The sequence below is a fragment of the Mobula hypostoma genome, chromosome 16 (assembly GCF_963921235.1).
Source record: "Mobula hypostoma chromosome 16, sMobHyp1.1, whole genome shotgun sequence".
NCBI classification, from domain to species: Eukaryota; Metazoa; Chordata; class Chondrichthyes; order Myliobatiformes; family Myliobatidae; genus Mobula; species Mobula hypostoma.
The window spans coordinates 41894284-42038462 of NC_086112.1; the positions used below are offsets into that span (position 1 = coordinate 41894284).

General features: G+C 41.2%; 1 protein-coding gene across 1 annotated transcript; it reads right to left on the reverse strand.

The window, feature by feature from the left end:
- Positions 1-26223: 26223 nt before the first annotated feature.
- On the reverse strand, positions 26224-104222 carry rasef (RAS and EF-hand domain containing). The gene is made up of 18 exons (XM_063069187.1): positions 103664-104222; positions 82756-82902; positions 72867-72957; positions 69941-70036; positions 68135-68212; positions 65418-65533; positions 65252-65320; positions 63575-63659; positions 59913-59992; positions 57764-57998; positions 56700-56840; positions 44475-44615; positions 43511-43658; positions 41470-41551; positions 40894-41008; positions 38206-38325; positions 37276-37352; positions 26224-28138 (listed from the first exon to the last, which is right to left on the reverse strand). The coding sequence occupies exons 1-18, from the start codon at positions 104110-104112 to the stop codon at positions 28033-28035; spliced, it is 2376 nt and encodes a 791-aa protein (XP_062925257.1). The 5' UTR covers positions 104113-104222; the 3' UTR covers positions 26224-28032.
- Positions 104223-144179: the final 39957 nt, after the last annotated feature.

Sequence of the window (144179 nt, forward strand, 5' to 3'; positions counted from 1 at the left end):
GCACTAAATGCTGCAGGAACTCAGTAGGCCAGGCTGCATCTATGGAAAAGAGTACAGTCGATGTTTCGGGCCAAGGTCCTTCAGTAGGACTGAAGAAAAAAAGATGATGAGTAACATTAAAAGGTGGGGGGAGGGGAGGGAGAAACACAAGGTAATAGTTGGAACTGGGAGGGGGAGGGGTGATGTAAGGAGCTTTGAAGTTGATTCATGAAAGAGAAACAGGGGTGGAGAAGGGGGAATCTAATAGGAAAGGACAGAAGGCCCTCGAAGAAAGAAAAGGGGGGAGGAGCACCAGAGATGGGCAGGCATGGAGATGAGGTGAGAGAGGGAAAAGGGGATGGGGAATGGTGAAAGGGGGGGGCGGGAAACAGCCATTACCGGAAGTTCAAGAAATCAGTGTTTATGCCATCAGGTTAGGAAATATCATAATCCAGTATCAGCAACTACAACCCAAATTGTCCATTGTTACATACCATTCCTCCCCTTGTACTGACCTTCAAATTATCCAATTGGGCACAATGCAAAAATGTTTTTTTACACTAAATGGTAACTTTTTATACTAAATTTATAAATTAAATTATGGCATGTTGCAAGCAAACCTAATGAATTCCTAGCAGGTCATTACTTGAAGCTCCTTGTGTTCACATTCAATTGTTCTGATTAGATTATTCCAGAGCAAGAATTGGTTCAGAACCCACAAAATGGGGAGAAAGGACCAAAGACAATTGGTTTGTTGCTTCCTTGTCATGGATTAATCAAACCCAATCATTGTAGAGTGTCATTTCTTGTTGCCAACACTATGGTTCTTGTTGTTACTTATAGGTAACGAAGAAAAGAAAAATTGGTAAAAGCTAGTATGAACAGAAGAAAAGGAGAAAGCTAACTATTGTTCCATGACTCATTGAAGTCATACATCCATCTTTTCCTCAAATTTGGTATTTTAAATTTAAAAATAACAATTAAACTATCATCATTTGTAACTTTGGGAAAAGAGCCATTAATTTATTGATAAGAGTTTCTTAATTTCATTCCTGAAAACCTTATCACTACTTCTTAGCAATGCTCTGAAATCCTAGACTTCCAAATTGAGAAATAGTTTCCTTTTATCATTTCCCCTTAATATATTAGGATTTTGATCAAATCGCACCTTACTCATCTAAATTCTAAAGAAAGCCTTTGTAGTAAGTGCAGTCATATTTTGTGTCTTTAGATTCAGGTATTATTCTTGTATATCAATGCTGTTCTCTCTCCAAGGCCAATATCTCCTTCTATTGGTGTCATGTCCAGAATTGCCTATCGCTCTGTATGTAGAAGGTCACCTTTCTGCAGCTTATTTCTACCACATTGCACTTCAGTATTCTAAATACAAAGGTAATCAATTTGCATGATACTTTGAGTGTTTTTTCTTTCTCCCCAAGATATTTTAATGTTCTGTGGAAAGATATTTCTTTCGTTTCTTTATACAACCCTCTACATTTTATTTCTTGTGTGTGATTGCTTATTTGATAGATGGAATTCTTGCCCCTTAGGGTATAAACTGGTTCAGTATCATATTAAAACCTTTTTGAACACCTCCCACTTACCTCCTGTCACTTTACCTATAAAGCATTTAAGTAGTTTATCATGAACAGTCACCTATCAAATTCAGTCTTGCCTAAAACCAGTTTCTTTGTAAATGTTTCAGATTTTAGCTTTCAAAATGTTGCAGTAAAATAGACCAGATTATGATTACTATTAGATAATGCATCATATTCATGCACCATTAGTCTGTTAACTAAATCAGACTTACTACTTTTTATTAATTTATTGTGATCTACTCCCTTGTTGATTCTAGGACATAATGCTACACAAAATTGCCATGAATAAATTCTAGTAATTCACTTCCTTGAGCAAGTCTTCTTATCACAATTTAAACATTTTTAATTAAAACCACACAGGCTTGGACATACACTGCATGTATATATTCCACCACTTTACAGCTTCTTTGGAGAACCATACACAGCAATCCTTTCCCTTTTCATAATTCTTTCCATAAGCTCTCTACAGCTGACTTGCTTCTTGTTATATCCGCGCTCATGTTGATGTGATTTTACCCTTAATCACTGCCTACTTCTATTTTCTAAAAAAACTTTATGTAAACATAAAAGCCTAGAAGGTAGATCATTCACAGCTGGTTTCTTCAGACTTGTGTGATTAAAAATCCAGATTCCCAAGATTATCAGAAGTGAATTCCAATTGTGACCATTTCCAGGTTGAATGGCAAAAATCTCAAAATAGCAAGAGAATGACTTGTCACAAAATTATGAGGATAACAACCTTACAATACAGAAGCCTTAATAGGGTCAAGTGCAGCTTCTATCCCAGTCATCAGACTCTGAAACAGACCTCAATCAACCTCGTTATGATCTTGCATTTTATTGTTTATATGCACTGCTCTTTCTCTGTAGTTTTTATACTCTATTCTGTATTGTTATTGTTCAAGTTCTAGTTAATTATCATGCAACTATAAATGAATACCCATGAATGCAGGCAAATGAAACAGCATTACTCCAGGGCCAAGGTGGAAAACACAGTAGCAACAGTCACACACAGCACAAGACACATATACCACATATAAGATTGCAAGCACATATAAGCTATCAGTAAAACACAATCACACAAAAAATATAGTCCAAGACCCTGAGTCCATGAATTTTGCAGCAGTCTGCAGTTGAACACATTACAGGTTGTCTTCTGCTGAGCAAACACTAGGGGGCAGCACCGACTCCAGCAGTGGGACACAACAGCTCTGACGCCTCTCCCCCACCAACAGGCAACATCACGTCTCAAGGCCGAGTTCTTGCTACAGCCAAGGCCGCTCAGCTCCCCTGCTATCCGCCAATAAATAAACAGATTGAACTTGCATCTTTCCACATTAACAATGTCCAAATGGGTCTTCTGATCGCAAGAAAAGTGACTAAAAAATCACGTTGTGAGACTGCACACCACCTTTGCACACTGACTCCTCTGATGCCCCTCAGATGCATCTGTTATATTTAACTCAATGCAGTGTAATGATTTGATCTATATGAACAGTATGCAATATCTTTTTACAGTATCTTGACCATGATAAACCAATATCAATCCATTGAGATTCCAATAAGACTTGAGTTAAACAGCCTTGGTTTCCTGAGTAAGGCCATCGTCACATTATGCTTAATTATCTTTGCTAGTTGTGCATCTCTCACTGTGCACTGCTACTCGCACGTCCTTTCCTTGCATCCGTGACAGTCCTCTGCATACTTTTTCACTCTTTCCTCTTGCCGTCTCTCTCCCTTCCCCCGAATTCGGGCGTCTCGTAACTGTTGGTGCCGATGATGATACTCGCTGACAACCAGGTTCATATTCGTCGTCAAATAGTTATGTCTGTACAACTACACGTCAAATAAATAAAGGCACACACTCGGAGGTAGTTAATAACTTGTATATTTACTTTGCAGAGAGAGCAACAAATCAATGTACATGCATAAGTTATCAGGCATTAATTAGTGCTAAAAGAAATATCCATGCATTACAGTCTTGTTAAATGTAAAGTTATAAGTAACCATCGATGAAAGTCCATATAATTTTACGATTCTTTATAATCTGCATAGTCAATACTTACTGGTTTATGCAAACCAAAGATATTGTAAGAAGATTATTCAATGACAAAAACTGATAAAGGTATTCCATTCTCACTTTCAAGGTAAAAGAGGAAATTCAAAATAAATTACTATTTCAATGAGTTACTGGCATCAATTAATGAGATGGTAAAGTACAGCTACATGTGTGATATTAGAAACAGATGGCAAGATGTACAATGTGACAAGTATTGATGTTCCTATTGAACTATTTGTTCTCACACAATTAAGTTTCATTGTTTGAAAACAGAATTTTCTGAAGTAAGCTGATATGAAAATAAGGTCGATGAAATGCGTGAAGAGCACTTAGCTTGTATGTACAATAATTTTCAAATACCATTTTGAAAATTAGTAAGTTAACACTTACATGGTGAAATTTGGCCCAGTGTAGCTATCATACCTCTGTAGATTGTGTGGGAAAGTGGAGTAGGAAATCTATGACTGATCGGTTGAGAGTCCTGAATATTCATCTTGAGCATGAAGCTGAATATCTTGAAGGCTTTTGATCAGTGAGATAGAAACATAGAAAATAGGTGCAGGAGTAGGCCATTCGGCCCTTCGAGCCTGCACCGCCATTTATTATGATCGTGGCTGACCATCCAACTCAGAACCCCGCCCCAGCCTTCCCTCCATACCCCCTGACCCCCGTAGCCACAAGGGCCATATCTAACTCCCTCTTAAATATAGCCAATGAACTGGCCTCAACAGTTTCCTGTGGCAGAGAATTCCACAGATTCACCACTCTCCGTGTGAAGAGGTTTTTCCTAATCTCGGTCCTAAAAGGCTTCCCCTCTATCCTCAAACTGTGACCCCTCGTTCTGGACTTCCCCAACATCGGGAACAATCTTCCTGCATCTAGCCTGTCCAATCCCTTTAGGATCTTATACGTTTCAATCAGATCCCCCCCTCAACCTTCTAAATTCCAACGAGTACAGACCCAGTTCATCTAGTCTTTCTTCATATGAAGGTCCTGCCATCCCAGGAATCAATCTGGTGAACCTTCTTTGTACTCCCTCTATGGCAAAGATGTCTTTCTTCAGATTAGGGGACCAAAACTGCACACAATACTCCAGGTGTGGTCTCACCAAGGCCTTGTACAACTGCAGTAGTCCCTCCCTGCTCCTGTACTCGGATCCTCTCGCTATAAATGCCAGCATACCATTCGCCTTTTTCACCGCCTGCTGTACCTGCATGCCCACTTTCAATGACTGGTGTATAATGACACCCAGGTCTTGTTGCACCTCCCCTTTTCCTAATCGGCCACCATTCAGATAATAATCTGTTTTCCTATTTTTGCCACCAAAGTAGATAACTTCACATTTATCCACATTAAATTGCATCTGCCATGAATTTGACCACTCACCCAACCTATCCAAGTCACCCTGCATCCTCTTAGCATCCTCCTCACTGCTAACACTGCCACCCAGCTTCGTGACATCCGCAAACTTGGAGATGCTGCATTTAATTCCCTCATCCAAGTCATTAATATATATTGTAAACAACTGGGGTCCCAGCACTGAGCCTTGCGGTACCCCACTAGTCACCGCCTGCCATTCTGAAAAGGTCCCGTTTATTCCCACTCTTTGCTTCCTGTCTGCTAACCAATTCTCCACCCACACCAATACCTTACCCCCAATACCGTGTGCTTTAAGTTTGCACACTAATCTCCTGTGTGGGACCTTGTCAAAAGCCTTTTGAAAATCCAAATATACCACATCCACTGGTTCTCCCCTATCCACTCTACTAGTTACATCCTCAAAAAATTCTATGAGATTCGTCAGACATGATTTTCCTTTCACAAATCCATGCTGACTTTGTCCGATCATTTCACCGCTTTCCAAATGTACTGTTATCACATCCTTGATAACTGACTCCAGTAGTTTTCCCACCACCGACGTTAGGGTAACTGGTCTCTAATTCCCTGGTTTCTCTCTCCCTCCTTTTTTAAAAAGTGGGGTTACATTAGCCACCCTCCAATCCTCAGGAACTAGTCCAGAATTTAACGAGTTTTGAAAAATTATCACTAATGCATCCACTATTTCTTGGGCTACTTCCTTAAGCACTCTAGGATGCAGACCATCTGGCCCTGGGGATTTATCTGCCTTCAATCCCTTCAATTTACCTAACACCACTTCCCTACTAACATGTATTTTGCTCAGTTCCTCCATCTCACTGGACCCTCTGTCCCTTACTATTTCTGGAAGATTATTTATGTCCTCCTTAGTGAAGACAGAACCAAAGTAATTATTCAATTGGTCTGCCATGTCCTTGCTCCCCATAATCAATTCACCTGTTTCTGTCTGCAGGGGACCTACATTTGTCTTTATCAGTCTTTTCCTTTTTACATATCTATAAAAGCTTTTACAGTCCGTTTTTATGTTCCCTGCCAGTTTTCTCTCATAATCTTTTTTCCCCTTCCTAATTAAGCCCTTTGTCCTCCTCTGCTGAACTATGAATTTCTCCCAGTCCTCAGGTGAGCCACTTTCTCTGGCTAATTTGTATGCTTCTTCTTTGGAATTGATACTATCCCTAATTTCTCTTGTCAGCCACGGGTGCACTACCTTCCTTGATTTATTCTTTTGCCAAACTGGGATGAACAATTGTTGTAGTTCATCCATGCAACCTTTAAATACTTGCCATTGCATATCCACCGTCAATCCTTTAAGTGTCATTTGCCAGTCTCTCTTAGCTAATTCACATCTCATACCTTCAAAGTTACCCCTCTTTAAGTTCAGAACCTTTGTTTCTGAATTAACTTTGTCACTCTCCATCTTAATGAAGAATTCCACCATATTATGGTCACTCTTACCCAAGGGGCCTCTCACGACAAGATCGCTAATCAACTCTTCCTCATTGCTCAAAACCCAGTCCAGAATAGCCTGCTCTCTAGTTGGTTCCTCAACATGTTGGTTCAAAGAACCATCCCGCATACATTCCAAGAAATCCTCTTCCTCAGCACCTTTACCAATTTGGTTCACCCAGTCTACATGTAGATTGAAGTCACCCATTATAACTGCTGTTCCTTTATTGCACACATTTCTAATTTCCTGTTTAATACCATCTCCCACCTCACTACTACTGTTAGGTGGCCTGTACACAACTCCCACCAGCGTCTTCTGCCCCTTAGTGTTACGCAGCTCTACCCATATCGATTCCACATCTTCCCGGCTTATGTCCTTCCTTTCTATTGCGTTAATCTCTTCTTTAACCAGCAACGCCACCCCACCTCCCCTTCCTTCATGTCTATCCCTCCTGAATATTGAATATCCCTGAACGTTGAGCTCCCATCCCTGGTCACCCTGGAGCCATGTCTCTGTGATCCCAACTATATCATAATCATTAATAACAATCTGCACTTTCAATTCATCCACCTTATTACGAATGCTCCTTGCATTGACACATAAAGCCTTCAGGCGCTCTTTTACAACTCTCTTAGCCCTTATACAATTATGTTGAAAAGTTGCCCTTTTTAATGCTTGCCCTGGATTTGTCGGCCTGCCACTTTTACTTTTCTCCTTTGTACTTTTTGCTTCTACCCAGATGGGAGGGAATACAATCCTGATCTCACCTTTGTCTTCTTAGTTAGTGAAGGCATCTCACTAACCTACCTGAACACAAAGATATTTAAGATGACCTATAGACCAGACGATAAATATGGTGTTGAAATCCAGATCTGTCACCCTCAGGAACCATAAAAGTGGCCTTGCTAATTGCTACAGCAAAAATGGGTAACCCCTGATTAATGCTGGAGTTTTGAGTGTGAAGTCCTTGTGCGATTATACCAGTACTGGGACCATACCTAACACCAACCATGTCTGGACTATTTAAGCACACTTTTAGGCAGGAAGAGCCTCCTAAGGAAACTGAGAGAGAGAGAGGCCACTAAACTGCAGGTGTGCAAATACTGTCACTGACAAATTCATCGACAACTCAAGGGGACCCTTGGTCAACAAGATCAAGATTGTTTAATGCCATTTCCAGTACACAAGTGTAAAGGAGAACAAAACTATTGTTATTCCGAATCTGATGCAGCACAAAATAAAAACACAATAAAAATGCAATATAATGTACATTGATGGTATGTACATAAAGGCACAGGAGGTACATGAGTATCTGTACATAAGGTACCTTTAACAGGAAATGTGAAGTCATGGGGATAGGGGCTCATTTGTTGGGTTAGTGGGTGGAGGTTTTCATCAGCCTTACTGCTTGGGGAAATGAAGTTTTTGAGTCTGGTAGTTCTGACATGGATGCTGTGTTGCCTCTCCTTGGCTGGGAGCGCGCCAAGAAGTCCATGAGCAGGGTGGGTAGGAACCTTCATGACATCGTTGGCCTTTTTACAGGACCTTTCTGTATATATGACCTTGATGGTGGGTAGGCGAATGCCAGTGATGCGTAGGGTTGTTTTGACTACCTGTTGTGGACTCTTCCTATCTGCGGCAGTGCAGTTTCTGTATCATGTGTGTCTTAAGTTTTGCTTGCATTTAGTCCGTGTCCCTTACATAACATTGATCTCAGTCTCAAAAATTTCAATTAATCTTGTTGCAATTTTGCAAAATCACTTGAGCCCAAAACCGCTAGTAATAGCTGAGAAATTTAGATTTCACAAAAGGAACCAATGGATAAAAGCATGTCTAAATACATTAAAGAACTGCTCAAACTTTCCCAATAATGTGCTTTAGAGATGGACTTTCTGATGCATTAAGGGACAGGTCTCTATGTGGAATGCATAGTCAAAAAACTCAAAGGAGGCTACTGTCAGAAAGAGACCTAACTTTGGCATTAACCATTGCAGTATCATTAAAAACAGCAGCAAAGAATGCAGAAGAACTACAGAAAAGGAGGTTAAAATGTGAAACACACAAAATATCCCTGAATAGTGCAAAAAGCCAAAAATATTATTGATGTGACAAATCACCCTTTGATGCAAATGACTGTTGGTTCGGAAAAAAAGTTTGCAGTAAGTGGCCACATAGAGAAGAGTGCAAGTCAGACAAAAAGCACAACAAAAGAAAAAAAAACACACAAAGTGAAAAGTTTCAAACACAGAACTAAACAAGTGAATAAAGTGACTGAATGTGAAACTGGATCAGACAACACACAGTCTGACAAAGGTGAGCTGTTATACCTAGAACTGTATAGCATTACTGAAGCAGATCGCAAAATCATATGGATCACAACAGATGTGCCTGGTGTAAAACTGAAAATGGAGTTGGATACAGGGTTAGCTTTGTCCACAATTTCGGAGGTTAACTAGAAAACACTGTTTTCTAAGCTACCATTAGTAAAGACCTTGGTGATGATAACAGGTGATAAAGTGTCTCCCAAAGGCAAACAAAGTGAATGTGACGTATAGAGGCCAAACACCACAGTTATACCTTTATGTGTTGAAAAGTGGAGGGCCAGCATTTTTCGGATGTGAATAGTTGTAAATGGCACACAATCAAAGCTCTTAATGTATCATCAACAGGCAACTACAGCCCAAATAGTAGCAGTAACCAGAATGTCACAGCTGCTTAATGCTAATGAGAAGGTGTTTGAGAAGGGTATTTGTCAACTCAAAGGCATGAAGGCCAGAATTCAACTGGATGAAGCAGCAACACCAAGATTCCATGAAGTGCATCCAGTACCTTACACTGTATGTCCTAAAGTGGATTCTGAACTTCAGATCTTGGAGGCATCTGGTATTCTCTCCAAAGCTGAGTGGAGCGATTGGGCCACGCCCATTGTCTTGGTAATCAAGAAAGGGAAGACCGGAGCTGTTCGCGTATGGGGGGACTTCAAAGTGAGCATCAACCCTGTGCTGTGAACTGTGAAGAATCCCTTGCAATGAATAGAAGGTATTTTTGCAGCTTTGGCAGGCGAAGGGAGATTTTCAAAGGTCGACTTGTCACAAGCTTATCTGCAAATAGAGATTGAGGAGTTTCTCAGAATCGACACTCAAAAGGGACTGTTCCAGTATAATCATCTCATCTTTGGAGTCGCACTAGCTGCAGCAATTTGGCAAAGGGCAATGGACCAAGTGTTCCAAGGCATCTCAGGAACACAATGTTATCTTGATGAGATCATCGTGACTGGCAAGAATGATGAAGAGCACTTCCCTAACCTTGGTGAAGTGCTTACCAGACTGAGTGAGTATGATCTGCCTGCAAAGAGAGAGAAATCTGAGTTTTCAAGAATGAAATCTCATATTGTGGAAATGTTACTGACAAGCATGTCCTACATAAGTCACAAGAGAAGATTGAAGCAGTGTTACAGGCAGTCAAACTGAAAAATTTGTCACAACTCAGTTCATATTTGGGCCTTGTAAACTACTACCCCAGGTTTCTCCTGAATCGTGCCTCAGTGCTGCAGCCATGGAATGCCTTGTAGCAGACAGAAACAAAATGGGAGTTGTAAGATGTGAAAGTCCATTCAAGGAAACAAAGAAACATACAGTAACATCTTGGTCCTTGATCCTCCAAAATATTCCGCATGGAATTTAAACCGGAGGTGGCGGAGGGTGAGCTTAAGAAGGAGATTTTTTGAAGAAGAAAAGCTGCCTTAAATTTAATTGGGTTTGGTTGTGTGACTGTGTTAGGATTAAGATTATTCCATGCTTTAATTGTTGGGGGGGAAAATGAATTGCTGTATACATCTGACTTGGTAGTTAGTATTTCAAATTGAGTTGAAGGCCCTCGTCTGCTCCTAATAGGTTTGGGTTTGATGTGGGATTGGTAGTCTATGTCGAGTTGACCATTTAACATTTTGTAAAAACAGGTCAGGCGGTGTGCTTTACGTCCATCTTGGAGAGAGTTCCACTTTAATGAATTTAAAAGTTCAGTAACACTCGCTTCTCTCTCATAGGTATTTGTGACAAATCGGGCTGCCTGTCTTTGGACTTGCTCGATGGAGGTAGTGTTTTTGTTTGTGTTTGGGTCCCATGCAGCAACTGCATATTCCAAATGTGGCCTAACAATGGTGAGGCACAACTTCTCCTTAAATGAAGCTGAACAATAATGAAAATTGCATCTCAAAAAATTTAGGACTCCTATTGCATTCACTGTTGTATGATGCGTCTGACTATTCCAGTGTAGATCATTCTGGATTTTGATACCAAGATACTTGATCTGTTTGTTTTCTTCAAGGGTGACACCCAGGATTTTATATGATGCTTTACCTGGTTTTCTCTTCCTGGTGACACGCATGGTTTCACATTTAGAAAGATTGAACTCCATGCCCCATTGTTGTGACCACTCAACCATATTATCAAGATCTTTTTGGAGAGCATATTCATCATCAGCTGACTTAATTGGCCGGTATATCAAACAATCATCAGCAAAAGGTCTGGTGGTACTTGTGACTTTTTCGTTGATGTCGGCCTTATTTATTTAAGGTGCTTGAAATGTTTAATTTTAGCCTGAAATTTATATCCTGGATTAAACTGTTATATCACTCCCCTGTAGCCTCGGTTCGTACTAACTCTTTAAACTCACCTTTTTTTCCTCTCTTTCGTGGTACTCGACAAGGCTGTCCTCTTAGTCCCCTATTATTTGATATTGCATTAGAACCTCTTGCAATTGCTATTCGAGAATCTTCAAATATTACTGGGATAACTCGGGGATTAAAGTCCCATAAATTATCACTCTATGCTGATGATTTACTTTTATATATTTCTAATCCTGAGAGATCTATTCCTGCTGTCTTAGAGTTATTAGCACAATTTGGTCTTTTCTCAGGTTATAAATTAAATCTTAGTAAGAGTGAACTTTTTCCGATTAATAAACATCTTCCCTTATATTATAAATTTCCATTTAAATTGATTAATAATTACCTTTCATATCTTGGGATTAAAATTACTTGTAAACATAAAGATTTATTTAAGACTAACTTTTTACCATTAATAGACCATATTACTCAACTTTCATCTAAATGGTTTCCTTTATATTTAACTTTGATTGGTCGTATTAATGCAGTTAAGATGTTTTTTTTGCCAAAATTTTTATATGTGTTTCAGGCATTACCAATTTTCGTTCCTAAATCTTTTTTTGATAAAGTCGACTCTAAAATTTCTTCATTTATTTGGCAGAATAAGAATCCGAGACTGGGTAAAATACATTTACAGAAAGCTAAAGAGAGATGGAGGTTTAGCATTACCTAACTTTAGATTTTATTATTGGGCTATTAATATTCGACATATGAAATTTTGGTTACTTGACCGGGATATACTATCTATTCCTAAATGGGTAGCATTGGAATTACAATCTGTTCAGGGTTATACACTTGGTTCTATTTTAGGTTCATCTCTTCCTTTTGATTCGAAACGCCTTAAGCAGGTCTCTAACCCGATCGTTAAATATGCTTTGCGTATTTGGTTTCAATTCAGAAAATTTTTTGATCTTAATCAATTCGGGTTAGCGATTCCTATTTTAGGTAACATATTTTTTCCTCCCTCTTTTACGGATCGCGCTTTTCAAACTTGGAAGACTAAGGGTATTTTACGGTTTTTGGATTTATTTTTAGATGGTTCCCTTATGTCTTTTGAACAATTATCTAATAAATATAACCTATCAAGAATACATTTTTTTAGATATTTACAAGTTAGAAATTTTCTAAGTACTATACTTCCTTCCTTTCCAATGCTTCCTCCTATATATATTTTAGATTCGATAATTAACCTTAATCCATGTCAGAAAGGTGCATCGGCTATGATTTATAATATTATTATGAAACTCAGGAAAGCTCCATTTGATAAGATTAGGGTAGATTGGGAACAGGAATTGGGGCTTACCATTTCTGTGGATGATTGGGGGCAGATTTTACAATTAGTTAATACTTCCTCTATTTGTGCTAAACATTCCCTAATTCAATTTAAAGTGGTGCATAGAGCACATATGTCCAAAGATAAGTTAGCGCGTTTTTACTCGCATATTAATCCTTTCTGTGATAGATGTTCGGGGCAGATAGCCTCTTTAACTCATATGTTTTGGTCTTGCCCTACTTTGGAAACTTTTTGGAGAGATATTTTCAATATTATTTCTAAGGTATTAAATATAGATATCTCTCCTCACCCTATTACTGCTATCTTTGGACTACCTAAAATTTCTAGTAATCTTTCCCCTTCAGCCCGTAGAATGATTGCATTTCTTACTTTAATGGCGAAAAGATGTATTTTACAACATTGGAAAGAGCTTAATGCTCCAACTACCTTTTTTTGGTTTTCTCAGGCGATTTTATGTTTGAATCTGGAGAAAATTAGAAGTAACCTTTATGATTCTTCATTTAAATTTGAACAGATTTGGGGACCTTTTATTCGATATTTTCATTTAATGTAATATTTACCCTTCTTGTTTTTTTTTTCACTGTTTTAATGGAGGTCGGGATTGAGGACGTGATTTTAAGTTTAACTCTGTTTGGTTTCAAGTTAGCCCATTGCTTTGCTTTGCTTTTAGTTAGTTGCACGGTGGGTTTTTTTTTGGGGTTTTTTTTTTCTTTTTTTCCATTGATATATATAAAATCTAGTATACTATTATGTTATCTTGGTTTCTTATGCTTAAATTACATTGTTTGTAGTATTTTCTTTTTGGTATTGTTATCTTTTGGAATTTTATTATACTTTAACATTGTATTAATGTTTATATGGCTTACCTTTTTTGTATACTTACTCAATAAAAAGATTTAAAAAGAAAAAAGAAAAAAAGACTTTTTCGTTGATGTCATTAATGTAAAGTAAAAACAAATGTGGGCCCAGCACTGTGCCCTGGGGTGTACCACTTAACACTGGGTGCCATTTAGAACTTTTTTCACTTACACACACACACGTTGAAGACGTTTTGACAAGAAAATGGAAATCCATCTTTTAGTATTGGAGCGAACACCATAGAAGTCAATCTTCCTAAGTAATCTTTGGTGGGGAATATCATCAAATGCTTTGGAGGAATCAAGCACTACTAAATCATTGATGACATTGTTATCAAAATTCTTGGCCAGGTCATTTATTGTCAGGATAAGCTGAGACTCGCATGATCCATGCTTCCTAAAAGCATGCTGGCTGTCAGCAAGAATATTGTGTGTGCTAAGGTACCTCATCAGATTGCTGTCAATTATATGCTCCAAGAATTTACAGCAAGTGCTTGTTAAAGAAATAGGGCGATAATGTGCTGGGTTGGTGGTTGGACCCTTCTTAAAGAGAGGAGTGATGTTTGCCTTTCTCCAATCCAACGGAAGTTCACCTGAGTCGAGCGACTGCTGGAAGATAAAATGCAGAACAGGAGCTAGTTCTTCAGCTGCGATCTTAAGGGCTCGATTCTGAATCTGGTCTGACCCAATAGCTTTTGACGTATTGATGTTGAGCGTTAACTTTTTGACACTTTCAACCTCAATTTCCATAGGAGGCATATCAGTATTTGGGCTGGGCAGTACATCAGGAAAAGATGAAGGTTCCGTATCTTCCCGGGTAAAAACATTTTGAAATTGGTTTGCAAGAGCTTCTGCTTTCTCCTGGTCTTCAGTAATCAGACAGTTGTTCACTCTTAACATCTAGACACCAGTGTTGTCTGTCCATCTGGATTTCACACATCTCCAAAAATCCTTAGGATGCTCTCCCTCAAGAATTGAAGAAACATGTTGTTTTTGAGCACTCCTACTGGTATGGTTGATTTACTTTCGCACTCTAGTGAATTTGTCCCAATCCAGTCTTGTACCACTTTTTTTGGGCACGGATGTAAAAATTTCTCTTTCTTAGTACCGAGATGTTTTAATTTCTCTGAAAACCAAGGAGAACACATACGGCCCTTAATAAATTTATGAGGAACATGATTCATAACAATATCATTTAGTGAATCTCAGCTTCACCCAGTTGTCTTCAACAGATCTTTTGTCTGGTTGTAAGTTAAAGAAGTCTCTCCCAAATTGTTTTGCTAAGTCCTTGAATTCCTCACTGTTCACCTTTCTCCAAAGGGGAATTTTACGATGAATCTGATGAACTGTTCACCCATTGTGACCCAGCTGTGCCCATCAGACTGGCATACAATGCATCCCCTTATGGATTGGAGCCATTTTGTCACACACTATGAAAGATGGACCTGAACGTCCATTTGCATTTACTTCAAGATCACTGACGAATGCAGAATGCAACTACACACAGATCAACCAAGAAGCCCCTGGTCTAGTCTGGGGAATAAAGTTCCACCACTACCTTTACAGACAAAAGTTTTCTCTAGTGACAGGCTGCCTGCCCCTTGTGTCCGTTTTCAATTCCAGGAGGGGAATCCCAGTGATGTCTGCTATCTTGTTGCAATGTTGAGCACTGTTCCTGAGAGCCCTCTCTTATAACATAGAGTTCAAGGGTATCAAGCAATGCAGCAATGCTGATGGCTTGTCATATCTTCCACTGAAAAGTCTTCATTCTGTGACCCAGCAGAGGTCTTCCACACAACATTGGTGGACCAACTGCCAGTAACAAATTCTGAAATTCAAAGACAAACAAGGAAGGACCTGACATTGTCAAGAGTCTATGACATCACCATGAAAGGATGGCCAGCTCATGGTAATCCCATGTTTCCAGGAGTACTCAGTGAGACGAGACCAACTGTCTATATGTCAAAGAACACTGATGTGTGGATCTCATGTTGTGGTTCCCTCTAAAATGTGCACCAGATATTAAAAAATCTGCATGAAGGATACCTGGTTACAGTCAAGCTGAATACCCTCAACCTGAGCTACATATGGTGGCCAGGAATAGACAGACTGAAGAATTGACCAAAATCTGTTCAGGATGCCACTAAGTCCAATATACACCCCAACAGGCACCGATACACGTGGGAGTGGCCGTCTTCACCATGGCAAAGATGCCATGATTGAATTTTCTGGGCCATTCATGAACTCCATGTTTTTGATTGCTGTGGATGAAGCCACACCAATGAAGTCAACCACATCAGAAAATACCGTTTCTGCTCTGAGGACTAGCTTCTACAGAAATGGCTTACCAGAACAAATTGTGAGTGACAACGGACCACAATACACGTCGGAAGAGTTCAGACTATTCATGAATAAAAATGGCATCAAACATTTCAAGTCAGCTCCTCACCACCCAGCAATGAATAGGTTAGCTGAAAGCTTTGTTCAAATCCTCAGGAAGCCCATTAAAGCTATGGGACAATGAGGAAATTTCTCTTCAGCACAAGGTAGACAATTTCCTTTTTGTGTATTGGAACTCTGTTCATACAATGACAAATCAAACACCTGCAATGCTGTTCATGAGCAGGAATCTGAGATCTTGCTTAGACTTCCTGAAACAAGATCTACAGAGGAAGGGGAGTTCAGAATAAACAGTTCAGCCAGTTGCCAAGTAAATAAGCAAGGAGCTTCAACGTTGGACAGGAAGTCCTAGCACGTGATTATTGAGAAGACAGCTGGACACCCGGTAGAGTAGCTACAAGAACTGTACCACTGATATATACAGTAGATATTGGAGATCAGACTTGGGGATGTGGATAAAAGGTAGATGGAAGTGGGAATATTAAACTATAGGGTGTGCAGTCTGATGATACAATGCCTAGCATACTTTACAAACTGCTTGGAGTTTCCCATGCAATTCTCGTATTCATCTCAATTAAATGTATGGGAGTTCAGGACACAGTAGGTTACAGAGATAATGGACTGACTCTACTTAAGTAAGCAAGTTACTGACAGAAGTGAGAGTGAAAGTCCAAACTTTAATAACTTGTGCAGCATCTGTGCAGAGACAAACAGAAATAGCATTTCAAGTTGATGACCTGTCGTGTGATGGTAAGCATCATAAAACTTCTTAATTTCCAATATTACAACATCTTGATCTTCCCTAGATGCAAGGAAGGTGCTGGGAAAGGCAATCTTATAGCTCCCTTTCCAAAAGGGATGTGAGGATATGCATTCAGGCCAAACTTAGGGACCTGGAAATGTCTTGTAAATTGTGGTTATTTCTAGAGAACCAGCTTCTGGTCCTTTGCTCATCTTATTACTTCACAGTCGCCAAGGTCTAGAAACTTATGGAGATTATGGAAAGCAATATGACTGGAGCTTAAGAATACTTACCCGGCCATGCAAGCTTCATCAACTTTGTTAATTTAATTCCATTTTTTTCACTCAACATGCCAGAGGCTGTTTACCTTGGAGACCTGTGGATCTGAGACCAACCCAGCACAAGACTCACATTGTCTCCCTCACATTTTCAAGAGAACATTGGACAAAAATCACACCACGTCAACATCTCCTGTGGCCTTCACAATACCTTTTATTAATTAAGCAGTCAGATCCCCTGGTCCACACCAGCTCTAACTCAGCTGGTAGGCGTCAGCCGCAGTGATTTTCCGATCTTAGTGCTTCAGCTATCTTCTCTCTATATATTCTTCCCGTAGTTGTAGTTCTGTTCCCTTCCACACTCTATGCTACTCAGTTTAATAGAATTATCTCTGCACAGCCTCTATACCATCTTAATTCCACCTCATGCTTATCTTTGGTGTGCACCAACCTTTACCTTCTCTTTGAACCATGCAGCTCATGCATTTTCACTAGTCAAAAACAAAAGCCAAGGATTCTGTCATTTATCCTGCTTTACACTCAGTGTATGCTAATCGAAAATAAATCTAACAATCTGTACAAAGCAAAAACTAATTTCCATATTGTTGATATAAAATCACAGCATTTGGTGCAGCACAAGGAATAAAATCTGATTAATTTAAGCATACAGTGATCAAATGGACAAAACAATAACTTTGCTTTAACCAGGGGAGTGGGGGGTGGGGGGTGGAACGTTCCCTCACTCCCCTCGCATTAACAGCACTCTGAAAAAATTATAAGCCACAACTTAGCTGGATATAATGATTCTGAAATCCGATCAGATAACTGATTAGCCATGATCTTCACATGAATGAGGGAATTCATGATAAGTGACTGAACACATTTTATGCTAGTAACACAACAATTAGATTCTCAGTTGGAAATATATTTCATTTTAATGAACTTTTCTGTTTCTTGGGAAGATAATTTAGAACTGTCTCTCAGAAATTGTGTTATCACATCTATAAAAGACATAACTTGTTTTTACTAATTTGGTCCCTCGCAATATATCTTTAATGAGTTCAAGATGGCTTGCTCATACACTTAAGCTAGGTAACATTAGTAATATATGTCCTTTTGTTAAAGTTTGCATATTTGTTCATCCTTCATCCATGCACTTCTAAAAATCAATTGCCACTTATAAATTCTATTCTGGATTGATGCTAACAAGAACTGTTTTACTCAAAGCAAATTTCTGAGGCTCTCCCCAGATATTGATACTGAATCTCAAAAATTTCACAGACTGAAGTTGGCATTACACATTGCAGTTGTTTTCCATTGTCTCAGCTAATTTTTGAACATACTCATTTATAAATAGAAGGTTTTAGTGCTTTCCCGGCATATATGATGAACAAACTCATCTCAGGCTAACAGCCAGGTACAGGTATCAATTATAACCGATGTTTCAGTGACAAATTCTGCCATCTTCTTCAGGGATGATGCCATGAAGAAAGTGGCAGAGTTTGTCATTGAAATATCAGTGATAATCAATATCAGTACTCGGCTGGAAGCTTGAGGTGTTTATTTGCTCATTTATAGTTAGTAAAATGCCATGTTCAGTGTTACTCTTCCTCCAATTGCCAAAACAGCACTGCTTTCACTGTGAGTCGTGATTGCCATCTGGAGGTTTATTTTGCAAATGTAGCTAAAATGCAAAATGCCCTGGAACTCCAGGCACAGAAGAAACTCCCCTCTGTCAATAACACTGGACAACAAAGATTTTACTTCCTGAATTCTTTTAGATGTACCTAATGGATTTTGGGCTGCTGATCATAAAAGTCACCATGAAGTTTCCCCAACATGCACCATTTCTTTTGGAATCGCCTGTATTTATTATTTCAATTCATAATTCAAATCAATTAAAGTGATGCCCACAATGTAAGCTGAAAGCTTGGTTGATTGCCGAGCTTGGCAAAATGTTTACAGACATTTCAGGTCCAGTCGAGAAGCCATTGTCCATGTGCAGTTGAGGGAGTTGTTTCCTCAGAATGCTGGCTTGTATACTCGTCCAGGGTCCGAATGAATATTGATTAGCCATTGTAGTCTGTTTGCCTGGTTCAAAACACTGTGAGCAGTTTAGCAGTAGAAGATTCTGATTCTGATTCGAAGGAGGTCCATTGGAAGTGCTTGCTTTACTGTCCAGACCCCACGGATAACTGGTCATTCGTTGATTGTTGACGTTGTTGTTTCTTTTCTCCGCAAGGATTCATATATCGGATCTATGTCAATGTGATTGTTGATAGATCCTTCTGTAGGGAACCACGCTTCGAGAAATTCTCATTCTTTTCTTGTTCTTGCTTGAGTCAAGACTCTGGCTGTCATCCAGTTGGCATGGTGTCCTCCTTTGTCTTCATGAGCTGATACCAGCGAGAGTGGATCATGCCTTCTGCTCACTCGCTGATGCTCGATAATTGTCTTCTCGTTAGACCAATGCAGTATGACAGCAAGACTGCTTCGGAAACACATCACAAATGCTCACAAACCAACTGCAACTTTAAGAAGGAACCTATGAAAACTCAAAGCACAACAAAATAAGAAATAGGAACAGGAGTAGGCCATCTGTCTCATTGAACCTGCTCCACCATTTAATAAGATCATGGCCATGGACTCAAGTCCAACTACCTGCCTTTTCCCCATAACCCTTAATTCCCCTAACTGATAGAACAAATGTTATCTTCAAAATCCAGTGTAGTGATTGCAACAACCATGTTGGTCAAACAGCTGTTGGCCATGGTTTAAGCTAATATAGCAGGGGGATGGGAACCAGTGTGATAGGGCTGAGGATGAGCCAGCAGGTTCACAAGTAAATGATGGGTAACATGAATGTAAGGAAGGACAAGCCAATCATTGGGTACAACTGCAGACCGAGCAGAGAGTTAAATTGTACCACAGAGGGAAAATTCAAAGGGGCAAAGAATACAGGACTGAATGTGTTGTATTTAAATGTGCGTAGCATTCAGAATAAGGTGGACAAACCGACCAATCTCTAATTACGCATGAGTATGACGTTGTGGGCATCACTGAGTCGTGGCTGAAAAAAGGTTATAGTTGGGAGCTTAACATCAAAGGATTTACTTTGTATTGAAAGGACAGGCAGGAAGGCATAGATGGTGGTCTCTCTGTTGGTAGGAGATGGAATTGCATCTTTAGAAAGAGGTGACATAGGGTCAGAGAATGTTGAATCTTTGTGAGTGGAGGTAAGAAACTGCAAGGGTTAATAAAACCATTATGAGAATCATATATAAGCCTCTAAATAGTAGACGAGGTGTGAGGCTGAGATTGCAAAGGGTGCTGGAAAAGCCATTTAAAAAGGCAAAAACAATTGTAATGGGGGTCTCCAATATGTAAGGGGATTGGGAAAATTAGGTTGGTATTGGATTGCAAGAGAGTGAATTTGTTGAATGACTATGAGATGACATTTTAGAGTAGCCTGTGCTTGAGCCTACTAAAGGAAAGGCTATCTTAGATTAGCTATTGTGTAATAACCCAGGTCTTATTAGAGAGCTTAACACAAAGGAACCCTTAGGAGGCAGTGATCATAATATGATTGAGTTCATACTGCAATTTGAGAGGGAGAGGCAGAAGTCACATGTATCAGTATTGCAATGGAATAAAGGGAATTACAGAGGCATGAGAGAGGAGCTTGCCCAGGTGAATTGGAGTATGATACTAGTGGGGGTGACAGCAGAGCAGAGATGGCTGATGTTCCTGGAAATAGTTTTTAAGGCACAGGATAGATTGATGGGTAATATGACCCAATTCTGCTCTTATGTCTTGTGGTGTCTCCCTGGTCCACAGGCTACGGAAGAAAAAAATAGGAAGACAATACAAATAAACAGATGGCCACAGAACTGGTGTGAGGAAAGCCTCACAACTTCATGTTTTCGCTGCCCTGACTTGTCCACATTATTTCTCCCTTTCCTGCATTTGAAACAGCCCCTGCCTCCTAGTATATCTATTCCCAGCATGGTGCCCTCATTATTTGGACAGACCCAGAGACATACAGGGAGGTACATTCCACCTGTTTCCAGTTCTGTGATTGATATCTCTCTGCCTTCACCATTTGATCCCTACACCTGTATTATAAACAGCCTCCCCAGCTGAGGGAATGGATGTCAGTTATTGACTCTGATGCCCCCGTGTCACAAACATATCAGGTCACCAGCCCCCCTAGCAACACTGGTGTGTACACCCATGTTTCACTAGTGCTGGCCAGAGAGGGCACTACTGGGTGCACTTCTGTTGCAGTCTCTTGCCTTTTTCCTTTGTTAGGACACTGCCTCCTATTATGACTTAGGAGGCTACAGATATGATACATCATCCCTTGCTCTTTTAGGTCCAGTGACACAGCCCCTTGCTAGGTGCCCGAGTTACTGGGATGCAAAGTGAAATCCCCATGCCTTCACAGCCACCTTGTGACCATTCTTCCCCCCCCTCTGGTCTGCCTCCCTAATCCATTATACTATCATGGCATAGGTTGACCCTCTGAAGTCTAGAACCTTCTGGTAGGCTGAGCCCAGGCCCTTCTTCAGCATTTTCAGGAAGACTGGATCATCCCGACCAGGACTGTCTGTCCCTAAGTATTCCTCATGCACTCGATATTTACACTCAGCGTAATATTTCCCCTCAGCAAAGCAGAAGATCTGGTCATTAACTTGAGGGAGACTGCACACACACTTCTGTCTACCTCAGTGGTGTTGAGATTGAGAGCTTCACATGTAGACACCAGCACCAAGAAAGTTAACGCCCCTACCTCCTCAGGAGGCAAAAGACATTTGGCATATCCCTATTAACCCTTACCAATTTTTATTGTTGCACCATAGAAAGCATCCTATCTGGATGCATTTCAGCCTGGTATGACAACTTCTCTGTACGTAAGCACAAGAAATGGCATAGAGTTGCGGACATGGTTCAACACATAGCAGAAAGCAGCCTCCCTTCTAAAGGCTCTTTCTATACATCTTGCTGCCTCAGGTAAAGCAGTCAACATAATCAAAAGCCCCTCCCACCCTGGACCTTCACTCTTCTCCCCTCTTCCATTTAATAAGACTATTAAATGGTTTCTTAGTCCAATAAGGTGGACTGTTGACTTACCATCTATTTCATTGTGATCTTACATCTTGTAGCTCGACACTGTACTTTCTCTGTAGTTGTTACACTTTGTTTTGTATTGTCACTGATTTTACTTTATTCCACTTCAAAGTTCAAAATTTATAATCAAAATACATATATATCACAATATACAACCCTGAGATTCATTTTCTTGTAAAAATGCCCAATAAATCTATAGAATAATAACAGTAACAATGTAAGATCGCCCAACTAGGATGTCCAACCAGACTGCAGAAGCCACCAAACTGCATGTACAAAAAGAAACAAGAATAATTAATAAATAAACAAATAAGCAATAAACATCCCACAACCCTTGAGCCATAATGTCCCACACATTCCTCGGGTACTGAGTTTTAACCAGTACATTTATAACTTTGGGGTGCATTTGGTGAATTTCATTCATTTCTTAGAACTTGTATCACAGTTCCGCATTCCCACAAGCAACTTTAAGAGAAGGCAGCTCTGATAAAATGCCCTGTTTCTTCTTGGGGATTAAGGGTTTATGGATTTTTAGGAATCAAGGTCAGGATTCTGAGCTTGCTGTTGTCTGATCCCAACAGGCTAGGCTGGATATAACCTCTCAGTCACAGAACACCACAGTACAGAAACAGACAAATCCACCCATTTATTCTCAGCTAAACTATTATTCTGCCTAATCCCATTGATTTACACCAGGACCATGGCCCTCCATATTCATCCTGACTTGTCTCTGTAATTCAAACACAAGAGATTCTACAGATGCTGGAAATATTGAGCAACACACACACAAAATACTGGAAGACTTCATCAAGCCGGGCGCATATTCTACTCCATGTATGCTGCCTGATTGCAGAGTTCCTCCAGTATTTTGTGCGTTGCTCTTCTCCATAACGGTTCCTCTCTCTAGTCCCTTTACTTGCACACTATGCTAACACTCCATAGTCTCCCAAATGGGTATGCACGCAGTTACCTCTCTGACATCCTGAAAGATCAGTAGCCACTTTTCACAACTGGTAGCTGTCTTGCCAAACTACTTAATGATATCTGATAGTTGATCCCTTACAGAAACAAAAACACACACACACACCACTTTTGTGCTACCAGTTCAGCTCTCCACCATGTTCTTTGATACTTCGTGATCCCATGGCTGTTCATTCCAAACAGACTGAAGGATGGGTGCTGCTCTTAGTAATACTCACTCCCTTAGACTGCTGAGGTTGCTTGCCACATAGTGGGGTGCAGATGTATCGCAGACAAGCCCCATATGTTGTGGCAGAACAAACTGAGCCGCCTCAAAGCTCTATAAGCAGAAAATGTAAAAATCTTTATTCATAAACCAGACCTTCATGAGAGAAAGTCTAAGAAAATATCACTCACCTGACCCGATGTTTTATACTTTTTAAATGTAAAGATAACAATAAATAATTAATTGCAGCTTCAATGGCTATAATTACCTACTCATCTTTAACATTTTGAATATAATCAGATAAATTCGCAGAATTACGTTGATAGTGAAACCAGTTTCACACATACTGTAATTTATTTATTTTCTTCTATTGAACTGCTGCTGCTAAGTTAACAAAATTTCACGTCACATGCTGGTGATAACAAACCTGATTCTGATTCATTATCCTTAAGCTCTCAAAGTTAAATTGTGACCAGGTTTTATTTCCTGAAGACTGGTTCACATTTTAATTCATCCACAATTATGCTATTCTTAACTCCAGGAAAATCCCCAATGCCTGTGATAATAATAAATCAATTTAACCAATTTACCAGTTTAAGTAGGTAAGTGTACAGGGCTTTAGAAAAATAGCAGTTCAATTGTTGTGTGCAGTTCTGGTCTTCTCATGAGGAAAGTTCAATAGCAAACTACTAGGATGAAGGCAAAAGACATACAATGCACCCAAAGGAGAAAAATATTTATTCAGCAAGCACGTGGATTACTTACATTTCAGAGTAAGTTGACTGAGCAGACCACATATTTGCCAATGTTACATTACTGAATAAGAGGCACACCACATGATTTTCCTGTCTGATGGGATCTCAATAGAAAAACATAAATGAATATAAAGGGAAGATCACACATTTGTTTGAAGAATCACAACACATGGAAAAACAATTGAGTTAATTGGCCTTGTACTGTGTGGATTTAAGAAGGTTATCTTATTTAAACACAAGAGTGGAGGTTACCTGATGGGAAGGTCTGGAACTAGAGGTTAGTCCTACAGTAAGGTGATGCCTGTTCAAGGCTGGGAGAAGCGGGGAGAGTTCTTTCCTTAAAGGCCATGAATGTGGAATCTTTGAAAATGATTGAAACAGATCTTGAAAAGACAGAAGGATCAAAAGGGATGAGAAGGGAAAGTGGAGCCAAGGAAAAAGAGCAGTTCAGGTATGATCATACTGAGAAGTAGAACAAGTTTGTGGGACTGTATCTCTTAAGTCCCCCTTCAATTTCTAGTAGTTTTATGTTTATTTGGGGCTCCTGCAACCCAAACTCATTAATCCATAATTATGGACAGTGTCTTGGAGATCATGTACAAAGCAAATGTGAATACCACAACTGATTCAATAATTTCCTCACACTCGCATGTAGTACCTAACATGTTGGATATTTTTTGAATACACCATAATATATGCTCACCCATTTCTTCTGCTATTTCACACAATCTTGCAATGCAAAGGCAACAGAGATTAGAAGCAAGCCCCTTCATGTTGACATTTGTTACAAAATTTAAATCTTCCTCCATGTTTTCAACTTTATACCCAAGGGGCTAGGATTACATCTTAACAGGTTTTTGTAATATTTGAAAAAATGTTGACATTAAGGAACTATCAGTTTTACAAAACGTACCCATTTGCTATTGACTTATTGCACTATTGACATTACTGTTAATTAGCAAAGTAATTATCAAGACTAATTGGATTACAAGCAACCAAAGAGAACAGTTATCACTGGCTATTTCACAAATCTCTGAAATAAGCATCTTATGTAAGTTGTCAAAATATGCAGATACAAAAAGCTATGAAATAACACAAGCATCAAAATATTGTAGATACCTCTTACAAAGCCATGTAAATAAATGATTGAGTGCAAATCTCAGTAACATGAATTGAGGCGCATTTCTTAAATGCTCCTTGGATGATCCATCTTTTGGTATAATAAAGTTAACTGAAATAACTTCAGCAGGGGTAGGATTACAACACAATTACAACAAAGTGTGCATAATTAGTATCACACCATACGATTCCCAAATGTCTTAGTAGACTTTCCACAACCCACCCCCTCCAATCAATAGACTACTGCATTATGGAAGCAGCCAGATCCAAAAGGTTACAATACTACAACATTACTTAGACATTTCAGAGTCAGGCTGTGTCTCTTTAACCATTTAGGACAACATTTTAACTAATCAGGATATAGAAAACAACCAATATAACAGTATGGTCCAAATATTTGAAATACGGCCTTGGCATTGAAAAGCCAAGGGCGTGGACCAATAACAGTTGCTTTCACACTGAACAGTAAATTATATGGTGATGTAGTCAGGACAACTCCAAGTTAGTTACATTAAGCACATCTTTCCCTCCCCTCCCCCCCGCATTCCGCAGGGATCGCTCCCTATGCAACTCTCTTGTCCATTCATCCCCCCCATCCCTCCCCACTGATCTCCCTCCTGGCACTTATCCGTGTAAGCGGAACAAGTGCTACACATGCCCTTACACTTCCTCCCTTACCACCATTCAGGGCCCCAAACAGTCCTTCCAGGTGAGGCAACACTTCACCTGTGAGTCCACTGGGGTGATATACTGCGTCTGGTGCTCCCGATGTGGCCTTTTGTATATTGGCGAGACCGACGCAGACTGGGAGACCGCTTTGCTGAACATCTACGCTCTGTCCGCCAGAGAAAGCAGGATCTCCCAGTGGCCACACATTTTAATTCCACATCCCATTCCCATATGTTTATCCACGGCCTCCTCTACTGTAAAGATGAAGCCACACTCAGGTTGGAGGAACAACACCTTATATTCCATCTGGGTAGCCTCCAACCTGATGGCATGAACATCGACTTCTCTAACTTCCGCTAATGCCCCACCTCCCCCTCGTACCCCATCTGTTACTTATTTTTATACACACATTCTTTCTCTCACTCTTTTTCTCCCTCTGTCCCTCTGAATATACCCCTTGCCCATCCTCTGGGTCCCCCTCACCCTTGTCTTTCTTCCCGGACCTCCTGTCCCATGATCCTCTCGTATCCCTTTCGCCTATCACGTGTCCAGCTCTTGGCTCCATCCCTCCCCCTCCTGTCTTCTCCTATCATTTTGGATCTCCCCCTCCCCCTCCCCCTCCAACTTTCAAATCTCTTACTAGCTCTTCTTTCAGTTAGTCCTGACGAAGGGTCTCGGCCCAAAATGTCGACTGCACCTCTTCCTAGAGATGCTGCCTGGCCTGCTGCGTTCACCAGATGCTGGATTTCCAGCATCTGCAGAATTCCTGTTGTTTGTCCAAGTTAGTTACGCAGCTTTTAAGAGTTGATCATTTTGATTATGAGGAGATCTTGTCATTTTTCAGATAGATACGTCCAGTGTCTGTATTAATATACCCACCCAACCATCAATCATCCCAAACTCCCATGCTATCCAAGTCAAGGATATTGCCTCTCCTTGCTCAGCTATTCAAAAGAGCAGCAACAACTTCCTTGATTTCAAGCAATAAAAAGCTGATCTTTTACCTTCCCAGTCTGAAACACAATATGCTATCCTCACCATCACAAATAAATGTCTATTTTCATTACCAGAACGTTTTTGAGCAGAGAAAGACCATTTGTGCCTCAAACATTTTGCAACTTAATCCCTCAATCAAATCTTTAAACACAGACACCTGGCTGCTTCATCGGTCCTCTGCCTTTCACACAGTCTACTCGAGCACACTGCCAATACCCTGCACGTAATTCCCAATAGGTCCCCATCCCTTAGTGTCTCGGATTTAGAGTGCCCTTCCTCCTGTTTAGATTCTGAACTCCCTTGCTCCAATTAATGCCTTCAAATAAAAAAAATCTTTCCTACTTCCCTTCTCTCACATGATTTCCCTTAAACTCTGTGACTAAGATTTTAGTTACCCTTTAGCGTTTCCCTCTTTGTCTTTTCACCCATTCTTTCACTGAGTTTGGCCTCCCAATGTATTTTTACATTAAAGGGACAATATAAATGTATATTCCTGGTGGAGGTGGAATTTAGAGGACATTTATTACATTTGCATCTTTCACACTGTGGTTAATCAGAGCAATGAGTACATCACAACATTGAAAAGAGCGAGGGAATTCTACAGCTAAGCAGAGAATTTAAAATGGAGGACGGGAGTTGAAAAGATACAATGAGACGATGCAGAGAGTGAAGTGTTGTGGATGAGGGTGAGAGAGAAATGTGAGGGTTTATGGGAGAATGTAAGGGTCAGGAGCCATCATGTATTTTCATTGTAACAGTACCACTCCCAAAAGTAGATAGTTGTCATCTTTTCAACATCACATCATCCAAGGATAGTCACCAGGAGGGTGAGAGAAAGTACACATGGCATATCAACCTCAAAACACCAGGAAAAGGAAGTCATCAAGTTGCTGCAGAGAAAACTGATCAGTCCCTTTTTAAACAAATACTAAAATATTAAATATTCACGACCACTACTTTAATGTAATGCATCATTTAATACTTATAACATTCTATGTCACAAAAATAACTTTTATTTACAATAAGTGCTGTAAAATGGTCTGTAAAGCTTGAGTATGCATTAATTTTCCAACAGAATAAATAGATCTAGGGAGGTAACAGGAGCCAAAATAGCCTTAAAAAGCAGCCATATTATTCAAAATATCTTTAAACATGAAATGAAAGTAAGACCAGTATATAAAAACAATCACGGAGATCATTAGTTTAGAAAAAGCCATATTATTAGCTCATACATTGGCCACGGAGGCAGATTAGTCCCATTACTTGCTGAATAAACATAGTTAACAGCATTTTATTTCCAATTTGCATTTAATCTTGTTTTCAGCTGGCATCTTCACTTGTTCAAATCTTCATATTTCAACTTCATTTTTATGACATTCATATTTCAAACTTCCAAAAAGTGCTAAATAATGTATCTCGATTATAAAATAAATACAAACATGCCAAGTATTGTGCACCTCAGTTATTGACTTCATAGTTTTTAAGTAGTGCAGCAGTTTCTTATAGATGGTTTCTTGCTCAACTGCGTGCTGGACAAATTAGTTACAGAATCCACTTTCATTCTGTCACCTTTCTTCCTCACTTCCCTGTGGAATGAATTAGTGAGAGATGTGAAAACAGGGCACATCCATTAATCTGTTGGTTGTTACAATTACAACTGATAATTAGTTTACCCGTAATAATTTAGATTGAAAACTGGATGAATCCTGATCCCTCTCACTGAGCGCCATCCTCAATATCAAACAACTGATTGGGAAAGCAAGAGATTAGGACTTCATCCATTTCTTCCGAGGTTCAAATCCAACTATACCTTCTTGATGCTTGTAGAAACTATAAACATTTCTGCAAAGGTTACGTGGGCTGGCTCCTTCTTATAATACTTGACAAGGGAAATTAGTTTTTCATGCTGAGCAGAAAGAGTCCTACAACACAGAGCTGTTGTAGATTTAACTTTGACTGGTTAATTTGGAAGATTGGGAGCATAGCACTACACTGTAAAACAGGGCAGGGCAATTCTTACTCTAACTCTGCAACCTTGGCGTAGAAAGTGATATTACTTACTCTGTGTGCCAAAAGTGGAACATCATTTCATCACATTAACATTTTGAACCTCTGTAGGCATAATTAAATCTCAAAGATAGAAATAACCAATTGATAAATAATTAAGCTATGAGGCAAATCCAAGAAAAAAAACACAAATTAAACAGATCACCTGCAGAAATGCTTTCAGTGTACCAAGTAAGATTTGTACAAGAAATTAGGAAGGTGTTAATAGGTGTTCAATACTAAAGCACCCTCAAAGTCCTCCTATAAACTATTGGGATAGTCAGTTTAATAATCTGAAGGTCATTCAAAAATTAACGGGCAAAATCATTACTCAGGTGTCACAGATAATGAATCAATATTAACATTGGAATACATCCTAATCTCAATTGCGACTGTGTTGGAAAGGATAGTGTAGGATTCAGGTACTTTCTTGAAAGGCCCCATGGAAAAATATGAGAAGGGCCCTTTCAGAACAGATTTGTGAGGAATCTTTAGCATAAACTCAAATATATGCATGTGTATAAATACACACAAACACACACAAAGCAGCTAATTATTTGAGAAACAGGTCAAAATGGTAAAAAGATCAAAGCAAATTTATTATCAAAGTAGGCATTTGTCCACCATATAAAACATTGAGATTCATTTTCTTGTGGGCATACTCAAAAATCCAATAACCAAAATGAAAGGCCACACAAACACGGCGGACAACCAGTGTGCATGCAAAAGAGAACAAACTGAGCAAATACAAAAAGAAAGAAAGAAGAAAGAAATAATAATAATAAAGTAAGCAATACATATCAAGAACATGAGAAGAAGAGTCCTTCAAAGTGAGTTCATAGGCTGTAGGAACAGTTCAGTGAAGCTGAGTGAAGTTCTCTCCTCTGGTTCAAGAGCCTGATGGTGGAGGGATAATAATAACTGTTCCTGAACCTGGTGGTGAGAGTCCTGTGGTAGCCGTACCTTCTTCCTGATGGCAACAGGGAGATGAGAGCATGTCCTGGGTGGCAGGGGTCCCCAGTGATTGATGCTGCTTTCCTGGGACAAAACTCCATGTATACTTCCTCAATGGCTTTACCCATGATGGCTGAGTCATATCCACTATTTTTTGTAGGATTTTCTGTTCAAGGGCACTGGCGTATCCATACCAGGCTGTGATGCATTCAGTCAATATACTCTCCACCACACACGTATAGAAGTTTGTCAGAGTTTTACATGTCGTGCTGAAGCTTCGCAAACTCCTAAGGAAGTAGAGGTGCTGTCGTGCTTTCTTCCTAACTTCACTTAGGTGCTGGGCCCAGAACAGGTTCTCTGAAATGATTATCGATGAATTTAAAGTTGCTGCCCCTCCATTTCTCATCCCCCGATGAAGACTGGTTCATGGGCCTCCGGTTTCATCCTCCTGAAGTCAATAATCAGCTCCTCCGTCTTGCTTACGTTGTTGTTGTGGCACCCTTCAGTCAGATTTTTTGTCTCTCTCCCATACCCTGGCTCATCACCACCTTTGATTCAGCGTATACCCGTGACATCATCAGCAAACTTAGATACTAAAGTTCAAAGTAAAAGTTATCATCAGAGTACATACATGCCACCACATACAACCCTGAGATTCTTTTCCTGCGGGCATTCTTTTACCGTTCTATAGCAAATCTATAGAAGAGCAACTGTAAACACCAGGGACTGTTAACTGTAAGTAAACTGTGCAAGTGCAGATATACTGTGGCATGCAAAAGTTTGGGCACCCTTGGTTAAAATTTCTGTTACTGTGAATAGTTAAGTGAGTAGAAGATGAACTGATCTCCAAAAGTCATAAAGTTAAAGATGAAACATTCTTTTCAACATTTTAAGCAAGATTAGTGTACTATTTTTGCTTTGTACAATGTTAGAGTGGAAAAAAGGAAAGGAGCACCATGCAAAAGTTTGGGCACCCCAAGAGATTTGAGCTCTCAGATCACTTTTACCAAGGTCTTAGACCTTAAATAGCTTGTTAGGGCTATAGCTTGTTCACAGTCATTGTTAGGAAAGGCCAGGCGATGCAAATTTCAAAACTTTATAAATACCCTGACTCCTCAAACCTTGTCCCAACAATCAGCAGCCCTGGGCTCCTCTAAGTTGCTGCCTAGCACTCTGAAAATTGAAATAAATGATACCCACAAAGCAGGAGAAGGCTATAAGAAGATAGCAAAGCGTTTTCAGGTAGCCGTTTCCTCCATTCGTAATGTAATTAAGAAATGGCAGTTAACAGGAACAGTGGAAGTCAAGTTGAGGTCTGGAAGACCAAGAAAATTTTCCGTGAGAACTGCTCGTAGGATTGCTAGAAAGGCAAATCAAAATCCCCGTTTGTCTGCAAAAGACCTTCAGGAAGATTTAGCAGACTCTGGAGTGGTGGTGCACTGTTCTACTGTGCAGCGACACCTGCACAAATATGACCTTCATGGAAGAGTCATCAGAAGAAAACCTCTCCTGTGCCCTCACCACAAAATTCAGCTTCAGAAGTTTGCAAAGGAAAACCTAAACAAGCCTGATGTGTTTTGAAAACAAGTCCCATGGACTGATGAAGTTAAAATAGAACCTTTTGGCAGCAATAAGCAAAGGTATGTTTGGAGAAAAAAAGGGGCAGAATTTTATGAAAAGAACACCTCTCCGAATGTTAAGCACAGGGGTGGATCGATCATGCTTTGGGCTTGTGTTACAGCCGGTGGCACAGAGAAAATTTCACTGGTAGAGGGAAGAATGAATTCAATTAATTACCAGCAAATTCTGGAAGCAAACATCACACCATCTGTAAAAAAGCTGAAGATGAAAAGAGGATGGCTTCTGCAACAGGATAATGATCCTAAACACACCTCAAAATCCACAATGGACTACCTCAAGAGGCGCAAGCTGAAGGTTTTGCCATGGCCCTCACAGTCCCCCGACCTAAACATCATCGAAAATCTATGGATAGACCTCAAAAGAGCAGTGCATGCAAGACGGCCCAAGAATCTCACAGAACTAGAAGCCTTTTGCAAGGAAGAATGGGCGAAAATCCCCCAAACAAGAATTGAAAGACTCTTAGCTGGCTACAGAAAGCATTTACTTGCTTAGCTATTCATAGTAACAGAAATTTTGACCGGGGTGCCCAAACTTTTGCATGCCACTGTATATAAATAGCAATAAATAACAAGCATGAAATAATGTAACAGAGTCCTTCAATGAGTGCAGCTATCCCCCTTTTGTTCAAGAGCCTGATGGTTTAGGGTAGTAACTGTTCTTGAATCTGGTGGTGTGAGTCCTGAGGCTCCTGTACTTTCTACCTGATGGTAGCAGTAAGAAAACAGCATGGCCTAGGTGGCAAGGATCATTGATAATGGATGCTGCCTTCCTATGGCAACATTTCATGTAGATGTGCTCAATGGTTGGGAAGGGTTTTACCGTGATATACCGGGCCAAATCCATTACCTTTTGTAGGATTTTTCCACTCAAAGGAATTGTGTTCCCATACCAGGTCGTAATGCGGCACTCTTTCCACCACACGTCTATACAAATTTCCCGAAGTTTTCGATGACAATCTCCAAAGACTCCTGAGGAAGTAGAGGCGCTGTCATGTTTTCTTCACAATAATATTTATATGATGGGACCAGGACAGGTCCGCTGAGTTAGTGACACCTAGACGTTTAAAGTTACTGACCCTCCGATGATTATTGGCTCACGGACCTCTGATTTCCCTCTCCTGAAGTCTACAATGGCAACAGAGCTGTGTTTAGTCACAGTCATAAGTGTAAAGTGAGCAGAGCAGAGGGCTGAGCACACAGTCTGATGAAGATCATGGAGGACACGTTGTTGCTAATCTGAACTGACTGGGGTCTGCAAGTGAGGAAATTGAGGACCCAATTGCACAAGAAGGTATTGAAACCAAGGTCTTGGAGTTTATTGATTAGTTTTGAGGGGATGATAGCACTCAATGCCAAGCTGTAGTCAATAAAGAGCATCCTGATGTATGCATCTTTGCTGTCCAGATGTTCCAGGGTTGAGTCAAGAGCCAATGAGATGGCATCTGTTGTGGATCTCTTTCTAAGGTAGGCATATTGGAATGGATCCAAGTCACCTCTCAGGCAGGAGTTGATATATTTCATTACCAGCCTCGCAAAGCACTTCACTACTGTGGATGGAAGCCACTTTCACTGATTCAAGATTAGTCCGGAATTGCCACTTCACCCATGAGATGGCTTTCCGGAGATCATACCCAGACTCCTTGCAACTTTTTTGGTCGCCAGACTTGAATGCCACCGATCTGGCTCTCAGCAGACTGTGGTTCTCATGGTTCATCCAGGGTTTCTATTTGGAAAGGACTCCCAATTATTTTGTGGGGATACTCTCATCTACAACTGTTTTAATAAAGTTATTGACAATCTTTGTGTATTCATTCCGATCCACAGACAAGTCTTTGAACAGGGTCCCGTCCACCAACTCGAAGCAATGCCATAGCTGCTCCCTCCCTCCCGCGACCATCACTTTCTTGTCATAATTTCTGAAGCCCTGGTCTTTAGCCTCTGCCTGTATGCAGGCAGAAGGACAAGTTCGGTGATCAGATTTACCGAAACGCAGTCTAGGCATGGAACGGTAGGCATTCCATATCTGAATACAGCAGTGGTCCAGCGTGTTGGGACCTCGGTGCTACAGGTTATATGCTGACTGTAATTATGCAGGTATTTCTTCAAATAAGCCTTATTGAAATCACCGACTACGACATGAAATACATCGGGGTGGTCACAGCATCACGAAGTATCTGAAGCGTTTATTATAGTCAGCCTCTAGTATGTAAACTGCAATCAGGATTAGAGCAGAGAATTCTTGGTAAATAGAATGGTAAATTTAAAAATATCATTTTTAAATAGTAGAAGCAACTGTATTGAAAAATATAGCTATTGGTGTGTCAGGTTACAAGATTCAATAAATTTATCACCAATAAAATGATGATATTGACAAGAAATACCACTGTGCAGATGGTAAATAATAATTTAGGTCTGATATTTTGTTCAATAGGAATTGCCAAGAAATGCTACAGCCTATAAATGTGGATACAATGATGTACACATCTTTAATGAATGTCAGAATCAGAATGAAGTTTAGTATCACCGGCATGTCCTGAAATTTATTGTACAAATGCTGTAGATAATAGAAAAACTGAATTACAGTACAAATATATACAAAATAGTTAAATTAAATTAGTGCAGAAATAGAAATAAAGAAGTAGTGAGATAGTGTTCATGGATTCAATGTCCATTCAGAAATCGGATGGCAGAGGGGAAGAAGCTGTTCCTGAAATGTGAAACTTGGTTTCACATTGAGCAAGTCTGCACAATTTTATGATTCCAACACAGAGTCTTATTCATTCATACAGATATTGGAAATTTAGACACGTTATAACTATTTTAAATTGGTGACAATGGTAATCTATCTCGTTTCAGTCCTCTCTCCAGGTAGAGAAAGTTCTCCACAAATGCCCTCCCAAAATGTATGGAAAGCCTCAAATGCCACTATTGTAACTGGAAATAAAATGAATCTCATATTTCAGAATCCCCAGGTAATGTTTCAAAAGCAACAAATCACTTTGGCATTTTTGAATAAGTTACACCCCATAATGTAAAGGAACAATAGTCAGCGAGAATTGGAAGAGCAAATCTGCAGAGAGATAGCAGGCAACTGCAGGAAACAAAGTTGTGGTGGTAGGGGATTTTAATTTTCCATATATTGATTGGGACTCCCATACTGTTAGGGGTCTAGATGGTTTAGAGTTTGTAAAATTTGTTCAGGAAAGTTTTCTAAATCAATATATAGAGGTACCAACTAGGGGGGATGCAATATTGGATCTCCTGTTAGGAAACATGTTAGGACAAGTGACAGAAGTCTGTGCAGGGGAGCACTTTGGTTCCAGTGATCATAACACCATTAGCTTCAACTTGATCATGGACAAGGATAGATCTGGTCCTAGGGTTGAGGTTCTGAACTGGAAGAAGGCCAAATTTGAAGAAATGAGAAAGGATCTAAAAAGCATGGATTGGGACAGGTTGTTCTCTGGCAAGAATGTGATCGGTAAGTGGGAAGCCTTCAAAGGAGAAATTTTGAGAGTGCAGAGCTTGTATGTTCCTGTCAGGATTAAAGGCAAAGTAAATAGGAATAAGGAGCCTTGGTTCTTAAGGGATGTTGCAACTCTGATAAAGAAGAAGAGGGAGTTGTATGACATGTATAGGAAACAGGGAGTAAATAAGGTGCTTGCGGAGTATAAAAAGTGCAAGAAAATAATTAAGAAAGAAATCAGGAGGGTTAAAAGACATGAGGTTTCCTTGGCAGTCAAAGTGAAGGATAATCCAAAGAGCTTTTACAGGTATATTAAGAGTAAAAGGATTGTAAGGGATAAAATTGGTCCTCTTGAAGATCAGAGTGGTTGGCTGTGTGCGGAACCAAAAGAAATGGGGGAGATCTTAAATGGGTTTTTTGCATCTGTATTTACTAAGGAAACTGGCATGAAGTCTATGGAATTAAGGGAAACAAGTAGTGAGATCATGGAAACTGTACAGATTGAAAAGGAGGAGGTGCTTGCTATCTTGAGGCAAATTAAAGTGGATAAACCCCAGGACCTGACAGGGTATTCCCTCGTACCTTGAGGAGACTAGTATTGAAATTGCAGGGTCCCTGGCAGATATATTTAAAATGTCGGTGTCTACGAGTGAGGTGTCAGAGGATTGGAGAGTGGCTCATGTTGTTCCGTTGTTTAAAAAAGGATCGAAAAGTAATCTGGGAAATTATAGGCCGTAAGTTTGACGTCGGTAGTGGGTAAGTTACGGGAGGGAGTACTAAGAGACAGAATCTACAAGCATTTGGATAGACAGGGACTTATTAGGGAGAGTCAACATGGCTTTGAGCGTGGTAGGTCATGTTTGACCAATCTATTAGAGTTTTTTGAAGAGGTTACCAGGAAAGTGGATGAAGGGAAGGCAGTGGATGTTGTCTACATGGACTTCAGTAAGGCCTTTGACAAGGTCCCGCATGGGAGGTTAGTTAGGAAAATTCAGTCGCTAGGTATACATGGAGAGGTGGTAAATTGGATTAAACATTGGCTCAATGGAAGAAGCCAAAGAGTGGTAGTAGAGAATTGCTTCTCAGAGTGGAGGCCTGCGACTAGTGGTGTGCCACAGGGATCAGTGCTGGGTACATTGTTATTTGTCATCTATATCAATGATCTGGGTGATAATGTGGTAAATTGGATCAGCAAATTTGCTGATGATACAAAGATTGGAGGTGTAGTGGACAGTGAGGAAGGTTTTTCAGAGCCTGCAGAGGGACTTGGACCAGCTGGAAATATGGGCTGAAAAATGGCAGGTGAAGTTTAATACAGACAAGTGTGAGGTATTGCACGTTGGAAGGACAAACCAAGGTAGAACATACAGGGTAAATGGTAAGGCACTGAGGAGTGCAGTAGAACAGAGGGATCTGGGAATACAGATACAAAATTCCCTAAAAGTGGCATCACAGGTAGATAGGGTCATAAAGAGAGCTTTTGGTACATTGGCCTTTATAAATCAAAGTATTGAGTGTAAGAGCTGGAATGTTATGATGAGGTTGTATAAGGTATTGGTGAGGCCGAATCTGGAGTATTGTGTTCAGTTTTGGTCACCATTATAGGAAGGATATTAATGAGGTTGAAAGAGTGCAGAGAAGGTTTACAAGGATGTTGCCGGGACTTGAGAAACTCAGTTACAGAGAAAGGTTGAATAGGTTAGGACTTTATTCCCTGGAGCGTAGAAGAATGAGGGGAGATTTGATACAGATATATAAAATTATGATGGGTATAGATAGAGTGAATGCAAGCAGGCTTTTTCCACTGAGGCAAGGGGAGAAAAAAACCAGAGGACATGGGTTAAGGGTGAGGGGGGAAAAGTTTAAAGGGAACATTAGGTGGGGCTTCTTCACACACAGAGTGCTGGGAGTATGGAATGAGCTGCCAGACAGAGTGGTAAATGCAGGTTCTTTTTTTAACATTTAAGAATAAATTGGACAGATACATGGATGGGAGGTGTATGGAGGGATATGGTCCATGTGCACGTCAGTGGGACTAGGCAGAAAATGGTTCGGCACAGCCAAGAAGAGCCAAAAGGCCTGTTTCTGTGCTGTAATTTTTCCTATGGTTTCTAACACAGAATTGCATTTTTAATGATGAATGTTATGAGTAAAATTTAGAAGTGCATTCAATCGATCACTACAGAATGAAAAATATTCTCAATATTCTACAGTGATGGAGGACAACATGAAGCTACAGTATTTATGAATATAGACCTTGTTTGATTGAATGAACAGAATAGTGAACTCACTGCTAACAATGATCAAAATAACCACCATACATTTATTTCAGGCCACCAAATTGTTAACTTGCAACATTAGAATATCATGTCTCTGCATTTGACATCTCACATTAAAAGAAGAAAAACAGCAATATGCTTTTGGCAGGCCAAAACTTTTCTCAACTCTAACTCGCTCCCTCTCTATTAAGTACATCCTGGTCAATTACAGGTCTGATCGCCTGACAGGAAAAATGCACTGTTTTCCCTTTCATTCCTTTTAGCTCAAAGGGTACCCTTTCCCAATAATAGTACTTGCTTTTGGACTTGTCATTATACGTAGTAAAATCAGTGATTACCTAGCAAGGTGAAGGACTGCTTCGATAATATTCGCACCTTCCCTGGCACTGGTTTCACAGAATAGCACGTTGTAGGTCTGTCAGTGAAAAAAAAAATTAGAGATAAATGAATATTGTTCATTTCCTTGAAACACCAAAGGATGATTCAGTACTAAATTACTGCACAACAGTACCCTGCATCAGTGTCAGTCTTAGATCTAGAACTACAAAAGGGGATGTAAATTGAAGATGTAGATGAAGATGTAATGTAGATTAAAAGAAGTTTGATGAAATGATATGTATTTCCTTTGTTTCTTGCTGAACAGTGTGCCATGGAATCGGAGTACTTCCACAAAATAATAGGCCTTTCTACCACCACATGCATTCACTAACATTAATCCCACTTTATTTGCCCCATATTTCCATCAATTCCCCTTCCCTCACCCCCACCAATTCTAGCACTCACTCATGAGCTAGGGAGATTCACTGGACATTTAACCAACTATCAGACATCCTTGAGAAATGGGAGAAAACTACAGCACCAATGGAAACCCATGGAGCCACAGGGAGAACATGTAAACTTCACAGACACTACAGGAGGTCAAGATCAAATCTGGGTCGTTGGGACTATGAAGCAGCAGTTCTGCTGCTTTGAGGAACTTCAAACGATTGTCGTCCACTAGAGGAGTCTGGACTATAGCTCAGCAAACACAATAAAACTAAAAAGTTTGCAAAAGCAAAACATTTTTTTAGATTTTCCTAGTTAAATTTTGGGAGAATTGCTGGGACTGAGCTAAAACATGCCACACTATATTAAAAAAAAAGTGTAATTCAAGTTAATAAATTCTAAATGTATTATATCAAAATTATAAAAACAAAAGTACAGTTTTCTGCTTCAACACTCTACCCCTATAGATTTAAAACAAGACTTTCAATAATGCAAATTCTCACCATAGCCAGTTTCTCCCCGTAACTGGTGGGGATGCATTTTTGCCCCTCTTGCGTTGCTTTTTTCCTCAAGTCTACCTTGTTCCCCACCAACATAATGGGTATGGTTTCACCGGCTGAACCCTTTAAGGAAAAAAATGGATAATATGACCGTCAAAACATTATTTTTTTGAACAATCCTCAGAATGTAAAGTGTCACAATGAGCACAAGTGAATAGCTAATGTAGCATGTTGGATTTCGGACAAAAGAACATATATGAAGAGGTCATACATCCCCTCAAACTCAAGGTCAGACAATTCCAACTCAATTCCCCAAATAGCCAAACATCTATTGATCTAAGGTTTGAATTTATTCAGTGATTCAGCCTCTATGGCCCGATGGTCCAAAGGTTTATTGAGTAAGACTTTTACACCCATGACTGTGTGCACAGCTCAATTGCCATCTATAAACTTGCTGATAACACAACTATTGTTGGCAGAATTTCCGATGGTGACGAGAGGGCGTACAGGAGCAAGATACAACAGCTAGCTAAGTGATATCGCAGCTACAATCTTGCACTCAACGTCAGTATGACCAAAGAACTGATTGCGGACTTCAGAAAGGGTAAGAAGAGGGAACACATATCAGTACTCATCGAGGGATCAGAAGTGGAAAGAGTGAACAATTTCAGCCTCCTGGGTGTCAACATCTCTGACGATCTATCCTGGACCAAACATATCGATCCAGCTACATAGGCGGCACAACAGCAGCTATATTTCAATAGGAGTTTGAGGAGATTTCGTATGTCACCAAAGACGTACTCGAATTTCTACAGATAAACCATGGACAGCATTCTAACTGGCTGCATCACCGTCTGATATGGGGGGTGGGGGGCATTGCACAGGATCAAAATAAGCTGCAGAGTGTTGGAAACTTAGGCAGCTCCATCATAGGCACTAGCCTCTGTCGTATCCAGGACTTCTTCAAGGAGCAATGTCTCAAAAAGGTGGCATCCATCATTAAGGACCCCCATCACCCAGGTCATGCCTTGTTCTCATTACTACCATCTGGAAGGAGGGACAGGAGCCTGAAGGCACACACTGATGGATTCCGGAGCAGCTTCCTCGCCTCTGCATCCGATTTCTGAATGGACATTGAATCCATGAACACTACCTCACTACATTTTTCTTTTTGCACTAATTTATGTGTACTGCCAATTTTTTATGTATGTATTGCATTGTACTGCTGCCACAAAGACAACAGACTTCACGACATATACCAGTGATAATAAACATGATTCATCTTGCCTCGGTACTGAGTGACCAACTCCTTGTTTTTAAGAAAGGACATGGCGGAGAGAGTCGCCTTCAGAGCTTGACGGGAGAAGCGGTGAGTCAGTCAGGGGGCAGACACTCACTGTGGAGGTCGTATTGTACAGCGAATAAAATTACTCAATTACTCCAAAAGACTGAGGTTTGGTAAAAATACTGAAAGGCTTTTATTCGCTGTACAATACGACCTCCACAGTGAGTGTCTGCTCCCGGACTGAGGGGGAGGGACAAGACGAACACCTTTATACAGGACTCTGTGGGAGGAGCCACAAGGGCAGTCAGCAGAGGCGTGTAGTCCTGACGAAGGGTCTCGGCCTGAAACGTCGACTGCACCCCTTCCTAGAGATGCTGCCTGGCCTGCTGCGTTCACCAGCAACTTTTATGTGTGTTCCTTGTTTTTAAGACTGAATCTTAGCTCTGGGCATCACAAACAGAGGAAATATCACCCGTGTCTCTACCCTGTCAAACTCTATAAGAGTTCAGTGCACTTCAATAAGATCAGAATATACTATTCTAAACTAGAAAGCACTGGCCCAGTTAGCTTAAACATTCCTCCCTCTACTACAGATCTTCCGTAGATCAAATTGGTGTACAAGATTACCGATGTGATCTTACCAGAGAATCACTCCAGTCTTGTAGCCAAACACTCCTGCCCACAGGGCCAACTCACAATTTGCCTTGCTAATCATTTTATGCACTACGTGTTAAATTTCAGTTCATTTCTATACATGGTATCTGGGGGGAGAAAAAAATCAATCTCTTGTCACTTAAAAAGAAAAGTAAAACTACCTCCTGTCATATGTACAGACTTTTCCACCCAGTCTTCCAATTGGAAGAACTTCTACATATATATATCCTCTCTATCTTTCCCCCGAGTCCCTGTGCACCTTTCTGACAGCATTGTATGATCACTCATACAATTTCACAATCCAACGCATCCTTGCACAAGGAGGATCCTTTATTATGTATGGTGATGCTCCAGTGAGCCTCCTAAAAATGTTATTACAGAAGCAGGTCAATAGCTTGGGTGCTTAACTTTTGCAGGTGTATTTTCACAGGTTATCAAGTTCAGAGAGAGTTCCAGAATGAAGTTAAATAAACAGAAGTCGCCTTGAAAAATAATCACTCCGTGCCAATTATAGGCAGCTGCCAGAAAAGCAAGGGTAAGATTTGATGGAATAATTTCAGCGAAATAAGAGGAATATGGCCTACCTACTTTTGCCAATGCTATCAAATCGCCTTCCAGATAATGTTTTAATTGGAAAAATGAGAACTATGCAGTCAAATTATTTAGACATATTGGAAAAGGAAATGTGATAGATCAAAGTCTGAATCTATGCCATCCATACAAAAGACACATTAATGTATTTTAATACTCACCTCAATCATGTCTACCCATTCACGTACATTGAGGAAACTTTTCTCACAGGTTACATCATACAGCAATAAAACACCATCTGCACGTCTAAAATAAGACTTGGCAATACTTCGAAATCTGAAACAGATTTTGTAGGCACATTATTTTTCTTTTTAGAAAAAAACATTAATTCTACTGAATTAAAACACTGTCAACCATAACCTACAATGTAACAATTAAACTCAAAATTTTCTTTTGTGAATTCATATTTGATAGGAAACTACATTAGTTTCAGGTACACACTATCAAAATACCATTCTTATAGAAGCTATGATCAGTTTGAAGTTAAAGGTAAAAATCCAATCTGTATGTTGCATCCAGCTAAAATACACAAAATACACAGAATAAGATGTTTCTTTTGAATTATTACATCAGAGGTTAAATCATTAAATTTACAGGTTACTGGCTTGAGATGATTAGAAGACAAGGACCCTTTTGCTCAGAAGCTGGTTAGGTGAAACGTGAAATGTTCATGTTGCGCGTATATTTGGTTTGGAATAGAGATACCATCATTTCATACTTGCATATTTCTGAATTACCTTTCTTGGCCTGCAGTGTCCCACAACTGCAGTACTGTTTGCTCTCCATCCACAACCAGAGTTTTCATCTGGAAGTCAACTCCTGCAAGAAAGCGCATGCAGGATTATGATGGAGCTCAATGCTACCTATCAATTCAGAATCAATTTGCACATCAACGATATGCAGCTGAAATGTAACCACATACTTTCCTGCACTTTCAAACATTACTGCGCAATTTAATAATCCTAGCTTTTCTGAAGTGTCCATTTTGGGATATTGCCTTTCCATTGCTTCTATAATCTCTTCATCTGCTCACTCACCACATAAGATCCCTGCAGTCCGTTAAAAGAAAAGTTTACTTTTAAAACACTTTTGTCTATGCTTTTAGTACCTTTTGATTTGGATACAATATCCTTCCAATTTCCACTATCTAATGAGCTCCAACACAACGAAAGAGCTACTGGTTCACAGCTTCAGTGACCTCTGCTCTATCCTGATCTCCACTGTCATCTATAGAGTTTGCATATTTGCCACCTCCTGTCTTGCATCCCCTTGTGTGTCCTTAAATATTCAAATCTTTACACATCTCCCCCTTTTGATACCATTACCATAACATCAGCTACCTCCATACTATATGAGAAAATCTGCAGATGCTGGAAATCCAAAGCAACACACACAAAATGCTGGAGGAACTCAGCAGGCCAGGCAGCATCTATGGAAAAGAGTAAACAGTCGACGTTTCGGGGTGAGATCCTTCATAAGGATTGGAAAAAAGCCATAAAGTCAGAGTAAGAAGGTGGGACGGGAGGAGGAGGGGGAGAAGTACAAGATGGTAGGTGATAGGTAAAACCGGGAGAGGGGGAGAGGTGAAGAGCTGGGAAGTTGGGTGGTGAAAGAGATAAAGGAAAATCATGGAAGAAAGAAAGGGGAGGAGCACCAGAGGGAGGTGATGGGCAGGTAAGGAGATAAGGCGAGAGAGGGAAACGAGAATGGGGAATAGAGGGACACCAGGTTGGAGGCTACCCAGACGGAATACAAGGTGTTGCTCCTCCAACCGGAGTGTGACCTTATCATGGAAGTAGATCTCCATACATTTTACAACCAACAATTATATTAAGGACATTAATAGATAAGCAATTTGTATTCCTAAATATATTCAACTGTAAACTTACAGTACAGCTACAGATCATCAGCCTTAAATCAATAATTAGTGCTATTCTTTGACCATTCTAAGGTTGAGCACACAGTAAAGCTGACATATTTTGCATTGCCGGTGGAGTACGAGAAACATTTGGAAATAACACCTTTCAGGTGTAAAATACTATTTCATATAGAAGTAAAATAAAATTAAGTATCTCTAGTTAAAGAACAAAAATCTTCTTCCAACATTTATACCTCAGACAACATCTCCTGAATATTTGGTCATCCATCTCATTCCAATTTCTGGAATCTTATCAACAACAAACTATTTCCTCACAGTGGCTAAACTTCAGAGGATATAGTGTTCAACAGAAAAGTTCAGTTTCTACCCAAGTCCTAAATAAAGCTTAATAACAAGATACAGTAACATTTTGAAATGTAAGCAAATAAATATGAGACCACCCAGAAAATGCTCAGATCTTGTGTCCCATCAATTTGGGAATGGCTTTGAAAGTCATATGACACAGAAATGGGTCCTTTGGCCCCACTGGTCCATGACAAACAAGATCTCCAATCCAGTCCTATGTGGTTGTGTTTGCTCCATACCCATCTATACTTTTCCTATCCATTTATCCATTTTGCTAATATACCTGCCTCTGGCAGATCATTTCACATACTAATCACCCTCTGGGTGTAAAGGTTGCGCCTCAGATTCCTATTAAATCTCTCCCCTCTAATCAATTGAAATCTAGATGACAACTTCTATTCAGCAATGCAACTACAGAGATAAAAAGAGGCGCTATTCAAAACTCCGCAGTTTTAACATTAGGCTCAACTAACATTCAAGTGTGTGTGAATATTGGGGTGGGTAGAAAACAAAAGGGGAAAAGAAGTTTGTAGAAGATTGGAGGAAAAACATACCCAAGGTGGCACTGGTGTTCCCACGGAACTCATTTTTGCAGAGTCGTAGAAGGAAGCTCGATTTGCCTACAGCTGCATCTCCAGCAAGTACAATCTTGAAGGCTTTGCTAGATGAGGGAGTCTTAAAATTCCCTGCTGTGTTATTAGGCTGAAGAACAAGATTAATATTCTGGTTATTGCAAAAGCCAATTAATTGAGAGCAAAGCAAAAATAGAAAAAAATCAAATGCTTGTTTTAATTGTTGCTATATCCATTTTGATGAAAGTAGACATAATGTTTGTACTTCTTCAGAACTGATGAATTTTACAAACTACTCTCCCTCCCAAAAGTTTGAATGTAACGTGAGACACAAGGACATACATCCATTTAGAAGCTGGCCAATAGACAATAAATTCAAAACCTTTTCCAATATGTTTGTACCATTCCTCCGAAGCCAATAATTCACACTGATGACCATTTCAATCTCCGACACCCTCATTCTCCCTACAATCTCACCACTGCATTTATGAAAAGCCTAGATTTTTAATTTAAGCTTGATCTGCAAGGCTCAGAACATTTCTGAAGTTTTTTTCCCTCCATTATTCTCTTGCATTTTGAGAGCTTTCCATAAGCTATTAATTGGAAGACTCCCAAGTTTCTGTCCCAGGTCTCAGCACTCGAGTTAACTTTGCAAAGACAGGGGGGGAGAAAGGAGGAGAACAAAGAATTAACTATTATACTAAATCCTATTTTGACTTCACCCTATGATTACTTACAGTAACTGAACATAGCTGATTTTTCTTTGCCCAACCCAGGAGAGTGTCACTACAGACATCAATGAAATCAACATCAGCCCAATTGTGAACAGAGCATACCCCCAGGACATGGGCGAGTTTATTTATTACAATTGTTATACTTGTCTACAGTTAAACAGAAATACAAGTCAGATGTGAAGTATCATTTAAGAATGCGCAACAGGCCTCACTTGCGATGAAAATGCAGAGATACAGCGCCGTACAGAAGATGCTCCAGAATTCCTGCAGTTCACTGCATAGGAGTCATCCATTTCCACATCTGTGTTTGTACCATCCTGACTGGAAACTTCCTCATTCCGGATTTCAAGCACCTACAAAACAAGTCAATTCTACTGTGACCTACAGAGGCATCACATCATCTCAGCGGCTAATTTAATGCTTTGCACTTGTATGCTTTGGCTATTAATAACTAAGTTTGGAAGATTTGTGTTTGATTACTAATTAGCCAATTATGGAAGTAAGAGGTTGCTTAATATAGAACACACAGAATTGATGGTAACATACTGAAATGGTTACAGCACACACACTTTGCAATAATATACTGATATGGACTGAGAATAGGATATTGGATAGAGAACGAAGAGTGGAGTGAACATATTCTCATATCAGCAGGCTGCAGCTACTAGGGTTCTAAAGGGCCCAGTGATTGGACCCCAATTACTCACGTCTGCAGTAACAAATAACTGGCTGGGATTTGGAGTATGGAGTAAGACTCAATCAGGCTCCAAGGAGATATAAACAAACCAAGTGGGTGAGCAAGAAAATGGCAAAAGGGTGTACAATCACAAAAACTAGGCCATCTTCCACTTTGGTGCACGAAACGGAAAAGCACAGAGACTAGTGTTGACATTCAAAGGGACTACAGCATTCTTGTGCTGTACACATGTCACTGAAGGCCAACAAGTGGAAACAGCAAGCAATCAAAATAAATGGTATTTTAGCCTCTATTATGACTAGGCTTTGAGTGTAGGAATAAGGAGGTCTTATTACTCAAAGAATAACTTACCATGAAGTGTGTGTACCAATGAGTCATCTAGAGTCATAGAAAAGTACAAAACAGAAACAGGCCCTTCAGCCCATCGTCCATGCTGAGCTATTTAAGTTGCCTACTACCATTAACCTGCACTGAGAATATAGCCCTCAATAATCCTCCCATCCATGTACCCATCCAAACTTTTCTTTAACATAGAAACATAGAAAAACTACAGCACAATACAGGCCCTTCGGCCCACAATGCTGTGCCGAACATGTACTTACTTCAGAAATTACCTAGGGTTACACATAGCCCTCTATTTTTCTAAGCTCCATGTACCCATCCAGGAGTCTCTTGAAAGACTCTACCATCGCCGGCAACCCATTCCACGCACTCACCATTCTCTCCGTAAAAAAACTTACCCCTGACATCTCCTCTGTACCTGCTTCCAAGTACCTTAAAACTGTGCCTTCTTGTGATAGCCATTTCAGCCCTGGGAAAAAGCCTCTGACTATCCACACGATCAATGCCTCTCATCATCTTGTACACATCTATCAGGTCACCTCTTATCCTCCATCGCTCCAAGAAGAAAAGGCCAAGTGCACTCAATCTATTCTCATAAGGCATGCTCCCCAATCCAGGCAACATCCTTGTAAATCTCCTCTGCACCCTTTCTATGGTTTCCACATCCTTCCTGTAGTGAGGTGACCAGAACTGAGCACAGTACTCCAAGTGGGGTCTAACCGGGGTCCTATATAGCTGTAACATTACCTCTCAGGTCTTAAACTCAATCCCACAGTTCATGAAGGCCAATGCTCCGTATGCGTTCTTAACCACAGAGTCAATCTGCGCAGCAGGTTTGAGTGTCCGATGGACTTGGACCCCAAGATCCCTCTGATCCTCCACACTGCCAAGAGTCTTACCGTTTATACTATATTCTGCCATCATATCTGACCTACCAAAATGAACCACCTCACACTTATCTGGGTTGAACTCCATCTGCCACTTCACAGCCCAGTTTTGCAACCTATCAATGTCCCGCTGTAAATTCTGATAGCCCTCCACACAGTCCACAACACGCCCAACCTTTGTGTAATCAGCAAATTTACTAACCCATCCCTTCCCTTGCTCATTCAGGTCATTGATAAAAATCACAAAGAGAAGGGATCACAGAACAGATCCCCGAGTCACACCACTGGTCACTAACCTCCGTGCAGAATATGACTTATCTACAACCAGTCTTTGATTTCTGTGGGCAAGCCAGTTATGGATCCACAAGGCAATGTCCCTTTGGATCCCATGCCTCCTAACTTTCTCAATAAGCCTTGCATAGGATACCTGATCAAATGCCTTGTTGAAATCCATATATACTACATCAACTGCTCTACCTTCATCAACGTGTTTAGTCACTTCCTCAAAAAATTCAATCAGGCTCGTAAGGCACGACCTACCTTTGACAAAGCTATACTGACTATTCCTAATCATATTATGCCTCTCCAAATATTCTTAAATCCTGCCTCTCAGGATCTGTTCCATCAACTTACCAACCACAGAAGTAAGACTCACTGGTCGATAATTTCCTGGGCTATATTTACTCCCGTTCTTGAATAAGGGAACAATATCTGCAACCTTCCAATCCTCCGGAACCTTCCCCCGTCCCCATTGATGATGCAAAGATCATTGCCAGAGGCTCAGTAATCACCTCCCTCACCTTCCACAGTAACCTGGGGCACATCTCGTCAGGTCCCGGAGACTTATCCTACTTGATGCGTTCCAAAAGCTCCAGGACATCCGCTTTCTTAGTGTCTATATGCTCAATCTTTTCAATCCGCTATAAGTTATCCCTACAATCGCCAAGATCCTTTTCCATAGTGAATACTGAAGCAAAGTATTCAATAAGTACCTCAGCTATCTCCTCCAGTTCCATACACACTTTTCCAATGTCGCACTTAATTGGTCCTATTTTCTCACATCTTATCTAATGGCTCTTCACATACTTGTAGAATGCCTTGGGGTTTTCCTTAATCCTGCTCGCCAAGGCCTTCTCATGGCCCCTCCTGACTCTCCTAATTTCGTTCTTAAACTCCTTCCTGCTAGCCTTATAATCTTCTAGGTATCTGCCATTACCTAGTTTTTTGAACCTTTTATAAGCTTTTCTTTTCTTCGACTAGATTTTTAACAGCCTTTGTACACCACGGTTCCTGTACCCTACCATCCTTTCCCTGTCTCATTGGAACGTACCTATGCAGAACGCCACACAAATAAGCCTTGAACATTTGTCACGTCTGCCGTACATTTCCCTGAGAATCTCTGTTCCCAATTTATGCTTCCAAGTTCCTGCCTGATAGCTTCATATTTCCCCTTACTCCAATTAAAAGCTTGCCTAACTCGTCTGTTCCTATCCCTCTCCAATTCTATAGTAAAGGAGAGAGAATTGAGATCACCATCTCCAAAATGCTCTATCACTGAGAGACCTGACACCTGGCCAGGTTCATTTCCCAATACCAGACCAAGTACAGCCTCTCCTCTTGTAGACTTATCTACATATTATGTCAGGAAACCTTCCTGAACACAACTAACAAACTCCCAATCGATATTTGGAAAATTAAAATCTCCCACCACGACAACCCAGTTAGTATTACACTTTTCCAGAATCTGTCTTCCTATCTGCCTCTCGATGTCCCTGTTACTATTCGGTGGTCTATAAAAACCACCCAGTAGAGTTATTGACCCCTTCCTGTTTCTAACTTCCACACACAGAGACTCAGTAGACAATCCCTCCATGACTTCCTCCTTTTCTGCATCTGTGACGCTATCTCTGATCAACAGTGCCACGTCCCCACCTCTTTTGCCTCACTCCCTGTCCTTTCTGAAACATCTAAAGCCTGGCACTCTAAGTAACCATTCCCACCCCAGAGCCATCCAAGTCTCTGTAACGGCCACAACATCATAGCTCCAAGTACTGATCCACGCTCTAAGCTCATCCACTTTGTTCATGATGCTTCTTGCATTAAAATAGGCACACCTCAAACCATCAGTCTGAGCGCGTCCCTTCTCTATCACCTGCCTATCCTCTCTTTCACACTGTCTCCAAGTTTTCTCTATTTGTGAGCCAACCGCCTCTTCCCTAGTCTCTTCAGTTCGGTTCCCACCCCCAACAATTCTAGTTTAAGCTCTCACTAATAGCCTTAGCAAACCTCCCTCCAGGATATTGGTCCCCCTGGGATTCAAGTGCAACCCGTCCTTTTTGTACAGGTCCTGCACGCCCCAAGAGGTCCCAATGATCCAGAAATCTGAATCCCTGCCCTCTGCTCCAATGTCTCAGCCACGCATTTATCCTCCACCTCATTCTATTCCTATTCTCACTGTCGTGTGGCACAGGCAGCAATCCCGAGATTACTGCCTTTGAGGTCCTGCTTCTCAACTTCCTTCCTTACTCCCTGTAGTCTGTTTTCAGGACCTACTTCTTTTTCCTACCTCTGTCATTGGTACCAATATGTACCACGACCTCTGGCTGTTCATCATCCCACTTCAGGATATCATGGATGTGATCAGAAACATCCCGGAACCTGGCACCTGGGAGGCAAACCACCGTCCGCGTTTCTTTTCTGTGTCCACAGAATCGCCTGTCTGACCCCCTAACTATAGAGTCCCCTATCACCACTGCCATCCTCTTCTATTCCCTACCCTTCTGAGCCACAGGGCCAGACTCTGTGCCAGAGGCTCAGCCGCTGTTGCTTCCCCCAGGTAGGTTGTCCCCCCAACAGTACTCAAATAGGAGTACTTATTGTTAAGGGGGGCAGCCACAGGGGTACTCTCTAGTGTCTGACTCCTGCCCTTCTCTCTCCTGACTGTTACCCACTTATCTGTCTCCTTCCCAAGGCCCCGGTGTGACTATCTGCCTATAGCTCCTCTCTATCACCTCCTCAATTTCCCTGACCAGATGAAGGTCACTGAGCTGTATCTCCAGTTCGCTAACCTGGTCCCTAAGGAGCTGCAACTCGACGCACCTGGTGCGGATGTGGCCATCCGGGAGGTGGGAGTCTCCCGGACTTCCCATATCTGACACCCAGCACAGAACACCGGTCTCACACACTTACTTCCTGTTTCTATTCCTCAGAGGTAACTTACCTCGCCTCGACCCGTTATCGCCGAAGCCCGAATGAGCCATAGTCCTACCACTCTGCCTCAGATCACTTACATCGATGACCGCTCCTTTGATGACTGCTCCATTAGGCAGTGTCTCCCTTTTATGCCTGAACCCTTCCTGCTATTTAACTCACAATTGGTGCTCCAGTTATAGCCGCTGACAGGCCACGTACAATGGATTAACGCCCTCGAAGCTCCCTTTTTAAATAACCGCTGCCGACCTGCGAGAAATCCCTCTCGGTAAAGCTCTCTTGACGCTGCTGATAGGCCAAGTGAAATTGAGCTCACATGCACCACTTGCGCTGGCAGCTCATTCCACACTCTCACCACCCTCTGAGCGAAGAAGTTTCCCCTCAAACCTTTCACCCTTAACCCATGACCTCCTTGAACTCCTACCCAACCTCAGTAGGAAAATGTCTGCTTGCATTTACCCTGTCTATACCCTTCATCATTTTGTACATCCCTATCAAATTTCCCCTTAATCTTCTACTTTCCAAGGAATAAGGTCCCGACCTATTCAATCTTTCCATACAACTCCAGACTCAGCAACATCCTTGTAATTTTTTCTGTACTCTTTCAACCTTATTTACATCTTTCCTGTAGGTAGCTGTCTAAAGCTGCACACAATACTCTAAATTTGGCCTCAATCAAGTCTTTTACAACTTCAACATAACATCCCATCTCCATAAATCAAAGTACTGAGTACAGGGGGCCAATGTGCCAACAGCTTTCTTTATGACCCTGTCAACTTGCAACACCATTTTCAATGAATTATGGACCTGTATTCCCAGATCCCTTTGTTCTACCATCCTCCTCAGTGCCCTACCATTCATTGTGTAAGACCTACTCTGGTTGGTGTGCAGCTCCTCACAAGTATCTGCATTAAATTCCAGCGTCTATTTTCCAGCTGGTCCAGATCCCACTGCAATCCATGATAGTCTTCCTCACTGTCCACGACACCCCCAGTCTTGGTGTCACCCACAAATCTGCTGATCCAGTTAACCATATTATCATCGAGATCACTGATATAGTTAACAAACAATAATGAACCCAACACTGATTCCTAGTCAGCCACTCCACTAGTCAGAGGCCTCCATTCAGAGAGGCAACCATCTACTAGCACTCTTATGGCTTCTTTCACAAAACCAATATCTAATCCAATGTACTACCTCACTCTGAATGCTAAGCGACTGAACCTTCTTTACCAACCTCCCAATGTGGGACCTTGTCAAATTCATGTAGACAACAACCCCTGCCTTGCCTTCATCAACTTTCCTGCTAACTTCCTCAAAAAACTTTCAGACTAGTTAGAAAAGGGGTTAGACAGACTGAAAACATGCTCTTTCGAGAACTTAAAAGATTTCACTGAAAATTGTGACTTTTTTCAAGGGGCTTGTCTGACAAGTTTCAAGGATGAGTTTTCCCTTGACTGAACCATTTAGGACTAGGGGCATAGCTGTTAAAGACTGGAGAAATCGTTCCTTATCTCACTAACAGGGTGGTGAAGTTTTGGAATTCTGTATTCTTGGTGGCTGTGATACATCAGTAATTGTATTCAATCAAAACAGATGGATAGATTTCTTGGCACATTGGCAATCAAAAGTAGTATGGATACTGTTGGAAGTAGCACTGAGATAGAACAACTGCAATGACAAGTCAAGTGGTGCAAAAGGGCCACATGATCTACTCTGTGGGGAGGTGGGGATTCAGCTCCTGGATCTAATATTCCCATAACCAAATAAAAAATGACAAACAGCTTCACATCTAGTAACATTTTATGGTGATATAGAAAATCCAGCAGCCAGTGGATAAATACAAAAATCAGTGGGATGGATATTAAATAATTTGCTCCAGTGAAATTGGAATAAGGAAACAAGGAATCGGTATCACTGAAAACACCTTTACTGAGGTAAATTGTGTTAAATTACCGCCACAAACAGTGAGGGAGTGAGTGATAGCAAGGCGAGTTCAAGGGATAAGCTGATGTGTTACAGAATCGCTGCAGATGGAATAAGCAATTTGGAGAGAAGTCAGGGTAGAGGAGTCTCGGTGCTTGTACAACTGGCCGGGGGCAAGGTTGGATCGCTCTGGGCACCGAGAGAAGAAGTCAGGGCAAAGGAGTTCTGATGCCCATACAAATGGCCCAGGTGCAAGGTTGGATTCCTCTGGTCACTGAGCTGATCTGAAGAGCTTAAGAGCAACTTTGGACTGCATAGCGAAATCTGAGTCTAGAATGAGCTACAGGACGGCATGGACTAGACCCGAGCCCTTAGCAGCAGCTAGGTCTTAGTGCGAGGTATGATCTGCTGTTTAAACAACTTAAACACTGGGACCATGCTGACTTTGTCCTATCTTATCCTGTGTCACCAAGTTACTCTATAACCTCATCCTTAACAGTTGACTCCAACATCTTCCCAGCCACTGAGATCAGGTTAACTGGTCTATAATTTCCTTTCTGCTGCCTTTCTCCTTTCTTAAACAGTGGAGTGAAATTTGCAATTTTCCAGTCCCCTGGTACCATGCCAGAGTCCAATGATTTTTGAAAGATCATTACTAATACCTCCATGATCTCTACCACTACCTCTTTCAGAACCCTAGGGTGCAGTTCATCTGGTCTGGGTGACTTATGTACCTTAAGTCTTTCAGCTTATTGAGCACCTTCTTCCTTGTAACAGTAACTGCACTCACTTCTCCTCCCTCGCACCCTTCAACATCTGGCACACCGCTAGTGTCTTCCACAGTGTTGCAAAATACTCATTTAGTTCATCTGCCAACTCCTTGTCCCCCATTATTATTTCTCCAGCTTCATTTCTAGCGGTCCTATATCCACTCTCATCTCTCATTTTTTTGTTTTTTTACATAGTCGAGAAAGCTTTTACTATCCACTTTGATATTGCTTGCTAGCTTGCTTTCATATTTCATCTTTTCCCTCCTAATGATTCTTTTAGCTGCTCTCTATAGGTTTTTAAAAGCTTCCCAATCCCGTGTCTTACTACTAATTTTTGCATTGTTGCATGCCCTCTCTTTTGCTTTTACATTAGCTTTGCCTTCCCTTTGTCAGCCACGGTTGTACTATTTTGCCATTTCAGTATTTCTTCATTTTTGGAATACATCTATCCTGCACCTTCCTCATTTTTCCCCAGAAACTCATGCCATTGCTGCATCAAGGGCTCCATTCTCTGACTAATAGCACGGGGGGAGGGGGGGGAGTGAGGAAGAGAAACCACCACTCGCCAAGCTCAGAAGTAAGCTTATGACACTGCACAGAGCAGAATGGCATAGAAGATGGAGAAGAGAGAGAGCCAGGAAACGAGTTGCCTTTATTGTGAACCCGTATGGATTCCCCAAGCAGATGCAAGGACAGAGAGATAGCAGGCACCTCACAAGCTCCAAACGAGAGATGGATCTACATGCTCAGAACTCCCTCCGTGACTCAGAGGGAGCAGGAGCCAGGACACAATAGCACCCTGCCAAATCTTCCTCCTCCTCCTCCTCCTGCTGTTTGAGTTCACAGGCAAGAAGCCTTGCTAGAAGGAGATCCAGGAAGTAGTCAGAGAGGCCACAGGTTCTGTCCCTAGTCCCAGCAGAGTACTCCACAAGGTGTAAAAGCACTGCTCTAAGCTCCCCCAGCTAATTCGGAAATCCCTTGCGTTGGGGAAAGGTCGCGCACTGATAGAGGTGGGCATAGGAAATCTGGAAATCCGAAAGAGAGCCCCAAGCACACTGAGCAGCTTAGATACATCCCACTGCTCAGAGTGGAAGGAAGATACGTTTCAATATCGCCTGAGTTTCTCCTCAAAAAATGGCTACATTGATACAACTGTATGGAAAGGAGAGATTCCCTGAGCGCCAGAGTGCCAGGAACACGCGGGTGTGGATTCACAGCTGATCAGGGAAGCGAGCAAAGGAAAGGGAAACCTAGCTGTACTATGATGTGACCTTGCCAACTCATACAGGTCATTACCACACAAGCTGGTGGAGATCGCGCTGAACCGACATCATGTTTAAAGGAAGATAAAGAACCTCATCCTGGACTACTATAGGAACTTCGGATTGAGACTCTCCTCAGGAACGACCACGCCAAGCTTGCATGGGTTCAAAAAGGATATTATAACCCGATGCACAATCTCAGTGATCCTCTTCTCCCGATCGGGAACATGCTGGTTAAGTGGAGTGCAACAGCTCCCAATCCAAGACCTTATTGATGACCTCCTGGTGACACCTACACCACTCCCAGGCAGTAGATGGATTCCCTCCCCCCCCAGGGGCTCGAGAAGATCACTGCATGGGCAAGGTTGAACTTTATAAGCTGGACAGATCCAGGTCTCTGGTGTTAAAGTAAGGCAGACTTATGGACAAGTTTCATTTCTCCTTGGGTGGTATTGATAGCTCATCCATCTGAGAAACCAGTCAACATCCAGGGGTAGATTTTTGACAGCAGCCTGAGATGTGGCTGCCACCCAGAAGAACACCAAGGAGTTAGAAGCCTGGCTCACCAGTGTGGACAAGTCAGGCCTACCTGGCAAATTCAAGGCCTGGATTTGCCAGCGTGGCATCCTTCCCAAATCCTCTGATCCACTCTAATATATATGGCACCCATTTCAACAATTGAGGCTCTTGAAAGAAAGATCAATGGCTACCTTTGAAGATGGCTGGGCCTCCCATGTAGCCTGAACAGCATTGCTCTGAATGGGAAGAGGAACAAACTGCACTTTCCCTCCAGTGGACTGAACAAGCAGTTTAGGGTTTCCCAAGAGAATTGCTGCTGTCCAGAGATTCCACTGACCCCAAAGTCTCAAGAGTAGGCACTGAAGTCCAGACACGCAGGAAGAGGAGGTGGTGATGGCCAAGTCACGTCTGAGGCACAGGGATCTGGCAGGGACACAGTCGGCTGGTCAGGTGGGGCTTGGCAGCTTCCATTCAACCTATTTTGGGCCCAGGGCAGGGACAGACGCAAACTGCTCCAGAAAGAAGTGCGAGCAGCTGTCGAGGAAGTACGTACCACCAGGATGGTGGAAATAGGGCCGCGGGGAGCTTGGACAAGGTGGGAGGGCATGCTGAAGAGGGAGATCTCCTGGTCCAACATCTGGCAGGCAGCACACCAATGCATCGTTTATGATTCAGGCTACGTACAATGTCCTGCCCAGTCTAGCAAAGTTTTTTTGCTTGGGACAAAAGTGAGGCACCACTGTGTCCTCCCAGCCCTGACAGACTCCGGAACACATCATCAGCACCCTGGCAGAAGGCCACTACCACTGGTGCCAAGAGCAGGTGCTGGAGCCAGTGGTTGAAAATATCTCCTCGGCCATGAACAACAGTAAGCACTTCCATCAACCCAGATAGCCCATAGCCTTAGTCAAAGCTAGAGACCAACCACAGCCTCAGCCCAGGTCACCAGCAGGCTTGCTCGCAACAGCGTCTGACTGGCAACTGAAAGTCGATCCTGGCAAGCAATTAAAAGTTCCCTGACTTCATCGTATTATCATCACTGAGGCCTGACATGGTCAGTCTGTCAGAAACCTCAAAGCAGGTGCTCATGGTAAAACTGACAGTGCCTTGGGAAGACTGTATTTGAGCACAAGGAGGGGCTGGTGGAGCAGTGAAAGGGGTGGACAGCACAGTGTAAGCCTCGAGAGAGGGGGTGTAGAGGTTTAGCTGGCTGCTCGCTCTGCAGAACCTACTCTCTGCTCAGCATTGCAAGGGCTACAGAGAGAAGAGCCATCAGGACCGTCACACAGGCTGCTGAGCGTGCTTCCAGATGGCTCTGGATTGAGAGGTGGACCAATGATAGGACACAGGCTGGGACCTGATCAACCCCGGCTGGGTCGCCTGGGTGAGTGTGTCTGAGGGTGAACGTCCAAAAACACCCGATGACCTCAGGATACATCACTGATGTCTTCCCAGAGCATCCTAGGATGTATCTCAGCTTCAAATCAATCCTTGAAATCAATCATTTTAACAGATCAGAATGCTACTTAAAATTTTTTTTTTAAAGTTAGTAACAATCATTTATCAATCACATTGTGACTATAAAGGTGAAGGTTATTGCATTCTTACAGGGGCATTTTTCCCAGTGAAATAGCTGAATACAGTACTTTATTTAATACTAGCAGTCGATACAAAAACTGTCCCTTGCACCATTGAAAGACCATGAGCTCTTCCTTGAACTGACAATCTATCCCACAGCTAATAAAACAGCTTCTATTTTTGCCTAATGTGTACTGTCATCCATTGAGTTGCAATGGGCTACACAGTTGATTTCTCTTAAGAGTTCCTCATCACTATGTTGCCATGGAATGTCACCCTGTGAAGGAAAGTAACAGAAAGAATAGGAACCAAGAAAAGAGTGCTCCATTTGTTGCTCTGAAGCTATCCTACCAGTCAACGGTTCTCCAATATTGTGGCAGATTTCTTGCTTATTCTCTGGAGTTCAAAAGGTTCTGTCACTGAGGGACAATGGTGAAAACAGACAGGAAGCTACAGTAGAGTTAATTAGGTAGCACTTGAAGCATGAGATATCAGTGCCTTCGAATAATACCAAAGGGTTAGTCAATGCCCTCTATAAGCGCACTTCCATTCTTAATGAAAACAACCAAAGAATCTGGCAGAGATAGAGTGCACATTGCCAAATTCCATAATATTTTACTCTCATCATCTCTGCACACTTCAATACTGGAAGGGAAGTATAGGAAAGGACTAGGAATTCAAACATGAGCATTCAAAGCTGTCCCATCATTAAAGCAGATCATGTTTTTCTTACCTCTCTTTCTCTCTCAAATGTCTTAATACCTTGACAAATTTTGGAAATTTTTGTTAAAGAAAGACTTGAAAATTTCAACTAACCAGTATTCACATACTTCTGGAAGAGAATTTTCCTGATTTCTACCACCTTTCCTCTAATTTTATAGTGTCTCTTCTTGATATATTCTCCTTCAGGAGAAACAGATTCTTCTTGCCCGCTCTATTAAATTTTAGCTTTTAAAAATTTTGATCAAATAACTCCTACAATTAATAACTTAAAAGAACACCAACATTTTAATGGAACCTATGATTTATTTTTATAAAATCCAAAGCACATTGTTCACACAATCATTAAACACCTTTGTTTTACTAATGTGCAATGCAATTTTCATACAAGAGTTCCAGATTAGTTAGATCACCACCAGAAGGAAACTTTCATCAACTACTTACAATGCGACCAAAACATTACATAAACAAAAATCTGAACTCATAAAACTGGGTATTATTTAAAAAGCTGCAACATGTGTACTACCTGTGGAGAAAAGGCAGAACTACAACGTTGCAATGAATTAGCTCCAGAGTTGCTCCAGTTCACTGCTTGAGCTGACTGCCACTCCAAAACGGTGTTCATACTATCCTGACTGAAAGCTTCTTCATCGTGGATCTCAGGCACCTACAAAACAGTTGCAATTATACAGTAAGTGTCCAGCAACGATCCCTAATATCAGTGAACAATTCAAGCTTTGCAGTCCGTCCCTTCCAATGTATAGATATATTGCTTCATTTTACAGTTACTGCATTCAAGATTTCTGTCTTGTGACAACTGATTATCGATGGTCTTTTACAGATCAAGGAACATCAAAGTTCAAGGTAAATTTATTATCAAAGTATGTACATGTAAATCTGATTCTGATTCTACCCTGAGATTCATTTGCTTGCAGGCGTTCACTGTAGAACAAATACAATAGAATCAATGAAAAACTACACACACACACAAACTGTGCAAATACTAAATAAATAAATAGCAAATAAATAATACTGAGAGCACGGATTCTACAGTCCTTGAAAGTGGGTCTATAGGTGTGGGATCGGTCCCATGTGGAGGTGAATGAATTATCAATGCTGTTTCAGGAGCCTGATAGTTGAAGGGTAATAACTGTTGCTGAAACTGAAGGCTCCTGTAACTCCTTCACAATGGCAGCAGCAAGATGGGAGCATGGCCCGGATGGTGGGAGCCCTCAATGATAAGTACGGCTTTCTCGCGGCTGTTCTCCTTGTATTTGTGCTCAGAAGCTGGAAGGGCTTTACCTGTGATGGAGTGGGCTGTACCCATTACATTTTGTAGGCTTGTCCATGCACAGTGAATATGACTCTCCTTTTATTCCTTGTGTTTTGCACTCAGATTAAAAGCACCTTCACAGCATACTGTGCCATTTACTAATAGGAAAGGTCCTTAAAATTGCTCACTCAACTTTTGTGGTAGTTAAAAACCCAATCAAGTGTTCATTTATAACTTATGTCTCTGGAAAATTGTTCATTTTTTAATGCTCTGTATACAACATACTGAAAATATTAATCATTTATTTAGGTACTTACATCAGTGTCAGAGGCATCACATTCAAAAGCTTCTTGTGTGCGCTGCGATCTTTCGAAATTTCTTTGATACTTGCACTCCACCTCTGAATCATACTCATTTGAATCCCTCATGGTGGACATACCACTGTCGAAGCAGCTTTCGGATAAGCTTTCAACCTCGCAGCTGATTCTGTGCATGGGATCACACACAGAAAGTGACTCATAGTCTTCACCTTGGTAAGACGATCTGGATGACCTATCAAAAAAAAATGCTGTTTGTCACTATCATTGGAGTTTAGAGTTGATAGATTTATACTCTTTAAGGCAACCCAAGCACCTCTCAGAAGGAATCTTAGGGATATTCTACGCCATGGGCTCCAATGTTTTTAATAACTCTAGAAGGTTAAGCTATTTCTGAGCTCAGCTAAATACTTAACAGATTAGCCTTCTTCAGATTTGGTCCCAAAGTGTTGCAGTCAGATAGATATCTACGTGAAATGAAGATATTTCTTGTATTTTAATACCTAGCTGTGGTGTGGTCATTAAATTTAAAAACTTTCTGATAAAAGAAAAATCATCTGAAATAATTCATACTGGGTTAGAGGATGCTAGGGCATCAACATTGAAGGAATTACCATCGCTAAGAGCCATTTCTACCGATCACTGAAGTCTCCCAGATACTACCCATGTTATGATTCATGATCGACTTTGTCATATACTAATCATAAACCAACTTCTAAGAAAAATGTCAATGCCACTTGTTAAGCAGGTAAATTTTTAGTCTGCTCCAGATTAAATTATTGAATTTGACCACTTTCAGAATGATTCTCACTTTTTATTTTGTCATAAGGTTATGTACACAAAATATAGCAGACAGGTAGATGCTAATCCATTTACAATAAGGGGGAGTGGGGGTCAATGTAATTCATTACCAAAATGTACATCACCATTTGACCTACTAAATACACTCCATGACTACTTTATTAGGTACACCTTCCTTTCTAGTCATAATGAACTGTCTTGGCCCAAAATGACTGTTTATTCATTTTCACAGATGCTGCCCAACCTGCTGATTTTCTACAGCCTTTTGTGTGTTGCACCTGCTTGTGATTGCAAATGTCTAATCAGCCAATCATGTGACACCAACTCAATGCATAAGAACCATACAGACATGGTCAAGATGTTCAGTTGTTCAGACTAAACATCAGAATGGGAAAGGAATGTGATCTAAGTCACTTTGAACATAGAATGATTGTTGGTGCCAGATAGGGTGGTTTGAGTATCTCAGAAACTGCTGATCTCCTGGGATTTCCATGCACAGCAGCCTCTAGAGCTTACAGAGAATGGTGCAAAAAACAAACAAAAAAAATCAGTGCATGGCTATTCTGTGGCCAGAAACACATTGCTAATGGGAGAGGTCAAAGGAAAAAGGCCAGGCTGATTCAAGCCAACAAGAAGATGACAGTAACTCAAATAACCACGTGTTACAACAGTGGTTTGCAGAAGAGCATCTCTGACAACATGTCAAACCTTCAAGTGGATGGGCTACAGCAGCAGAAGACCATGAACATATAAAGTGGCTACTTTATAAGGTATAGAAGGTAACAAATTAAGTGGCCACTGAGTATTAATCTGGTTTTCTTAGGATCTTCATAGTGCTGGACTAGTATAATTAAGTTTCCAGTGTCCCCATTTAGTTTAAAAGGAACATGGGAAATAGAACCCAGTGAGCAGGTGTCAAAATGATAAAGTTTACATTTTCTGAAATTATACTTCATTTGCTAGAAACTTCATTTGCTAGAAACTTCCCTTCCCACCTATTTATGTCCCTTTGAAAACCCCTCCCCCCACCTTCACAACTTAAATGCCTTACCCACCTTTGCGTCAAAAACAAATTTAGCAGTCATTGGTCCCTTCCTCCAAGTCATTTATGCTAACTGTAAAAATTTAACAATCTAGCATGTCTGTGTGGCATCTAGCCAACTAGGGGAAAAAAAAGCATTTAGCCTAACATTTTCCCGTGTGACATCCAAACTTCCATCCATGCAAATGTTACTTTCTACATTGTGATCTTTATTTTCCATAATAGCCTTGATGTGCCATTCAGGTCATCCATCTTTATAACCCACTGGTCTTTCAAGAGAAAATTGTGACGTGTGAAGATGCTTACCTGTCATATAACATATGAGGAGAATGACACTCATTCAGTTTTGGGCTACTCCTTAACGTAGCAGATCCTGGTGATGAACGCTGTAATACAAAAAAAATCATTTGCACATAACAGTATCTTAGTGTGAAACTGCTGGGTTCACCTGTTAAAGTTTCTAACACTTAAAAAGTAGTTACATGGAGAAATGGGTTAGCTTTGCCTTCTTTCAGAGATCTTTCAGTTCAACAGGTTTCTTTCTGACAGCTAAAATAGCCCCAAGAGTACCTTTGCTACTTCAAGTCCATTTAAGAACAAAGGAAAATCATGTTCACAGCACATTGGGAGCCAATCTGATGGTTTAATCAAAAGCTGCAAGAGAATTGACTCAAGAACAAAGTAGAAAATTACAAGCAATGTGCTAGATGTATCTCAAGATGAAGTTAGACTAAAAAGGGAGAGGTGCATTTCTATAGGACCATAAGACATAGAAGCTGAATTAGGCTATTTGGCCCATCAAATTTGTTCCATCATGGCAGATTTATTATCCCTCTCAACCTCATTCTCCTGCCTTCGTCCTGTGACGTTTGCCACCCTGGCTGATCAAGAACCTTTCAACCTCAGCTTTAAATATACCCAATGACATGGACTCCACATCCGTCCATGGCAACGAATGCCACAGGTTCACCATCCTCTGGCTAAAGAAATTCCTCATCTCTGTTCTAAAAGGACATCCCTCTTACGAGTCTGTGATGTCTGGTCCTAGACTCCCCCACTATAGAAAACATCCTCTTCACGTCCACACTATGTAGGCCTTTCAATATTTGATAGGTTTCAATGAGATTTCACCCCCCCCGCCAATTTTCTACATTTCAGTGAGTAAAGGCCTAGGGCCATCAAACACTACTCATACATTAGACCTTTCATTCCCAGAATCATTCTTGTGAACCTCCTCTGGACCCCCTCCATGCCAGCACATCTTTTAGACAAAAGACTCAAAACTGCTCAGGATATTCCAAGTGCAGTCTGACCAATGCCTTTTAAAACCACACCATTATATTCTTGCTTTTATATGTTATTCCTCTCGAATTGAATGCTAACGTTGCATTCGCCTTCCTTATCACTGACTCAGCCCGCTAATTATCCTTTAGGGAAGCCTGCACGAGGATTCCCAAATCCCTCCACATCTAATTTTTGAATGTTCTCCCCATTTAGAAAATAGTCTATGCCTTTATTGCTTCTCCTAAAGTGCATGACCTAACACTTCCCTGCACTGTATCCCATCTGCCAATTCTTTTAATCTGTCTACATCCTTCTGTAGACTCCCTGCTTCCTCAATTCTACCTACTCCTCCACCTATCTTCATATTGTCCACAAACTTGGCCGTACCACCATCAATTTTGTCATCCAAATCATTGACATATAATATAAAAAGAATTGGTCCCAACACTGACCCCTGTGGAACACTACTATCGCTCGGCACCAACCAGAAAAGGTCCCCTTTATTCCCAATTGTTGCCTCCTGCTAGTCAGCAACTTTTCCATCCATGCTGGTATCTTTCCTGTAATACCATGGGTTCTTATCTTGTTAACCAGCTTCAAGTGCAGCACCCTTCTGAAAAGCCAAGTAAACAACATCCACAGACTCTTCTTTGTCTGTCCTGCCTGTTATTTCCTCAAAGAATTCCAACAGATCTGTCAGGCAAGGAAACCATGCAGACTTTGGCCTATTTTATCAAGTGCCTTCAAGGACTCCGACATAATGTATTCATTACACAACACCGAATCCAGAACCACCTTTTCTCTTGTGGACTCAACTACAAACTAATCTAAAAAGACACAAAGTAGACATTCTACAAATTCTCTCTCTTGGGACCAACCAGATTTTCCCAATCTATCTAGATATCGACATCCCCTATAACATTGACCTTTTACAAGCCTTTTCTATCTCCCATTATAATTTACACTGGCATCCTGGCTACTGCTTGATGGCATTTTCATAGCATAATCACTACAGACATTAACTGCAACAAGGCAGGTTTCTTCCAAGATGGGGCTGGAAATTATATATAGGCATCCGTTAGTCTCACGAGACCACGGATTTGCACCTTGGAAGGTTTCCAGGGTGCAGGCCTGGGCAAGGTTGTATGGAAGACTGGCAGTTGCCCTTGCTGCAAGTCTCCCCTCTCTGTTGTCCAAGGGAAGGGCACTAGGGCCGATACAGCTTGGCACCGGTGTTGTCACAGAGCAATGTGTGGTTAAGTGCCTTGCTCAAGGACACAACACGCTGCCTCAGCTGAAGCTCGAACTAGCGACCTTCAGATCACTAGACCCGTCACCGTAACCACTTGGCCACTTGGAAATATTTGGAAATTAAGTCAGGCTGCCATCTACTACTGAAAATAAATGGAGTTTATACATCGTCAAGGATTTCAAGCGTATAGAAAACACAACTTGCTAAATTACTAGACCGACTGATGGAGAGTGAGGTATGTTCACAAGCATTTCAGGCTTTGCTGGCACCATAGATGTGGACTTTGTGTGTTAATTATTGACCTTGAATGCAAAAAACCATCAAACTTGTGATACCACAAAAGATCGTGCCTCCTGTAGATGGAGGACTACATCCACCAAGGTCTCCAATGTTGCATTTGAAAACAAGAAGTTCATTTTCCCATGATATCCTATTGCTCTTCTAGTACAACTACCTCCAAAGTAACCAATGCAACACACTTTCGAGAGGGCAGGCATGATTCAGTAGACCAAGCTAGTTTAACATGCTACCAGTAATGAAAGTGGCCACTTATTGATGCGAAGAGCCACCAGTACTGTCTGGAAGTGCATATCATCACAGTAGCCTTGCAACATGAATTGCTCTCAGCCTGCAACTGACTGAACAGACACAAGATAATCATGCATAATGACACTGTTCCTTGACACTATCCAGTTTGGTCCCAGCATCTACAGAAACTGTCCTTCACTGCAACATCGGTCATGACTGATGTGCTGAACTATGGGAGACAGCTAAACTTCCCAGCTTAAACACTAGAGATTCTGCAGATACTGGATACTTTTTTTTAAAGTCAGAGGGTGGTGAATCTATGGAATTTGTTGCCACGGGGGGCAGTGGAGGCCAAGTCATTGGGTGTATTTAAGGCAGAGACCGATAGGTATCTGAGTAGCCAGGGCATCAAAGGTTATGGTGAGAAGGCGGGGGAGTGGAACTAAATGGGAGATTGGATCAGCTCATGATAAAGTGGCGGAGCAGATTCGATGGGCCAAATGGCCAACTTCTGCTCCTTTGTCTTATGGTCTTTGTCTTCCGGAAACCTTGAGCAACACACACAAAATGCTGGAGGAACTCAGCAGGTCAGGCAGCAACTATAGAGGGGATTAAGCAGTCAACACTTAGGACTGAGACACTTCACTATTTAACCCCTGCTTATTCCCAGTGCTGCCTGACTTGCCGAGTTCCTCCAGAATTTTGTGAGTGTTGCTGAACTCACTTCGGCACCTGTTTGAGACACATGTTGACACTCAAAGGAAAAGGCATATAAAGCAATGTTTACGAATGCAAATCTTGGAGGTAAACAAAGACAATCTGTTAGGTTAACTAGAGTGTGCTTCATACCCAGATAACAATGTACCTACCACAATCCACTTATACACTTCAGTTCAATACTCACCAGAGATCTATTATATTTGCTGAAGCTGTTTTCAAGAGCAGAGCGCAGCCCATCATTACTGTCATGTAACTTTCGATTAGCAGATCTGTTTTTTTTAAAGAAAACACTTATAACGACCAGATATTGCAAATTAATATAATATTAACACCTTACAAAATATTGAAATTTCACATTATATACCAAGGTAGATCGAGACAAAAACTCTACCAATGTACTCAGAATAAAATGTGATTTCAAATCCAATTCTTATATTTACAATTACTGATGCAAACAAAATTATATTTTAATAGATATGTCGGGGGGGGGAAGGGAGGTTTCATCACAGAAAAAAAAGAGTAAAAATGGCAGCTTGCCTTGGCTTAATTACAACAGAATCTTGATGAACTGACGAAGTAGGAAAGGAAGAGCACAGGGGTTCCCAACCTGGGTCCACGTACCTCTTGCTTAATGGTATCAGTCCATGGCAGAAAAAACGGTTGGGAACCCCATGGTTTTAGCTCAATGTTGCCTTTTGCTAAGTTAAAGCAGGGCAAGACATGCATTGTTAATGACAATGCCTGGAGAATGCAGTAGAACAGGAGATGCATACAAATAGTTCTCTGAGTGCGGTGATACAAGTAGGCAGGTTGGTGAAGATAGCACATAGCACACTGGCCTTTGTCAGTCAGGGCATTAAGTACAGGAGTTGAGATGTCAGGCTGTAAATATAGAAGGCATTGTGAGACCACACTTGAAATATTAAACACAGTCTGGTCGCCAAGCTATAGGAACAATGTCAATGAGCTGGAAAGGGTGAGAGAAAAAGTCATGAGGATGTTAGCAGGATCAAAGGGATTCAGTTACAAGGAGAGGTTGGATAGGCTGGGATTTTACCTGGAATAGTGGTGGTTGTGGGATCACAGAGGCATATAAATTCTGAGGGGTATAGGTACAGTGGGCGGACATAGTCTTGTTCCCCAGGATAGGAGAATCTAAAACTGAAGGACAGGTTTGTCACACACACACACAAAGAGTGTGGTGGTTCTATAGAAGTGTAAGAAGAATCTGTAGAGGCAAGTACAATTCTAACATTCCAAAGACACTTAGACAGGTACATGAATAGGAAAGGTTTAGGGGGATATGGGGCCAACGCAGGCAAATTGGTCAAACTCAGATAGATATTGTCAGTATGGACAACTTGGGCCAAAGCACCTGTTTCCTAACTCTTACACTTTATACAATTCTACAGATGGATCACTTGAAAAATATCATTTTCTAGAGTGCAAATTTTACTTCTACAATACTTCTCTTGGAGGGGAGGTGGCAGATTATGAAAGGTTTGTGAACAATTAAAGAACTACAGTTTTCGATAGAAACAGCAGCAACAGAGTTAACTGAAGGAACTGAAAGGATAGAAGGAATAAGTTAGGCAATCCTTGACACAGCCAAAGCATTAGTGATAATCCCAAAAATAAAGAACTCAAGTTAATGAATTTTAAATATCGTTAGACTGTGGTAACAACTTCCTTAGAGGTTTGCGAGATGAAAAGATAAACATCGTCCAGCATAAGAAAGAATTTCTAGATGAACACATTGAGTATCTCCAACATAATGTTAGCGAGCCTTGAAGTACAAAATACTCAACTATGTCTGTAAAGAATTAACCATTAATTATATAGTAATTAAAAACATAATTACTGAAGCATTTCAATTTGTCGTGTTAGGTTGTCTCTATCCTCCGTATACTCTCTAACCACATCATGGTCCCTGCAGTAAAAATAAAGAGTGTCAGATGAGAATTAAAACACATTGTACACAAAGCTGCACTGTGCACGTAAAGCAGGTATTTCTAGTTTTTTTTTACCTTTCTAAATTCAAACTCTGATCCATAAAATCACTTTTCAGAGCATCTACTTCACTCTGCAGCAACATTATTTCTGTTTGTGCTTCAAGTAATTCTTTCCTCAGCTTATCATTTTCCTAGAGAAAGAAAACAAGCATTGATCAGCTTTCACTACATTGCAGCCCTAAAAGGAAGCTACTACTAGTAGTTCCCTGGATAAAGTCAGGAGGTGTTGAATAGGTCCCACACCAGAGGACAACCTCAAACTTGTTGAAAGGAGATGGATTAGAGACTCAAGACTCAGCTTCAGAATCAGCTCATTCACACTAAGAGAAATAGGTATATTAGACATATTAAGATACAAAACACAAAACCCTGCCTCACAACACCCATTGCTTGGACACCATGGGAACAACTATTTCCCAATATCACAACAAGCTTTCCACCCAACTTGTGGCACAGGTAAAACTATCTCTAATGTTGGAAATAATATTGTAAGCATAACTAATTTTTGATGGGAAGTGTATACACTGGGCAGATCACAATGCTATTTGATACTATTAATTTAATGTGCAGAAATTCATGACATTGGCATCGAATGCCACGTAACACAAAATCTCTTGCCCAAATGATACAGTCGTTATTCAAATATAGAAATTCATAGTTAATGAGAGTCTCCCTCGATTTATAGGAACTTGTGTACAGTCCCACATCAACGATTCCACGTCATAATGAACCCAAATGTCAAATTGAAATTAAATATGAAAAAATGCATACACTGTAAACAAATATAAAATTAAAACCTTCAGCAGCAGAAACAATCTCCCACCAGCTACTCTGACAAGGTTACCTTAAAAATCCATTCTTGCAGGATTACAACACAACGAGGGGAATTTCTTGCTCCATACGCAGCATGCAGGACAGGCTGCTGAAGAGGCAGGAGGATAAAGGCAGTGTGTTTGGGAGCGGCAAAGGAAAGCTCAGAGCAGGCTGCCAACTTTGGGCAGCATTTACTTACCCAGACCCCAACACAAAACAGCTACTGCGAAACGTTGCAAACTCCAGCCATAATAAAGCGCATGATACTGTCCCATCAGCAAAGGCCAAGATCAACAATGACTCAGGCCAGTCCCAGGCTGTAGGTGGAGATGCCTGCAATACCTTTCATTTACAAAACCCCGTTGCATTACAAGAGGGTCGCAGATACCCTCTACTTTGCAAGGGCTGAATGAATAATGTTCTCCTTAGAGAGAACAAGGCAGTTTTGAGCAACATTCTACAGCAGAGGATGCTATTTAATGCATACACATTACAATGCAACCATGTCAGCTTGTTATTGTGGTGCATTTAAAAGGGATTCCAGTTCCTCAACAGGCAGAACAAGCATGGGCGTCTGTGTTCAGTATACTGACAGCCATTGTGGTGCCACCATTCTGCGGCAGTTAACTATGCCACCTGCACTGAAACCTGGACAATAAGAATGATAGAAAGCATTCCTATGCTTGGCTTTCACCAGAATGAAAGAGTAAATTATTGGAGGAAGTGATAAAAGCAGTGTTGACAGGAGTCTTGTACAAGCTGAAGGTAACTAACTTTAAGAAGTTGAAGATTTTGGAAAAAGAAAAAAACGTTGACGATAGAATACACATCCAGGTTTTCTTACAATGTGGCAACATTGGTGTGGAAATGTACACAAATTCAAATAAATGGAGGGAGAATCTCATTAACTTTGAATTTACACATTTGAATAACAGCTCTGTTCCACTTGGACTAGAGAGTTTGTGTGATGTGGCATTTGAAGATACCATGGATTTCTGTACTTCAAATTAACAAATCTTGCAGTGTCACTGTCAATTTAACAGAAATGACCAAAATTGGTCATTTATTACCCATAAGAATTAGGCATCCAAATAATTACAATTACAATATTAAGTTGACACTGTGCATATTGTTCAAAAAATTCAGAAGCAGCTACAATTTCACATACAAAAAATTTATTTAGAACAGGAGTTCCAAACCTTATTTATGCCATGAACCAATACCATTAAGTGAGGGGTCCATGGGCCCCAGCTTGAGAACCCCCAATTCCAAATAAAAAGCAATTATTGTCATTTTCATGTTAAATATCTTACTCCAGAAATCTGTCAAGCAATATTTGTTGGGCAATGATACACTTGGATATGAACTAAATAGTGTCCTCCTCTGTATACTGCATTTCATTGGCTTTGTATCTGTACTCGGCACGATGACAATAAAGTTGAATCTAATCTAATCTAATCTAATAATATCCCCTCTTGTTGTGCCACTGGGAAACTTGCCCCACAGTATCTGAGGAGAAGTCATTATGTGCTCTCAGAACAACTAAAGTTGATTTTACAATCCCTGTGATTTAAAGCTAACCTCCCAGAGCAGATCCCAACCGATCCTTGAGAACCCTGATCTGATTTAGGATAAATGTAGTCCATTACTACACACTTCCAGGCTTCTCGGCCAAGCCTCTACACAACCACCAAGGCATTTATCCATGACCCAACTTGCAATTGCAAGGCCACTCCATCATGCAACCACATTTTCAAATCATTTGTTATTTTTCTTCAAAGAGAAAAAAAACAGGTGTGCCCAGAGTTCTTACTCAAACTGCCATAGTATACAAATGCCAAATAGAATTTTTAAAATTTCTTTTCAGTTGAATGCTGCTGAGAGCTGTAGGACAAATCCATAGAAATTGTTTTACTTACTAGGGTGAAATCATTTATTTTTCTTTTTAATGCAATGCTTTCATCCCTTGAATTATCTGATCTGAATTGTTCTTCTAACTGTTAAGAAAAAAAAAGACAATTCAGGTTCTCTCATCATGATAAAGAAAGCATAATGGCAAGTAATTTTTATACAAAAGTTCACTATGTCCAACAAGGAAAAATAAAAATCATTAAAACCATGTCCACGTGCACTATCACTAGGGCAAGGACTTTCGTCTGGTGTAAGGTACTCTAGTGTGAAGCATCCAAGCCAAACTTGCCTGGATTTAGGGATTGTGCCCCCTGCAGACCTGCTGTCTGAAAACTGCCTGAACCTAGAGTCAGGGAGACAGAGACAAGGAAGTTGTCACATCCGGTACAGAGCGTTTGCTTGGTTACAAGAGGTACAATTATGCCGTGAATGGTTGCCCGTTATTCATTAAATTACCAGCAAGAGGTACAATTATGTCGTGAATGGTTGTCCGTTATTCATTAAACGAAATGTCCCAGGACAACACAGTGGCAAAAGGTCTGCATGCTTCTGCACCTGGGAACTTGCAGAAGGGTAAATGTATATCTTAAAACTATTAACGACTGAAAGAACTTTGCAGTTTGCAGATTGTGACCAGGTCAAACAAAAAGAAACTGATTTCTGCACTAGAACAGAATTCACGAGAGCAATAGCAAATAGGACTTTGGCTGAAATAAAACTCAACTAAAAATGTAAAAAACAGACATGGACATACACATATTGTACAGCTCCACAGTATGAGAGATCAGAGCTTTACATCACCACCCAGATAGGATTCCCATCCAGAGAATTACCTATCATTAGATATCCTCTGCCCCAACCCCTTGGGTCAGGTACTAGAACCCAAAATTTTCCCCACAGGTTAGCGGATTAGGCAACTCCTGCCATGGTAGTGTAGCAGTTAGCATAACGCTATTACAGCTTGGGGTGTTGGAGTTCAGAGTTCAATTGCAGCAACCTCTGTAAGGAGTTTGTACATCCTCCCCATGGAATACATGGGCTTTCTCTGGGTGCTCCAGTGTCTTCCCACAGTACAAATACGTACCAGTTAGGAAGTTAATTGGCCATTGTAAATTGTCCCAAGATTAGGCCAGGGTTAAATTGGTGGTTGGGCGGCATGGCTCAAAGGCCCAAAGGCCCAAGAAGGACCTATTCCACACCGTATCTCTAAATAAAAAAAAACAGGTAGTAGCTCCTCTAACCCCCATCACCCCCCCATTAGCAACATTGCTATCCCAAGTCACGATCAGAATATACTATGTGTATGGCCTGTAATAAGTGATCTGCCCAACTAGAAGGCACTTGATCAGTGAAAACAGTGACTTAAAAAAAAACAACCCAAGAGAGTTAAACTTTGCAAAAGGTAGGAGTAACCCAAACTTCCAGGATATCTGTACAAATTTCACAACCTCTCTCCCCTCTGTACCTACCCGGACCGTTGCTTACATGCAAAACTTCCACCCAGCCTCATCAGGCCACCTGCCATACAGTCAATGAAATGTATCCAATTCTTCTCCAATTTCTTATCCAAAAACATCTGGCTTATTAGCTCACTGCTTCAACAAGGAAACTACAGAGTAAATACATTTCTGGTACCTTAAGCCGCAAATAGCAGGATTAATTCAAATTCCATTTCTTGTACCAAGAAATACTCCTAAATTCTCTTCTACACTTTTCACAATATGTTTCTTAATTTTTTGCCAAAAAACAAAAAAAAACAGCTTTAAATTTGGTGCAGATATTATTTCAGTATCAGCTTTAGAGATGATCCTTACCTTTTTCAGTTTTGTAACTGTTAGCTGAAGTTCATTTATATTAGCATCATACTGATGTTGTAGACTAACGAGAGTCAACTCTGCTTTTCTTTGTTCCTGCAATTACAGTCAAATGACTCCATCTTTATCAATATATATATATATAAAACACTACCCCTTTCAAACTAAGAAGTTCTTCTATAAACTTCTGATGGTATTGCTTCCAATTCAACTAAATCAGTGAAGCAAATTACACCTTTACTTCTCTTAATGTGCTTCACAAGAAAGAACTTGTTAGATACGTGACATGGCGAAATCTCAAGACAAACTTAAGAGCAAGAACAAATCCCACCTACCAACTCCTTCCCAAACTCTCAATGCTCTTGAGTTACTCTAGGTGACTGGATCCCATTACCCTTAAAATTTGTGTAATTTTTTGGGGGAATGTGTACATTTGAACAACAAAAATCTGCAGAAGAGTTTTTGCATGAAACATCCATCTCCTCAGAGAATGAAGGGAACAATTCATCTTCTTACTCCTCACTATAAGCATGTCTAGCTTACATCATTTCATGCTTTTGTGTGGACAGAGAGGAGAAAAGGAGCTTCAAGTCCTTGCTCAATGGACATAACTTGAACTGAACAGACAAGTAAAAAGATCACATACTAACACATACTGCCACCCAGCTACACCTAGAAAGAGATTCACGCCTCAATAAATGCTATATTTGCACAAGATTTTCTGTTTAAAATTAAGCAACTCTCTGTAGGGGTTTTTGTGGTAGTCAGCTTACTGGACGCACAACCGAAATCTGATCAATAGACATGAGCCAGAATCCCACTATGGAAGATTGGAAATTTGATCTCAAGTAATTAAATTAGTAAATTGTGAATTAAGTAAAAAGAAACATGTTTTAATAACATGAAACTGTCAGATCAGTGTAAACATCCATCTGCTTCACTAATGATCCCAGGGAAGCAAATCTGACATCTTTGCTTGGTTGGTCTCCAAACTCACCAATGTAGTCAACTCTTTAACTGCAATTAATTTTAGCTTTAGGACTTCCACATCCCATGAACAAATTGAAAACAAAATCTAAGACTGAGCATAACACATTTTTAAACAGAGGTCTCACTAACAAAACCAACATTTATTGCACAGCTACAACTGATATGAATGGTTTCAAGAACTAGTAATTTTGCTATGGATATAAAGTCACGCAAAAACATTAGTTAAGCAGAAAAAAACCCAAAAAACTGTAATTGCACAGTTACCACTAGTAATATCTCCTCCCCCTCCCCCCCCAAGTTTGTTTGCTTAATTGAGTTTAAAATTGCTCAACTTTGGTTCATAAGTACTAGTTCTCTCACAGTCATTATTCTAGAGAACCTTATTACACAAAGATCCAGTAAAAGCTTTTCTTGAAAACCAATTAACTATAAGCTGGTCAGTTTAACTCTAGTGGGGAAGCTTAATGAGTTTTTATAAAGCACTTGCTCACAACTTAACTATTGCCTCGAGCGCTGGCTGCTACACTCTAAGAAAGATATGAAGGTGTTGAAAAGTGACAAAAACAATCCAGGAATGTCACATTTCACTTCGACATAGATAGGCCAAAGCAGCAATGGCTCTCTTTCGGAAAGGAGGTGTTTTAAGGGAGGCTGATAGCCATATTTAAAGCCATGAAAAGTACAGACAGAGTAAGAAGAGAAAACAATTGGCAAAGGGAATGAAAATAATTACCAAAAGAACTGAAAGTGACTCAAGGATTTCAAAAGAAATTGTGTACAATTAAGATCTGCGGCTGGGGTAGAGAGACTATTCGAAAATGGAGCTATATAGGTACTTGAAAAAAAGTATGTGTAGATGGTGGGAGGGAGAGGGCAGGAGAGTAGACCAACTAGAATGTTCTTGCACAGAACCAGCACCTGCTCAATCAGCTGAATGGCTATCTTCTTTTCTACACTACTCGAGATTCAAATGAGATACTCATAGCATCAAGGTATAAAACCAAAAACAAAATAACAGATAATGTTGTCCTCTAGAAAACGAGATTTTATACTTGAGTGTAACACCAGCCCAAGTGGGGAAGACTCAAAGGATGATTCGTGTGCATGTTGGCTCCAATGATATTATCAGGACATAGCTGTACACTTGAAATAACTGAAAATGAAGGCCTCAAGTAAAAATTTAACAACAAAACCCTTAATGGTTTAGTTATACCACCACTGCCTTGTTGCAATGTTTACCATTAAAAATAACAAAGATTGTAAAATACAGGTATGAAATACATTTTCAAATTAGCTATGAAAAAGCAACATCTGAAACTACAGCACCTAACATGTCATTTTTGAAGACAGTTACTACAAGGCTCATTAAGAGGGATTTTAACACTAAAGTGGTGAACATTTTTCCATTTCAGGCACTCAGTGTCAACACCAATCAATTCTAAATGAGATTTAACACAGCCAGATGCAGAACCAGGACTTTCAGTTCTGAAAATAAACCATAAATCCTTTCAGAAATGCCTCCTCCAATAACTTTGAGAAGGTTGCAACCAACTTGTTTTAAATATAAAATAACATACAATGAGATCCTATTGTCAACTTGGGCCTGTAGTACTATGCATCAGCAAGTTAAAAATTCATAGCAAATGATTTCCATTATTCACAGAATACAGCTCATGAACTCATTTACAAAGCACAGCAGCATTTCCAACTTCATTATCTGCATAGCAACCAAGGTAGAGCGTGTTGATTGCAACTGAATGGAATTCAGATCGGTTCCACAACAGGTAAGAAATCCATTCTGTCAGCTCACCACTGGGTGAAGTTCTGCACTTGTTTTAGAGATTTTTCTTGAATAGCTACCTTTCTCATCCTATTTTATAGAATGTTTTACTGCAAATTATATCATCAAGAAAATATGGAAACCTTGAGAACTTACCTCCTTTTGGCACTCCTGAACAGCAGTCTTTATTTTTTGATTAATATCCTCCTCAAGCTCACTCAGCTGTTGTGCAGCTTCATCCTGCGTCCTGAAACAGAAATGCCGATACAACAGCAACTATTACTTTTCATTTACAAGTCTGTAGAGATTAAAAATGCAGCAAGAGAAGACCATTTTATCTGCCATTTAGATTCTGATCCCAAGGAAATATTTAATTAAATACAAAAAAAAGCAGATGAAATTTAAATATCGATCATCAGCTTTTAAAAAGTTAGGGATTGACCAGTTTTCTCATTTATATGGACAAAAGAATATGTCAGTCCAACTGAGGCTGTGGGAGACATAAACCAAAGTTAGTCCAAGAAATGGTCTTTAAGGGAGTACTGTGAATAAATGGAGGAGAATTTTCAATCTCTGGACCAGTCTACAAACATTGCAACAAAAGAATCAGCAGTGTAGAGGCAGAAGTTGCCAAAATCAGTTAAAATCAGGGCAATTTTAAAACTGAAGTTATAGTGTTACATGCTCATGGAGATTTTTTTTGTGAGAATGCTGTAACGGTCTTTTGGAGGTCACCTGATGTGATTTTCCCGCCGTTGTGAGGTCCCGTGATGACATATGCCCCGTGACTATATAAGGGTTGACTCAGGTGACGCAGTAGGGATTTTGAGTTTGTAGATTTCCAGTTAGAACGTGTTGTGCCTCCGTTTCTGTTGCGTGTTTGTTTTTGTGATGCAGTTTCATTTTTAAAACGGAAACTGCATTCTCTACAAGATTTGTATTATTGAACTGGAAATTTGTGGCTGGAAGTGCCAACTTATTCAATTCCCACAGTTTTGAAGGGAGAGTGAAAAATTCATCGAAGTGAAGGATCGAGAGAAGTCGGCATTGTTTGGCAGTTTAATAAAAGATCGACCTTACTGAGTCTTCGTTGAAGAGAAGCTGCATTGAGATAACTCTTGCAATAGCGCAATGAGTTCATGCACAAAGGCTCTCTCTCTAAAAGGAATTTAAGGTCAGTCGATTTAAACTGTTTAATTTCGGCATCGGGAATCCAGTGGACAGAACCAGCAGTAAAGGTGCGTCGGTGAAGAAATCGTTCTCCAGAGAAGTCTCTCCCAATTGAATGTGTGAAACTGTTGGACTTCTGAAGTTATCGCTTTAAGAACTGTATCTGACTGTATCACTTTAAGAACTGTATCTGACTGTATCACTTTAAGAACTGTTCTCACAGTTAACGCTTTAAGAACCAGAGCAGAGTGGAGTTGATGAACGGCTGCGTACCTGTTTAATCTCCGGTCAAAGTTTTCCTTTGTTTTTTCTCCTTATTGTTTATACGTGTTTAATAAATGTTCGGTTGTTTTTATAACACCTGTCTCGATTAATATTCATTGTTGCTGGTTATGTAACAATAGAGATAAGTAAAGAGGAGTGCCAAAAATATCAAAGAACTTTAACTTTAAGGCATCCGTTAGTCTTGTCAGACCATGGACCTGCGCCTGGAAAGTCTTCACTCTCCAGGGCACAGGCCTGGGCAAGGTTGTATGGAAGACCAGCAGTTGCCGATGCTGCAAGTCTCCCTCTCCACGACACCAATGTTATCCAAGGGAAGGGCAAGAGCCAATACAGCTTGGCACCAGTGTCATCGCAGAGCACTGTGTGGTTAAGTGCCTTGCTCAAGGACACAAACTGCCAAGGCTCCTCCGCTCCCACAAGAGGATGGCGGAGAGGGACAGCATCACTCTGATACAACTATTGTCAGCTCGAGCTGCAGAGAAGTTTGCAGTCCAGGTCAGTGCTCAAAGATCTGCCTCACTAAGGTATACGCTAACGGAGCCAAAGGCAAGGCCATCAAAGCCTATGTAATTCTGGAGGACCAGAGCAACTGCTCACTAGTGAGACCAGAATTCTTCGAGCTGTTCAGCATAAAGGGTAATCCATTCCATACTACCTCAGAACTTGCTCTGGCATCGCAGAAACATCTGGCAGGAAGGCAGAAGGCTTCCAGCTCGAGTCGCTGGATGGCAAAGTCGTCATCAGTCTCCCTCCACTCTTCGAGTGCAATGAGATCTTAAATAACCAATCCGAGATTCCGACGCCAAGCCCAGTGCTACACCAGCCCCATCTCCACCGCATTTCCAAGCACATCCCAGAACTGGATCCGGAAGCAGAAATACTCCTGCTACTCAGAAGAGACGTTCTTAGGGTGCACAAAGTCAGGCAGCAGGTCAATGGACCACACGACGCCCCCTTCACCCAACGTCTGGATCTGGGCTGGGTGGTGATAGGAGAGGTGTGCCCTGGCAATGTACACAAACCAACAGTTGACACGCTCAAGACTAACGTGCTAGAGAGAGGCCACCGTTCAATTTCTCAGCCCTCCACAAGTGTTGCATGTATCAAGGAAGCACAACAAAGGCACGAGCATAGTAAAGTAACTGCGAAGACACCGGGACTGTCAGTCTTCATTCAAACTAAGCACGATAATAAACTTGCTCCGTCTGTGGAAAATGCCATCTCCTTAAAAATAATGGACACAAAGGTTTTTAGAGATGAAGCAAACAACTGGGTCGCCCCACTACCATTCAGAGTACCGCGCCAGCGCTTACCAAACAACAAAGAGCAGGCAGTCAACCGGTTCACATCTTTACAACGAACCCTGAAAAGGAAACCTGAGACCAGTTACAGAGGTTGTTCTACTTCTACCTAAAGACTGATCTGGAGACTAAAGTTCTATACCATGTTTATAGTGACCTTACAAAGGTCAGGCGGGGAGTGTGTTGCCCTTAAGGCATTTATTTAACTTTGTTGGGTCTACGTTTTAAATGATTTGTTTGTAACTATTTTCTAGTTAAAGTTAAAGGTTGATAATTATGTTACAGTATAACAAAGGTAAATTCATTGTCTATGGTATATCGCGGCATGTGATGACGTCACCTCCGGTTTCACCGTGTCTTATGTGTAACCTCCGGTTCGGGAAGGTGTGAAGGTGGGTGCCATGCGTGCAGCATGATCGTGAAGAGCTCCGTGTCCACCCACAAAGAAACATTATAGAAGCAATGCTGGAAGTTCCTATGTAAGTATTTGAAGTAAAAATATTAACGCGGTTTCTGTTAAGGAAGCGGCGGTTTGGGTGGTGCGCGTGTCGGCTTTTCAATTTCAAACGCGGGGTGGGCTCGAGCTCGGCGGCGGTTTGACGGGACCCCGCTTTGCCCCCTACTCGGGGCGGCTGGAGAGACTCGCTAAAAGAAGAGAGCGTGCGTGGTCTCCAGAATGAAACAGACGCTGTATATGTTTGTATGTTTTTATCAACAGTTTTCACCATATGATGTTAATGTGGAAGAGTGAATAGTAAATGATTAACCTTACTACGACTCTGTCTTCATTGGCTCCAGTTTAACTTGGTGTTTAGTCAAGAGTTTCAACACACTGCACGAGAACATTACAGGCTCCTTTTCCACATCCCGGCCTCGGACAGCTCTGCCTCAACAGCGATCCAGCTACTCCAATCAACCAGCAGCTCACTGATGAAGTAGCCCTACAGTACCTGACATTCCTGGAGTAGAAATGCCTTTGGATTGTAAAAAAACCTAATTTTACAAAGAAAAAAAATCACCTTTGGTTGACCCCGAGAGGCCACCACATTCACACACGCCGCCATCTTACTGGAACCAGTCAGGACATCCAGTGTAGAAATTGAGATGTCGTGTTGTAATTATACAAGATATTAGAGAGGCAGTATTGGGAATAATATATTTGGTTTTATTCACCCCTACATAGGAAAGATGGTACTAAACTGGAAAGAAAGCAGAGGCGATGTACGAGGATGTTTCTAGGACTCAAGGCACTGAGCTATGGAGAGAGGTGGAACAGGTTGGGACTTCTTTCATTAGAGCATGGGAGAATAAGGAGTGATCTTACAGAGATGTATAAAATTATGAGGGGCATAAACAGGATGAAAATACACCCCCTTTCTCCCAGGGTCAGGAAAACAAGAACTAGAGAACATAGGCTTAAGGCGAGAGGGCAGAAATTTCATAGGAACCTGAGGAGCAACATTTTCCCACACACGGAGTATTCAGAATATGGAATGAACTGCCCGAGGAAGTGGTTGAGCCAGGTACGAAAACATTTAAAAAGAACTGGCTGGGCTCCAGGGCCTGTTTCAGTGTTACATGATTCTAACACAAATGGGTGCTTGATAGAAGGCATCCATTTAATGTCATTTTATCGTTTCTACACGCCTGTTGACTCTCCTTGGATTGTGCACTTCAACACACTAGCGGCAATTAACACTAGGCAATTAACACACAAACCTAGCTGTCTTTGGGATGCGGGGAAATATAAAGTCAGAGCACTTGGGGAAGCTGCAGTCACAGGAAGAACATACAAACTTCAGACAAAGAGGTCACCCCTCAGGGTGGAGGAGCAACACCTTATATTCTTTCTGGGTGGCCTCCAACCTGATAGCACGAATGCTGATTTCTCCTGGTATAGAAAAAAAATCCTTCCTTCCCCTCTTCTTCTATTCCCCACTCTAGCAGTTTAGCTCTTCTCACCTCCCTATCAGCTTCCCCTGATGTCCCTCCTCCTTCCCTCTCTCCTATGGTCCTCTCTCCTCTCCTATCAGATTCCAGCTGTTTACCTTTCCTACCATCTGGCTTCACCCATCATATAACTATCCTTTTTCCCCACTTCCCACCTTTTTATTCTGATGTCTCACTCCATCCTTTCCAGTCCTGAAGAAGGGACTCTTGCTGAAATGTCGACTGTTTATTCATTTCCGTAGATGCTGCCTGACCTGCTGAGATCCTCCATTTTGTGGATGTTGCTTTGTAGAGAACGTAGGCTTAAGGCGAGAGGGCAGAAGTTTCATAGGCACCTAAGGAGCAACATTTTCCCACACACGGAGTATTCAGAATATGGAATGAACTGCCCCAAGTGGTTGAGCCAGGTATGAAAACATCTGTAGAATTTCTTTTGTTCGTTTATTGGAACTCAATTAATATCTCTGTTCTGACATGCAAATAACACCCAAACAGCACAAGTCAACAAGCTCTCATACAGTCATCAGAGCAACCTCTGGATTCTCCAGCCAGACCCACTCATTGATCACAAACCTGGCTACTTCATGCTGGGAATTTTAGGCAGCGAGAGTAAGTCAGCCCACCAGGTCTAGATCAGGTCTGGGCAAGCGAACACATTGGCAGTGACTCAGGGCAGCAGTTCATACAATGTCTCCCTGAAATTAATAAGACCGTAAGACAGGAGCCGAATTAGGCCATTCAGCCATCGAGTCTGCACTGCCATTCCATCACGGATGATACAGGATCAACTCCATACACCTGCCTTCTCACCATATCCTTGGTGCCCTGACTAATCAGGAAACAATCAACTTCCACCTCAAATATATCGCACGGACTAGGCCTCCATCGCAGTCTGTGGCAGAGCATTCCACAGATCTACTACTCTCTGGCTAAAAAAATTCTGCTTACCTCTGATCTAAAGGGTCATCCCTCCATTTTGAGGCTGTGCCCTCTAGTTCTGGATACCCCCCACCATAGGAAATAACTTCTCCACATCCGCCTTATCTAGTGCTTTCAACATTCGAAGGGTTTCAATGAGATCATCCCGCAGTCAAGCCCGAAACTGCCAAACGTTCCTCATATGTTAACCTCTTCATTCTCAGAATCATCCTAGTGAACCTCCTCTGTACTCTCTCCAATAATCCTTTCTGAGATACGGGGCCCAAAGCTGTTGACAATACTCCAAATGCAGCCTGACTAATGTCTTATAAGGGTTCAGCATTATCTCCTTGCTTTTATATTCTATTCCCCTTGAAATAAATGCCAACATTGCAGTTGCCTTTTTTACCACAGACTCAACCTGTAAATTAACCTTCTGGGAGTCTTGCACAAGGACTCCTAAGTCCCTCTGCACCTCTGATGTTTGAACCTTCTCCCCATTTAGATAATAGTCCATACTATTGTTCCTTTTACCAGATATGCATTATCCTACATTTCCAAACACTATATTTTATCTGCTACTTTTTTGCCCATTCTTCCAATTTGTCTAAGTCCTGCTGCAATCACATTGCTTCCTCAGCACTACCTACCCCTCCACCTATCTTTATATCATCCACAAACTTTGCCACAAAGCTATCAATTCCATAATCCAAATCATTCACAAAACAATGTGAAAAGTGGCGGTCCCAAAACTGACCTCTGAGGAACACCACTAGTCACCGGCAGCCAACCAGAAAAGGCCCCCTTTATTCTCAATCACTGCCTCCTGCCTGTCAGCCATTCCTCTATCCATGCCAGTATCTTTCCTGTAACACCATAGGATTTTAACTTGTTAAGCAGCCTCATGTGTGGCACCTTATCAAATGCCTTCTGCAAATCCAAGTGAGTGACATCCACTACCTCTCCTTTGTCCACCCTGCTTGTTACTTCCTCAAAGAACCCTAACATATTTGTCAGGCCAGTTTTCCCTTGATAGAAGCCATGCTGACTTTGACTTACTTTGTCATTAGTTTTCAAGTATCTCGAAACCTCATCTTTAATAATAGAATCCAACATTTTCCCCAACCACTGAGGTTAAGCTAACGGGCCTATAATTTCCTTTCTTTTGCCTTCCTTCCTTCTTAAAGAGTGGAGTGACATTTGCAATCTTCCAGTCCTCCGAGACTATGCCAGAATCAAGTGATTCTTCAAAGATCATGACCAAAGCATTCATTTCTCTTCAGCATCTTCTCTCAGGACTCTGGGATGTAGTCCATCTGGTCCAGGTGACTTATTCACCTCAAGACCTTTAAGCTTGTCTGGTACTTTTTCCTTTGCAATAGCAATGGCACTCACTCTTGCTCCCTGACAGTCACGGACCTTTGGCATACTGCTAGTGTCTTCCACAGTGAAGACAGATGCAACCCATTATCTTCATCAGCTGTTCCTTTGTCTCTCATTACTACATCACCATCATCATTTTCAATTATCAACTCTCACCTCACTTTTTACTCTTTATATAACTGAAAAAACTTTTGGTATCCTGCTTTATATTATTGGCTAGTCTACCCTCATACTTCATCTTTTCCCTTCTCATAGCTTTTATAGTTGCCTTTTGTTGGATTTTAAAAGCTTCCCAATCATCCAAACTTCCCACTCAGTTTTGCTACCTTATGTGCCCTTTCCTTGGCTTTATGCAGTCCTTATCTTCCCTTGTCAGCCACCTGCCGTTTCCTCTGTGGGCCATATCTATACTGTGCCTTGTGAACTATTCCCAGAAACATCAATCATCTCTGCTGTGCCGTCAATCCCGCCAGCATCATCCTCCAATCCACCTGGACAAGCTCCTCTCTCATGCCTCTATAATTCCCTTTATTCTATTGCGATACTGATACATGTGAGTTATACTTCTCCCTCTCAAATTGCAGTATGAATTCAATCATATTATGATCACTGCCTCCTAAGAGTTCCTTTACGTTAAGCTGACTAATAAAATCTGGGTTTTTACACAACACCCAATCTAAGATGGCCTTTCCTCAAGTAGGCTTAAACACAATCTGCTCTAAAAAGCCATCTCAGAGGCATTCAACAAATTCCCTGTCTTGTGATCCGACACCAACCTGACTTTCTCAATCGCCGTGCGTATTGAAGTCCCCCATTAGAATTGTGTCATTACCCTTATAATATGCTTTTTCCAGCTCCCTTTGCAATCTCAACCCCACATCTTGGCTACTATTTGGAGGCCTGTAAACGATTCCCATGATTTTTTTTAAAAAACTCTTGCAATTTCTTAATTCCACCTATAAAGATTCAGCATTCTCTGACCCAATGTCACCTCTCTCTAAAGATATAATTCCATCTCTTACCAATACAGCCACACCACTGCCTATGTCTTTCTGCCTGGCAAAGCATATCCTTTGATGTTTGGCTCCCAACTATGGCCTTCTTTCAGCCCACAACATCATACCAACCAAATGGGTATTTGGGTATTAGAAAAGATATGGAAACTTGCACAGAAATTTTGAAAACAAGCTCACAGCTCACAAAGGATTTGTTCATATTTACTGACAATTAACTGACATAACATGTCACCAAATTACAGATAAAATTTGCAAAACACGAGTTCTGTTTTGATGACTGGAGATAGTGATTCCAATGTTACTAACTATGTGCTAAATATTGGAGAATCCAGATAAAACACTTATTTGTTTAAAATCTAAATTAAAGTCCCTGACATCAATGACATTTGAAATGATGTTTTTGACATTTAAAGCAACTTGTTTGTTCAGCTAGATGGATGCAACTGAAATAAAAGACTACTGTAATCAAATTGCTGTGAGTTTTGTAAAATTTACATAACATCATTCCTGTTTCAAGTTAGAAGACCATGTGATTAATAACTATCATTAAATTTATTATGAGCCATCTATGCAGTGAAAATGTGACATAAGCCGGTATGATTTTCCATTTTTAAAATGGTATATGTCAAGGTTATGCAAGAATGCAAATTTCAACACACAGGGAGCTGTTCTATGTGAAGTGTATTGAGGGACATTACCCGGGGTGAATCCTATTCCATATTCCAAAGGTGAGAAAAATTTGTATCATCCAACCATCTTAAAGAATTAATTGTTCTCGCTTTAAACTTTGGATAAATATCATAGTCCTAGGAAACTTTGAGACATTACAAAATAAAATCGCAAGTAACAGACTGATAATTTTTCCAAAATCTGACGAAGAGTCAGAACAACATCAATGCTCCTTTTGTAGACCTTTCTTTCATCTCAAGACAGAAAAATTATGGCTACAAAAACTGCTATAGCTCAGTGTAAAGCAGCAATACATCACCAAAGGTACTTACTTTCATGAGTTATTAAACTGAAAAGATCAGGGTGTCAGCCCAGTAACATCTATAGCCGCACTTTAAACATTACACATTCTGAGGTACTAAATCAGGATCATTTAGAAACTGATCAAACACATAATCAAAAGCTTAGAGGCTGCAGGTAACTTTTAAAGATAGGGAATAGATGCAGAGAATCTCACAGGGATTTCCTGCGCAAGGCAAAATAGATAATGCTGCAAAAAGGTGAAGAACAAGAAACGGGCTTGAAAACATGGCAGTCGGCAGCAGGTAATGTAAAAACTTTGGATAAGTGCATCATCGGATGGATTGTCGTTAGAGCAGAGGTAGATGCAGTGGGACTGAGGATAAAGATCATTGTAATGGAGGGGCTAAAGTGATCCAATCAGTTATAGGTGATTTCCATCTAAGACACTGACTGCTAACATTGCTAACCAAGCTAAGACTGCAGAAATCAGACAGGGTAGTTTTGATACTGCTAATGTCCATGTTAAGTAACATCTGCAACATTCAAGGTGTTTTAACTAACATCACTAAGCAGCCTGCAGCATCTGGAGGACGAGATGAGGGAATGGCTGGAGGAGAACTGCTGCCATCAGGATACATTCCAACCAACCTAATAATCAAGTGACATAAAGGAGGGTAGGGTGCCCCAGAACGCATATTAGGGTGTCTAGAGTTCATGGCAGAATCAGTAAAAGTTAACAACTTATGCCTTCTGGAATAAAGAGGGCCAAAATTTCATGTGGATGGTTAGACACCCATAAACATTGTCCCTGGTTTCCCATCTACTCAGAGACCAGAGTGAAAAGTTAATGAAACTCTTTCATAACAACACGATTTCAATGACCAAGTTTTCTTTTATAAACTTCGCTAGGTGATGAATTGTACCCAGTAGTAGCAGTGTGAACACAAGTTGAGTACAACGTTCCCCTGAGGGATTGTCCAACAAGAACAGGAGAACATCCGCTTCATGACATCAATACAAGTTGATCGTTTACAAACACTTCATCTTTACCTTTTCACAGTATATGCTAGTTTCTCCAGTTCTGTATTCTGCGACATAACATCTCGAATGAAGTTCTTGATCACACACTCGTATTGGCGAATCAGCCTGGGCTCTGCTGTTTTTAGGTTTTGGTAAAGGGCAGCAACTTGCTGGGGTCTGCTCAGAGAAAGAGAAAAAACAGGATAATGGAACAAAAGTGACGAGGAAGTATAACCAGGGGCCTCTCCAAAATCTGCAATCCAATTCTAGTTATTTCATACATTTTAAGGTACAAGCATCTTTAGCATCTGTTTTCTGTTCAACATTTGGAGCCGTCACTACCAATATCCATGCATTAACAAAAAACTTAAAACTGAAATCAGAAAGAACATCAAACACTGAGCATTAAAGACACTGGATGTAACAGGACAAACATCCTTCAAGTTCAAAAGTTCAAAGTAAATTTATTATCAAAGTAAATAGTATATGTCACCATATACAACCCTGAGCTTCATTTTCTTGCAGCATTCACAGTAAATACAAGAAACACAATAGAATCAATGAAAGATTGCACCCAACAGGACAAACAACCAAGCAAAATACAAGCTGTGCAAATACAAAAAAAAACAATAAATAGAGAAAATGAGATGAAGAGCCAATGAAAACAAGTCCATATTTTGTTCTGTTTGTCAAATTGTCAACCACCTATTTAACCCAGTGTATTACAGTAGTCTTCTCACTTTCATACTTAGCTTGGAAAAAGTTGTATTCACACTGACTCCCCTCATCTGTGTTGTTGATATTCACTGTAAATATGTGGCCTTGGGCAGGTCATTGGTTAAACACTACAAATCAAAGAACTGCTCATTTATTCCAAGGTCTACCTGTTACACTTTGTAACTCCAAAACATGAAGCTACTTGCAAGAGAAACACAGAGTCAGGAGATAACGTATGTACCATCGTTTTTACTTTCAGCAAGACACGCACGTATAACATGGTCGTGTCATGACACATACAATTCATGTATTCTTACATATAACCTGTAATGAATTATTTAAACGAAGAATGTTACCCAAATATATTTACAATATTACTCAAATATTACTGAAATATTAAATACACAACACTTCTCCCTGCTTAGCTATAAACTCCAACTCAATATGGAATGTACCTCAAAATAAATAAATAAATAAACACACGTGTGTGTGTGTGTGTGTGTGTGTGTGTGTGTGTGTAGATGAAAAATATAATATGATACAGCTACTATATAGACATCCACAGCATAGTAAATTTTAAATTGTCCCATTCAGGTCACTGTGGAGGCTTTCTTAGTCACGAGGGATAACATTTTTCCTGACTGGAGGGTGCGGGGTTGGGGTCAGTCTGCTTGGCAGGAGAGACTTGTGGCTGCGAAACAATCTCAGGTTCTGGGGCCTCCTCCATGGTGGTTGTAGGGGTTGACCCTGGGCCTGCAGGAAGTGGCTCTGACAGCTCTTCTAGACATCCTAGCACCCCAAACAATGCATGGGAAGTTCCACTGGACAATGTGGATCCTAATGTGTGAGTAAAGTGTCTGACATCATTTCTTTTACCTTTTGGAAAGCCACCTCATACTACTTTGCCCATCGCCATTTCTTCCCGATTGGTAGAAATGTCCAAGTGATGAAACACAGTAGTCAGGTTTGGCAGGATCCTGTTATTATAATTGACAAATCCTAAAAAGGACTGCAACCGTGACATGTCCTTTGGCCTTGGGGCATCCACCACTGCTTGAATATTCTCAGCACACTTGTGTAATCCTTTTGCGTCAATGGTGTGACCACAGTAAGTAAAGCTTGGTTTAAAGAATTCATACTTTGTAACGTGCCCTGAGCCCATAATCTTCTAATCTTTAACATTCTCTTGAGATTTTGGAGATGTTCCTTGTCATCCTTAGTGGTAACAATGATGTCATCCAGGTAACAGCGAGAATCAGGGCAGCCTTGCAACACCTGGTCCACAGCTTTCTGCCAGAGTGGAGTTATAGATGCTATTCCAAAAAAGTAAGCCGATTATAGCGAAACGCTCTTTGTGAGTGTTTGTGGTGAGAAACACGTTGGATTCCTCTTCCATCTCCATCTGTAGGTAGGGCCACTTTGCTGAAGTGTTTCATCCAGAAAGGTTTGTAAAAATATCCTCTATCCCAAGCAGAGGGTATTGATCACCGCACATCCTGACAGACCCATCCTTCTTGGCTACTGGTACCACGGGCATTACCCATAGGCTCCACTCAACCTTGGCAAGAATTCCTTCAATCTCCATGCAATAAAGCTCACTGGCTTTTTTTTTTAAATCACGAGTGGTACAAGGAACCAGAAAGGCTTCTTAAACTTAGGTGTGGCAGTTTAGTAACTTTGACATGCCATTCAAACTCAGTTAGTGGAATGACTGATGTAGCCAAGCCAGTCTCCAATTCCATTTTAATTAATTTGCATTGACTTCTGGTGTAAGCACATTGCATGTCTCCTATTAGTTTTCTCTTTACAAATTTCAAGGCTACCCAGTCCGATCTCATTCTCAGAGTTTTCATCAACGGCAGGCAGATTGGTGCTCCTTTTGAAACTGCAACTTGATTTTTTATCTTTTTCTCTTCCCTGTGCAGTCCATTTGTTTTTGTCTGCCCGAAAGGTCTTTGTATAGTTTCTTACATTGATGCATTTTCTGCAAGTTTTGCCTTTAAATCTGCATTGGTCTGGTGTATGTGAGCCCCTGCCTCAGTATCAGCAAAGCTCATTTCAGCTGGTTCAATTGGAGCAGTTAAACTTCTAAGCAAACTGTATGCCTTTAAACCCAATGCACTTAGCAAAACCAGTACTTGTTTCTCATTTTTGCAGCTTCAAGATGGTGCCGCTTACAGCGGCTGTGTTGTGAGCTCCGTTCCAAATCTACAGTATATTACTAATTTCTACAATTTTCTTAGCATTTTCTGTTCAAGTAGCTGATAGTCACATCAGATACGATAGACTGACCCTCCTGAATATCGGAAAGACGGCATTTACCCACTACACTGGGATCCCCTGCTTGCACGATCCATGGGAGACTCATCTCTTACACCGCCACTACCTTGGGAGAAGCGCTGGAGGCGAGGGAGGAGGGCCGGTGTCCTGTTGAGGCTGCAATGGCATGCAAATCGGCTGCCCCTCCCTAACATACTTGTTCAATCCCTGGATTACAAGCTTTGTGAACTGAGAGCCAGAATCTCCCATCAGGGAGAAACAAAGAAATGCAATGTTTTGTGCTTCATGGAGACCTGGCTGATGGAGGAGATACCGAATCATGCCATTGAGCCTCTGGGTTCTCCCCGTTCCAGCCGGACAGGTCGATAAACCTCACTGGGAAGAGTAAAGGAGGAAGGGTATGCTTCATGGTCAACAATGCTTGGTGCGACCCCCAGAATGTGTATGCCCTTAATTCCTTTTGCTCCCCAGACCTGGAATACCTGGTGCTGCTGTGCAGACCCCAATGGCTGCCTAGGGAGTTCACGGCTGTTATCATCACAGCGGTGTACATTCCACCACAGGCTGATACTGACCTGGCTCTCAAGGGACTGTACAAGACCATCAACACGCTGGAGACTGCACACCCAAAGGCTGCCTTCCTCGTCACCGGTGACTTTAATCGAGCGTTGCTGGCGGAAGTCTCTCCAAAGTTTTGTCAGCACATCCAGGTGAGCACTCGTGGAGATAACACACATGCCCACTGTTACACTCCTTTCCACAACGCTTACAAAGCTCTCCTTCGCCCTTCTTTCGGAAAATCAGATCACTCTTCGATCCTGCTTTTGCCGACTTACAGGCAGAAGTTGAAACAAGAGGTGGCCATAGTTAAAACCATCCACTGCTGGTCCGAGCAATCAGCCTCCATGCTGCAGGACTGCTTCGATGACATTGACTAGAACGTCTTCCATGATAAAGGTGTTTCTGAGTTCACTGATAGAGTCACGTGCTTCATCCAGAAGTGCATTGACGATGTTGTCCCCCAGAAGTCGGTCAGGGTCTTCCCAAACCAGAAACTCTGGATCAGTAGTTCCGTGCGAGCAGCACTTACAGCGCTGGAGATGAACTAGAGCTCAAGAAAAGCAGCTATGATCTGCGCAAAGCTATCAAGGCTACAAAACAACAATATAGGGAGAAAACTGAGTTAAGATTCACAACGAATACTACACGTGACTTGTGGTGAGGGCTGCATACCATCGCAGTCTTCAAAGCCAAACACGTGATGCCACCAACATTGCGGCCTCTCTCCCAGATAAACTCAATGGCTTTTATGCTCAGTTTGATGTCGCTAACTCTGAGCCTCTGAGGAAAGCCTCCGCTACCACCTGCAACCTGGTCATCTCTGAGGCTGAGGTACGTAGATGTTTCCAATGAGTGGACAGTCGCAAGGCTGCAGGACCAGACGGCATCCCAGGGTGAGTACTCAGGATGTGCACAGCGCAACAGGCAGGTGTGTTTACAGACATTTTTAATCTCTCCCTCTCCCAGCGTAGAGTGCCCTCCTGCTTAAAATTATCCACCATTGTCCCTGTACCAAAAAAGACCAAGGTAACATACCTGAGCGACTGGCGTCCTGTCACACTCACCTCAATAATAAGCAAATGCTTTGAGAGGCTGGTCAACTTGCAACCACCAAAACTGGACCCCATACAACCGATAGACAGATGACGCAATAGCCACTGCTCTACATACCATCCTTACACATCTGGAGAAGAAGGATGCTTATGTGAGAATGCTGTTCTTGATCTACTGTTCAGCATTGAATACCGTAGTTCCATCCAGGCTCGACAAGAAGCTCAGAGACCTCGGCCTTGACCCTGCCTTGTGCAGCTGTATCGTGGACTTCCCGTCAGATCGCCAGCAGGTGGCAAAAGTGGACTCCCTCATCTCCACCCCTCTGACTTTCAATACAGGAGCCCCTCAGGGCTGTGTCCTAAGTCCCCTCCTTTACTCCCTGTATACCCATGTCTGTGTCGCCACCCACAGCTCTAATCTGTTCGTTAAATTTGCTGACGACATTACATTGATTGGCCTAATCTCAAACAATAATGAGGTGGCCTACAGGGAAGAAGTCATCTCTCTGACATAGTGGTGTCAAGAAAACAACCTCTCCCTCAATGTCGCAAAAACAAAGGAGCTGGTTGTGGATTACAGCAGGAATGGAGACGGGCTAATCCCGATTGACATCAATGGATCTGGGGTTGAGGGGGTTTTAGTTCTTCAGCATCTGCCCATCACTGAGGACCTCACATGGTCCAGCTGTGTGGTGAAAAAGGCACAACAGCACCTCTTTCACCTCAGACAGTGGAGCAAATTTGGTATGGACACCCAAATCCTAAGAACTTTCTACAGGGGCACAATTGAGAACATCCTGACTGGCTGTATCACTGCCTGGTATGGGGACTGTACCTCCCTCTGCAGAGAGTGGTACAGAGAGCCCAGCGTATCTGTAGTTGTGAACCTCCCACTATTCAGGACATTTACAAGGACGGGTGCACAAAAAGGGTCCGTAGGATTACTAGGGACCCGAGTCACTCCAACCACTATCTATTACAGCTGCTACCATCTGGGAAATGGTATCACAGCATAAAAGCCAGGACCAGCAGGCTCCGGGACAGCTTCTTCCACAAGGCTATTAGACTGATTAACTCATGCTGATTTGAGTGTACTCTATATTACATTGTCTGGTCTATTTATTATAAATTACTATAATTACACATTGCACATTCAGGCAGAGACATAACGTAAAGATTTTTACTCCTCATGTATGTGAAGGATGTAAGAAATAAAGTCAATTCAATTCAAGATGGCTATTCCATTTGCTTCAAAATACAACTCAATTTGCTCAGTACACATGAGCCAGTCATCTCTTGTGCAATGAAGCACATCTGTCTTTCCAATGTAGCCAACCATTTCTGATCTTTTTAAAATTTATTATCACCCAATACTCTTTATAAACCCGTTAATTTGTGTGTTTTCTGCCATTCTTTTTTAACTCGCATCTTGTGTCCTCCTGAAGCATCTGATGAGCTGTTTTTTCACTCAACTGTTACTTGCTGTGCTTTTTTTAAAAACTCGAACGTCTTGCTACACTTCAGTAGATACACAGTCATCTCGGGTTCATTTAAAAAGTCCTCATCACCACTGTTATATTTTGTAACTCCAAAGCATAAAACTAATTTCAAGAAAAACACAGAGCTGGCTAGGAGATAACTTGTTTATGTTCATTTTTACTTTATAGTGGGATGCACACGTATAACATAGTAGCGCCATGACGCATGCAATTCATGTATTTTTGCATACAACTCATCAGGAATTATTTAACCAAATAAAGAATGCTTACTCAAACAATAATATTTACACTATTGCCCAAATATTACTGAAATATTAAATACACAGTACTGCCTGTCCATAAACAATCTTTAATCCCTATCAATACATCACCTCCAATCTCTTAAACCATAATAAGGACAATTTTTCTGGTGCCTTGAAAATCTAAATGCTTTGCTTCCGTACGCTCTCCCATACCTTAAAAGGTAAACTAAACGTTAAATAAGATTCCCTTAATTCTCCCCAATTATAGTGATTTTTCAAGTAAAATCAACTTGAAACCAAACTTTTTTTCCGCAGACTCATTGAGCACTATAGTACAGAAAGAGGCTCTTCGGCTCATAAAGTCCATGCCAAAAAAAATTCCACCTTATCCCGATGACCCACACCTGCACCATAGCCATCCATGCAAGTATCCAAATTACTCTTCAATGCTGTAATCAAATCCACACTCACCTCTTCCCTCTGGCAGTTAATTTCACACTCGCAACACCCAGAGTAAAGTTCCCTTCAAATATTTCATATTTCAGCCTTAACCTATGACCTCTAATTCTAGTCTCGCCCATCCTCAGTGGAAAAACCTGTTTACCCTTACCCATACCTCTATCAAATCTGCCCTCATTCTCCTATGCTCCAGGGAATAAAGTCGTACCTACTCAATCCTTCTGTACACTCTCCCATATCTTAAAAGATAAACCAAACATTAAAGAAGATTCCTTTAATTCTCCCAATTATAGTGATTTTACAAGTAAAATCAACTTGAAACCAAACTTCTTTCCCTCCAGATTCATAGAGCACAATAGCACAAGTCCCAGCAACATCCTTATGAATTTTATTCTTCCAATTTCATTGCTACATTTCCAAACTTGGCTTATACAACTTCAACATAACATTCCAAATCTTTTACTTAATACTCTGATTTATGAAGGAGAATGTGCCAAAAAATCTCTTTAAGGTCCTACCTTTTGCACCACTTTCAAGGAATTATGGATCTATATTGTCAGATCTTTGTTCTAGCACGCTCCTCAGCATCACTGTGTATGCCCCACTCTGGTTTGTCCACACGAGTGCAATACCACACATTTGTCTGCATTAAATACCATCTGATATTTTTCAGACCATTTTTTCCATCTGGTCCAGATCCCACTGCAAGCTTTGATAACCTTCCTCACCGTCCACTCTTGGTATCATTTGCAAATTTGCTGATCCAGTTTACCATGCTATCATCAAAATCATTAACGTAAATGGCAAACAACAATGGGCCAATACTGATCCGTGCTGCACACCACTAGCCACAGACGACCTGCCAGTGAGACAACCATCTACAACTATCTCTGGCTTCTCCTGCCCAGCCAATGTTGAATCCGATTTACTACCTCATCTTGAATGCCAAGTGAGTGAACCTACTGGACCAGCCTCCCATATAGGACTGCGTCAAATGCCTTGCTAAAGTCCATGTGGAAAACATCCACAGCCTTGTCTTCATCAATTTTCCTGATAACCTCCTTGAAAAACTCTAAGATTGGCTAGACATGACCTACCATACACAAAGCCATATTGTCTATCGTTTATCAGTCCCTATATACCCAAATACTTGTATATCCGGTCACTTAGAATTCCATCCATTAACTAACCCATTACCAATGTCTGGCTCAACGGCCCATAATTTACTGTCCTATTCTTGGAGCCCTTCTTGAACAATCGAACATTAGCCAACCTTCGGTCCCCCAGCACCTCACCCATGGCTAATAATGTTTCAAATACCCCTGCCACAGCCCCTGCAATTTCTGAACTCACCGCCCACAAGATCCAAGGGGACACAATGGTAGACCCTGGGAACTTATTCCACCACCCCTCAATTTTCCTCAAAACAGGAAGCACTTCCTCTTCTGTGATCTGGATACAGTCCATGACTTCACTACTGTTTTGCCTCAGTTTTATAGATTCTTGCGTCCATCTCTGGAGCAAATACAGATGCAAAAAAAAATCTATTTAAGATCACCCCAACTCTTTCAGCTCCACACATAGGTGACCACACTAACCTTCAAGTGGACTGGTATTGTCCCTTGCCATGCTTTTGTTCTGAATATATCTGTAGAAGCCCTTGGGATTCTCCTTCACCTCATCTTGGTAGAGTGACCTCACGCTTTCTTTCAGCCCTCCTGATTATCTTCCATGTTCTCTTGCACTTTTTATAGTCCTTAAGCACCTCATTTGTTCAGAACCCAATATAAAGTTTGGAAATTGAAAGATTATGGTACAAATGGAATAGATAAATGGAAAAACAATTACTTTTTTTAAAAAACATACAATATTGAATTCTGATGGAATCACAGTTCACACATTTTAGAACCAGACACTACTGTCAGTAGTTAAGGTTTACTTCATTTAAAACTTCAGGAAGAAATCACATTTTCAGGTTTTTATGAAAATCTCCAAAGGTTTCATTAGTTCATATTTCCTGTGGTGAAATGCTGCATCCCATGGTGCAACAGCTTTTGCCAATCCAAACTTTCGTGACAGCGCTCAAGTCAGAAGTAGCTTTTTGTTTCACAATTATAATGACAATGATCTCTCACATTTAATATTGTTACTTCCACAACCGAACTAAAAAATCTGGCACTTGCGTTTCTACTGATGTCAGAACATCAAAATCTATAGTTTACCAATCCATAGCTTCACTCTCTAGTCTTTAGTAACACATAATTCAACAGGATCATTTTAAAATCCAACTAATTCTGCATAAGTGAAACTGAAGCATATGGTAAGTCAGTAGCAATGACCAAAATGCATAATAACATTCCACTATGATTGTCAATTTTTGTAATCTATACTTATTTGTACTCTGTCCAACACTAAAACGACCATTAACTTTTTTCCACCAGCAATCCCTACGCCTTTTTTCATAGCTTCTCACAAAATAAATCTGCACCTCCATTCATCCTTTCCTTTATAATCAAGGCTACTCAAATCCTTTCCTATTTTGCCTAATTCTGCTAAAAGCAGTATTCTGGGATATTTGGTCCCAGCTTTCTGCAAACTAACCAGTCATAAATCAAAACCAATTACCTGTACTATTATTTCACGTGAACTAAAACTAAATGGCGCTAGTGACAACTGGTGACATCTTGCAGACAGTTTACAAAACAACTCTTTTTCCGAACTGCGATTGAGCGCAGCTTGTAATTTCCCTTTTAAGAATGTACTTTTGGGCCGACTGAATGATCCAGTGCTTCTGCAGTCTCCTGGGGGATTTGGCATGAGCGTAGCTAGAGCCGTGGCTGGAGGTGGCTGTGTCAATTCCTAGCGGCAGAACATGAATCCACGGCCGGCTCCATTACTCCGCACCGAGCAAAGCACTGAGCAAGATTAAAAACTGAGGACGAGGGTGGAAAGAGAACAGGTATTCAGTGCCACCTGCCTGCATTTGACTAGTCTCCCTTTCGCTGCTGCTGGCAGAAGGTGCAGGAGTCTTGGGTCCCATGCTGCAAGATTCCATCACTTGGCGGCTCTTGGTTGTGGTTTGATGTTTAATGTCCTCAGTGCTGAAAGTGCGTCACTATTTGCGCGATTTGATCGAGGCCCATCAGCGCGGAACTGGATCTACAGCTCTGGCCTGTAGCCATCAACAGACACAGAACTCAACTGAGTGGCTGTGGGCACGGCCATCGGTTCCTAGACCAGCTTCACTTGCCTCAACGGCTTGTGGCTGTTGACTCACTCTTGGGGACTCTGCGGTTTTGATGTTTAATATTCTGTATGTAATTTGTTTGCTCTTTATAGTTTGCATGATTTGTTCTTTCTTTCGCACATTTGATGGTCTTGTGTAGGGTTTTTATTTAATTGGGTTCTAAGGCGCTTCTTTGTTTTGTGGCTGCCTGCAAGACGACGAATCTCAAGGTTGTATACTGTATACATAACTTTGATTATAAATGTATTTTGAACAGAAAATCTAAAACACAATGTATACCCGTTTAATGTGGAAAAGACCATACAAAAATAAATTGTGCTGCTTCCTTATTATCACAGTCAACTAACACTAATCAGTTTATTGCATTATATTACGCAGCCATATGGATTTGAATCGTTTACATTTGCTTCAAATAAACTAAATGTCAGGAGGCAAAGTACAATTTAGTCGTTAATACACCCCATCAGTCAACTGAATATAATTAGTACTCACCCCATTTTTCCCATTCATTTGTAAGTGTCTACATTTTGAACTAAACAAGAAATAACAACTTCATGTGAATGAACTCAGGGAGTTACCAAAGCTGAATACCAGATCAAAATTAATTGATGAATTAATCAGATATCTAGGGATAATCAATAATCAAACTTGGCTTTAATCCCTTCATTCCATCAGTAAATCACCTAAATGACAACTCTGAATTTAACTTACATGAAAATAACACATTCCATTTTTAGGAACATTATTGGAAAACTTAGCAACAAGTACCTTCCAATTAGTGTTATTGACCACTGTATCACCACAGAAAATAGATGCAAGTACAACAGTGGAGCTTCCCATCTAGAACTAGGATACTAGGAAATAAAGTACGGGTTTAGTCTCTCAACTATGGAAGGAGTTACCAGCAGTACAGGAAATGCAATAAATATTCACCTAACAAATTCCTGGGTTGGGAAGAATGCCACACAAGGAAAGAATAAATGGTACAGGCTAGACTGCTGAGAGATTAAAGGAATGACGGATTTTTCACTGAAACACAGGTGTTAACAAGATTGATAGAGATAACATTTCCTCAGGCTGCAGATTCAACAACCAGGGATCACGAGGCCAAAATAAGGAGAAAATCGTGTAAAACTGAATTTTCTTCACCAAAAGTGCTTGTGGAAGTGGATCTTTGGAATTCTCTACAAATGACAGCTATGGCAACTCCATGTCTAAATATACTCAAGTCAGATATTGATTTTATTTATATGTTGGGGAAAAATCAAACAATGTGAGGGTTGGTCTAGAAAATTAACTAGAAGATGAACCACAAGCCCAAGTTATGAATGAAATTCTAATGAACTCTCTCAAATAAAAGATTATTTATTTAGTGCAACATTGTACCCTGCATGCGTATTTTATTAAGGAGGTACAGAAGCCTGAAGGCACAAACTCAACGATTCAGGAACAACTTCTTCCCCTCTGCCATCTGAATGGGCATTAAACCCATGAACACTAGCTCACTACATTTTTATTTCAATTTTTGCATGACATATTTAACATATACGTGTTAAATATATCAAAATGGAATTAAAAATGTAGTGAGGTACTGTTCATGGGTTCAATGTCCATTCAGAATTTGGATGGCATATATTTACGGTAATTCAGTTTTTTCTATATGCATTGCATTGTACTGCTCCCACAAAAACAACAAATTTCATGTTCCTTTGAAAAGGCACGGAACTGGAACCTTGCTGAGCTCACAAACATGCAGGCTCTAGGTGACGTGGGTTAGTAATGAATTTTCATGGAAATCTTGAGCAACATGCAGAGTGCTGGAGGAACTTAGCAAGTCAGGCAGCATCTAATGCAGGGGAATAAACAGTCGATGTCTCGGGCCAAGACCCTTCGTTAGGACGGGAAAAGGGGGAAGAAACCAGAAGCTGGGCGAATTAGAGGAATTTATCTGCCCATTGGAAGTGTGCTTAATCTTGCACCAAAACTTGAGCAAAATTCCCTAAGAAATGATGAAACTGTCCATTTAAACCATTTCTCCAATGTTTGCCATAACTCTGAAACACATCTAGAACTGTTTTGTAAAAGAATACAGGTAATTAAGGAAGTGCTTTTCATTAAACTATCAACAGCACATTTCAGAGAAAACTACCAGGCTTAAAGAGGAGCACAACCAATAAAATTGCATAGTACTAAAGTGCAAAACATGTGACTTGTGATGGAGAAATACTAACGTAGCAATATTATTTGAAAACTACAAACATAAAAAGAGCAAGTCATGGAACAAAAGGCAGCCATCTGGCCTAACTAGTTCTATGCTGGGTCTCTGTAGAGGAACACCGTCAGCCCCATACCTCTATTTCCATTTGCCCACAAGTTTTTTTGCCTTTAAGTGTCCATTCACTTTACCATTAAAATCATTTATCCGGCTAGGTATGATGTCCTCTAGAAGAACCAGAGAACAAGGTTTCTGCTCCTAAACAAGTGTAACGCTATCTTTTTGGAAAGAAAATGCCCCCTGACCAAACTAGTTAGTCCTAACAGTCCAAGAAATTGACAACTTCTTGTCCTGCACTATACGTCGTCAAACACTGATCATCACTCACAACACGCTGGAGGAACTCAGCAGGTCGCATCCGTGGAAACGATGAGCATGCTCAGCATGCTGCCTGACCTGCTGAGTTCCTCCAGCGTGTTGTGAGTGTTGCTTTGATCCCAGCATCTTGTATTTGTATTTTGTGTTTACTGATCATCACTCTCTTTCCAAAGTTTTTTTAAGATTTTATTTAGCGATACAGCACGGAACAGAGCCTTCTGGCCCATGGAGCCACAGAGCCCAGTGAAAACCCTATCTCACCCTAGCCTAATCATGGGACAATTTACAATGACCAGTTAACCTACTAACCAGTACTTCTTTGGACTGTGGGAGGAAACCAGAGCACCCAGAGAAAACCCACACATTTCACAGGGAGGACATACAAACTCCTTACAGAGAACACTGGAACTGAACCCCTAACACTGACGCCTGGAGCTTTAATTGCATCACGCTAACCATTTTAGACCCTACTTTCTAAAATGCCATCCGTAGATCCTGAAGGTCCTGAGAAAGAGGACCTCACTGCTACTCGCTTCACATATTTTACCAGACTGAACCAGATTCACTTTACTCTGGACAGCAAAAGACACTGAAAGGTGCTTGCTGGCAATTACACACTACAATGCAGCAGATGGCAATAACCCACAGGCTAGCCAAACACTTACGCAGTAAAGTAAATATACATTCCACATTTGGAAGATCAATGTACTTATCAAGAGTTTCATGACCAACTTTCCACCCTGCACATTCCCAAGGAATATGGCCCTAATGACGTCACTGGCAATCAATGGAACTGTCAGCACAGGTGACTACGACCAAAGTGAATCTCATCAAAACCACACCAACTTAAGTGTAAATGGCTTCCTGGGCTTATTTTCAAACAAAGAGCTTATGTGCAATAGTTTTTAATTTTATATAATTTTATTTAGAGATACAGCATGGAACAGGCACTTCTGGCCCAAGGAGCTGCCCTTCCCAGCAACCCACCTTTTTAACATTAGCCTAATCAAAGTTTGAAGCTCAAAGTTAATTTATTATTGAAGTACATGTGCATCACCATATACAACCCCGAGATTCAGTTTCTTGTGGGCGAACTCAACAAATCCAATAACCATAATAAAAACAATGAAAGACTACACCCAACAGGACAAACAACCAGTGTGCAAAAGACAACAAACTGTGCAAATACAAGAGAGAAAAAAGATAAGCAATAACTATCAAGAACATGAGATGAAAGGTCCTTGAAAGTGATTCCATAGGTTATGGGAACAGTTCAGTGATGGGGCGAATAATGTTAGACCATAAGACATAGGAGCAGAATTGACCCATCGAGTCTGCTCCGCCATTCAATCATGGCTGATCCTTTTTTCTATCTCTTCCTCAACCCCAGTTCCCAGTCCTCCCCATAACATTTGTCCAATTAAGAACCTATCAATCTCTGCCTTAAATACACCCAATGACCTGGCCTCCACAGCTGCATGTGAAAACAAATTCCACAAATTCACCACCCTTTGGCGAAAGAAATTTCTCTGCATCTCTTTTTTGAAAGGGAGCCTCTCTATCCTGAAGCTATGCCCTCTTGTCCTAGACTCTCCCACCATGGGAAACATCTTTCCACATTTACTCTGTCTAGGCCTTTCAACATTCAAAAGGTTTCAATGAGATTCCCCCTCATCCTTTTGAATTCCAGCTAGTACAGACCCACAGCCATCAAACGTTCGTTGTATGATAACCCTTTCATTCTGGAATCATCCATGTGAACCTCCTCTGGACCCTCCCCAATGCCAGCACATCTTTTCTAAGATAAGGGGCCCAAAACTGTTCACAATACTCAAGGTGAGGCTTCACCAGTGTCTTATAAAGCCTCAACATCACATCCTTGTTTTTATATTCCAGACCTCTTGAAATGAATGCTAACATTGCATTTGCCTTCCTCACCACCGACTCAACCTGCAAGTTAACCTTCAGGGTGTTCTGCACAAGGAATCCCAAGTCCCTCTGCATCTCAGGTTCCTGGATTTTCTACCCATTTAGAAAATAGTCCGCACACTTATTTCTACTTCCAAAGTGCATGACCATGCATTCTCCAACATTGTATTTCATTTGCCATTTTCCTAATCTGTCTAAGTCCTTCTGCATCCTACCTGTTTCCTCAACACTACCTGCCCCTCCACCAATCTTCATATCATCTGCAAACTTGGCAACAAAGCCATCTATTCCATCATTCACAGATCCCAACACCGATCCCTGCGGAACACCACTAGTCACTGGCAGCCAACCAGAAAAGGATCCTTTTATTCCCACTCCCTGCCTCCTACCAATCTGCCAATGCTCTAACCATGTTAGTAACTTTCCAGTAATACCATGGGCTCTTAACTTGGTAAGCAGCCTTGTGTGCGGCACCTTGTCAGAGACCTTCTGAAAGTCCAAATATACAACATCCACTGCATCCCCTTTATCTATCCTACTTGTAATCTCCTCAAAGGATTCCAACAGGTTCATCAGGCAGGATTTTTCCTAAAGGAAACCATACTGACTTTGTACCATCTTATCCTGTGTCACCAAGTACTCCATCACCTCATCCTTAACGATTGACTCTAACATTTTCACAACCACTGAGGTCAGGTTAACTGGTCTAAAATTTCCTTTCTGCTGCCTTCCTCCTTTCTTAAAGGGTGGAGTAACATTTGAAATTTTTCTGTCCTCTGGCACCATGCCAGAGTCCAATGACTTTTGAAAGATCATTTCTAATGCCACCAAAATCTCTAACACTACCTCTTTCAGAACCCTAAGGCGCAGTTCCTCTGGACTGGATGACGTATGTATCTTTAGGTCTTTCAGCACCTTCTTTCTTGTAACAGTAACTGCACCCACTTCTCTTCCGTCACATGCTACAACAGCAGGCATACAGCTAGTGTCTTCCACAGTGAAAACTGATGCAAAATACTCATTTAGTTTATCAGCCATCTCCTTGTCCCCTGTTATTATTTCTCCTGCCTCATTTTCTAGCGGTCCTATATCCACTCTCATTTCTTTTATTTTTAACATACTTGGAAAAAACTTCTACTGTCGACTTTGATATTATTTGCTAGCTTGCTTTCATATATCATCTTTTCCCTTCTAATGATTTTTTTAGTTGCTCTCTGTAGGTTTTTAAAAACTTCTCAATCCCAAAAGCAGCTGGAGGAAATCCACATGGTCACAGGGAGAATGTACACATTCTTTACGGACAGCTCCGGAATTGAGCTTTGAACTCAGGAACGCAAGGCGTAAAACCGTCACGCTAACTGCTATGCTTCACGAGGTGGCACACAGCATGAGGTTAAAAAAAAAATCATTATTCTTCCCATCACAGAAATGCAAGTAGTGCAGATTTTACCTCAACAATAAATGTGTCCTGCAAGTAAGTTAACATTTACAATGTCACTCAAATGTCTAGCAAGAATTCAACACCTAGGGTTACTGATCTGGCTGCCATGGCGAATTCCTATTGATCAATAACTCCCTGAGACTTTATATATCAAAATAATCTTTAAAGAAATTCCATAAGCCACTGAAAACCTGGTTATTGTCCTTGCAGCATACCTTGACATTCTACTACATCTACAAGCAAACCCTAGCACCTGTCACCTCTCTGGCCCCCAAATGCCAACTCTGTGGTCACTCAGAGTGACTCCACCTTTCCAATTATGAATTCCTCACAGGAGTTTCGTCCACAAATATGGCAGTGAGGCAACTGCAGCTTACACATAATATGCCAGTAATTCCCTACGTCTTATCCTATTCTGCACCCACAGCACTACAGATAAAATTCACCCATATGGATGCAAAGAAAGCTGCACAACACAGGAGCAGAATTAGGTCATCCAGCCCGTAGAGTCTGCTCCATCATTCCATCATGGCTGACTTATTATCCCTGTCAACCCCATTCTCCTGGCTTCTCCCCATAAGCTATCACCCTCCGTTTTAAATACACCCAATGATTTGGCCTCCACAGCTGTCTGGGCAAATGAATTCCACAGATTCATCACATTACTCTTCATTTCTATTCTAAAGGGACATCTCTCTATCCCGAGGCTGTGCCCTCAGGTACTAGACTACCCGACTATAGGAAACAATCTGTCCACATCCACTCTACCTAGGCCTCTTTAAGACCATTTCAATAGTCAACAGATTTCAATGAGATTTCCCCCCACACCCATTTTCTAAATTCCAGTGAGTACATATCTGGAGCCATCAAACACTGCTCACATGTTAACCCTTTCATTCCCAAAATCGTTCTCATGAACTTCCTCTGGACCTTCTCCACGGCCAACACATCTTTTCTTAGATAAGGGGCCCAAAACTTCTCACAATACTCCAAATGAGGTCTGACCAATGTATTATAAAGCCTTAGTACTACATCGTTGCTTTAATGTTCAAGTACTCACAAAATAAATGCAGGCATTACCATCAACATTAAATTCTGCAGCCAAATATCGACCTACATACTACAAGTGGCAATTTGCCACCTGAAGCCACATACTCCAGGTCAGTCATATGACCCCGATTCCTGTTGGCAATAATAAATTCCTCACCAAGATTATTGCTGTATGCAGCATTTGAATTGAGAAAGCACATTTTCCTCTCTGAATTCACGAAAAGCAGCACAAGAGCAAAGCCTGTACAGGCAGAAAACCACAGAGTGATAAAGGCAGGATGGTAGATATTATCTGTGCACACAAGGTCCAGCATGGTAAGCAGATCCTGAAGCTTAATGCACGTGTGATTGAAAGCAGCTGGCTAATTTGATCCAAAGTTGGCTTGGTGATAGGACGTAGAGGGTACTGATAGAAAGATGCTTTTCAGATTGGAATTCTGTGGTCCGTGGTCTACGGCAAGGAACTGACCTGGGACCCTTGTTAGTATCAGACACAACAGGGTGATTAACCAGGTTTGAGTACATGAGATTCGGGATAAAATAGTAATGTAGATTAGGAATTGATTAACAGATAGAAAATAAAAGGAATACAAGACACCCTTAGATTGTGATTAGTGGGGTACCTACAGGGCTAGGTCCTGAGTGTCCTACTCAAAGTTGCATGTGTGTTGTTCAAAGTACCCATTCACAGGAACAGGGTAAGGAAAGATGGGTTGGTTATACCGAGAATACTGCATGCTACATAGTTGCTCAGCAAGTTAGTTTCCCTATGTAGTAGATATTCACTGCCTGGGCCAAGGGGCCTTGTATTTTCTTAAGCCACGCAGAGCTTTCTGAACACGGTAGCTGGGACTTCTAAAGAACAAAGCATTGCTTTTGCACAAGTTACACTTCCAACTAATATTCTTTTACCTTCTGGTTATGAACGGGAGCAAGTCTTCACTGCTTAATGTAACTGGCAAGCAGTAATCAGTTTGAAGTTTAAAAGGAAAACTTTGCAAACAAACACTATGCATATAACAGCCACACTGTCTACAGAATGCCAATTGCTGGCCATTGTCTGGTGCATGCACCTCTTATTGCTGAAGAAGTGCATACAAGATAATGAGTTATTTTAATTTTGCTTATTTCAAAAAAGACACCGCTGGCTACGTTGTTTAGTTTAAGGATGCTTGCAAGCTTGTAGAGTAGGTTTCCATTATCACTTAGCGTATCAATAACTGATCTGTTAACAAGTTGGAAAGGTTTGTGTATTCAATTAGTTAGCTTTGCAGCATTAATTATGAGTACCTGCAAACTGTGTCTGCAAGACATTTTTAGACTGTTTGTGTTAAAAGGTATCTGAAAAAATATCACATGTGTGAAGTGACAGAAAGACAGAATAAATTTAGAGAGCAGTCCATGCTTATTAGGAATGGCCCTGGAATATCGAGAACAATGACAGTAACATGGGGTGAATTAGAATCCATTCCTCTGCCTTTGATTTCTGTGATATACAACTGATTCATCTGCAGTTCATTGCTATTCCTTTTTAGTTTATAGGAATTGTACCTGTGTTTTGGAAATACTTTGTGGTTTAGAAATGGTTTGTAATTTGGAAATCTTTTATACGATAGAAACCTTTGGTGAATTTTTAATGCATTTTATGAATATCAATTGAATTTAAACATGTATCATGGAAAATAAATGAACTACTTTGTTAGCTAGAATTATCTTCTCCTTGATAGTGAGAAGATTGTTGTTTTTTGCAGCTAAACTCTCCATGGAAGATTAACTAGTCTTTGCAGACTGGGTAGCTACTGTATAACCTCCATTTAGTGAGGGTACTTGATTTTTATTTATATCAGATTAGTCTTCAATTGTGTTTAGAACTCCGTAGTCAGCAATCCCAATGTCTTGCCCTCCCAGCCTTCCAAAGATCAGTACATGTAACTATTATACAAAGTAGACGTTTCCCCTCACCTTTTAAAACAGAGTCGCTAACCACAACAACATAAACAAGAGTACGCCATTTTGCTTAGAATCTGCTCTGACACACATTGAGATCTCAAATCCATTTTCCAGTACCTACCCCACTAATGTTCTGAAATTGATAAGTTCATGGTTGACTGAGATTCCATAGCCTTGCAGAGCAGAAACTTCCAAAGATTTCCAAAAAAACTCACTGCGAAGTTGTTCATCACAGACCTAAGCAGCCTATTTCTTATTCTGAAACTGTGACTCAAATTCAGAGACTTTCTCCCTTCATACAGCTCGTTATGACCAATAAGAATGCAAGTTTTAATGAGATGCTCTCATTTACCAAACACTACAGCGTACAAACCTAATCTGCCCAACTACTGTGAAATGGGGACACCTCTTTTTCCATTACGGAGAGAGACAGCCTGTGGTATGTCAAATTACTGGGTGAATGAGTAATCTTCGGGGTACTGCAAGTCTGTGTCTTTACTGATGCTTGCTGCACACTTGAGTGCTCTGTGGAGGGTGCTGATGCTTTTTTGCTGGTGGGGGTGATGAGGGAGTCGTTACTTTGCTGCTTACGCGTAGGAGGGTTGAGTTGGGGGAGCTTTGGGGTTCTAACATTTTACTGTCATTCTTTGGGGCACTCCTCTGCTTTTGTGGATGTTTGCAAAGAAAAAGAATTTCAGGATGTATATTGTACACATTTCTCTGACATTAAACATACCTAGTGAAACCTATTGATCTTTCCTCACTGCTAAATTCCCTGCAGCCGATAGTTAGTCACAGGAATTTACACCAGCTACAGCCTTCCTTTGGAAAGGAGACAAAAACTTACATAGTATTCCGGGTGGAGCCTTCATCAAGACACTTCATAATGGTGGTATGGCATATTCACCCCAGTACTAGAATCTTCTCAGTCTAAAGTCAGTGGAACTTTTGCTTTCTTAATTGTTTGCTGCGACCCGTCAATGGGGTGTTTTAATGGACACCAAATTGGCTTTGTGAAATGTGGGCGTTCAATTTCTCCATTCAAATACAGTTTTACAAACCACAATCATCTACATTATATTAATTCTGCCATGTTCTTCTCTAATTTCCTTAAAAGCTCCTAATGTCTTCGTCCCTACTCTTAATCCTAGATATTCGTAAATATGGAAACATGCCCTTTCCAAAACTCATTCCTATCGCCTCCTCCCCCCGAGCCCGGACGTGTTGATACAATGAGAGAAGTTGGAAGCCTGCCGTGGACCATTTGCCTTCCCAATCCCCGCAGTCACTGCCTTCCTGTTTCAAATGAGGTTTTCCCCTTTTAAAGTGGGGTGGCACCTCTCACGTAGCTGTACCGAAAACTCCCATTTTGACCATTAACTGAAGGTCTGCTACGTTTGGGCTATAAAACAAATCCCTTTAGATACAACAGAGTAAGGTGAAACCCCAATCCAGCTTACTTTAAAGAAAAGCGACACCTTGCGTCTGGCTAAACGCCGGCGAACCTTGCTTCTTGCGTACTCAATCAACTGGCAGCTGAAACTTAATAAAATTCTAACCCCCAGGGCTCAGGCCAGTAATTGCAATAATCAGTTTGCAAAAGCACTCTCCGGATGCCCGTTCCCCTGTTACCTCCCGGCGTTCACAGAAATGCAAACAAGGCGATGTCGGGCCGGGTTTGTTTGGAGCGCATCGCGACCCAACACGGGGTGAACTGCTCTGACCCACTGCGTTCAGCCAGGACCGGGGCTTGGTCCCGACTCCTTACACGCCCAAAACCTGTACTAGGGCCAGTAAACCAGTCGAGATCGCAATAAGAAAACAAAGTCCCAAATCCGTAATATCCTAAAATAACCCGTGACGACGCACGGGGACAATACTGGGGGACTGTTACTTTAGCAATATGTCAGGGTTTCACCTTGGGATGAACTTTGCTTCTTCGCCCAGTCTCTGCTGAAATTCGTCCCAGTCAGGCTCAACAACACTCAAAGCCTCGAAGTTAATCATCTCAGAAACTTCTTGAAAGCCTTCGGCGAACTCGCGGAAGTTGATGCAGCCGTCTCTGTTGGAGTCGAGCTTGTCGAAAATAGCGTCGACCTCAGACTCGCGTACTTGTAGCTCCAAGCAGACCGTAAAAAATTCATCATACTCGATGCGTCCGGAATTGTTCACATCGCAAGCGTGGAAGAGAGCGCGAAGTCTCTGCTCCTCTTCCATGCGGAAATGGAGCCACGAAAGTATGCACACACAACATGCAAAAAAAAAGAGAAAATATTCAACCAGGCAAGCTCCGCTCAATCTCCCTCCTTCCTTTGCACGACCAGATAAAGACAATGACTCTCGAACTTGTAGTGCTGTATCTTTCATTCGTGTACAGTTTGTGCTTCAGTCACAGTGCAGTGGTCCGAACGGCAGTGTCCGGCGCCCACCCAGCTGCCCCCCGACCCCCTCCGCGAGGTGAAATGACTCGGCCATTCGGAGCCGCAGTCGGTGCCTCAGGACTCGTTCAATCTGCCAGGTGTAAGGAAGAACAGAGCTCCTCTTGACGTCAGCCACCCTGTCCCACCTAGCGGCATTGTTTAAAGAACTCCGTGTCCTTTACACCTAGTCACCGGAGAGGTGGCCAGAAAATCATCTGTGAGATAGACAGAAAAAAAGTTTACTCCCACCCTCCTTCCCGTGACTAAGTGTTTGGTCTACGTTGGCCTCAAAAGTTGTCCCAGTCGGCGAACGGAACTTTAGTAAACTCCGTCCAGAAATTGAATGAAAGAAATTACTGTTGGCAGACATTCCGTTGGTGTCCACCGGTGGAACGCAAACGTCAGAACTGATCGATTTGTTTCATTATTTGGGCTGTCCTTCTCGTGGATTCAAAAGGAAGCCGAAATTCCCATTGTGCTCCTTCTGATTCTGATTGAAAGTGACTTTCATTCTTTCACGCCTGCTTCCCTAAGGACTTCCTCACGGACTTTCCGTTTTCCTTCTCCTACAACTTCAGTTTAAAATGTATTTTCGCATAATCTTAATGATCACACTGTCGGTCTCTAGCAGAGACATTCCAACCCATTCCTTTTCTAAGATAATGAAGCTACCTTAGCGCTGTGGGCTACAAGATGATTTTTTTTAAATATTAAAAAAATCTTGACAGATACCTCATGTATGTATCCATTTCTGATAGAAAGATTTGGGTCACATCCTAATTTCCTTTGGATTGTTCTTTTTGAAAATGTAATCGTGTTTACCTTTTCGAAATGACATTGACATAAGATTATTTAGAAAGGCGGTGAGCTCGGCATGGGACTGGCATCCCCATATCCCATAAAAACCCAGAAATGCCAACAGAAGCTCCAAGGACCTCAACCTTGGGAGAGGGAGGATCTTGGAAGATGGGTTCACACCAGGGGATAATATGAAAGACTGGCCCAGGACTAAGGACAAGCTGTTGTCAGTAGCCTATGCCCTAGTAGGGGTGATGGACTCAAGAAATGGTGCAAAATAGAGGATAGTAGGCAAATGGAAGGGAAAACTGTTGAATTAATAACAGAAGAGTGGTGTGATAGCCCAACGCTGTCATCTGTAGATTTGAAGTAGTCCCTTCACTAAGGAGGACATAAATAATCTTCCAGAAATAGTAAGGGACAGAGGGTCCAGTGGGATGGAGGAACTGAGCGAAATACATGTTAGTAGGGAAGTGGTGTTAGGTAAATTGAAGGGATTGAAGGCAGATAAATCCCCAGGGCCAGATGGTCTGCATCCTAGAGTGCTTAAGGAAGTAGCCCAAGAAATAGTGGATGCATTAGTGATAATTTTTCAAAACTCGTTAGATTCTGGACTAGTTCCTGAGGATTGGAGGGTGGCTAATGTAACCCCACTTTTTAAAAAAGGAGGGAGAGAGAAACCGGGGAATTATAGACCGGTTAGCCTAACGTCGGTGGTGGGGAAACTGCTGGAGTCAGTTATCAAGGATGTGATAACAGCACATTTGGAAAGCAGGGAAATGATCGGACAAAGTCAGCATGGATTTGTGAAAGGAAAATCATGTCTGACGAATCTCATAGAATTTTTTGAGGATGTAACTAGTAGAGTGGATAGGGGAGAACCAGTGGATGTGGTATATTTGGATTTTCAAAAGGCTTTTGACAAGGTCCCACACAGGAGATTAGTGTGCAAACTTAAAGCACACGGTATTGGGGGTAAGGTATTGGTGTGGGTGGAGAATTGGTTAGCAGACAGGAAGCAAAGATTGGGAATAAATGGGACCTTTTCAGAATGGGAGGCGGTGACTAGTGGGGTACCGCAAGGCTCAGTGCTGGGACCCCAGTTGTTTACAATATATATTAATGACTTGGATGAGGGAATTAAATGCAGCATCTCCAAGTTTGCGGATGACACGAAGCTGGGTGGCACTGTTAGCAGTGAGGAGGATGCTAAGAGGATGCAGGGTGACTTGGATAGGTTGGGTGAGTGGGAAAATTCATGGCAGATGCAATTTAATGTGGATAAATGTGAAGTTATCCACTTTGGTGGCAAAAATAGGAAAACAGATTATTATCTGAACGGTGGCCGATTAGGAAAAGGGGAGGTGCAACGAGACCTGAGTGTCATTATACACCAGTCATTGAAAGTGGGCATGCAGGTACAGCAGGCGGTGAAAATGGCGAATGGTATGCTGGCATTTATAGCGAGAGGATTTGAGTACAGGAGCAGGGAGGGACTACTGCAGTTGTACAAGGCCTTGGTGAGACCACACCTGGAGTATTGTGTGCAGTTTTGGTCCCCTAATCTGAGGAAAGACATCTTTGCCATAGAGGGAGTACAAAGAAGGTTCACCAGATTGATTCCTGGGATGGCAGGACTTTCATATGAAGAAAGACTGGATGAACTGGGCTTGTACTCGTTGGAATTTAGAAGATTGAGGGGGGATCTGATTGAAACATATAAGATCCTAAAGGGATTGGACAGGCTAGATGCAGGAAGATTGTTCCCGATGTTGGGGAAGTCCAGAACGAGGGGTCACAGTTTGAGGATAGAGGGGAAGCCTTTTAGGACCGAGATTAGGAAAAACTTCTTCACACAGAGAGTGGTGAATCTGTGGAATTCTCTGCCACAAGAAGCTGTTGAGGCCAGTTCATTGGCTATATTTAAGAGGGAGTTAGATATGGCCCTTGTGGCTATGGGGGTCAGGGGGTATGGAGGGAAGGCTGGGGCGGGGTTCTGTGTTGGATGATCAGCCATGATCATAATAAATGGCGGTGCAGGCTCAAAGGGCCGAATGGCCTACTCCTGCACCTATTTTCTATGTTTCTATGTTTCTATACCCAACTTCAAGTCTTTAGCTCAAAGTAAATCAATTATCAAAGTACATACATGTACCATATACAACCCTGAGATAGTCTTTCTTGTGGGCATACACAGTAAGTCCAAGAAACACAATAGAATCAATGAAAGATCACACCAGCAGAACAGGCAAACATAATCACAAGAGTTTCTGCAAATGCTGGAAATCCAAAGTAACACATACAAAATGCTGGAGGAACTCGGCAGGTCAGGCAGCATCCATGGAAACGAATAGTCAAGGTTTCAGGCTGAGACTCTTCTTCAGCACTGGAAAGGAAGAGGGAAAATGCCAGAATAAAAAGGAAGTGGGGGGGGGAGGAGGACTAGCTAGAAGATGATAGGTGAAGCCAAATGAGTGGAAAAGGTAAAGGGCTGGAGAAGAGGAATCTGATAGGAGAGGAGAGTGGATCATGGGAGAAAGGGAAGCAGGAGGTGATAGACAGGTGAGGGAAGAGGCCGGAGTGGATAATAGAAGAAGAGGAAAGTGGAGGGAAAAAATACCAGAAGGGAAAATCAATGTTCATGCCATCAGGCTGGAGGCTACCAGATGGAATATGAGGTGAAGCTCCTCCATGCTGAGAGTGGCTTTATCACGGCAAAAGAGGAGGCCTTGGACTGACATATCCGAATGGGAAGGGGGATGGGAATTTAAATAGTTGGCCACCTGGAAATTCTGGGGTGGGGTGGAGGTGTTCAACAAAGCAGTCCCCCAATTTACATTCGGCTTCACCAGTTAGAGGAGGCCACATCGGGAGGAAAAGATACAGCAGATGACCCCAAAAGAATTGCAGATGAAGTATTGTCTCAGCTGTAAGGCACTAAATAAAGGAAATAGACAGGTGCAGAATTTTGGTTGCTAGTATGGGACAAATAACCAATGTGCAAAAGACAACAAAATGTACAATTAGAAAAGAACAAAAATAAATAATAATAATAATAAGTAAATAAGCAACATAGATCAAGAACATGACATGAAGAATCCTTGAAAGTGAGTCCATACTGTGTGGCTGAGTGAAGTTATCACCACTGGTTCAAGATCCTGATGGTTGAGGGGTAATGACTTTTCCTGACCCCGGTGGTGTAAATGCTAAGGTTCCTGTAACCTCTTCCTGATAGCAGTAGCGATACTAGTGAGTGTCCTTGATGATGGATATTGCTTTCCTGCAACAGCACTCTGTATAGATGCGCTCAGTGGTGGGGAGTACTTTACTCGTGATGGACTGGGCTGTATCCACTACTTTTTGTAGAGTTTTCCTTTCAAGGGCATTGGTGTTTCCAGGCCATGATGCAACTGGTCAATATACTCTCCACCACACATCTAGAGAAGTTTGTCAAAGTTTTTGTCATGGTCCGGTCCGTGAAATCCACATTCCAGTTCACAGTCCGGTCTGTGGACTGAGGACTCCAGGTCTTCCAGCTGTCCCTTGTTTGGTTGAGCTAATCATAGGCACCTGATTCCCATCTTGGGGCTTGGACTATAAGTGGCCTTGGGGTTGAGTGTGGGCAGCTGGTTTGCCTTGTCAGTCCCCCTTGGAGCAACCTGCTGATGGAAGGCTAGTGAAACCATTTGTGATCTCTAGGCCTGGTTGGAGGAACTCTGCCTCATGGAGCCTTGTTGCCACTTGTTGGAGTAGTCTTTGTGGTATGGATTTGGCTGTTTCCCGGGCCAGCTGAGTGGCCATCAGCCACTCCGAGCTAGGTAGGGATCCGGCTGTTTCCGTAACCAGCAGAGGTTGCTGGCTGTAACTGCGACTCGGAGCAACCTCAGAGCAGAGATGAAACTGTCTGTTGTTCTTTGGTGTTTGTCTCTTCTTGTCCTTGCCTCTGTGAGGAAAGTCAGGCCGTTTTGCTGTTGCCCTGTGGGGGGATCTGTCTTGTCATGTCTTTGCCTCTGTTGGATAAGTCTGGCTGTTCTGCTGTTACCCAACGGATGGTTCTGTCCCACGTTGGTGTGGAGAAGTTGAGTCCTGGCTTGTCTAAGTATAGTCCCAGCTCTGTATCTATGTAGTGTCCTGTCTCATGTTGGTGTCGTGTTAACGAAGAGTCCTGGCTTTTTGAAGGACAAGTCCCGGCTCTATGTTGATGTTCAGTTCCAATTCGGTCTCTCTGCTCCAGCCTCTGAGTTATCAGCCTCCGCATTACAAGATGTAGAACCCCAACCTCGAAGATCCCACAGCCAGGCTCCAAGAACCCAAGCCTCGAGAATCCCGAGCCAAGCTCCAAGAACCCAAGCCTCGAGAATCCCGAGCCAAGCTCCAAGAACCCAAGCCTCGAGAATCCCGAGCCAAGCTCCAAGAACCCAAGCCTCAAGAATCCCGAGCCAAGCTCCAAGAACCCAAGCCTCAAGAATCCCGAGCCAAGCTCCAAGAACCCAAGCCTCAAGAATCCCGAGCCAAGCTCCAAGAACCCAAGCCTCGAGAATCCCGAGCCAAGCTCCAAGAACCCAAGCCTCGAGAATCCCAATCCAAGCTCAAGACCCAAGACCTAATAATTGTATGGCACCTAGATTAGATTTGTAGGATGAAAAGGCAAAAGGAAGAAAACAAAGATTTGATGACAAACTCAAATGACAATATATTAACTCTCAGTGCCACAAATGGAATACAAAGAATGAAAACAGTACATAGCACAGGGTCTTTGGAAATTTGAAAGATAAGATAGGAAATAAACAGGTGCACAGATCAACCAATGGGGTTAAAAATGAGGTGGGTCGGCATCGTAGGGTTAGCACAACATTTTGCGGCCCAGGTTCAATTCTCACTGTTGCTTATATAGAGTTTGTACATTCTCCCCGTGAACACGTGGGTTTGCTCTGAGTGATCCGGTTTCTTCATTCAGCGCAAAGATGTTCTGATTGGTTGGTTCTTGGATCTACATCTTGAAATGCAGAGGCTGATAACTCGGAGGCTGGAGCTGAGAGACAGACTGGGAACTGAACATCAACATAGAGCTGGGACTCATCATTAACATGACACCAACATGAGACAGGACAGTACATAGACATAGAGCTGGGACTATACTTAGACAAGCCGGGACTCAACTTCTCCACACAAAGGTGGGACAGAACCATCCGTCGGGTAACAGCAGAACAGCCGGACTTACCCAACAGAGGCAAAGACATGACAAGAAAGATCCCCCCACAGGGCAACAGCAAAATGGTCTGACTTACCCCACGGAGGCGAGGACAAGAAGAGACAAACACCAAGGAACAACAGACAGTTTCATCTCTGCTCTGGAGTTGCTCCGAGTCGCAGTTACAGCCAGCAACCTCTGCTGGTTACGGAAACAGCCGGATCCCTACCTAGCTCGGAGTGGCTGATGGCCACTCAGCTGGCCCGGGAAACAGCCAAATCCATACCACAAAGACTACTCCAACAAGTGGCAACAAGGCTCCATGAAGCAATGGTCCTCCAACCAGGCCTAGAGATCACGAAAGGTTTCACTAGCCTTCCACCAGCAGGTTGCTCTAAGGGGGACTGACAAGACAAACCAGCCACCCACATTCAACCCCAAGGCTACTTATATTCCAAGCCCCAAGAGGGAAGCAGGTGCCTATGATTAACCCAACTAAAACAAGGGACAGCTGGAAGACCCAGAGTCCTTAGTCCATGGACTGGACCGTGAACCGGAAAGCGGACTTCACGGACTGGACCATGACACAACCCAGAAAACCATGAAGTGATTCATTTTGGAAGCACAAATTTGAAGGCAGGATACAGACAGATTGGCAGGATTCTCACTCACGCTCTTGACCCAGAGGGATAACTTCATTCAATTTCACTCTAGCCAACACTGAACTGTTCCCCAAACCTACAGACTCATTTTCAAGGACTCTTCATCTCATATTTATTGCATATTTCTATTATTAATCTTTTGGTTTTTTCCTTTTGTGTTTACACAGTTTGTTCTCTTTTGTACACGGATTGTTTGGCCATCTTGTGTACAGTTTTTCATTGATTCTATGGTGTTCTTTGTATTTACTATGAATTCTCGCATAAAAATGAATCTCAGGGTTGGATAAGGTGACAGAAATATACTTTGATAAATTTACTTTTTTGTTCCTAAGTATCCTTTGTCTTGTTATACTATCTGTTTTCTACTTAAACTCTAACAGAGAACATTCAGGGACTTTTTATGTTGACTATCAATGTACTTTCATATTATATCTTTGCCCCTCTTCCTTATTCCACTTCTCTTCTGAACTTTTTATATCCATGTAGCTCTTGGTTATTTGAGAACCTAACATCTGCCATATACCTTTTCTTGTTCCATCTTACTCTCTATTTCTTTTATAATTCATTGAGTTCTGACTTTGATTATTTTTCCCTTCCCTTCATGTGAAAATTCCTGGACTGCACCTGAATTGAAAGGTAAAATTCTTTAAGGGTAATTTTTCCTGCCTACCTTTGATTTTAGTTTAAGCTCTAACAAATCTATATTCAATCCATTAAAACTGGCTTTCTTCCAATTATACATTATCTCTCCTTGACTCCATATAGCTAACTTAAATCGAATGATCATTGACTTTTAAATGTTGAAGAACCCATCTATACTAATCCTGTTTACCAGCATAAGGTCCATAGCCTTCTGTGCCTTGGTGATTCAAATACTCAAGTGATATGGCACCAATATCAGGAAGGCTGAAGGATGCAGTCATTCAAAAATAACCTACATTGATAGAATTATGAGAAGCAGGGAGAGGATAGATAAAGACTTTTTTTTCCTGAGGTGAAAATAACAAATAATACTTTAAGGTGAGAGGGAAAAGTGAGATTAATGAGGTAGTTTTTTTTAACCCAGACAGCAGTAGGTGCTTGGAATGACTGTACAACAGCATTTAAGAGGCATTTAGACAGAGATGTGAAAGAGCAGGGAATGGAGGGAGACAGATCATGTGCAGGCATATTGTTATGAACCAGCAGCAATAGTTATGAATTTGAGTCAATTTTTTATAAATAAACAACACAATTTATTAACCTCTACTTAAAAAAAAATGAAACAGTAAACAAACAATTAACTTTAAAGAATGTTAACAGCGTTATGCGTCTATAGTTATCAAACAGTCGAACGTAAAGACAATTCTTAACAGATCTTACTTAAGCACAGTCTTAAGGTGGTAGTTTAATAAGTCCAAGTGATTTATACAGACATTAAGGAGAGACTTCCCCGAAACAACGATTCTTTCGAAGTAATGACAAATCTGCCGATCACAGCTGAGAGATGCCTTGTCCAAAGAAATCGCAAAGAAATAAATTGTCCTAAAGGAACTGACCTTTTGGCTGGAGGGTAGTCACTGCACAAACATTCCGGACCTTGCAGGGGTTTAACTCAAATGTGCATGCCACAATTCCTGAACGAAAATTCAAAAAGGTCGATCATTCCCAAGACGCCAAACGATGTTAACTTTACCCAATCCTTTGGGTTCTGATAACGTTGGTAATGTCTTCACTCTCTGATACTGGACTGTAAGGGGAAAATAAACGAGTAACAAACAAAACCAGTGGCGTCTCCAAAACATCTGACTGGCAACAGCAACGTTGTACCAAAAATAAAAATGAGAACTGCGTCACAGTGGTGGGCTTTTCTTTTATACCATGCCATCACATGACATCACATCACTCTGCTATCATGAGACAATTACATCATGCCCATCACCAAATAATGACATAATGCTCACAAGATAATTACATCATGCTCACGGGATATGTAACAATATGTGTAGTTTAAGTCGGCATCATGATATCATGAGTTCAAATTCTGTTTCTGTGCTGTATTGTTCTGTGTTCTCTATAGCATTTTTAGAACTTTGATCTTTCCTAAAGCAACTTACAACCAATTAAGTACATCAGTAAACAGCATATATGTAATTAGAAAATAGAGTGGCTGATCAATAATTAGATGAATTGGAGAGCTAGTCCATGCCACGTCCAATGCACCTTTCTAAATCTCTATACCAAGCCAGGTAACGTCATGTTGTCCATTTTTCTGCCATTTGTGTAAATGGTGCATACAAGCTTTTGCAAATGTGTAGTATTTTGGTTTATTTACATAACATTACCATGTGTAGACATAACTGAGTGCAGACATAATGTTTTGAAAGTCATTAATAGCTTTCTTACATTTTTGACACGTACTTAACATTCTGACATCATGTCGAAGCACTATGACCTCTTGCTTTCCCCATATCTGTACCCTGGTCCACCTGTAATCTGAATGTAAACAAACTCTAGGGCTTGAAAGAGTCTTGGAGTTTTGAGCTTAAATGGGTTACGCGTTTATGTTCAATGTGCCCCAGTCTCCTTGATTTTGTAAATCTATCCATCAGACTTTCATGTAATTGATTGAAATTTGCATGCCGGCTAGGAATGTAACCACAGGTTTCAAATGCACGTGTCAGTGGATGTGAAGAGTCGGAATGGGGAACTCTCAACACTGCTTTGAAATTTTAGGCACAATAGTAAATTTAGAGATATTTTTCAGCATTAAATAACAGTTAAAATCCATTGAGTTTGCTATTTTAGTTTTATACTCTATATTCTATTTCTGAATTTTATGCTAAGTAAGTGTCACATTAAATTCAAATGCTTCCTTGAAATGCAATGCTTTAAACACATTGGTGTATGGTTTTGTATGAATAACATCTAAATGAGTGGAAGCATAACTATGAAATTCTGGGTAAGGAATTGTAGGTTTTGTATTTCCTTGAACTGTAATTGGTTATGCTGACTGCACAAATTTATGTCTGTTTTAAGTTGTGGATTTGTATTCTACAGAAAACTGGACAATACCTCAGCATAATTTAAACCTGGGAAAAAGAGGGAGTTCAGCTGAACTTACAGTTTGGGCCTCAGTTTCCAGTTTTTTCCATTAAGAAAAGCTTAACATATAGGGAAACTGGGCCTCATAAACAGAGGCACGGAATATAATCAGACAAAACGAAGAGGTTGTACTTTCTCAAAACACTGGTTAGATTACATGTAAATTAAATGAGTTCTAGACGTGCTACGCTGGCATTAGGAGTGTGCATCACTTGTGGGCTACCCCCAGCACAATCTGCGGATTGTGTTCTTCTTTGATGCAAAACATTGCGTTTCGTTAGATGTTTAGATGTACATGCGACAAACAAAGCTAACTTGCTCTTTAAATTATTAGTTCCGGTTGCCATGTATTAAGGATGGATGTGAATATGCAGAAGAGAGTGCAGAAGGGACTAACCAGAAACGTCCCAGACATGAAGAAATTCAAAAGGGTAAAACTGCAGAACCTGGGTTTGTTGTCCTTAAAACAGAGAAGATTAAAAGGTCCTGCCAAAGGGTCTCAGCCCGAAACATCGACTGTACTCTTTTCCGTAGATGCTGCCTGGCCTGCTGAGTTCCTCCAGCAATTTGTGTGTGTTTCTTTTTTGTGATAAGATTGAAAGGATATTTGATAGGGATCCATAAGGTTGTAATGCAATCTGCCAACATACCAACTGTTCCGTTGTGTGCACTATCAGTTTTATTCAGTCTTCCACAGCAGATTTCAAATGCAGCTTCATATGCTGGGCACTTGGAACTGCCATTTGTCCCTCCCCTGAGCCTCGGTTGCTTTTAGTGCTCAGTGGTTTCACTGTAAGCAGATCCCATCTCTGCTGCTCTCTGCTATGAGCAAAGCAGTGAACTGCTCTTTGTGAGCAGCGGACAGCACATCATTGCTCTTTTCTCATGCACCCCTGGACAGAAGGAACCATTTGGTTACCAGTGAGAGGGACCTTGTCAAATGTAAGGACAGCACAGAACAGCCTAATATGTTGGAACATGCTGGAACCTTTGAAAACACGAGGATAGGTAAGTTCCCGGGCCAGAGAGATATAGATTAGGTTACACCAGGAAGCAAGGGAAGGCAATGCTGCACCTTTGGAAATGACCTTTGCACCCTCACTGGCTACAAGCGTAGTACTAGATGTTTGGAGCATCAAACATATTATTCCTTTATTCAAGAAAGGTAACAGCTGTAATTTTGGAAACTATAGACCAGTGAGTATTGCATCAGTGGTGGGCCAACATTTGGAGAGTATTTTTAGAGAAAAGATTCAGGAACATTTGGAGAAGAATCACCTGATTAGGGAGAGTCAGCATGGCTTTGTGAGGAGCAGGTCATGTCTCCTGAGCCTGATTGAATTATTTCAGGCGAAACAAATTGAGGAAGGTAGAGCAGCAGATGCTGCACGTTTGGATTTTAGAAAGGTGTATGACAAGATTCCCCATGGTAGGCTCATTCAGAAAGCTGGCAGCCGTGGGATCCAGGGCAGTTCAGCTGTTTGGATTCAGAACTGGCTTGCCCACAGAAAGTGAAGGATGATAAACAGGATGCAGAGGAGATCTACCAGGGCGCTCTTTGGGTTAGAGAACATGTCTCATGAGGAAAGGTTGAGCATGCTAGGGCTTCTCTCTTCAGAGTGAATGATGAGAGGTGACTTGATAGAGGTGTAGAAGATGATAAGAGGCAAGATAGAGTGGACAGCCATAAGACCATAAGATACTGTATACTGTAGGAGCAGAATTATGCTTCTTGGCTCATCAAGCCTACTCCACCACTTCTTCATGGCTGAATCATTATCCCTTTCAACCCCATTCTCCTGCCTTCTCCTTGTAACCTTTGACAACCTGACTAACCAAGAACCTATTAACCTCTGCTTTATATAAACTCAATGACTTGCCTCCACAGTTGCCTGGGACAAAGAATTCCACAGATTTTCCACCCTCTGGCTAAAGAAATTCCTTTGTATCTCCATTCTAAATGGACATCCCTCTATTCCCTCTGGTCCTAGACTCACCCACTATAGGAAACATCCTCTCCATGTCCACACTATCCAGGCCTTTCAACAGGTTTCAATATGAGATCCCCCCCCCCCACCTCACTCTTCTAAACTTCAGTGAGTACAGACCCAGAGCCATCAAATGTTCCTCATGTGTTAACCCTTTAATTCCCAGAATCATTCTCATGAACCTCCTCTGGACCCTCTCCAATGCCAGCATATCTTTCATTAGGTAAGGGTCCCAAAACTGTTTGTAATATTCCAAGTGTGGTCTGACCTTATAAAGCCTCAGCATCAAATCATTGCTCTTTTATTCTAGACCTCTTAAAATAAATGCTAACATTGTATTTGCCTTCCTTACCACTGACTCAATCTGCAAGTTAACCTTTATGGAATCCCGCACAAGGAATCCCGAGTCCTTTTTCATCTCTGTTTTTTGAATTTTCTCATTTAGAAAATGGTCTACACATTTATTCTTTCTACCAAGTGCAGGTCCATAGGTTTCTCCACACCATATTCCATCTGCCACTTCTTTGCCCATTCGCCCAATCTGTCCAAGCCCTTCTGTGGACTCCCTGCTTTCTCAACATTACCAGCCCCTCTACCTACCTTTGTATCATCTTTAAACTTGGCTAAGTCGTCAATTCCAACATCCAAATCGTTGACATATAGCATGAAAAGAAGTAGTCCCAATACCAACCCCTGCAGAACACCACCTGTCACTAACAGCCAGCCAGAATGGACACCTTTTATTCTAACTCATTGCCTCTTGCCAATCAGCCAACCTTCTATCCATGCTAGTATCTTTCCTGTAATACTGTGGACTCTTGGCTTGTTAAGCAGCCTCATGTGTGGCACTTGTCAAAGTAAACAGCATCTACTGACTCTCCTTTGTCTATCCTGCCTGTTATTTCCTCAAGGAATTCCAACAGATTTGAGAAAGACAGCCAATGCCTTGGCTAATACAAGAGGATATAATTTTAAGGTGATTGAAGGAAAGTATAAGGTAGGTTTTTCAACACAGAGAGTAGTGGGTGCATGGAATTCACTGTCAGGGATAGTGTTAAAGGCAGATACATTATGGACGTTTAAGCAACACTTTGATTAAGCAATACATGGATGCAAGAAAAATGGAAGGCTATGCAGGAGGGAAATGTTTGATTGATCTTAAAGTAGAATAAAATATCAGTACAATATCATGGGCCAAAGGGCCAAAAGTGCTTTACTGTTGTATGTCCTGTGAGAGGGGAAAGGCAATTAAGTGGGTTTACAAGAAGAAAATGACAGATACATGTCTCATCATTAGGGGATCCTAATTAGAAGAGCATGGGGGAAAGGGGGTAGTGGTAAGTTAAAAAGAGGAGGCATGAACATAACACCAACTACAATGATCTCAGCTCCACAACTGGCTGACAGCTTCGTAATGGCTGATCCAGCACCATACAGTAATCACTCCTCCAGGGGTGTGAGGTGTTGCAGTTCACATCTGTTCGCTGTTATTAAAACCGGTCATCTAGCAAAAAGAAATGTGTGAATGTGTTTAGCTAATATGCCTAATGCGGTTTATTAGATGGAAGTCTAAGCAAGCTGAGAGCCATGAATGTGAGAATGGAATATGGTAAGAGTCTGTGAAGAGGCATTTATTGTTTAGTCTAAGTGGTGGTGGAAATAGAAACATAGAAAACCTGCAGCACAATACAGGCCCTTCGGCTCACAGAGTTGTGCCGAAGATGTCCCTACCTTAGAAATTACTAGGCTTACCCATAGCCGTCTAATTTACTAAGCTCCATGTACCTATCTAAACGTCTCTTAAAAGACCCTATTGTATCCGCCTCTACCACCATTGCCGGCGGCCCATTCCACGCACTCACCACTCTCTGAGTAAAAAACCTACCCCTGACATCTCCTCTGTACCTGCTCCCCAGCACCTTAAACCTATATCCTCTTGTGGCAACCATTTGTGCCCTGGGAAAAAGCCTCTGACTATCCACACCATCAATGCCTCTCATCATCTTATATACCTCTATCAGGTCACCTCTCATCCCCCGTTGCTCCAAGGAGAAAAGGCCGAGTTCACTCAACCTATTCTCATAAGGCATGCTCCCCAATCCAGGCAACATCCTTGTAAATCTCCTCTGCACCCTATCTATGGTTTCCACATCCTTCCTGTAGTGAGGCGACCAGAACTGAGCACAGTACTCCAAGTGGGGTCTGACCAGAGTCCTATATAGCTGCAACATTACCTCTCGGCTCCTAAATTTAATTCCACGATTGATGAAGGCCAATACACCGTACGCCTTCTTAACCACACACAGCAGCTTTGAGTGTCCTATGGACTCGGACCCCAAGATCCCTCTGATCCTCTACACTGCCAAGAGTCTTACCATTAATACTATATTCTGCCATCACATTTGACCTACCAAAATGAACCACATCACACTTATCTGGGTTGAACTCCATCTGCCACTTCTCAGCCCAGTTTTGCATCAATATCCTGCTGTAACCTCTGACAGCCCTCCACACTATCCACAACACCCCCAACCTTTGTGTCATCAGCAAACTTACTAACCCATGCCTCCACTTCCTCATCCAGGTCATTTATAAAAAGCACGAAGAGTAAAGGTCCCAGAACAGATCCCTGAGGCACACCACTGGTCACAGACCTCCATGAAGAATATGCTAATGTTTACTTCTCCTAAACTGAGAATTCACAGTAACATACGAACCAGGACTGAGAAGTATAACAGATGTCCTTCTCCAAAGAACATTCATGAGCTGTTGTGTTTTGTAATAAGTAAGTGATTCTATGCTGTTCATCATTGAAGCTAGCTTTAACTGCAAATTTATTTAATTAATTGAAATTCCACAACTCACTTAGTGGGATTCAGACATGACCCTCTGGAGCAACAGTTCAATAATCTGGTTACTCGTCTGGGAACTACTCTGCAACACCACCAGACACTTCATTCTGATTGGTAGACCATTTTACTAGATTAATGAAGTTGGTGTGGTGTGTTGAGCATTTTGTGAGCTTAGAGGAACCTTAATTAAGAAATGGCATTCAAAAATGTATTCGCATGACAATGTAAATAAGGAACAGGGTCAGGAGGTTCAACCATCCAAGTCTTCTCCCCCATTTAATAAAATCAGGGCTAATCTGATTTTAACTTCAACCCTGCATTCCCATCAACCCATGGTAATATTTTACCCCCTTGCTTTTTAGTTATCTATCTACCCCACATTAAAAATACACAATACTCTGAGAGAAAAAAAAACTTTGTCTTATCTCTCTGCTTTGAATAGCGACCTCTTATTTTTAGACCATTCTAGATTTTGCCACAAGAATAAATATCCCCTTCAGATGCACGCTGTTATGATCTCTCAGGATGTTATATGTTTCAGTCAGATCTCCTTTCTTTTCTCTAAACTCCAGAGGACACGAGCCCAGTCTATTCAACCTTTCTGCATAACACAATCTACTCATTTCCATGTTATTGACTTAGTGAACTTCCTCTGAACATCTCCAATACATTAACATCCTCCCTTAAATAAGGAGACTAAAGTTGTACATACCACTCCTAATGACTACTCTCAATGCCCTATATACCTTAAGTATAGCTTTCTATTTGTCTCCCTGCACACTGACTTGCATCATGCGTGTGAAGTCCTTGAACCTCCTAGGGTACTACCACTATAATTCCTCTCATGAACCTCAAAAGCTGACTCTCCAATAGCTAGTTCAGTGTATCTGGAGAGCTTCTTGGCCCTTGCGGGTAGAGAATTTGTCTTCTTCTCCATCTACTGAGGTATTCAGCATGTGTAGTTCAGAATGTGTAGTTCTTGCTACTAGTTGCTTAGACATCTGAAATTACTTTACCAGTTCCAGCTGCAAAGCACTTCACCCATAAGAGACAAAAAGGGTGGCTTTGATTGATGACAAGCAGCTTGAACTAGTGGTAGTCACTCAGAAAATTAGGCCCTCCGGTGATAAGCTGAGCCAGTAAGCGTTATGGTTTACACCTCACAGTCACCTAAGTCATAATAGCATGCAGGCAGCAGAAACTTGTGCATGGCTCGAACCAGCCTAATTAGGAGTAGTTTAATCACATATCATAATCTCTGCACCTGTTTTCTTGTACTCTCCAAGTTAGACTCTATTGTTTTTGCTTAAGAAATCACCTGACATGTTATGCAAACTATTAACCTCAATATTTTTTCTTGCTGTCTCCTGCAAACATTTCAGATTAGGAAACTACCTATGGGTGTATCAATTCTGTCAGGCACAGAGCCACGTCAGCTCACAGCTCCACTGAGTGAGTACTAATCACATAACTTTAGTTCCTTGAAGTTATTCTCTAGTTTTATACCTTCATGAAATGGTCTTGTGACATTCTAACGTGAATGGTCAAATCTTAAATTGATCATGAGAAATAAAAGTTTTAGATGGTTATTCTGAGATAATTTTGCAGGAAAAGCAGTTCTTTGGAACTAAGTTACTTATAATGTGAAAATCACTTTCAGGAAAGATATGGCTAAGTGCCACAGACTTTAAGTAAACAAAATGTTTCACTAGATGACACATGGAAAAACGATTCAAAAAGCTGCCACGTTATCTTCTAACAGGTATAATGGAAAACCAAGGCAAGTTATTAATGTAGTGAATTTGGTTATAATGTTCTTTAGTAAATCATACTTAGAAAGCCTACAGCACAATACAGGCCCTTCGGCCCACAAAGCTGTGCCGAACATGTCCATACTATAGAAATTACCTAGGGTTACCCATACCCTCTAATTTTCTAAGCTCCATGTACCTATCTAGGAGTCTCTTAAAAGACCCTATTGTATCTGTCTCCACCACCGTTGCCAGCAGCCCATTCCATGCGCTCACCACTCTCTGCGTAAAAAAAACTTACCCCTGACATCTCCTGTGTGCCTACTTCCAAGCACCTTAAAACTGTGCCTTCTCATGTTAGCCATTTCTGCCCTGGGAAAAACCCTCTGACTATCCACACGATCAATGCCTCTCATCATTTTATACACCTCTACCAGGACACCTCTCACCCTCCATCGCTCCAAGGAGAAAAGGCCAAGTTCACGCAACCTATAAGACATCCTCCCCAATCCAGGCAACATCCATGTAAAAATTTTCCTCTGCACCCTTTCTATAGTTTCCACCTCCTTCCTGCAGTGAGGTGACCAGAACTGAGCACAGTACTCCAAGTGGGGTCTGACCAGGGTCCTATATGGCTGCAACATTACCTCTTGGCTCCTAAACTCAATCCCATGATTGATGAAGACTAATGCACTGTATGCCTTCTTAACCACAGAGTCAACCTGCGTAGCAGCTTTCAGTGTCCTTAGGACTCGGACCCCAAGATCCCTCTGATCCTCCATACTGCCAAGAGTCTTACCATTAATACTATATTCTGCCATCATATTTGACCTAAATGGCCTAATTCTGCTCCTATATCTTTATGGTCTTATGGTCTAATCCACTACAGTTAACCAGATTATGAAACTTAAAAAATTTAAATATTTTAAAATTGTTATTTCCAATAAGAATCAGTTCTTATATAATTTATATCATCTTTCGATGGAATTTGCTACACAATTGTCTCTTGTTGTATAAACTCATATCAGTTAAATGACTGTGTATCTGATTTTGACTTAAAGCTTTCTGATTCAACAATATTCATATCTATGTAATATGACAGTTATGTGTTTATGCGTTAAGAAACAACTGCAGAGCAAAATTGGATCTATTGATGGTATAAATCTGATTCATTCAAAAGAGCTGTAGAATTGCACTTAGAAAAGCAATGAGGAAAGTAAGTTTCTCTCCTTTTTCTCTTGGTAAAGCACAAACTATTGGCAGGTTTCATTCTCCTTCCCTTTTAACTTATCTGTCATGCAGTTCAGGTACTTAATTGTGATTACAGTCTGTAGCAGGATTACAGGCCTCTTGTATTCTGCCAATAGAATACTTGTTCTGCTTGTAATGTTCCTTTAGCTGTGTAGAAACGAGTTTCATTATATTCAACCATGAATTTGCAAAAATAACATCTAGTGACTTGCCACTTTCTTTAGAGTGTAAGTTTTCAGACTGTAATCTACACACTGGTGTATGTTAAGACTTATGTAATTGGATGAGTATTGAAAAAGGTGTATCTATTATGATAATTAGTATTTGGTTCATTAAAAGCTAAGCTTATGAACTACCCACTTTAAAAGTAGAAGCACGACATTATGTGATCAGTTCCTTTCAGCATTTAGAGAATAATGCAGTTTCCGATTCTGCACTTAATAGTTACATCCTCAAAGCACTCAGTGTACATAGGGTGGTGTCAATTCACATACAATGATTCCCCATTCAAGTTAATCCTGTACTAGCAACTTTACTTACTGGTGCCAGGCACAGGAAAGCAAGTCTATAATTCAGAGACTGTTCTCTGCACCTATGTTATAGTAGGAAATGACGACCTCACAAAACACTCACTACCCCCTGAGTAATATTCAACATCAACACATGTCACCATCACTCTTGTTAATTATTCCAATGTCCCTTCTTCACAAATTATGAAAGACGGAAACAAACAAATCAACATGACAATATATGCCTTCAAAATCAAAAGCACTCAGTCGACAACTAATCAACCTTTTACATTCTCATAATGAAGTTGCTCCACGCACAGGCCATTAGATAGAAGTAAAACTATATACAGAATATTACCTCTCTCCTCTACAACAGTGTCTAGTATAACATCAACTTACCGTGCAATGCACTCAGTTCTTAAACATACTCTTTCATGTGTACATTACACTACCTCACATTTGAATAGGGAAGAAAACCTATCCTAACCATTAATACACATAAAGCTATATCACAGGTTGTATATATGAAATCATCATAGTTATATTCAACCAGTTATAAGTTCTATCAATCCATTAGCATTCTTGTCCTCTGTATCTGAAATGTAAAGGTGCTTTGTCATCTCTAAAATATCTCGCTCAGATTTCTGCAGTTCTGAGATGTGCAAAGCTATCACTCTGCACCAAAACTACTAAGCCTGTGGGAAAGTAGCCTTTCCTGCGAATCTGCTGGTTGCTAAGAGTCCTGTGCTCTACACAGCTGTGTATGTGTTGTATATCTGCCATGGTTAAGTTGCTGCCAATGCGACTAACTGTGAGTTATGTTGGAGTAGTGCTACATTTCCGAATGCACACGCAAAATGCTGGAGGAATTCAGCAGGTCGGGCAGCATCTATGAAGGGAAGTAAACAGTCAATGTTTCAGGCTGAAATTCTCCATCAGGACTGGAGAGGAAGGGGGCGGTAGGCAGAACATGGTGAAGGGGGCAGGGGATGGGGTAAAAGCTGACAGATGATAGGTGAGAGGGGGAAGATGGGTGGATGGGGAAGGGACAGATGAAATAAGAAACTGAGAGGTGATCAGTAGAAAAGGTAAAGGCTCAAAAAGGAGGAATCAAATAGAAGAGGACCGTGTAGATTACCCATCTGCCCCCTCACCGAGAGTCACCTATCACACAAGCCGGTTTGTTCTCCGCCCCTCTCGGATTACCTCTCTCTGGTGTCCACCTCCTTTATTAGTGTCTCAGAGTTAAAAGAAGTGAAGGAGAGAGTTCATTCTGTGATTGTGCTGTCATCGTTCTACTCAACAAGCTCCAAAACAGCTTTCACCAATGAATAAATATACTGGTTACTTTACATAACATCAATTAGTGCTGCTAAGTTTCAGCAATTTCCTGACATTATCTACAGTTAATGTACACTGTTACGTAACCGGCAACAATGAATATCAATCGAGACAAGTTATATAAAAACAACCAAACATTTATTAAACACGGATAAACGATAAAAAAAACAAACGAAAACCTTAACCGGAAGTTAACCGCTATGCAGCCGTTCAACAAATCGTCACTCAGCCCTAGTTCTTAAAGCGTTAAATGCGAAAACAGTTCTTAAAGCGGTAAAGTCAGATATAGTTTTTAAAATGGTAAATTTGAAAGTCCAACAGATTATACATTCAATTGGGAGAGACTTCTCTGGAGAAGGATTTCTTCATAGACGCGACTTTCCTGCTGGTTCTGTCCACAGGATTCACGATGCTGGAAATAAACAGTTTAAAACAACTGACCTTAAATTCTTCTAGAGAGCAAATCCCACATGAACTCCATTCTCTTTTGGCAAGAGTTATCCTCGATGCAGGTCACTACTCCTTCAACGAAGACTCTAAGGTCGATCCTTTGTTAAACTGCCAAACGATACCAACTCCTCTCAAACCTTTGGATCCTGTACTTCAATAAAGTCTTTACTCTCCCTTCTGCTGCTAGAATAAGGTACATCAACACATCTAGCAAAAATTTCGGTCCAGCAATATTGTACCTTGCAACAGAATGTATCAACCTTTTAAAAAATGAAACTGCGTCATAGAAACAAATACGCAACAGAAATGGAGACACAGTACGTTCTAGCTGTAAATCTAAAAACTAAAAACTAACTGCGTCATCTGGAGTCTTCCCTTATATACCCGTGGTGCACATGTCATCACATGACCTCACATCGGTGGGAAAATTACATCAGGTGACCTCCAAAAGACCATTATATCATCCTCACAAAAAAAATCACAGATCTCCTTGACGCATGTAACAACACTAATAGGGGAAACTGTTTTTGGCACCTCATAAGCACTCAAAGGTGTACACAGGAAAATCATACATTCAATTATCATATTTACTTCATCACCAGGCTCTTGGACCAACCATATCGAGAAGCTGCTTTAAAAACTAAATACTCCACGACTGTTGCATTGGCTGATCGTCTATAAGTTTCAGATGTGTAATCAGATGCTCATAATTCATTCAATTGGAAGCAACTGCAGCAACGTCTGGGAATCCTGACACAATAAAGAAGTGTGCTAAATAGGTATTCTTGTCACCAAATTCATTATTAAGCCTGTGAACCAACAGTGCATTGTGGCCTATGTTCCCTCTAAGCTGTGCGCATGTGTTTTTCAACCAGCGCTCAAAGGAAATGAATGTGCGCACAGAAGTTTAGTTACTTAAAATAATGTAGTAATTAATAATTATACTTATTGAAAATAATCTTTTAGCTAAATGTTTCTGTTAACTAGTTAGTCAGTTTTTCAAATGCTGCAATGCACGTCACTAATTTACGTCACCTCACCTTTCCTGTTCCGGTTTGTACAGCTGCATCACGGTGGCAGCCATCTTTGGCGGACAGTGTTCATATCGTAAAGTTTAAAGTAAAATTTGTGGCTTTAGTATGTGATCCGACCAGTATAGGAATGCAGGAATATCATCAACTTCAATCTGGTTCTCCAACATAATCAAACCTAGTTATATTTTACGTTTACTTCATCACTACTGAAAAAGTCTTTAAAATTTCAAGCATGAAATTATTGTATTATATCTAGAAGATATATATAATAATTCAGTATTAATCTTGATTAAGTAGGTTGGGGTGAAAATAGAGCAGGCTGCTTTGACTCATCAAAGAACTGCCTCCTCTTTCAAATACACTTTTTTCATTCTCTTCACCTCCATGATGTTGGTGCATTCATCACAGTTCTTGATCTAATTCTTTTTGAAAATCTCTCATAACAAAGTGGTAGTTATAAAGAAACTGCATGTATTGCCAACTCAGATTCTTCCTGCAAATCCATGCTTCATGTCTGCTTAAAATCTTAATGAGTTGCAGTAAAGAAGGCCTTTTAAACTGCGCGTAAAGTTTGCTGGGATAATCCATAAATAAATCCATCCACCTGCACCCTTCCAAACGCCCTGCGCCATCTGATTCGTTCATTTCTTCCTAAAAGTAATGATGTCTTTTTTCAGTTATTTTCTTCAATAATTCTGTACCTCATAATTCTTTGTTTATATACATTATAGCCAACCATTCCCTTGAAATATTTTAGTAGCAGTTTTAAATGAATGATCCTTTGTCAACATCTCCCAACGAATGCAGCCTTTTTTCTTTTCTCACCAATGCAGCTGAATGTTTTTCTCAGGCGTTTGACACCCACCAGTTATTCCTCCTCTTTATTTTGCTGAACCAATTAAGCAAGGTAATATATTGGTGGAAAAATTTGATCTGTATAAAAGAGAAATAAAATTCTATAAAGCCCTTCAATGGGATTTTATTTTTCCTGATATATTTGCAATAATCCATGCAGATTCCATTTAGTAAAATTGTCTACAAATCATATTTAATAGCATATCATTTTGTTTTAATTTTCCTAGATGTAGTTCTTTAACCTGTGAACACATATTCCAGAATATCCAAAGCAATAGAAGCATACTGTTGCTAGGATAAACCTGCCAAGACTGTGCAACAAATAGTGGTATAGCTAGCCACAATTTGACAGTATAAATTGTACAACAATATTTGTCATTACCTCTGAATAACTATAGGCAATACTGTAAGTAAATTTTCATTCTTTTCCAAAGAGGAAAGAACAATTTCACTAAACAGTTTTAGAAGTTTGGGTACAAAATGATAAGAATATCAAATTGCTTTCCAACTAGGTTGACAATTTAAGTAGAGAGTTGGCACATTTCAATTTAACAATATTTTTCCATAATATGAAAAGATATTATGAAAGATATGTGTCAACTATATACATTTCTTTGTGCATTGTTTGTCCAGAGCAACACATTATTGTTAATCTGATGCCCAAGTGTATAAGACTGTGTATTACCTTTTTAAATCCACAGTTGAATGAGGCACATGCTTTTCTCACCATGAGCCAACATACATCATAAATCAGCGGGAGTCACTTATTGAAGTTAGTTATATCTATGGGGGGCTCAATGGTGAAGCAGTTAGATCTGAAGCTTGAGTTTTTTTTCTGTGTGGAGTCTGTGTGTTCTCCTTGTGACCAGCTATGTCTGCGCCCCCCCCCCAAGTACCCTATTTCTTCCCACAAGCTAAGGATATGCTGTAGGTTAATTGGTTAGCGTAAGCTAGCCCTAGTGTGACAAAGTACCAGGAGAATCAGTGGGGAGCTGATGAGCTTATGAGGGAGAATAGGGAAATAAATGGGGAATGGAACTCTTGGGAATTGCCTGAGAACTGGTATGGGCTCATTGGGCTGAAAAGCACCACACACAAAAAACGCTGGTGAACGCAGCAGGCTAGGCAGCATCTACAGGAAGAGGTACAGTCAACGTTTTGGGCCGAGACCCTTTGTCAGGACCCTGAAACATCGACTGCACCTCTTCCTATAGATGCTGCCTGGCCTGCTGCGTTCACCAGCGTTTTTTGTGTGTGTTGCTTGAATTTCTGGCAGATTTCCTCGTGTTTGCAGGCTGAAAAGCGTCTTTATCATTGGAAAGTATAATAAATAACACTACCAATATACTCAGAGTAGAAACTTTATCAAAATCGATTGGCAAACTTTACATTCTCAGTTTACTGCAAAAAATTTCATTAGACTGCATCATGTCATCTGTGTGTGTCAACTAAAAGCTAGGAACAAAATAAATCTTCAAAGTGCTTTGCCAAGACAGTATCCCTTTAATTTTCTTTGAAATAAATATTCTGTAAGTCATTAATTCAAAACATTTTTTTTTAAGATGAAGGCTTAAGGTGAGGGTTAATTTTGCACTGACACTTTAAACGCCTGGAATGTTTTAAATTGGTTTTTAAGACGTAATAATCTTCTGTGTCTTGGATCTCCAGGATGTAGCTTTTGTGTACTGTTACCATGGTTTCATAAGCTTGTCTTACAGCCATCACCATGGTTCTTTCAAGTTGCTGAAGTAATTATAGTTCCTGCAATCAGAATTTTCATAATATCTGCCACATACTTTTAAAAAGTATTAATTATAATGTACAGTATATCATTAATTCTTTAATGAACCATAAATTGAATTGCCCTTCCAATTTCCCAACTAAATTGTGTTTTCTTGAAAACTGCAATAGGGCCTCACTATAGAAGGAGTGTTTGAAATCTGGGGAAGCTTGAGCTTATAGGAATTTGAGATTAGGTCATTCATCATTGATGGAAGCCATAGGTATACAAAGAAATTCTAAAGTAGAAACAGGTTGTCTGGCGCTGAGCAGTCAGGTACACTCAACGGTGCATGCCTCACCCCACTACAACATGACTACCTCCATCCCTTGACCATTGACAACCATTGATGTCATGCCATCGGAACATGTCTCCCTGAAGATACACAGTCATTGCCTGATGTACCATTGGATGAAGAAATGTCTGGCAGACTGGACAAGGAACCAATTCAATCATAGTCAAACTAATTTTTAAGCTATGAAGCATGACCTGATAGCATTCTCCTATACACAAGGAAACCTGCAGATGCTGGAAATTCAAGCAACACAGATTTAAAATGCTGGTGAATGCAGCAGGCCAGGCAGCATCTATAAGAAGAGGTACAGTCGACATTTCGGGCTGAGACCCTTCGTCAGGACTAACTGAAAGAAGACATGGTAAGAGATTTGAAAGTGGGAGGGGCAGGGGGAGATCTGAAATGATAGGAGTAGACAGGAGGGGGAGGGATGGAGCTAAGAGCTGGAAAGTTGATTGGCAAAAGGAATACGAGGCTGAAGAATGGAGAGGATCATGGGACGGGAGGCCTGGGGAGAAGGAAAGGGGGAGGGGAGCCCAGAGGATGGGCAAGGAGTTATTGTGAGAGGGACAGAGGAAGAAAAAAGAGAGAGAGAAAAAAAATATATAATGAATAAATAGATAGATAGATAGATAAGGGATGGGGTACGAAGGGGAGGTGCGGCATTAACGGAAGTTAGAGAAGTCAATGATCATGCCATCAGGTTGGAGGCTACCCAGACGGAATATAAGTGTGGCTTCATCTTGACAGTAGACGAGGCCATGGATAGACATATCAGAATGGGAATGGGACGTTGGATTAAAATGTGTGGCCACTGGGAGATCCTGCTTTCTCTGGCGGACAGAGCACAGATGTTCAGCGAAACGTTCTCCCAGCTTGTGTCGGGTCCCACCAATATATAGAAGGCCACATCAGGAGCACCAGATGCAGTATATCACCCCAGCCGACTCACAGGTGAAGTGTCGCCTCACCTGGAAGGACTGTCTGGGGTCCTGAATGGTGGTGAGGGAGGAAATGTAAGGGCATGTGTAGCACTTGTTCTGCTTACAAGGATAAGTGCCGGGAGAGAGATCAGTGGGAAGGGATGGGGGGGACGAATGGACAAGGGAAAAGCCAACAAAAAGGCAGGCATTGCATCAGTCAAATTTGCATATCATTAAAAACCAGAATTTGAGGGCAAACTTGAACTTGCAAGGTAACAACTGAGAGAACATAGATTCCCCATAGACATAAGGGAGAAACTTCGCTGAATGATTACCAAGGTGTGGACTTCAAAACATTCAGAATTACCAGAACTCAGAGCATATGTGAGTAACACTTAAAGTTAAGGATGAACAGTATTAAAGGAAATAGCATTAGTATTTATAAATACAAACATTTGTACTTAAAGGATGAACGGTATTAAAGGAAATAGATTAGTATTTATAAATACAGTAAGCCATTAAAAGAATGTTAAACTCTACTGTCTTGTGAGAATTTTATTCCAGCCCACCGGGTTCGGATTGGATTCAGAAATGGTACAGTATTGATTCCTACACTTTTGCTTCCAGGTATATTGTTAAAAAGGCTGAAGGTAGGACTGGGTTCATTGTAGACATCTGGGAGCGAGGCTTCCCTGGCAAATATCCTTCTGCTGCTTTTCCTTCAGGGGCCTCTGCCAAGTCGCTCTTGCCTTCACATCCTCTTCTCTTATTTTTCATTATGTTGGAGGCCCACTGGAATGATGGCTAAAGTTCCATTTTTATTAAGTCGTAAATAATTAAATTGACCTCCACAATGTTCAGAACACACCCATATTTAGGAGGTTTTTGTGCACTTTGTCCAATTTGCTCAAGTCCAAATGAGTCTCCCAAAAAAATATAAGTGATTAAATGTCCCTTTAAATTGAGAGATATAAAGCAGATAATCCTCCTGTCCCATACATGGCACTCGCAATACATTGGTTATATTTTCATAATACAATGTCACAAATGAAAGTTGCATAGGAATTGTTGTCATCCCTGCATGCACTAGGTGATTCATCATAGGAGTATTGTGTGTACCTAGGTGCCTAACAAAGATTTTCATTCAGCTCTTTTGTCTGTGTTCATTGTAAGCAAACGAATGCACAATGAATAATCCACATACTGATTAAAAGGCAAATATTGTGCAATAAATTTCGAGTCTAATTCATTTTATTTACATTTATTCAGTGGGATAAAAAAAAATAAGGCCTCACTTAATCCTGTCAAAACATTAAACGGAGTTAGAATGGAATACAGAGAAGTAGCCAGCGCAGTTTTTTTTCAACAATGGCAAATTAAGAATCTCTTCATGCCTGGCATGTGTGGGAGTTTTTTTTTGCCAAGGAATGATCTGCCATTCCTTGGCAAAGTAATCAATTCTGAAATACCAACAAATATATTTTCATCTTTCAAGTATAATGTAATCCTTTACATTCTTTCAGACTATCCTCTTCAAAACTCAACAAATTCATGCAAGATGAAAAATAACGGCTGAAGTATTTTAAATCAATTGAAATAAATGGGAATGCATCTGAACATATCTTTGAATATTTCATACACATTTGCACACTCTAGAATTTCAATCCAGGCATTACGTGCATAGGACATATACAGGGGGTGCGCCGGGAAAGCAGTAAGGGGCATACTATGTTATCAAGTACAGAGAACGAAGTGTTTAACTAGAAAGTTAAAGTTTGCTTCGTTATTCATTCGGAAGTCTGAAGGCACACACTCAGTGATTCGGGAACAAATTCTTCCCCTCTGCTATACAATCCCTAAATGGACATTGAACACATGAACACTACCTCACTTTTTAAAAATATATATTACTTCTGTTTTTGCACTATTTTAAATCTATTTAATATATATATATATATATATATATATATATATATATATATATAGATACTTACTGTAATTGATTTACTTTTTTTTCTTTCTATATTATCATGTATTGCATTGCATTGCTGCCGCTAAGTTTACTACGTATGCCGGTAATAATAAGCCTGATTCTGATTATTGGTAAATCCCACATGTGGCGCCGTCAGTGAGACCTTGGTATTTAAATTCCTCCAAGTAGGTTGCATCCTTAACTCTTCATTGTTAATATCACTCCATCCTGCCACCCTTCATCCTGAGACTTGCTGATGGCAGTAAGCCCTCCCAATCACTCTGAACTAGCCATCATATCATAAATTCAGCCACACCACTCCCCGACCTGACCTTTTCTCCAATCCTCCCAGCTACTGTCTTTGATCTTAGTAACTTGCACAACCTCATCTACCCACTATCATCTGTGCTGTGGATTCTCTCCTCACCTCTGGTGAACTTCCTTTCTGATGTAATATCCTGGGAAAGGTTTCACTGCTAATGTAATGGTCTTTCTGTAGAAGCAGTGATTGGGTTACGGTTAGAGATAACGGATGCTTTGGAATGTGCACTGTCCAGTGGGGGAGTATGTTTTTTGTGCTGTGGGCCTGAAACCGAGGTAATCTGGGCCTTTCGTTTGGCGGGAGATGGAGAGAGAAGAGGTCATAGACACCAGAAAGGAGTGGACTTGGAGTGGGCAGGGGGTTGACAAAGCCCAGGGAAATCAATAGAGGATCAGCAAAAGGGAAATGATGAGCTCCAACTTGTGCATATCAGACTGTTCCAATAAAATGGGCCCTTTTCTTTTTGTCTTCTTTACTAACCCTTTCGTCAAATTAAGAATTATAAAGCTAAATTGTTTAGTTGCATATGATTTACTGTCTGTTATTTCATGGTACTGATTTGTAACGGGGCAACAAATCACAGGGCATCCCCACAAACAGGAGGATTTGCACCTCAATTTCACACATTTGGTGGGGCCAGAGACTGTCTTCCCTAGACCTACACATCCAAAAGAACCTAAGGATTACACTCATCTTCACGTTCTGCAAGCCATAATCCATCGCCCAACATTTCCTCTGTGATCTTCACTGTTCACCATGCCCAAGGGTAGAAACCTGGCACATACCTTCCACATACAGTCATTTTAACATGTCAAGAGGCTGCTACCTCCTGCAACTGCCCACACTCAAAAGGATACCATAAATTCTCCAGGTCTAGTTCACAAAGGTGTAGTTTCCCTTTCAGCCTTCCAAATGCAAGCTCTCTCTCTTGTCCATTTTTCCATATCAATACAACCAGGAAGTCCTCCCTCATGTCCCAGTTTCTCCACCAAATGTTCCAGGAATGATTCCACTCTTCCCACTTCAAACCACAGCAGATGTTTTCTTCCCATTTCTTGGTGATGTCTTGTTCTCCCCTACCCAACCTAGCTATTTGTGCTTTTACATTCTTTATCTCAATCTGTTAGCATGCTACACCTATTTCAAGATCATCTTGTCACTTTCTTTCCAAACAGTTCTAGTATTTCTGGGCTACTCCCAGTTCATTAATGCTAATGTTCTCCTTCCTCCCTACTTTCTTCTGGTTTTCCTCCCCCTCCAATTTCGTTTCCACCATGGATTCCCTTTTTCCATTCCTGCAGCTATTAGTTATTCTTATCACTGCACCGTACAGATATTGGAAGGAATTCCACCTGCAGTGTCACAACCGCAGACACTGCCGCAGAGACTGGGTGCTCTCACGAGCGGGCAGCTAACAGAAGAATGAGATCATGCATGTGAGAATGTGCGCATTCCAGCCAATTCGGGTTTCTTTGTAAGTATATGTGGTTCCTTTCCATCAAGTCTTGATGGAAGCACAGCAAAAACACTTCCTGTGCACCTTAGTCTATGCTCCAAGAGTTCTACAGAGGTCAGAAGGCTGCCCACAGACTCCTGAAACTGCATCAAGGGAGAGGGTCAGTGAGAGACTATGCAGTAAAGTTCCATATGCCTGCAGTTGAGACAGGGTGGAACAAAAGATCTCTTATTGCTGTTTTCCAGCATGGGCTGAGCACAGAGGTCTGGCATAAGATTGAAGTGCGTGATGAACAGGACAGCCTGGATGACCTGATAAATCTACCCATTCAAATGGATAACCAGGCAGCCCAGCGGTGCAGAGATAAGATGTCCCAAACCTGCTACCCATATGATCACTGCCTGTCTTCACTTTCTCTCTCACAACCTAGTACACAGTCCACAAAGGAGCCCATGCAAATCAAAGGCCCGCACCCATCTCTGGAGGAATGAGATTAGTGTAGAAGAACAGGTTGCTGCCTCTACTGTGGCTCTCCAGGACATTTTGAGTCACAGAGTTGTAGAAAAGTACACCACGGTACAGATCCTTCAGCCTATCTAGTTTGTGGCAAGCCATTTAAGCTGCCAACTCTCATCGACCTGCACCAGAACCACATTTCCAGGCATCATGTCCCAAGCACCCAGTAAAAGCAGAAGATCAGTCAGTGAGAAGGGGAATTCCGATGGGTCAATTCCCCTTCAAGCATCTTCCCCTAAATGAGTAATGCTCCCATTTTCCCTGTCTTGGGGGTCCCAGACCCATGAGTTTCTAACATTTATGGACTTCAGGGCAGCAGGAACTCCATGAATCAGTTGTATCAGTTTATTTTTGTGTATTTGGTTGACATTCTGATCCGTTCCCACTCTCACCAGAAACATGAGCACAAGGTCTCTGTTGGCTCCTCAAGAACAACCTTTATGCCAAGCCAGAGAAGTGCAAGTTCTATAAAAAGCAGGTGGCATTCTTGAGCTATATCCTCACCCCTTACCATTTTCAAATGGACCCATGTAAGGTTCTGGCAGTCACAGAGTTGCCCAAACTGCCTACAGATCCACAGTCAAACAGGTGACCTGCTTCATAGGATTTACAGATGTTTATCACTGCTTCATTGGAAACTGCAGTTCCATCATGGTTCCCATAAACGCACTCACCAAGAAGACCTCTGCAGGATTCCAGTGGACAAGTAAACCAGACCAAGCACTCTCAAAGCTAAAAGCAATGCTTCACAACTGCCCCGGTGTTGCAACATTCAGACCCATCTTCTCCATCTATCGTTGAGGTTGATGCATCTAATGTTGGCCTTGAATCTGTACTCTCCCGGCACACCACTGTGCTTTTCTTTCCCTGTCACCTGACTCTGAAAGATTGTGATTATGATGTTGAGAACCAATAACTTCTGACTGTCAAGGAGGCCCTGAAGGTATGGCGACACTGGCTGGAGGGGGCAGAACACCCCTTTCTGGTATGGACAGATCACAAAAGCCTCTCCTACATTCAACTCCCATCAAGACTGTTGGGCTCTCTTCTTCACCCGGTTTAATTTCACCCTCACGCACAATAAGCAAGAACACCAAGGCCAATGATCTCTCCCACCAGTTGACATGTCTGAGGACAACGCCAATACAGAGCCCATCCCTCCCCCAAACATGCATAGCTGCTCTGGTGATTTGCGGAATAGAAATAGACTGAAGTCTATCCAAGAGTCGGATCCCGGCCCAGGTGGGTAACTTACCAACTGGCTATTTTTCTCTGCCACTGTGCACCCCAGAGTGCTGAAGTGTGTTCACTCTTCCCATCTGGTTGGCTACCCAGGGGTTCAATGGACCCTGGAGATTATAAGGAGGCAACTTTAGTGGCTGTCCATATCCCAAGATGTCCACAATTTCACCTCCACCTGTCCTCCTTGTGCCCAGAGCAAGGTGTCACGTCAGAACCCTGCTGGTCTGCTCTACCAGCTGCCTTGCCTGGCACCACCTCTCAGTGGATTTCATCACCAGCCTGCCCCGTCAGATGAGAACACTACCATTCTGGTAGTTGTAGACTGGTTCTCTAAAGCAGCCCACTTCATTGCTCTTCCCAAATTTCTGTCAGTTCATGAGATTGCAATCATGGATTAGCACATGTTTAGGCTGCATGGCTTCCCTCAGATCACGGTGTCTGACCAAGAACCACAGTTCACATCCTATTCTGGAAGGCCTGTTCTCTTGTGGGAGCCACAGCTGGGATCTCATCAGATTTCCACCCCCAATCTAATGGCCAGACAAAGAGTGAATCAGGAGCTGGAGACAACCCTGCACTGCCTTGCCTCTCTTCCAACCCCACAACCCGGAGCACCTGACTGGCTTGGGCAAAGATTGTCCACCAGTAACCTCCAGTCGTCCTCCACTGACATGTCCCCCTTTGAATGCCAACAGTGATTCCGGCCATCCCCGATCAAGAGACTGATGTGGGAGTCCCTGCTGCTGAACAGCTGGACCACCACTACAAGCGCACGTGGAAACAGGCCAGAGCTTCCCAGCTGCACACCCAGAAACAATATACCTGGACGTCTGATTAGCTTCTCCAGCTGGTGAGACCTTACAAGCCAGGGGAAAAAGTCTGGCTAGCATTTAGAGATCTTCCATTGAGGGTAGAGAACTGCATAGAGGCCCAGTAAAACATTAACATCACAGAAAAAGATCTCAGAAGATCTTGCATTTCCAGCATCTGCAGATTTTCTTGTTTGTAATCAGACGATCTTCAACCCATGTTACACCACAACCTCCAATGCGCAAGGGACTGCCTGCCTCTTCAAAGCCCGTGGTACAATGGTAACCTGCGAACTAGCTCACTATTCAAAAACCCTAAAAGACAAGCAATTGTCGCATTTACTTCAAAGGTAGGAACTAATCTCATTAATAAAAGCTGTGGGCATGACCATTTCATTGATTTTTGTTTACATTTAGTAAACCGTAATTTCAGCTCACAACCTTTCTGGCACTAAAACAATTAAGATTTATAATAGAGTCTCATTCCAAATATATATAATCCTGGAAATTTAAACATTACACTTTAAAAAAGCTGTTTTTCATTATGTTCTTCTGATTTTCTCTTTTTATCTCCTATCACTTTGTTCTTTAATTTTGCTTTAGCTACCTCTCTGAATTTACTATTTTGAACAATATTTCTTGTTTAGGACTAAGTCCTGATCTTTAATCATTCTATAATATACCGAGTTCATAGGGGTTCTTTTAGTTCTGTAAGGAGCATTACATCATTTTGGTACTAAAGTAAGCACTTTAAACCTCTGTAAATCTTAGGAACAATTGCAAGTATTACAAATGGCAATTTGATTGCCGCTCAGAATAAAATGATGTCTGTTATCTTTGAACAGCCTTCCATGGACATTGGAGCTTGTGGAAAATGAGATTATACTAAATTGCATCATTGTAAACTTAAAGAACTTCTTGTGAGACTTGGTCGAATAGTCTTATTGTATCATTTCTTAATGTATGCATTACTAAATGACGATAAAAGAGGACTGCGTGTCTTCATAACCTAAGTAGTTCTGCTGCTCTTTCAAGATGAATATGCACAAATGTCAGCAAGTTCAATGAAAGCATCATCGTGTTTTTCCACCGTATTTTTTTGACACTTGGTCATGGTGCAACTTCACTTGCTTGTTAACATCTTGAATTGCCTTCAGATTAATGACAGATTGGCACCCATACAGATGAAGCAACTTTAGTCTGAAAGCAAAAAGCAAATGTACAATTTAATATTAATATGTGCCTATGGGTTAAGCTTTACAGAAATTAAGCACGGACGAGAATGGCTGGGTTTAAGGATCCTACTTTTTGTTTAAAACACTGTAAGTTGAATTGCTTTGTTCACTGACTCTTTGATTTAAATCATATGCAATAAATTTCTGATCGCACATCTGGTCAGCAAAAAGAAATGGACTGAATGTGGGGCCTCCTGAAACAACAGAATAAAATTAGAAACAAAGTACAATAATTTCCAGCATGCTTCATGTTAGAGCAGCCTTTCTCAGCTTTTTTTCCCTGGAGGAACCCTTGAAATAATTTTCAGGTCTCACGGAACACCTGCAAAAAAATTATTATATCTAGAGCTCATGGTACATTAGAGTGATCAGTAAGTTGTAGATATAATAATCCAAAAATAATTGTGAATAGTCTTTTGAATAGAGAATGAATTTTTAGCCAACCTTTCTTGAAAAAACAGATAGTTAAGTTTAGCTTACCTTTATTGAAATTACTCTTTCTCTTTCATAAATTTTTAAAACTCACAAGGCAAACATAATAAATTTCTCAATTCTGGGTTCAATTTGAGATAGTACACACAGATAAAATGAGGCAATTTCTATCCTTGCTCTTGATGCTTGTTAAACAAGAAAAAGCTTGCTCACACATGTAAGAAGTTGAAAACTGTGGGAAAATGTCAATTGCTTTCCTATGAAGGACAGAATACTCTTCTTTCACAGAAATCCAGAACTTGTCCAAGGGCAGGTCAGTAAGTCTCATCTTGAGGGCATGATCAGAGTGCAGCTCACAAAGTTCTTCTCTCAAAGTTAAGCTCGCAGGCTGAGCAGAAGATTTAGAGAAAGGGTCCCTCAACCAGTCATACACTTTTGTTGAAAGGGAGGTAAAATACTGTGCAGTTTTGTTCTGCAGTTATTCCAGGTGGTTTTCAATAAGACTGGAGACTTTCCTCACTCTCAAGCCCTAGCAGTAGTGGAAACATTTCAATATTTCCATTTGCAACATAAATTTTACAAAGATTCAGTTTCCTTTCAAATCCAAGCATCTTGTCACTTGAAGTAAAAATATCTTCTCTAGGGCCTTGGAGAGACTTGTTCAACTGGTTTATATGATGAAAAACGTCTGTTAAGTCGACTTGTAATGCAGCCATTCTTCATCTTCAAGAATTTAGCAAAATCTGGTCTACTATATTGTTGAAGGTACTCCTGTAATTCACCTTTCAGTTCAAACACCCTGTTCAGAACTTTTCCTCAGCTAAGCCATGGGATTTCGGTATGTCGCAGGAGATTGGTGTGCTCTTTGTCCAAGTTTTCACACAGATTTTTAAACATTCTCAAGTGAACTGGTCTTAAATAATTTGCTCCATGAATCCTTTTACTAAATGTGACTTTATTTTCTAAAGCTTTAATCTGTTTTGAGATTCCAATAGTCGTTTAAAATAATCAGCACTTTTACGCGTCATATGGCTGTGATTTGTAGTTAGGTGTCTTTTCAGTTTTGCTGGAGCCATTGCAATATTTGTAAGTTGTTTGCCACAGACTAGGCACTTTGGAATAGGACAATTTGGATCACCAGTCCATGCAAAACCCATTGATCAGATCTTTCATTGTAAAGGTATGGTACTGGCCGATTACTTTAATCCTGCCCACTACTTTTGTCTCCAGGACCCAGAAGAGGCTGGTGGACTTCTTCTGGGGCAACAGCAGACAGTGGGTCTCTGCTGTGGTCCTGAGTTTTCCGATTGAGGAGGATGAACGGTCATTTGTGTGTGTGTGCAAACCCAGCTGGCAGCTCTCTGCCTCCAGACCCTGCAGAGATACCTGTACAGCGACCACCCTTTGAGATGGCCTGCAATGGTGATGCACTTTCTCCACCAGGGATACTACCTGCAGGACGGCACACGGCTTCCAGCGAACAGCATCAGCCGCATTGCTCTGGGGGAACTGCCTCACTTTTACTGAGAGCTGTTGAGGGTCTGGGGTCTAGTCTCATCCAGACAGGGTGCTCCTGCACTGGTGAAGGACAGGTCCCCATCCTGTCACAGTGGGTGTCGAGGGAACTTGGGAAAGTTGAGCTGCACCACCACCTGATGGGCAGGAAGTGCTCGTTGGACCTTTGCTTCAGGATACTACACGGGAGAGGGCCCCACATAACGTGAGCCATCTCACAGGGATGTCCACCATGCCATTCCGTGACGCTCCAAAGCATTTCTTACACAGGCTGCTCCCGCAAACATTTCACTTCCTTAGCTTCATCTGCCGACCAGACATGCCTGTTTTACCATCTGGCAGCGAGGATGTCCCCAGTGGAAATTTCTCTATGCAGGGGTTCTTCCCCTGTACATTGGGGACTGGGGGTGGAAGTGTTTCATAGGGCAGTACTGTGCAACAGGTTTTAAGCAGGTTCACTGACACCCCGTCCAAGAAGAGTCAGTGTGCCACGCTTATATGGAGTGTGAGAGGTTGCAGCCCCTGTCTGAGTATCTGCAGGGGCTGCTGCTCAGTTTCTGCTTGGATTTCAGCCCTGTACACCTTATATACGGGTGCCCAGTACAGAAGGGGGCAGGTCACGAGCAGGATGCCCTGGTGGCCTTGCTCCTGGGCCTGGGCAAGATGGCCATTCACGGGTCTAGGTGGTGGACAGTTGAGAGCTCTGCCAAAGCCAACTGCCTGTCCCTCTTTTGAGGTTCTGTTCATGCCCGGCTGTCCTTGGAGAGGGAGCATGCGATCACGATGGGAACAGTGAGGGATTTCCAAAAGCAGTGGGCCCCCCAGGTAATTGACTTTTATAGACAGTAGTAATCATATTTTAATTTGAATTTATTCACTGTCTTGTAAATACTTAATGCTTATACTTTGTCTGTTTGCTGTGTAAATAAACATTTATAGTTTTGTAAAAAAAAAGACGGACTTTTTTTTGTATCCATTGTGGCACTAGATCAGCGAACTAACTCAGAAGATTGTAATTCTTCATCATTAAAGTTATCAGAATTGTCCGTAGGCCTAGGCCTAGAATCCTTGCCTTCCATCTCACACCTCCTCTTCAAAAATCGCCAAACTGGACCATCCTTAGAATGAAAATTTCCTTCCAATTTGCTATTACACTGGTAGTTTGTTCACTCCTATAAGTCAGTCAGCAGCATGGAAGGGGAAGTTGGGGGAGCTAATTCAGGAGGGAGAGGCTGATGGCACAGGCCAAGTTGGGCGAGAAAACATACTTCGTGCTCCTCATCAGCCTACTGTCCTCCCCCTCCGTGCAATACAGCACTCACCAATTATCAACCTACTGTCCTCCCCCTCCATGCAATACAGCACTCACCAATTATCAACCTACCATTCTCCCCCTCCGTGCAATACAGCACTCACCAATTATCAACCTACCGTCCTCCCCCTCCGTGCAATACAGCACTCACCAGTTATCAACCTACTGTCCTCCGCTCCGTGCAATACAGCACTCACCAATTATCAACCTACCATTCTCCCCCTCCGTGCAATACAGCACTCACCAGTTATCAACCTACTGTCCTCCGCTCCATGCAATACAGCACTCACCAATTATCAGCCTACCGTCCTCCCCCTCCGTGCAATACAGCACTCACCAGTTATCAACCTACTGTCCTCGCCCTCCGTGCAATACAGCACTCACCAATTATCAGCCTACCGTCCTCCCCCTCCGTACAATACAGCACTCACCAGTTATCAACCTACCGTCCTCCCCCTCCGTGCAGTTCAGCACTCACCAATTATCAACCTACCGTCCTCCCCCTCCGTGCAATACAGCACTCACCAATTATCAACCTACTGTCCTCCGCTCCATGCAGTACAGCACTCACCAATTATCAACCTACCGTCCTCCCCCTCCGTGCAATACAGCATTCACCAATTATCAACCTACCGTCCTCCCCCTCTGTGCAATACAGCACTCACCAATTATCAACCTACCGTCCTCCCCCTCCGTGTAATACAACACTCACCAATTATCAACCTACCGTCCTCCCCCTCCGTGCAATACAGCACTCACCAGTTATAAACCTACCGTCCTCCCCCTCCGTGCAATACAGCACTCACCAATTATCAACCTATCGTCCTCGCCCTCCGTGCAGTACAGCACTCACCAATTATCAATGGCCTTGCCTATCTCGTGTTAAAAACTGAGAATGGACTCAAGCAAATAGACATGGTCCTACCGCCTACTGAGTGGAGAGACCTCTAATGAGATTGCTAATGGGGCTGCTCGGTCACTGCCCACCACTGTGAGCGCTAGCATCGCGCATTGTGCGAATTTCAAAACACTGTTATTTTTAATCATGATCTCTCGCAGAACCTCTAGCGACCTCTCATGGAACCCCAGTTGTGAAACCCCGTATTACAGCATTGATGCCTAAAATTTGGCCCCAAATGGTGGTACCACATTTGACAATAATTAAAGTTAATGCATTTCATTCTGTCTCCAAAATATATTCGTTTGATTTCCATTGGCCTTTAGGTCTCCAGATATCACTTCCCATCTAAGTGTTTGGTTGATGGCCTGATTCCTTTAACAATAAGTGTGATGCAACAACTCGGGATGATTGTCATTGTGAAAAAAGACAGACCCTTAATGAACTTATTTCCTTCATAGTGTGTATGAGATCTCAGAAACTAGACCGTGGCTGCAAACATGGATTCAAAACACTCTGTAACACAATGATCTGGAAAATGTATGTTCTACTTGGGATGTTTAAATGCCAGCATCATTAGAACATCAGTTCGTAACTAGTCTACCCAATTAAAATGACAAAACTTACCGTTTGCTGTTCTTACACAATTTTTTTATAGCGTCTTCAGTTATTTCTTTGCAGAAGCTGAGTTTCACACATTCCAAGTTCTGGTTGCAATAAGTGGCTAGTAAACAAATTCTGGGTATGAGGTAAAGAGAAGAAATTATAAAAATGTGAGGTTTTTTTTTAGTTATCCTGTATTTATGTTAGGGTAGGTTTTTCACACAGAGTTGAGAGTATATGAAACAAACTCCCAGAGGAACTGACGGAGGGTGGGCGGTGTGGTAACAATGACTACTGTACAGTGAGGGTGAACTAGGTTCAATTCTCCATGCTGCCTATAAGGAGTTTGTACGTTCTCCTTGTGTCCGTGTGGGTTTCCTCCGGGTGATGCGGTTTCCTCCCACAGTTCAAAGACATACCGGATGGTAGGTTAATTCGTCATTGTCAATTGACCCATAATTAGGCTAGGGCTGGCATTTTGAATCTCAATAAAACTAATAGTAATAAATTACAATATTCAAAGACATATAGACAGGAAAATTGAGAAATATAGGCAAAATGTAGGCAGATGCAGATAGGCACTCTGGTCAGCATGGACGTTGGGTTGTAGGGCCTGTTTCCATGCTATACAAATCCACAACTCTACTTTTATGCAATAAGAATTGTGAATTAATCAATAAATCTAACCCAATTCTATATTGATAGTATAAATGTTGATATGTAAACAGCTGATTTATGAACCACCTAAAAATCAATTATTGATACTTCACTATGAAGAAGTTATGCCATTGACACAATGGTAACTATAAACATTTTTATACTCAGCTAAAAAGGAAAACACCAGAGAAAAAATGTCAGATGAATTATAATAGAAATGGCAGAAAAAATAAACAAATACTTGTGTCCATTTTCATGCAAGAGGCACAAAAAAAAACTTCAGGAACATAGTGGTTAAAACTAGACTAGAATAAATGAGGAACGTTAGTAAAATCTATTGAAATTTGAGGAATTAATAGGACTGAAAGACACTAATTGAGAAGACTTGATTTTCATCCAAAGATTTTGAAGTAGGTGGATATGAAGATGATGGATGCACTGGTTGTCCCCTTCTAAACTTCGAGAGATTTTGGAACAGTTCTCATAGATGGAATACTAAACCCCTTTATTTAAGGATATAGAAAACAGGGAGTTAACCTGAGATCTACAGACCATTTATCCTGTCATCTATAGTTGGAAAAATACTAGACTATATTTGAAAGGGTTTGGAAACAAGGCCCTTACAAAATATTAAATGGGCAGAGTCAACATAGATTTATTAAAGAAATATTATGCTTGACAAATATGTTAAAGTTTTTAAGGTTTTAACTAGTAAAATGAATATGAGGAAGCTTTTAGATGGGATATATTTGGTTTTCAAAGACTTGTTATAATATGCCCCACAAATAAAATCAGTGAGTACTGTTTGGGGGCAATGTACTTTTGTGGATTAAGACTGGTTTAACAAAGTGTTAAAATAAATGGATCGTATTCTGGTTGTAAATGGGCTTTGGAGGACTAATGTTGGGGTGAATCTAAAGGAAACATCAAGAGAAGGGAAAAGAATGAGAAGATCGATGCCTTAGTAGAGAAAAAGTAGGGAAATAATTTTTAAAATTCACATGTTCCAGATCACCAAAACTGATTCTGAACATAAATGATCAATCACACTTTCTATTTGCTTATTTTCTGAGCAAATGAGATTATTGGAGAATTTGCATTGCTCTGAAATTACCATTGTAGACAAATACCTTCTGCTTAACCTTTTCATTAATTTGATGAATCTGAAGTTCCCTAAAATATTACCAATGCAAACTGCAGGTAATAACAATGAGGGCACAAAAATAGTTTCTAGCACAGTAGAAGGAATACCAAGGAACTTCACACCATCTCCCTTGCTGAGCACCTGCACTCCACCTACCATGGCCTACAGTAGCTCTTGGTTGTTAGCCATCTTAACTTTCCTTCCCCATTCCCGTACTAGTCCGTCCTCCACCTCCCCAACTGCCAGGCTGTGGCTAACTGCAAACTAGAGGAAAAACACCTCCACCTCCAGCTCAATGGTTAGAGATAAGCTGCATCCCTCTGTCCCTTTTCTCTCTCCTCCTGATCGACCCAGTCTCTCCTACACCCATTCCATTCCTTCAACCACCATTCCTATGTTTTGGAGCTTCGAAACATCAAACTCATTCGAACAAAGACATGGGAGTCCAAAATGCAGGTCTAACTTCAAGTTTACTTTAAGTGAGGCGCTCACATATCATGTGGGTAGCCCTCTTGTGCTTACTGTACCATTATACATATTTAATGATGATGCTGTTCAGGAGTTACTAAAAATTGCTCTGAGGTGCACTGAGATTGCATTAGGGTAATGAGCCAAGGTGTGACATTGCTTTAGAGTTATCTTCAGCTATAGTGACAGTGATGAGACCAATAAATAAATTCATGATTGATTGAAATTCTTACAGATTCTTTGAAGAATCAAACATTAAGGCAAATATTGCTGAGAAATACTAATCAGGTGGTTCTATGGAGAACAAGAGGCAGCAGTTGCCACAACAACATTGAATATACAAGGTCAAATTTTAATTCACTGCAATTGAGGAACGGAAAATGAAAGTGGACAGAAAGCTTTCAGGTACCTATGTTGTTGTCATCTGCATATTTTAATGAGTAGGCTGTGAAATGGTTGAGCAAGGACTGAATAGATGCAGTGGTGATGAAAGGAATTCATCCTTCTAACAACTTGTTGGTGTAGAGCTCGGATATATCTGAGTGATCTAGTTTTATTTGAAAGCTTTCTTGTTCGCTTTAAACACAATGCATCCACTGATGAATAAGAAACTCCTAATTAAATTTCTAATCATTATAGGTGTAATAACATTTGTTACACTATAATGAG

What these genes read in the sequence shown, in the direction of transcription:
- rasef (XM_063069187.1), bottom strand. Translation starts at nt 104,112, where the DNA reads ATGAAAGATACAGCACTACAAGTTCGAGAGTCATTGTCTTTATCTGGT. An exon ending in GTTCTGCCTTTTCTCCACAG is followed by an intron (nt 44,616 to 56,699) that starts GTAGTACACATG and finishes CTTGTTTTGTAG; the next exon opens with GTGCTTGAAATCCGGAATGA. An exon ending in GAACACCAGTGCCACCTTGG is followed by an intron (nt 41,552 to 43,510) that starts GTATGTTTTTCC and finishes GCTTTCTTGCAG; the next exon opens with GAGTTGACTTCCAGATGAAA.